Genomic DNA, 144179 nt, shown 5'->3' with positions numbered 1-144179 from the left:
GTAAGCAGTATGTTGAAACCATTGTTCCTGCCCATCAGCACATCTTGTGTCACTGGTCTCTTGGCATAGGAATCACAACATGGCAGGTCTAAGATTTTGTGACAGTAATTATCTCCACTGTACTGGCCTCTGGAAATGAGCACCAGGATCTAGGAATATGTTAAGTGCAGAGGTAAGGCGCCAACTGGCCTTGTAACAAGCATTTTGCAGAACTCCTTATTGAAACCAGTGTGTTCTACAAGCCATTTTCCTGGACACCAGTGTCTTGTGAACACTTTACCTCTGCCTTGTCCAGTTGTGAGTGGATCCAACTATTATGCCGCAGGAACAGGCCAAGAGGACCGGGACTCAAAAGAATTGCCTGCAAGAGAAACTGCTAAACATGCAACATACTTTAAATCATTTATTAGCAGCTTGTGAGCAATCCCTTTGGTTAAATTAAGGAAATCTAAAGTGATATTAAGGCAAAGTAATACAGGGAAACAGAAGGCTTTATAACAGCACTCATACAGCAAAATGCCAAAATAATTCACTGCTTCAAAAAAGGTGCGTAACCATGCCATAAAACGTGGAGCGCTTTATATGTATAAATATTTAGCTGATTTTTTTGCCACAGTTTTTAGATAAAAGGTTCCACCTTTTAAGACTTTCTGGCACCCAACCCCTACGTCTACAGCGGGAAAGTAATGTAGCCCATGGAACAGCTCAGGTAGATAAAGGCAGCCTTGACTGTGCGAGGAGGTGGGCTGAGGACAACGGGGTTATTGGGACATTGGTTATTGGTCAGATCCTGTATATAGTTCTTCTTACCTGAATTTTCCCACCCTCCCTTTATTTGATAATGTTGGTAAAGGGGTTTTTCTTATCAGTGTCACAATGGTGGGGCTGCTGAGAGTAAGGTCGGGTGGAATAATGGTTAATTAATAGGGCATTTAGTGTTTTTGGTTTATGTTGGTGGTTTTGAGCTGGTGTGTGTCACAGAACCTTGTGTGGGAAAGGTGCGTTTGTGTATGCTATTGCCTGATGTGGTTATGTTGTTTGGGTGATTGTGGCGTTATATGTATGGGGAGGGGGTTTCATTGTCAGTGGATTATTGGAAATAAAAGGGGGAAATATGTAATCTATTGTATTTGGTAGTAATCTTGACAATGACTGCATTGTGTTAACAATTTTATTGCTGGATCTGTTTTCCCATACGTTCATGGGAATCCGGGCCAGCAAATTGGTAATGCCACAGTCAAGGGTAATAGACTACTATTCCGTTATACTACAGAATTGTATGTAAAATAGAAGAATTCTAGAATTAAGTACCAATAGTGGTTGATAAAAAGCAATGAATATTCAGTTGGGTTCAATGCCGACGGCAGTACATGTAGAATATTGTTAGTTGTGATTGTCACACTTTCCCATTGAGGAAAAAGTGGTGAACTAAAATGGTGATTGATGCTGCGTGGAACAGAGATCATCTTTTGAAGAATAAAGTACCGTTATTGACCCAGAGGTGGTCCGTGTTACATAACTTTTACCAACGGTTCCAACAAGTGTAGTTTTGTGATTGAGCCACAGACTTTTTTCATGTGTCTCAGACAGACCGAATCTGAAGGCTATTCAGTCAATCAATTTTTTTCTAAAATATAAATAAATAGCTATTTTAGTTTCAGTTTATACATATTTAGTACCTCTTCCAATATAAAAGTATTCATTCATCCATCCCAAAGTAGGCCAATGAAGGACAGAACCATTTACAATAAATGTCTTTAATTTTATAAATGCAACTAGTTCTTAGGCTGTCATACCCCGTACATCACTCCCCGGGGTATCCATCAATAGCTTAGTTTGATTATGCCTAAAACCTCCAATGTAGCCAAGCACTTGCACAGTGTCCAAAATTCCTGTAAACTGACATATTACACCAACTCGTTTGAAAACCGACTCCCATGCCGTTAGCTGGAAAAGTTCAGCAGAATGAAGCCTGAGAATTCCAGACCATGCATTCTTCTTTGGAGGCTAAGCAGCCTGTGTATTTTCCAAAAGGCAAATTGCTTCTGTTGGACCTGTGCCTGCAGACCAGAGATTACTGTCAAATGCAGGTCACAAACTGCTACATTACTTAACAGGCGCCTGGAATGCAGCAACCAACATTTAGATTGAACACATGGTCCAACATTGTCCTCATGGTTATTTTATAGGCGTCATTCTTCACACATGCATCTCTCCATGACGCAGAAACGACATTTACATAAAAAGTAGCGTCTTTGATTATACTTCAAATGGCGTTAGATAAATGCAAATAAAGCTTACAGAATAACATTCGAGACTGATGTTTACCATTCAATTCTTAGATTCAATCTAAAAAAACCTTTGAAATATGAGCAGTGTTACGAAATCAATAGGGTAGTAAGCGGTGGACATCAAGTCATTAAAGCCAACCTTGGGTAGAATTTTAGTGACTACTGAGTGAACCAGCTTTAATGGAATATAATAATAAAAACAACTAAAACAGTTAGGCCTTCTGCACCTTCCACCTCTCTTTAAATATGTCATTATGTGTGTATACCCATCTATTGCACTGCAAAATGTGTTGATGATCTATAAATAAAATATAATAATCAGGCCCAGACTGACCATTAGGCAAACTGGCCAAAAGGCTGGTGGGCAGTACCCGTTGCCTTCCACATACCTTTATTGCCACCTATGCAACAGACCCTTCCTTTAGTGTTTAGAATGTAGCATGTAGTCATGTGTACCTTGCAGAAGGCAGCATATGCATAATTTTTTATAGCCAGCCTTACAGGGCTGGGGGGGGGGCTTTATTTCCCACTTCGACCCAAAAAATAATAATAATGGGTTGGAAAGGATAATGACCATGGAATTGAATTATGTTTATTAGTAACAATGTCATATAGAATGCCAGATTAAGCTACAGAAGGGGGGTATGTATAAAGGTGTTGCAAGCATGTGATAGGCACAAAGCTAATGTTTATGTCTGCGTAATTATTCTATAATAAACAGAGAAACAGATCATTGTGTTGGTTACTTTGTGTGTAAAAATCAGCGGAATATTTACACATGTGGTGCTCCACATTTTATGGTTACGCGCCTTATTGTAAACAGGTCAACTTTTGGGCATTACTGGTGCATTCTGAAATATACTGGGGGCCTGTACTGCAATAAGTAATCCATGTCACATGAAAGAGATGAAGATTACCCTTTTTATCCATTCCTATTCACCAAACTCCCAAGCAATAATTTCTAAATAGTATTTGACACCCAAAGAGAATCCAGCAGGAGGAGGATAGCAAAGATCCCCAGAGGCAATCACTCATTTTGATATATGAAACATTTACACATAGTGTTGGCTCTTCTCAGTGCAGTCTTGTCTAATTTTCATGTGGAGGGCCACATACCTTTCAGAAGCATTGGCCCTGGACTTGACATCATTAAGTTGTGTAAAAGGGTAAACTGAGGACTGTAAGAAGTCTGGTGGTTCCCATCTAGAGCCCCACAAGATTTATACCATGCATCCTCAAAAGATTTAGTGTTTTACATCATTACCCTAATCCTCTTCAGCCCTAAGAACTCAACTACCTTAAAGTGTATGGAAAAAGAACCTTTGAGGTCTCTTTTGCTGAGGCACGTATAGAGAACAGAAAACATTCCTGATAATGCTTCCTTGTCTTGAGGAAGACTGCTGTTGATGAGGGCTGCCCTAAGCAAGGAGACCCTTAGGAAGGGGCAACTGGGACTCCCACTCTCCTACATGCTTATAGTCTTTTGGGGTTTGAGAGAAGGGGAGCATTGGGATATGGCACAGCTTGGCTCTCCTAGATTTTGGGCCAATGTGCCCTGCTTACCCCAGCCTAAGGGCAGCCCTTTTGTTGGCATACAATCAGAATGCCTCCACCCAACCTATGGTGCCCCATGCAACTTAAAGGGCAACATTCACTAAAAACTAAAACCTAAATGAATATGCAGCCAGCATGACATTAAACAAATCTTTCTAGAACATTAAGAGGACACTCAATTCATCAGATGCACTTTAATGCATATGATAGCTGAGTGGTCCCTTAAGAGCACATGCAGCAATTTATGATTTATTGACATATACTGTATATATATATATAGCGCCATCATATATTTTGTTACTGATATATACTGATATTATATATACTCGTATACACACTCTGTGTAATATACGTTGCTAAAGATGAGTTTTTTAATACTTGAAAACACTGCTTTCGTTGTCGATAAATAAAATATACATCCTGAAGGCTGAGTATTAAGGCAGTAATCCTGAGCATCCGATTGTGGGGCTGCTAAACGGAAAAAGTAATTTCAGAGGGAGGAACAATGTAGAAAATTGTGTAATTGAGAAGCCTTTGACTCGGAAAATGAAGGAGAAAGAAAACAGTGGTTTGGGTATTATTATTCTGACCACAGAATAACTTTGCCGTTTAACCTGTGAAACTGAAGTCTTGTTGCGATTTGTCTCTTTCAGCATACCATTAAGGGATGTCAGCAAGTCCGACATTAAATCATTTCCCAGCAGTGAAGAATGTTGTACCACTGACTAAGCCGTAGGAAGTAGAAAAGGTGAACATATCAAGTAAAAATATGTGAATAATTTAACCTTTTATAAATTATAACGTTAGATTACAGGATGAAGAGGAAAATGAGCAACATTGCGGCTGGTTAACACTAAAAGTGCCAGAGGGGAGATTACCAAGCCTTACTTTATATACTGATATCCTAACATCAATATTATCCTTGAGAACACGTGGACTCCAGAGCACATAGAATGTAATATTTCATATGTGGTTTGGAACACACGAGATGTAGGACATATATTGTGTTACTAATCCAAGTCTCTAGATACTGAGAAGTTATTAACTTCATGTAATTGACTGCATGGTTCTCCACTACTGAACCCCGCTTAATTTGCTGTTTGACAGCAAGATAATTATATGTTTCTCTTGGGAGAAATTTTAGCAGGCCCAAAGAGACCTTTTCCTCCATTGATACACCAGATGGTATGATGTTTGGATTGAGAAGTCCTTCCTAGATGTCTCCAAGGCTCTCCTGGGCTGCTGGGAGGGTTTCTTCAATATCAGCCATTGGGTATTCGACTTGTATTTAATAGAAAACATAATCTTTGTGCATTTCCATTGCTTTTTAACACATGCTATATAGTGGGTGCTCTTGAAAAAAATAAATGGGCAATAAACTTGGCATCAGCCATAATCACACTGAGCATGTCAGTTCTTTGCCTATGCAGGAAAGCATTTGTTGCATTACTGAATAATGTTATCTATGCTTTTGTACATCTCATTAAGCTGAAGACCAAGGAGCAGAAGATTAATGCAGCCTCAAGTCTATCTATAGACAGGTAGGCGAAAATGTTTGCCTGCACCCCAAAAATATTACTTTCTGTCCTGTGAGTCTGAATTATTTTATAATGTACAGTACTATATCCTTTTTATGTAAATTAATTAACAATAATACTTACAAAGCTTTGAGGACTAATTGGTGTAATGGTAACTTATGCTTCCTTCACACCTGGGTACACTTTCATGCGCTGTGCTTCAGTCATATCCTCAACCCCTGCTGTCTGCACTACTGCCATGTAATCTGGGGTCCGGCAGCTGTCATGGTCATAGTCGCAGTGAATCATGCGACCTCCAGCAATGACAAAGCTTGAGTGTACATAAGGAAGAGCAGCGAATTCACATGAAGTGGTTTAAGGATGCCACACCAATTGAAGAAGAGGGGATTATAATTAGCCCCATAAACTTTGATTTAAATCATGTCACTCTCAAGCTTATTTATCCACGTGTTTTTATTTTAATCTATGAGAGGGATAGTAACAGACCTAGACTGGCCATCACACAAACCCAATTAATGCTTGATGGGTCAGTGGGTAATGGCACTTGCCTTGCCCAAGTGTCAGGGCCAACTTCAATTGGTCAATAATATTCTGTGCCTAAAGGTGCACGGGATGCAAATCCATCCATGGGCAGATCTTTATGTGCTCTATCGAAGCCAATTGCAAAACAACTTGGAACTGTCTTTGTCTCCAGTAAAGAGACAAAGTGAACTCCAATGTGCATTTTACCTGCAGTACACCTTTAATGGCAGTCCGTGTATATTTAGGATAACCCTTTGTTTAGTTTCTAATTAGCGTTTAAAATGTTGCTTTGATGTTTTATGTCCCACATATACATACTTATTTATCACAATATGTAAGAATATTAAATTTTCACTGTATTTACTCTCTAAATAAATTTAGGGCAGACTGTTGCTGGATACATATTCAACATCCCACCTTGTTTTTATTGAGATTTTACCGTTTGGTACTTTGGTCATCAGGAGTTGGCAAGTCCCATTATGACGGTGCCACGAAAGTTGGTGACCATAGGTAATCCTACGGAAGATCTTAATGGAATGATTCATTTACTTTTTTGTGGAAATAAAGCATCATTTAAATAAAGAATCTCTTTTACTCTGTGCCACACTGTGCCACAAGGAAAACACAAAGTACATTAGAAAGACGTTTCTTCTTCCTTGCAAATACAGAGAAGAGTTTTATACTTAAACTGGGCTTTGTGGCACCATTTGGCAAAGATTAACTTCTTCAAACATTACGCACACATTAAACAGTAAACCAGGATTATTTAAGTAGACATAAAACTGTTCTTAGTGTTGGTGTTGATTTCCAAGTCCTTTTCAGCATCGGAAAACAACTTTCTGTAACCTTGCTGCAATTGCCAATTTCTGCATGTGAAAATGACATTTTAAGTTATTAGATGTCTCGAAGCTGCCCATTCTCGCAGTGGAATGTTTGTAGTGTCCAGTGAGAAGCTTGTATGAAATTCAGTGGCACATCAGAAAGGGACAGATGTCATTTATTAGAATTTCCAATTAATTTTCCAGCAGCTTATGTTTGTGCCAGTTTGGATGCTCAAATTATACTGTCTTGGAGCAAGTTCTAAACACTAAGGGGTAATTTCAACCATTCACCGCATAATGGATTAAGCAGTTTTAGACCCACGCAGTCACCCAACTCCATTCATTCTTCCTTCCATTTACAGTAAAAATCTAAACCTTAAAGGTAAATTAAAGTTGCAGGAACTCAAAACACCCCATCCGCAGTTAGTGCTCTAATGAACCCCACCTAGATACACACTGCAGTTACATAAGCCAGGGGGCTGCTTTGATTTGAAAATGTTGCTTTGCTATCAGAAGCTGGGACGGTCCTAGGGTTTGTAGCCCCCCCTGGGCAAGCTATGTCTCTGGTACCCCCCTTCCTGCATGCTTGCTAACATAGGAATAAAAAACTCATGCCGCTCAATGTCCTAGACAGCTACCAAGTCCGCCGATATGGTAGAGCGGGCATAAAGAGAAGGGGGTTTTTTTTAATGTCAATTCCACATATAGCCATAGATGACTAGGCAAATGTATGATTCTGTTTACAAAAAACAAAAACTGTCTGCGCTTCTTACCCTAATAAAGTTGGCAACAAATATATAAACATAATATAAATGAGAGATGATAAATGTATGATTCTGTTATTGTCTATGGGGTTTATTCACTAAAGTTAGTTACATTTGAAGGAGAGTTGTGGTTCAGTGCCTTTACTTCACTAAGTGTTATAAAGGGCCAACGAGTTTCTGCTGCAGGAAGGGCATGGGTGAACCTGTACAATCTATATTATAATTCATATTGAATTATGCATTATAAAGGGTCAGCTCAGCCCTTCACAATGGAAAACCTACCAGTGATGGTCCTGAATTTGGGAAAAAGTCACAGATCTGCTACATTGATAACACACAAGGGCATTTAAAGTAACTGATATAGCCAGTGGCCGCTTGTGAAAACATGGTGGAGTTGCTCTGCCTTTATTATCATTAATGACACATCTATTTATCTATATATATCTATAATTACCGCCATTTCTTTTTTACTATCTCATTAACCTGAGGTCCTTGGTAAGCTTTACTGAACAAATCAATTAGTAAGTGGTAAAATCTTATTGATATTTGTACTGCCAAATGGACTCTATCTTGGCAGTGGCTGTTACAATGATTTACAATACACCAATCTGGCCATGATGTATGCATAACACCCTGCTGTGTTCCCAAATCAGTTTCTTCAAGTCCAAAGGGTTAAACCTCTGTACACAGGATGGGTATAGACTGGAAAGAAAGGGGTAAAAGGGGCACATAAACCATCCGGTCAGGGGGCCAACTTTTGGTTAAATAACTTTGTGGCTAAATGTGGAATTGCAAATAGATACGCAGAAAAGCATGATAGTTCCCCCAAATCTTCAAATCAGAGCATGCACGGGTCTCTCTCCTCTTCAAATCATCGAGTGGTAGACACATCTTATCGTTAGATGTACAGTATATGGCCCAGAGTATGTGGACACCGGACCATCACACCTATATGTGTTTGTTGGACACTCAATTTCCAAACAATGGCCATTAATATGTAGCCTCTAGTACTGTAGATCTACAGCTTCATGGCTGAGCTGTTGTTACTCCTAGACACTTCCACTTCATGATAAAAGCACAGCGGACCGGGGCAGATTTAGCTGGGCAGGAATTTCACAAACTGGTTTGTGACAAAGGTGGCATCCTATGACCCTGCCATGTTTAAAGTCCCTGAGCTCTTCAGCATGACCCATTCTGCTGATGTTTGGCTAGCAGTTGGTGTGGCTGAAAGTGGAGATACTAGGCAAAGTTTGCTTTTAAGTTTTAAGAGTACACAGTGTTCTCAGTCTGTCCTTTAAACGGTATTTATTATGTACTGTTTTTTATTTTAAAGATTATAACTTTGAAGGATTTTCATCCTACAGCTGGACAATCAACAAATTTCAGATGTGGGACCGCAGTAATGACTGAGCTGAGAAAGAAATAGTTTTTAAAGTAGCAAAACTGTATTCCTCTCTCCATCTTTATCTTTATTTCACACAGAATAGGGATAAAGAGCCATATAGGGTGGTCCACAATTAATATTCTAGATATACTTCATTAGTTTGCACATACTGGGGTATAAAACACCGGGTTCCAATGGCTTTTTATGATCAGCTCATAGAACCTTACTTTAATTTAGTTTTTGATTGGGGGGGGTGATCAAATCTCATATTCTTTCTATCTAGAATAACTTGTTATTTGAGTCATATACTGTACATCTTGAATAGATAGTAAAATGACTATTATCTTTTATTTCTATAACAGCATCAATTTATACATTGCTTTGTATAATAGATATGTTTTAACCCCTTAATGACAAAGCCAAAATGCATTGTTTTCAATGGGGTTTGGGACCGCCCATTGCCCTTAAGGGGTTAAGGGAGACTCACAAACCTAAAAGTGACTGACTAAGACAAACCAATTCTATAGGTAAAGACGCCGCTGCTCGCAAGCTTAAAATTCCTGAACATGAGTGGTTTGGTTCAAGTTATGAGTTACAAAGCAATATTCTCTTCATCAGAATACTGGAAACCATTGTCTGATCTTTTTAATATTTTTTATATTGTCTTTTTCCCTTTCAGTAATTAATTTGAAGCTGATTACATATTATTTCATGGCAGACATTACACAAAGAACCTCTCAAATTGTTCCCCATCAACAAATTGCATATGTTTTTTGACAGAAACATTTGTTCTGTCTTTCGTTGTTTTTTTTTTCTTCCCAAAAGACAGTTGTACATCTATTCCCAATAAGAGAGGTTATTACAATTTGTTATGGTTTATGAAATATAAAGTCATTTTTATTAAAAATGTCTGGCACACGCTGAGAGCCAAATTAGCCTGTAACTGAAACTGTGGCATGCAAGTGTGTGTTTTACTGGTGAGAGCTGATGTATTCCTGGGCAGTGAGGACACATTAGTGGACAGCTAGTTAGGACATTAGTCAGGGAATTCTGATGGCATTAAAGTTCCTGGCTGTTAAAATGATTTCAAATATACCAATCCGGCACACTAGAAGCAATGTTTAACATTAAGTTAAATTTGGTTAACATAGACACTACCTTTGTCTACCTAAGTAAACAGTATCCAACACGATGTAGCTTCTTACAGTAGACGCTGGGGAAGCATTTGCTTGGGCCCCCTGCGCTCCCTGGCATGCAATCACACCCTCCACCCCAACACCAAATAAGCAACACTCAGAAACAAAATGTAATAGTCACACTGACTCTGCAGATTAGGAGGAGATTCTCAGCTCCTTCTGACCCTAACGTGGCTCCGCATGAGAGATCCTCGTCCCATACGCGCAGGGCAGCAGAGGAGCGCAATACTACGCCGATCACATAGGGAAAGAACGGTGCGGGACCAGCAAGTGACATGAAACAGAGTCCGAGTCGTGATCAGGGCCAGCTTTAGGTGTTCAGGCGCACTGTGAGGGCCACCCCCGCAGTGCCCCCTCCCCCATCATCACCCCCCGCAGTCCCTTTACCCCTCCTTCACTCTGCCGCACCTGTCTTTTCCACCCTCATGAAGTTCAGGTATAGATCAAATAACTGTAACTTCATATACTCTATAATAAATAGATAAATATAGTGGATAAATATATAAACATAATATACAAATATATTTATCTACTGTATTTATTTATTATAGAATATTTATCCATGAATTTTTCACATTAAATTATAGTAATCTATTGAGGTTAATTATTTATACATATTTATGGGTATTTATTGACAGATGTATTTTCTATCTATTATCACATATTTTCTATCTATTTATTGATATATATAATTTTTATTTAATTAACTATTTATTTAGCCCCGTGAATAACACACAAACCCGGCCTTGCAGGTATAGATCAACATCACTTCTGACCGCGATCCCTAACTCAAGGTAATCGAACTGACAAAATCATCAGTGAAAATAGAGCCATTCGGATAATTGGTGAAAAGATGGCTGCACTCGGCAAGCGCTTCATCGTCCAGATTCATCAGGGGCCAGAAACGCAGGCCCGGCACAGTTATCTTTTTTCAGCAATTATCCTTTTCCAGCAGTGTCTGATTTAACCATGGATTAAATAAAAGTTACGTTTCACTTTAGGTGAGCTATGAAAATTGTCCCGGCCCCCCATGAGTGAGAAAGTGTTCCAACCCCTGCCATTGAAACGGGTAATGGAGTAACACAACACCCCCCCCCCTAAGCTATGTTAAGGGGCTCCTTCTTCATGTATGCATTCCTGCCATCAAAAACGAAATGTCTCTGCACATGCCATACCACGTGTGAAATCAGTGCACACGCGGTTGTACATTACAAGGTGGCATTTCACACAAAAGGAGCTGGTGATAAAAGAATCACATTATACATTACTGATAATAAATAATTACAGAAGCCTTTAAGAGCAGATATTATTCGTTCCAGTTCCAAAGGGCCCACTGGTGCGCAGAGACGCCTCTTATATTACACCCGTGGTTCCTCTAAAAGCCTCTGCTTTTGAAATACTCACAATTTGTTAATTAATCTGCTAATTATCGTGCACAAGAGTAAATCTATTTCTACTTTTGCCCCAGTCCTAAGCACTCCCCATTGCATTCACGCACATGGTTAGCAGCCATGTTTGTAAACTTTAGTCACATAACCAGCATTCTACATTAAATCCAAATGTGAAGCAATGGCAAAGCTAAGGAAAAAACCCCCCAAACTATTACTAAATAAAGCCATCATTTTACTAATAAACAATGAGAGATCATTATTTTGCTTTATTAAAAAATTCACGCAGTTGTGATATATTTTCTGTCTCGTCAAGTTAGCCGAATTGTGCGTGACAAATGCCATGCCTGTCACAAGAGTATGAGCGGGTGAATGCGAATAGAAAACAGAATAAACATGACACAATTTGCTCCCCAGATGCAGGCTTAGAAGAGAAGCTCGGCTTACTTTGTTCTAAACATTGTGCAACATAACTGTAATCTAAGTGTTTGGAACGTGTGTTAGTCTCTCTGTGCTTTTAAAAGGGGACATTCCCCTTGGGCATAAAACATGGTGTAGGATACAGTAATGCAGGTCGGCATTGATATCTTATTGTCTTACAATAAACTCCCTCTGCAGACCCGGAGGCCGCCATTGTTGTCAGTCATGTGATATTTCGGGTGACTTTCCCGGCTCAAACACCACACTGAGCTGATTCTTTATGGCGAAGCTAATGAAGTCCATTCCTCCACAGAGCTTCATTAACCAAAGCGTCCGACCGGGTCATTATGTCTGAACCCCTCTATTGTTTACGCATGGCTTGAGTTAAAACACTTACATCCTCAAGCAAAAAATACTCATATCAAGAAGTATAACCACCAGCAGTATTATGGTGTCATAATATGTCTGCGAAAAATCCTCATTTTGGGAGTTTTGGTGATCTTCCTGGATATATATATATATATACACACACACACAAAAGGGACACAATGAGAAGCAATTTGTTTAAAATAAATACTAAATATATACTATGAAATATGATGGTGCCACATGAAATTATAAATAATAATATAAGTGTTGCCACATCAGGCATATAAATGAATATGTCTATCCGGTACATGTAAAATGCTACTCTGTGCTATATGGGGAGTATAAATTCACAGGAGGGTACTGATTAATGAATGAACTCCCATCTGGTTTTGCTGTTTATACATCTCACATACTGCAGGGCAGCACTTTACATGTGACATAAACGGCCGATATGTGGTATCCGTACAATACACGGTACCGTACTCATGGGTATTCGTGTCATTATCATTACAACTGGTAAATAACAATGGTTCACAAGATGCCTTCAACTATATAATTGTCTTCAACTATTTTATCACATACATACATGACATAAAAAATGCTACAAAATAGCTGTTTACCAAGCAGGGAGCACGGACTGTCACAATGAAGGGACATGAATCACACAGAACCGGAATACTCCGGCAGAAATATTTCCTAATTATACGAGTCCCGAGAAAAAGTAATATCAACATACTGGGAAGCCAAAAAAGACATCGCCACCAAAATATGACACTTTACTAAAATTCTACAGTCCTATACTGATATTAATATAATCTTTGCCGCGTGTTATTAAATGATCTTGCTGTATTAAGGAAGCGTGGGCTTATGTTAATATTATACATTTATTTATAAATTATTATATATTATATTTTTCTTTTTTTCCAGGAGTAGTGAATATTTGTTATAATGAATTATATATTAAAACACAGAGAAATAGAAAGAAAATGTTGTTAAACTGACTTTTCCACTCCGTCACTCTCCCATGGTCGAGGATTTACAGTTTTCCTGCTCCAGTTTTTTAATGCAGTTAATAAGGGAGCATTTGCTGCTCTGACAGTACAGTAAATGTTATGTTTAGAAGCATTTATGGATCCCGCAGCTGACACACAGAAATCCAGAATAATTGGTCACCGGCGCACCAAGACACCTTCTATTCATACTTTTCATAGGGTAGATCAGCACCTTCATAAGCATTTCCTGGCACGTTGATTCTTTACACAAGAGGCGTTCACGTAATAAAAATATGTCACCGAACAGACATGACAGAATATTACCAGAAAAAAGCTTCATCTATACATACAGGATAAGGCTCTCCTACAAGCTCTCACTGGAAGCTTTGCCTACACGTGCCATATCATTAATCACGTAAAGGAAGTTATCCACTATCCATCATGTAAAAAATGGAATAGCCTTTTCACTGAATGAATTAAATAATTAGGTTTGATGGCTTTTTAAGCACTGTTTATTTGCTGGGTTAATTGGTCTATCTCATTTAAAATTGATTTGGGTGATTTATGGGAGATTCTATATGTAAGAAAATTATTTGGCAAAGAGTACTCTTTTTTTTAAAAAAAAAAAGTCTTCCTTTTTATGAACTATTTATGAGCAGCATATATCACGTGAATGAAAGTGTTAACTAAAATACGAATTTCTTTGTAATTTTACATGAATAAAGCATTAATGTTCAGTACTAAGTATTTAAAAGTCATCTTAACCCAAATATATTTTATGACATATTTTCCAGCGTGAGTGATTTGAAGAAATAATTACGAGGCTTAACAAAGAACATATTTCTTAGTTCCATCATTTTTTAAACGACCATGTCCTTTTATGAATATATGCCTTTCAACAAAGGCTAAACCATTAAAATAACAATCTATTCATTTATTTACAGAGCGCCAACAAGCTTTTCAAAGTGGTAATTAAAATAATTTCTGAAAAACTAAAATTGTTCAAATTAAAAAAAATATATATATTTTTAGCTGCATATTTGTGTTTTAACACTTTATCATTTTTTGTTCATATGTGAGAGTGAAAAGCTAACATAAAAATGTATTCAAATGGCACCTAATTAACCCAGTATATCCAGGTGTTCAAATCTAAAACTTCTTCCTTTGCAAATCCACGTCATTTAAAATAAATTACTGACATTTTATCAAGATGGTGGAATAGAATTGACGCTAATAATATTAATAATAATAATAATAATATATTTTTAATAATATAATATAATATTAATAATATCAGCTTTAACTTCCACAGGGAAGGCACTGCAAAATATGAAATATTTTTGTGAATACATTAAATCCACAAATTGCACATAAATGAATATTATTTATTGTTTTATATAGCGCCATCATATTACATAGCACTGTACAATGGGTATGATAAATAAATCTTATTTTACTGATAATAAAGCTTTTTTTGTTATGTGATAACTAGCTTTAACCATTTTTTTTACTAGTTGTCAGTATTTACTATTATTAGCAATGATGGCCCACATACAGAAGGTGCCAAACAGTCATCTCATCTGGTGAAGACTCTGACTAAAGCAACACAAGGATTCCTACGTGATGTTAAATATTTGTAGTTGTGATGTCATAAGTCTCTATTTACAAAGTGGATATTGTTATACTGAAAGAACAACAAGATTAGCTTCCCCTAACAGCCCTGGTAGGGGCATCGAGTTATAGGATGTTTTGGTACTGGATGAAGTAATTCATTAAAAAAGCAGTGTAAATTGGTGTCCTACTTTTAATTATAGAGGGTAGTTTATAGTAAAATGACCAGTGCTGGATTTTCCATTTAAAGCACAATACTTATTGCAACTTATATGAATAATAAAGGGAGAGATACAGTTGCAGAATTTGCAGCTCATGATTTATTTTTATGGTTCATCCTCACAATAATGTAAATCCAGCCCTTAAATGAAAAAACATTATATTTTAATTAATAAATTAACTAATACATTTGTTCCAAAACACCTGAATTTATTAGCTTCTTGGTCTTGCTCAATATTCAGGATAGTTGTATGTCTATCTGCAATGTTTGACTAGGGTTTATATACCTATTGTTATTGACTTTATGTCTGACACCCGATGCCTACCGAAATACAGAGCTCAGTAAAAAGGCATTGTTGTATAAAAGTGTGCCTGGTGAATTTGGCAGTGAAGAGGGACTGTTCTTCCCCAAAAAACAGGAGACTTATGAGGAGCTTCTGAACGTAGCGTGACGTGGAACTGCATGAAGCATAGATTCCCTGCGACCGACGGTATATTCAATGATTTGAAGTCCTTAATGCAGAATACGTTATCAAGTCACCGAATTTCATGACTGCTTGCCGCAAATCTATTAGGCTCGTTGTGGACAGAAAACACACAAATACAACCCACCCTACTCCTTATAGAAAAGCAAAACGTACGCTTGTGTGGTTACGTAAGTGTGTGTAGTGGGTGTAACGCAAAATCTAATGCTGTCAATGTTTCCGATCCAGAGTAAAGATTCCACGAGACGATTTAATATTTCTGTGTCATAATACACAAAATGATTGACTGATCTTGGTTGTTATGTACATGTGTAACCTAACGCTAGAGTGATTAAAGAAGAAGAGTGCTTGTGTTATTCAACTCGGAACATGAATTAAATAATAATATTTTTATGAAATGGTTATAAGATGGGAATTTTCCCTTTTATTTATGGACCATTAACATCACTCCAGCATGTTTCAAACATACATTAAAATATTTGCATGAAAATTATTTTAATATTTAACACCGTGACATAAAGGACTGGGCTGTAATAACTTAAGACTATCAGGGCAGCGCAACAGGGCAGGGCGGGCACCTCTCATTTGGGCATTCTGGTCCGCTATCAGAACCCTTTCATTGTGTATATTTTTGTAGTCCAACAGAAGTGTGTCTACACTAACAAGGATTTTATGCAGCATTTATAACATTTCTAGATCATTTATGAGCTCCTATTATTTGACCACCTCTATTTTATGCAGCTTCCGTTCGGTTACTTTACGTTGTATCCCATCCGATACCGGAGAGACAGTCAATGCGAGAACATATGGATATTGGAACATAAGATCATGGTAACACAGGAACCACGAACGCATGAACATGGATGGCAAGATCCGCACCTACAGGAGCCTGGTGATCGCCTGTAGGAAGAGGACAGCCTTATAATGAAAGATGATGTCAAGTGTGAGGTCAAAGAGGACTCTGAGAGCTAATAATCCAAAGGCAGCAGAAAGCATGGTACAATGTTACAGCGCTTTTGTTAATTTATTTTTGTTAGCTTAAATATTAATTACATTATGGAGAAGCTGCAGCTTTAAAGCTCCAGCTCCCCCAACTCCTCTTTGGTCTGACAATTCTTGAAGCGGCCAATAAGTAAAAATATATACCGGATTGAACTATTATCTTGTTTACTTTGTATTGCCACTTTTCAGCTAATGGTTTTTGACATGAATGTCCACAAGCATGCAGTGACACTAACACACATCAAGGTGACGCAACAAATATCCTCAAATCAGTTGCATTCGGCAAGATGGCATACAACTGCCTTGTGAGCTGTGGATTGCCTTCTTCAGGAGTCATTGTACAGCCCCATACATTTATTCCCTGTGGGGGCTCATTGACATACTGTTCCCTGATGTTAATATATACCCCCCAGTGTGACGTTGCATAAACACAGTCTTTTTTCTTTAAGAAATAGCTGATTTAGCCTTAAGTAAAAATTGTGTTATTTAACAGACTAGCCAAAGGTCAGTGGGACACCATTGTGCAACTATACATAAAATGCAGATAAGGAAGTACAAACAAATGGAAATTCTGGGGTACTGCTGGAATTGCTGTACATCCATTAAATACGTACTCCAAATATCAATATAATATCTCTCAGATGCAAATATATAGCCATGGCTATACGTTGCTTAGCACATAACTACACCAAAGCATCCTATTATTGCCTACCGTGGTAAACAGTTTTCTGGAGTTTTGGATTTGGATATATGGAGAAATAATTGATGGGGTTACGTTTTCCTGCTGTGGGATTGTATTTATAACACTATCTGTGATAACTAATGTCTGTATTTATTATTATTTATTGTTTTAAATAGCTTCATCAAATTCTATAGCGCTGTACAAATGGTAGACAGAACAAAACAAGTAGTATGTAACATAACATTTTGACTTACAGAGACAACAGGTGAGGAGGGCCCTGCTCAAACGAGCTTGTGATGGGATGCAAGGTGTCCCCCGAAAACACTCAAAGGGTTAATGATTAGGATAGCACCGGACACTATTTTGGTCTTATATTCTAAAATTGACACACATTGAAACTGCAGATAATAAGTACTTAAAAGTGATGTGATGCTGCATCCCCATAGCTGAAAGGGTTAATGGGAAGTTTTATGTAAAATACATGACGCTCTAATTCAATTAGTCTGGAGGCTGAAGAAGTGATTAGCAGGCCTGGTGTTTGCTGATAGCACAGGAAATACCCAATAATTGAAGGCATTTGAGATGCACATCACAGCCAGACGCAGCAATCCAGCAGTAACAGCTCAGATCAAAGATCTCAGATTGGGCATTTATCTCTTTAATGTTACATGTTACACGTCTTCCTAGAGCACCCGGGGCTTCCGAGATTTCGGCATCAGGGGAAACATACCTGGGAACTTTGTAAATAAGATGACTCTGAGACATTCTTAATATTACCCCTTTAATAGGCTGTCTATTTCAAGTAATCTATGTCAAAACCATTACTTGTCAGGAGGTAAAGACATTCTGTATTAGGTTACCTGTGTTATAGCAGGGATTGAGGCTGTGATAGACCAGCGAGAAAAACCCCAAACAGGGTGCTCAGATTAAATCATTAGAATATGAAGGAGTCAGATCCAGACTGTATGACCCTGAGAGTATAATGTGATGTTGGTGGAAGCCATCAGGAGAGGGGAAATTACTCTGTAAATTAAATGACTCAAAATCTATTTAGTTTGCACATCACCCCACCGTCCAAACACCTGAAACAATCCATGTACAAAAATACCTAGGAGGAGCACATCAAACATGCTTCTGTTCTGTGTGTTTGTTCTGTGTGTTTGTGCCTGCAGACACCCTTGTGGCCACATGTGGAATTGCACCTAAAGAAGAAAATCCAGGGGCTAACATCCCATATTCAAAATGAACTACCAATTTTGAGTGGACTGGGGCACTAAACATTAAAGGCAGGAGTGCTGTAAATATAGAGAAATATGCCACCTACCAAGTGAAAGGTAGCATGACTGCTATTAAAATGGACACGCAAGTGGTCCTTGTAGTCTGCAAGGCAAAATTGTGTTAAACAGCTTAAAAGGATACTGACTGACACTTGAAAATCATGGTTGCCTAGTCCATGGTTGAGTTAGTAATCTACCTAATGCCATTTGTTTCTGCTGACTGCCATAGGAATCCTTTAAAAGCTTCTGTAACGTTACTACATTAACCTCTTAATGGCCTGGAGAAGTTTAAAAATTCAAGATCAAAATGATATTCACATTTTTGCTACATGTTTATTTAATCCGCGTTTCACTTTTGTAATATGAAAAACTCAAGAAATTACCAGTGTTTTTGTTGTATACCTTAATTTTATGTGGATACTGTTGTAAACATTCAGAACAAAATTACAATTCAACACTGTATTGCCAGCTGTTCTATAAAATATCCTAAAACATACTCGGTCACACATATACAGAGCTGTCCTTTGAAGGTGGAAAGGCAGTATTAGAAGGTGTGATTTATATATTAATTCACATTATGATATCACTTACTGCGGTTCTGCATTGGAGTTTGTTGGACTTAGTAATTCCATTTGCACAAACAATGTTTTCTGATAGTTCTCCAGTTTAGAGAAGTAGCATATGTATAGCATAAAGCGGGGCTGGGAATGACGAGGCAGTCGCCAAATGACGTAAGTGTGGCCGACAGCTGGATATGACACGCTGCACATTATGGAGTGGCAGATCTGTGTATGGAGTGCTCTTGGCTGGTGGCCCACTGGGCATTTGCCTGGTGTGGCGGATGGCCAGTCGAGGCCTGGCTTAAAAGATATAAATTAGGAAGCTCTCAATGAGCAGGCATATCAAAACACATATGTTTCACATGTTGCTGACTGGCACATGTAAAGTGCTGCCTTGCAGTGTGTGGGATGCTTACTGAGTAATTGATTGCCTTCTTGGACTTCTACATCCCACATACTGCAGGAGTAGGACTTACATGTGCTGGTCAGCAGCATATGAAATGTATGTATAATGGAAAGAATAATAATAACCCAGTGGTATCCTGTTATGGTAGCCATTCTTCCTTCGTTTGTGGCCCCTTAACAATGATTCTTAGTAGCAACAATTCATTTATGCTTTGCAGTGTTTTGCATGGAGTACTTATTTGCCCAGACACAATATAGACGTTTATACATATCGGCATTTGCCAATCTCAGGACTCTGAAAAGTTCAAAGGATATCGGCCCCTCTTTAAAATGGGAAATGCCACCAATTACTACTATTATATCAAAATACATTTGAAAACATATTATTTCTTTTTTTATACATAATTATTTAAGGCAGATGCATATTAGCACCCTGACACTGCATGTGGTAATTTATAGAATATCTCAGTCTTAATCACCTAGTTAGACACTCTGACTGATGAAAGGACTTTATTAGAACTACCATAAAGCATCAGCTCAGTATAGCAAAACCAGCTCCGTGTTATCTAGCAACATGTTAATCTATGAACGTGATCCTTGACCCAGACAGTATTTCAAGCACGTGGGACACACTAACTTCTCTTTAATTTCATTTTACAGTTCAGGCGATGGGATATTGATTGTCCAAGAGGTTTGGGGTACATTTTGCCAAGTTTCATAGAATAATATGTACTTATTACAAAGAAGTATTATGCATAAAAGAATACTGTCTACATTATTGGGAAAAGAGATGAAACATGAAGTATCTAGGGACTTGAGGACTGGTTTATACCAGGTTTGGCTCCGTATTTGCACTAGTAAAAAGCTGGGTATCAATAAAAAACAGAGAAAGGTATTCTGATAGGAGATATAAGAAATCAATAATTGTAAATGAAAGCGAGAACGGGACATGTAGAATGTATGGATTTAAAGCAAAAGGCAGCATAAAGGAGCAAAGGTAAAGAAGTAAGGAGTAGGAAGATACAGAATATATTATGGAAGAATAAAACTCCAAGTGAGGTGCATGAGCTTATTCAAAAATGAACAAGACCCTAGGATTTAAAAAAGGGTTTGTATTGGTTTTATTTATTGAATAAATTACTGTCGGATGAGTGGTATTACTGAGGGACTTGCTACTAAAGGGTAGTGCCCAAGCTGCTAGCACGTGATTCATCAGCTGCTGTCCTTAAAGTGCCAGCTCCAGTACTGTATGGGATTATTCGGTGACATAAATTTAGGATTTGGGGAAAGTGGCAGATCCCCTTTAAATGTGAAATAGCGAGGGTCACAAATTTCATGGAGAAAGGCGTAATAAATAAAGCATACCGGGACATGTCCCATTAGCCACTGTGAGCATGAGCTAAAGGGATCTTAGGGAGTAGCCATCCAGGGGTTTCATATTTTTTCTGTTTTCTCCCAAGCTTTATGATCTGCTTGGGTTGTGCGTTCCTGCAATACCAAAGGCCTCTCACCAGCAAGACACTGCGTCAATGCAATATTTTAGATATATATAGATATATATATATATATAATCATTTCATTAATAACTTATACTCTGCATAGTAAAACGTGTATTAAAAATTGATCAACCCAAGGTAGTAGACATGTGTCTCCTCCAATGTAGTAAAGGGTTATGGGTTCTTATAACATTATATACAATGTGTAGAGAGGTTCACAATACCATGTAGAAGGCCCACAATACATAGTAGAGAAACATATTTACTTTAGATTTATTCTGCACTTGTTCCTCAGCTCCACATTTTCTTGGTGGCTAAATCTTGGAATTGTCTGCGGAATTCCGGCCTATTGCTCTCAGAGAAATTGACATGACTTCTTAACCAGAAACCTTATCTCCTTACACTCCTTCTGTTCAATGCCACACAGTCATTAAGCTTTTGCAGGATTACTGGAATTAATGTGCCTTAAAGATCAAAGTATTTTAATGGTATATTTACGACGACTGCCCAGATTGCATATCTGATGGAATTCTACTTCAGACTATTTGTTTGATAACCCTGATATATCACCTACATAAGATATACTCAGAGGTAGCCAACAGGTAGCTTCTCAGATTAACGCCACTGTTCCGAAGGTCAGCCAGCCGGGATCCTGGTAAAAGGCTACCTGAGAATCATGGGCTTTGTAGTTGAACAGTATGGAATTTGGGGCTACCTAATAAGGTTTCATTAGGAAAGGGGACTGTGTATTTTTGTTTTTCCTTTGAAACCATTAAAATGCATAGCAAATTCTTAAATACAATGTTTTCATTATCACATTTACGTTCTGCTAAATAAAATATATTTGTAATGTTGAGGAAACTGTGATATGTGATGGAAACAAACTCTCTGAAAAAGGGATCTCTGAGGTCTTGCAAGCTTATCGGATTCTATATTTTTTCTGTGTTGGCCCAATAAAAGCTTAAAATCACCTACGACTAAAGACTCCATCTTCTCTTGGGACATCAAGGTAATAAAGCTCTGCCTCTAACACAGCTTAGCATATTGTAGCCACCGCAAACCCAATTCTGGCAGAAGGAGGGTCAGGCTCCTTGGCTGACATGATGCACTCCAGCTGTTGTGGAACTACTACTCCCAGAATCCCGTGCTAGACAGGCAGGCTCTTTTTTTACAGAAATGCTGACTAGGTCTCAAGGGAATTATCTACACCAACTGGAGCATTATTTGCTGTCTACAAGCTGTACTTTATTCCATTCGAGTCTTCATAAGAGCTATTGTGTTTTTCCCTGCAATTTCAAGCACTCATAAACAATGGCTCTCATCTTCTGTATTAGTATGTCACTATGTGATATGTATCCTTATAATTAGGTACCCCTGGTATCCAGTACTTTGGAAATTACCAATAGATTGTTGTTATTATTTTTTTTTATGTATGTGTGTGCATAAAAATGATATCCAGCGCCGATAAGTAGTGTCATGAATAAAATAAATTAAATAATATGCATATAATAGTAGAAGAAACCGTGCCCATAGGTAATGCTGGACAATTACATACATTGACCTCTGCCCTGAGAGGGTGTTCAAACACTGACAGCTTTGATGCTGCCAAACATCATGCAACATGGTATGGCTGCCATCTAGGAAGGAACACAATGAATCTGCTCTGGTTTCATTAAACTGGAGAACATGGGCCATAAACCCAAATAATTAGAGAATATTTCTAAGCAACACACATCCGAACCCTCTCTATGTAACAAAGTAACCATAATGGTCACATACTGATTGTATATCACAGTGTGACAGCCCGTTAAAATACTCAAAAGCTCACATAGCACACTCTAGCATCATCTCCATCTCCAATATTTCTAGAACACAAAGATGCTTCCCACCTAGCCAACAGGAACCCACAACCCACACTGTCCTTTTAAAACATTCGGAATCTAAACCCTTAGACAGGCACATAAAGGGTTAAACAGATGTATTCTCACCTGAAATGGATATAATTCAGTGTGTGATTCAGCCATTGTCAGCTCAGTTTAGTTGCCTCCGCTGCCTTCTCTGCCTCCATGTTTACAGAATAATCTCAGTCCAAAACAGAACATCTCCACATTTACAGACAATATAACTAATTGATTATTGTAAACGTGTTAAGTTTTTTAAAAAAAAGACACATCGTCTTAAAATTCATATATATTAAATAATAATAATAATAATAATAATAATAATAATTGAAATGACAGCATTATGTTTTCTTGCACACGTTCTAGTTCTTCTCACCTCAATGATAGAACACGTTACTAGGCATGTTTCGTTGATATGTAATTTTAACAAATAAATTAAATCATGTTTTTTCTATTTGTAATATGTAAAAATAATTTCCAGGATACTCCTCGAAAAATATAGAAAACGGAAAAAAATATTAAATATTATAAAATAAGCGTGTGCGCTTCTCGAGGTTTTTTCGTGAAATATCGCTCTTGTTAAATAAATACTCTTAATAAATATATATAAGCCACAGATTATGTCCAAAGCAATATGATCCTTATTCCCCCACTTACTTTAAAACCCGTTAAATAATTAAGACAAAGCAGTTATCCCGGGATCTGCTCGTGGGCAGTGAAGAGAAGACCACCGGGAGTGAAAAACAGGGCGAGACCGTTAATCGCTCTTTCCCACGCAGCCACGATTCTCCCCCACGCAAAACTATATTAAATTTACAATCTGACTTTATTATTAGCTGTTCAGATAATTCCGTAATATGAAGGTTTTTTTCTATTATTTTGCGCTGTATCGTGCACCCTTATTTAAACAGAATTAAATAGAATCTCATTATATACAAAAAATGTGTTATTTAAATGACTTGCAAATTAATTCAATTAGAACATATTTAATGAAATTGGTGTTTTCTTGCTTGAATAAACAAAATCACAATAACTCTATAACGATTTCTTTTAAAATTCGGAACTTGGGTTGATAATATATATATATATATAAAAATATAGCTTTTCGTTTTCAAGGTTTGTGTTAAAAGTTGCTAAATAATAAATACACCCTCCTCTCAAACATCTTGTTAACCTAATCTTTATATTAAAAAAAAAATCATCGATATAAATTAACGTCTTCTTTAAGTTTTTGCCAATGTATATTTCACCTTGTACATTGTTACATATTAACTATTTTAAGTATTCTTTTAATAAAAAAAAAATCTTGCTAACGAAATTTAGTGGAAATTCTTTTCTATTTCACTCAAATAATTGTGAGCCACTGTCTAGATCTATGCGTGATCCAGAACTATGTGTGATCCAGAACTATGGGTGATCCAGGTAGGTTTTATGGAGCCAGTGGCAGGAAATATCTAAATTAAAGTATAGAGAAGCAACTAAATGTTCAGGTGCAATGTAAGGAGCACATTGTAAAGCAGGTAAAATGTTTGATCCCATGTAAAACCCACCATGCACACTATCGAATCTTTTCAGGATACCTCAGCTGCAGGTTTATGTTACAAGTGCTTTCATCTCTTGATTTCTTTTTCACTTTTTTGAATTGTATTTCTAATATCTTTTTAATTGCACCAGTTTACCCTTCCAATATTTGTAGATGCATAATGTTCAGATGTAATCTTGGTTGTATTTGTTACTGTGTTTCCAAATTTTCATGGACTAGACATTGAATACCCAGGGGACAAAATAAAACATACACCTCACAAGTAAACTGAAATCTAAATCCTTTGTCATGTTAAAGTAATCGGAGCTGTGAGGGTCTGCAGCACCGACACAGAGTAACTGCTGAGGGATCCAGATCCCACCATACATGTGCAATGGCAGACACTTCTACAATCAGTGACATTTTCACAAGAGGTTCACTCCTACCTCCATTTTATACCCCTTAATAATTACCAAGCCCTCCCCTAATTATTTTTTCGATGCTTACGTCATTGTACATGTATACTTAGTACTAAGTTTTCACAGTAGCAGCTACAATTATTTATACCAATCTGAAATATTAAAGAGAATGCTCAAGAAAATGTGTAGGAAAGTAGAAGAGTTTAAATGTTGGAAGTTGTTAAAAAGGTATCACTAAATGCAATTAACTTTATCTTGTCCTGTAAATATGGATCTTGTTTTATAAAATGTATCAATATCATCTGACAGCTGTTTTATATCTTTTAAGCTGCTGTCTATAATAAGTTATTAATGTTGAAGGTCTACACTGATTTAAGGGATGGCTAAAATAACAACTGACTGGCTACAAGTTACCACTGGCCTCTTTAAACCTTGTTAATTAAACATAGACTGCAAGAATGGATGCAAGAAGGGAGCAAATGGTTAACAAAAGTCATATGGATTCTGCAACAAACCAAAATCCTAAAGGCACATATATTCATATAGGATAATGATACTGTCCCTACACAACTAACCCTTTCAAAACCAAATGAGAACTAAAGTTGATACTTTAAAGGGTTAATATATAATTACTACTTTTCTGGTGGTATATTAAATTTTCAAGAAAAATGCAATTATTAAACAAAATCGCAGAGACCAGAAATACATTAAGTGAATAAATATATTTTGAAAAAAATGATTTTATTTTCTGAAATACATTTTTCAAAGTATCTTCTTTTAAAAGTCTGTACCATTTGTGCATCAAAACTGGACAAAAAATAATAATAAAAAATAATACCGTTATTTACACAAGCTCTAAAATGAGCCTTTTTACGAAAAACAAAACATCTGTACAGGAGGCAAGTGCAGCCTTCAGTCAGTCTGGAGTTATCTGTGAAGAAGTCCAGTCCATAAGGGCCATAAGTCTTTGGATGTTAGCAGGAAGCCCCTGGGCCAGGATCATTGTGGTCTGGCTCTAGAAGTCTTGTCTGGGGCTATGAGTCAGACTGTGCCTCCGGAGATCGCAGTTTCTCCTGAATACTTTCCCGCACCGCTCACAATTGAAGGGCTTGATGTCTGTATGGGTAAGAAGGTGAGTTTTCAGATTACTTCTCTGATTAAATGTTCTTCCACATGTGGGGCATTTGTGGGGCGATTCCTGTGCAGATTTGAATGAAGCAAAGGATTAATCCTTCACACCTCTTTCCTTTTTCTGTATATATATATTTTTTGTTTTGGTCTATAGCAGATATAATGAGACACAGGGAAACATTCAAATAACATTAGTTTTGTTAATATTATTGTTATTATTAATATTATTTGGGTTTTGTTTGTTATTATTTTTGCACAGGGTAATACATTAGACCAGATCTGCACTGGGCCAGTTGCCTGCTCCTTTTATAACCTCCATAAACTTTACCTCCAAACAATAAGAGAACATTATCCGTCCTATAATTAAGACACATCGCTCAATGTGTATTTCGGGAAGAATCCCCCCGTGTGCTGCTCTTAGAATAATATACACCATGATTGTACATAGTATTTTTCTAGGCGCTGTATCCAGTGAATGTGCATTGAGGGGCCTTTAAAGACTATGAACACAGGAGCAACGGGAAAGGATGATGATTTTCATTTTAAAATTCAGGCTGAACCAGGATTAAACCAAAATAATGACTAGTTTGGAAAACATATTATATATATGGTGTCTCGCCCTCACCTGCATGTGTAGGGTTTTGTGCACTGCCAGGGTCCTGGATTGGCAGAATCCCTTCCCACACTCCTGACATTTGAAAGGCTTTTCTTTGGAATGGATGTATCTGCAAATCGATAAGAAGGTTTGGTTTTTAAACAGCAATGAATAAACATTACTCACATCAATCGCCTACTATTTTTTAATCTCTTGAGATAACCTAAAACAATTTAACCCCCAGCTTTAACTATCTGCGTCCCGGGGGGGGGCACGTTACGTGTGTGCAAGGACTGTCCTTCTTGAAAAGGAATATTGGTGCAATTCTGTGTATGGTTAACCAGAAAGGGTCACTTGAAAACAGATCAGTGATCCTCATCAAAGCCCGATTGCCCTCTCTAGCAGTAGATTAGAGTACACCGGTGTGTCAAGTAAACATTATATATAGCCCTGGTTTTATCTGTCACTTTAACTGCACAGAAACACCGACCTTCACACAAAGTCTAATCTCATCAGCTCCTGTAAATAAATCGTCAGGGTTTAAGTTGCTGTAATAATTTTCCCTTCATGTCAGGGATAGGTTGCCCTCTGGCACTCCCAATGGAGGAAACTATTACTCCCATCCTACTCAGCCAGTATTTGCACTAATTATATATTACAGCAACCAGAATCTAAAAAGGAACATACATATGCTGGGTATGATGAGAGTTGCAGTACTGGGCTGCTGGCAAAACTATACACCCCTGGGTACAACTGTACAAAGTAAAAGCGAACAGGACTTTTTACAAGATGTGTAAATAACTCAGTGGTGGTAAAATAGTATCTATGTTACATAGATCACAATGCTGACAATAACATCATGATCTATCCTTGTGATATCGGAGATATAAGTCCACGGGGGGGGGTAAGGAGGAAAATTTAATGCAGACCTCCAAAATGTGCACTTATTTCCCAGATACAGCCAGGGCTCTTTTTAGTTTCCTGGGGGTCTCTTTCTAGTTTGCTTATAGCGCTGTATGATCACAGCAACGGAAGGGGTTAATATTCATAAATAGAGGGCTCAACATTACTGTCGAAATACATTTTGGGTTAATATTAGCTATGTTAGGTAAAGCTCACAGAACTGAAAATAATGTATGGTTGCTTCCAGAGGCTCTAGATGGAGAGTTTCTGTAAAATATTTAAAAATAAGTAAAGGTGGGATGTGCCAAATTGAATAGACTTGTCAAGGTTCTCAGGTTTCTCAGTCCAGTTCCTGATCTTCTAATTACTGAATTATAGGAACATGGTGACCTTTAGTACACAGACTCCATAAAATTGCTACACCTAGGGGGGCTGTTATTTTAAGCTTCACACATACTTGCTAATTAGTTTGTTAGCACCACAAAAGCTAATAATGAGAGTAGCCATCATATTCAGATGCCTGTATGATACAAACATGCTGGCAGAGGGAGGAATCAAGGAGATTAATGTTAGATCAGTTTCAATGGAACAACCAAAGGTGTATAATATTTGTGAGTGAGTTTTCTTTTGCCCCTTTCAAACACAGAAATAATATCTTCTACATAGCAGGTCTGTAACACCCTTTGGGAACCAGTGCTGGTAAATTTGTGATAGAGGTATGGAGGTTACCTGTGGTCCCTGAGGTGGTCCTGTCGTCTGAAAGCTTTGTGGCATATGTCACATGTGTAGGGCCGCTCATCTGTGTGGGTCCTTTCATGGATGAGCAGGTTGTAGGACTTGGTAAAATGCCTCCCACAAAATTTGCAGATAAATTCTTTTTTAGTCTTGGAGGGTAACCTCCCTCTGGAAGGTTTTCGGTCTGGAGATAACTTGCTGATCTCTGAGATAGGGCTTCCAATTCCTGGACTCAGTTTTGAAAGGTCACTTATTTTAGGTGGGTCTTCTTGGGTTGCAGCAATGGCCAAATTGGCAAAGTCAAACCTTGGTCTGTCTTTGTGCAGAGCTGGGATTACATGGGCAATGGTTCCTTGTTTGGGGTGGAAGAGATGTGTGGCAAAGGGAAGGGCTGGGAAGGAGAAACGGGCATCCATGAGGCCTTGGGCTGCAGCCATCTCAGTGATGGTGGACCTGGTGATGCCATGCATGTTTGGGTAGCCTAAAGTCCAGTGGTTCATGTGCATGGTCTGTACAGCACTTAGTCCATAAAGCCCTTGCAGATGATCTACAGCCGCAGGGAAGGTATTGACGGCCTGCAGGAAGGAGTAGTTAGTTAACTGCAGGGAAGGATGCAGGGGGATTGGAGCTGGGAGAGCTTTACTTCCCATCTTCCCAGATGGATCCAATCTCAGCACCCAACACCTTTTCCTTCTGGAACTGATCCACTCCGAAAGAAGTCAACACAAAACAAGGGAAATCTAGAAGAGGAAAAAAAGAAGAAGAAAAAAAGTGCATTTACTCACAATGTGTATTTCATTTCCTCGTGTATTTTAAGAGTCAAAGTAAAGTGATTCAAGACGTGGGAAGAATTCAGTTGGCTCCAGTAATTGTGAGTTCTGTTCTTTAGAACAATGTTTTCCAAAGGACTTCACCTTCACATATAATTAGAACCAAAAAGTCTTAAGCTTCCCTGAGCAGGAATGGAGAGATGATCGCCTTGTACTCTGTGCCAAACACCAGCCAACTTAATTTATAAAGCTTACAACTGCAGTCCTTTTTTCTGGTAAAGGGCCACTATAGGTAGGACTAGGGGAGCAAAGCGTGATGGAGGACAGCCAGATCACTGACTGCAGCTCAGCTGAAGTGTAAAGTCTGTTACATGGCATGTGATGGGGACTTGGTTGCTGTTGAACACATACACCTTCATGTATTCATACCTTGGACCCAAGACAGGGAGCAGAGGAGGGTTCTGGATGTGGACACAGGGCTGTTTCACACATAAATCTCTGCCCTGTAGCTCAATGTGGGCTCCTTTTGTGCTGGGGGGGGGTTATTTCTGCACTCTGTTGCTGCTCTGTATTAACTGATGTCATGGGATTAATGGATCTCCTTCCCCAAAGAAGGGGTTAACCCAGGGGCACCTATTCTTCAAGGTAACCAGGAGAGAAAAGTAACACTTTACTAAACAGACCCACTTTACAGCAGGATCCTCTCCAGGTGGTCACCGAGGGGGCAGCCACCGACATCTGCCCACGTGTCCCCCCCACTGACGCCGGACACACGCAGGCTGGCGGACCCCATGGGAAGGGGCTTCACCTTTGGATCCCCTTTCTGGGTTAATCTGGAGATGTTCTGGGACAGAATGCCTCTTTATGCAGACATTCCATTCCCTGCCACATTCTGCCCCAGCGCCGCCCCGCAGGTCTGATAATGTGCGATCTGTTACAGACCTGGGATTATATTCTAAGAGTTTGTTTCTAATCTCGGAAATGTTTGGTTGCTGTCTGTAGTGGAATCTGTATTTAGTTACCCCTGATGTGATCATCTGGGGTAATAGAATCCGGCCCCTGGGAACAGATTAGGACAGGTTCATAGAAACCCAATACATTGAATCACTTTACGGAATAATCCACGCTTTCGGGCAATCGCTGTATAAACCCCGACGAACGGCGCGCTCCACGGGCTCTCTATATTCATGATAAGGGAAACGGTCATCATATTATTAATGCATTTAAATGGCGCCATCATAGTGCGCGGCGCGGTACAATGAGATGAACATTTTAGGGACAGCTCCTCTGCTACAAACATGTCCCAAATTACCGAACCAAGTCATTTATTAATACAGGCCTGACCCGCTATACACTACAGAAGCGGGAGATGACCCCCGGGAGCTGGATGTCATCACCTACAGAGCAACGTGTCCGGTGGAGCCGCCCCATACACAGCAACGTAGCCAACGAGATAAACGGCGATGGAGTTCTATGAATATTGCTGGAGCCTCTGTGTATTACAAGCAGTAACGGGGAAACCCCATACATCGGTTTAATACACACATTTAACTAAATAATCGGTGTTACTGTGCCGCACACACTGTAGGTGACAGCTTTCTCCCGGTTATAACGTTCAAACCGGGGATGGAGAGGACTCTTATACCGCACACAGGGGGGACGGGGGCGGCGGGATGTAAAACTTCAGCCCTGTGCTATCTCTGGTTTTGTGTGGTACTTTGTGGTGTTGTGTGATATTTTGTGGTACTTGGTGGTTTTGTGTGATATTTTGTGGTATTGTGTGGTACTTTGTGTGGTATTATGTAGTGTCATGTTGCATTATGTAGTGTTGTGTGATACTTTGTGGTGTTGTGTGGTATTTTGAGGTGCTTTGTGGTATTTTGTGCGTTGTGATCATTGCACATCTGTGACTTGCAGTAATGTGGTAATTATGGCGCTGATTTGGAGTCTATAATATGCACTATTACCCCCTCCGGGGTGATAATTTGTTTTATTTAGCGGGGGTCTGTGTAAAATGCCCCTTTCGCCAGAATTAAGGCCCTGCAGGCCCTGCTGTCACTTCCAGTAACATTGAAATGCATCACACGTATTTTTAACTAAATTACATGCAGATTTGGGACAAACGGTAGCATCCAAGCCTGTGTGTCGGGGGGCAATTAACACACATCCATGACACCGCGACAACACGGGGCATGTACCTGGCGGCATACACCGTGCGTGCATGTTACAGGTACAACGACAATGCTCCAATTCACACAGCTGTGTGTTTATTACAGCATATACGGGCATGGCCTGTATATACACATACTGTGAGCGTGTCCTGCATGCCCCTAATAAATACAATCTAATAAATAATAAATATACCTATTAAATAGAAAATAATAAACTATAAATATACCTATTAATAAGAGACTGGTAAGTGATAAATGTGACTATTAAAAAAAATAATGAGCAATACATATATTTATTAAATAGAAACTAAGTAATAAATACAACTATTCAAGAAATAATAAGTATTAAATAGATATATAGAAATATATTTCAGCGTCTCATATATTCCTCCTGAATTATAAGAAACGCATACGAGGTTGTAATGCAGGACATAATTATTATGATATAAATAAATAAATAAATAAACTATATATACACACACACACACACACATATATATATATAGTTCTCTAGGGGCTAATATATATATATTATATACATATATAATATATATATATTAGCCCCTAGAGAACTAGACAGATAGATATAGATAGATACATGTATTTATAGTATGCAGAAAATATGTTTTCGTTAAATAGAATAGATATATGGGTTTGGGTAAATGCTCATTGATTAGCTCACTTGAGTGTGATGCAGTAATCATGTGTTTTGCTTTTAGTAAAATGCTTTCAATTGTGAGAAGCACCCTGGTTACTACCGCTGCCCCTGCTGCCCACCGCTGCCCCGCTGCCCCTACAAAGCTGTTGTAGATCAGGGCCCCAGTGGTAGCAGGCTCTGCGGTATAGGACCTATTACTAAGGCCAATGAGTTAGCAGGGTCTGGGGGACAGAGCACTCGCCCACAGGACGTTACTGACCCCCTAAGAACTAATAACCCAAGACCCTCAATGTATAATTACATATTTGTGACTACACCTGTGCCTAATGTCTCGATTTACATGCAATGTATGGAATTCTCCAGCCACCTGCTTCAGCCTTAAACACATAGGCAGAAAATTATGCTGGAATTGGGTTCTATAAGTAATTGAGATGCCCCCCACCCCACATATACTAAGAGATCCCTATCTTTACACGCCTAACAAACAATTAGATGCACTAACTCACACACACACACACCAAAGAACATCCATCAGGGTCACTGCAGACTGATTGATCAACGTAATGCTCAATTTTCTCACAAAATGTTAGTAAAGCAGTGATTTTAATATTTATTTTATTCAAGTAATTTTTACTTCTTATTTCAATCCAGTGATTTTTGAATATTTTATTCAAACCCTGGAATTATCTCAGATGAGTAGTCACATTTTCTAAAGAATTATCGTTAGCTATGCAACTGGAAATTCTAGTATTATCAGAGTGCGCAGTTAAAGTTAAAATGTAATATTAATACAAATATTTTCGTAATTTAGATTTCCCATTCGATTTCGTATTTTTTTTCCAGATTAGTCATGATTGAAAAAACAATAATTTTAAGCATAATGTCAGTAAAAAAAAAAACTTTAAATAAAAAAGTCAGTAATTCCTCAATTACATTTGTAGGATTTATGTTAAACAAACTCGTGTTACATTTTAATATTTCATAAATTATTTTTTTATTTTTATAAAGAAATAAGTTTATTTCTTATCAGCACTGGATATAATTAATTTTAATACGCATTTATATATATATATATATATATATATATATATATATATATATATATATATTATATATACCAGCCTATCTAGAACATAGAATACTGTCAGGATAATTAATTTCTAAGGCAGTGTATATTACATCAGAAGCAATTGTAAAGATATAAATATAACCAAGCTATATTTGTATAACAAGTGCCACTTATTTTAAGAACTAGGAAGATGAAGGCTCATATATTACCCCAATAAGCCAGGATGGGGTCTATACGTGGATATAAATATTTTATAACTTGAAACTAATTTATCGTATTTGTTCCTTTAGACACTACATGTATACGTGTAAAGAAAATACATTCAGGTTAGCTGATAGTAGTATATAATTTGGATATATTTTAACCCTAAATGCTCCAGAACTCAATCCCCATTCCTGTTTGTCAATCTGCCACAAAAAGCACAGTCCAGCTGTCATTCACACACCTTTACCCTCTCTGCTTGATTTAAGTATGTGGGACCGTATACATTTACCATCCACCTCTATAGCATTTAATCTGTACTTGGTAAATGCACCACATTAGCGGATTAACGCTTTGTTACTGATTTAGGCTCTATGTCCCCTTTAACAGACAGAAGAAAGTCTACTAAATAAATGTTTCTGCAGTCATCCAACACGTTAAAGTTATATTTAAACTCGTGTTTATATTTATGCATCTTTTAGGTCGGTTATCTCACTGCTTGTATTGGGGGTAGCAGTTAATGTAGTCTTAATATGGGCTCTGATCGCAGGCCGGGTTTCCTTTCCTTCACACAGCCTTGTAATACATTACTATTCTGATTACTATTTTTATTTATTAAACGCCAACATATTCCGAAGCGCTGTACAATCTAATTCTAGAGGACTATATACATCACATACCAGATACAGTCAAACACACAGATACATCAGGAGTTCAGGATCGTCTCAACACGGAAAGTTCCCCACTTAGAGGTACTTAGTACTTACCTATAAACAACAGATCCCAGGGGCCTCTTCAATCCCAAATCTCCGCCAGAGACCCTAAGGCTTTCTGTCCTTTCATTAGATCCACACAGTTGGTCCAAAATATAATCTCAGCAGAGCTGGCCCATGCCCTCCCCGGCAGCAGGAATCATAGTGAGGGGCTGCAGGATCTGTGGGGCAGTCAGTGCTAGAAAAGTCTTGTAGTTGCAGTACTTTATATTGGAGAGTCCCGGGTCTGTGCTCTCTGCTTCCACTCTCTCTCCCTCTCTCTCTGTCTCTCTCTCTCTCTCCTGCTTTTACTCTTGGAAAGTTTGGTGCAAGTCTGAGAACAGCCTTTCAGATCCATCAAATTTCAGTTCTCAGTGGTTTGGAGTCTTAACCCCGCCCTCCAGCTGCAGACATGTCTCTGGCCACGCCCACTCATGGAACGTTGGCAGTAGTAATATTCTATCTCCGCCCAGCATAAAACGAACTAACAACGCCCCTTTTACAGTGCAGCATCTCCAATGGCTCGTTCTGTTTACTTCTGTTTGGATGGCAACTGGATCTTAAAGGGACAGTTCATTTTTTTTACACAACACAACCTAAAGTGGCCTTTGCATTGGGAAATAAAACACAAATCCCCCTTCTCTATAACCCTGATCACTTGTTAGCTAGCGAGAGGTGGCTATTATTAACCAATTCCGTGCCAGCTAGAATAACACAGAGGTTGTACGTTAAGAAGAATGTTTTATGAAGTGCTGTACTTGGAATTACTTTAAATTCCCTGGAGTTCCATCATTACCCCAGAGGTCTGTAATATTTCTCTTCTCTATGATGTATAGTCACGCAGTATTGATTGCAGAAATGTGCCCTTAACTAATAAGTATGATACAAAAGCCACTTTAAACCTTAACCCCTGAGTGACTGTGACTTTAGGAGATCACGCAACTACTTGTTCAGCACTTTTGCAATAAATACAGTATGAAGAATAAAACCAATTATCTGTCTCAGTCCGTCTAATGATTAATGGGTAATAAGGAATCTGTTAATTAAAAGACAATGTATTTCTATTTAAAGTGCACGTAAAACCGAATTATATGTATTCAAATATTACAAAAGTCAAAGGGGAATGCCCATTAATATATCTCGCTCATATTTTATTGCTTCCATTCTGTATTAATTCAGATCAGACAACAGGTTTTCTTAAGCAATCCAATGTTATTTCCCAGTACCTGGGGGCACACTGGCACCCAGCTCATGCAGTAACATAATATATATAATATAATGTCACGAAGATTAAACATAACCCCAATCCTTATGTTTATTAAAAGGAAATGTAATGTTCTTGTACTCTTACACTTGTTAATTCCGATAGTACACATCATTAGGGCTAATTATGAGCTCACAAGAAACAAAAAACTAACAAGGCTCAACATATTTTGGTAATAATAATCGCATAAAGACTATATATTATTTATTTAAATGATGATTCAGCAAGAAAATCGTTTTCCCCAAAATATACATTACACCTATCAAGACTAGATCATTAATTAGAGCGATATATATATATATATATATATATATATGCTTATCTGTTTATAAATGCATAATAAATATTGCCTTTAATTATAAATTGATATTACTCATATTATTGTGAAAAAGTTGGATTTTAGAAGTCTGGTAATACGGAATTAAACAATAATAATTGAGATTATTTATTTAAAGGTGTCATCGGCTTAAAGCCATGCGCAAAATTATAAAGATCGCAAAAGGAGAGACATCTTTTTGCGATCTTTATAATTTTAACAAAAAGTCAAGTAGAAAAAATCTCGTTGATAACCCATGTAGCAATAGTTATTTATTTTCGCGCAATTAGAAAAATTAACGAGTCTAATTTCGTTTATAATGACGAAATAAACGAATTCTAAGCAGAAGAGGGACCTTCTTACGTGGTTAACAATTTCTGTAATTGTTCATAACATAAAATATTTTTTAATCTTTTGTATTTTTTATTACAAGAAAGTTATATAGATAGATATTATACCTAATTATTAAACATATATTACTGAGTCTGTCCCTATGTGTCCTTTTTTGTATAGGTTAGGCTTCCTATCTAATTTACTTAAATAATGTTTTTGTATCAAATGGCCAGTTTATACTTTGTATGATCAGAAAGACACAATATTTTTGGTTAATCAGTCTGAATGCACTTTAACATAAAACAAGCTAAATAATCGCCGTTGCATGCACAATTAACATTAATTTATATTAATAGCAATTATTAAGGGCTATTCTTCATAAATACATTTCCGCATCATAAGAACCTCAGTTGGTTTATCGTATATCACGTTTCCTGTTGAAATATCTAAACCTCTGTTTCTATTTACTCGGATTTCTGCAACTTTCCACATTCTGAGTTCATTATAACATCTGATCAGTCAGAACTCGATTTTATTTTCCAGAAAAGTAATTTTACGAAATATATTAAGCCTATGGCTGCAAAAGACTGTGTATTTGTTTCTATCACTTAATGGGTTAAATCTGGCAGACCTATATATGACTTCTATGTGCAGAAAGACCTGCTCGATTTAGATTAGGAAACAGGGGGAAAGGGTTGGGGTTCAGATGCTAAATTTGGGATTTTTTTTCAAATACAAAAGAAACTTTTGAAAACCATGTTCTGCAAAAAATAAAAAATAAACTTTTTTTTTTCTTTTTCATAGAGAGGGCAAATGTTACATGCCTGCAGATTCTCTCCTGTGTGTGTGGGGGATGATACATGAAAGCTGGGATTTGTGGTGTATATGATCTCTGATTTTTTGCTCAGCATAAAATATTGAGAGAGATCAAAGGCTCGGTGGATGTGGAGTTAAGAAGGAAGGGTCTTCATGTTTAGATCCTGGTACAGACACAGCTCCTTGCTTCTTGGATTACCCACACCTTGATCCCTTTAGATCACAATCCCTTGCTTCCATTGAATTATATTCTACAAAAAATATTTTATTTTCTTCATTTGATTTCTGTATCTGAAATAATACTATTTACAAGATTGTTCAAGATAAATGTAACACACAAATCATTCTATATATTTTTCCATTTATATAAAAGGACAGTGAACAAAGGGGCAGGAGGAGTAAATAAACTTCCCCTAAGGTGGGCAGCGTGTACCAGTATTTACTGTGTATAAATCTAATATTCCTCATCCACAGCTGCTTCCTGCTGATATAGACCACACACAAGGTATTTTGATTTTCTGTGAATACCCCAGTCCCCTATGATCATTCTCACACGTGTTCCCCATCTATAACCTAACAACTCACCAAGACCATAACTCATACATTATATCTTCCTGTGCAGCTAATAATCCGAATGCTTTAAACTGAACACTCACTTTTATTTACTGCTAGGAGATATAAGGGTCCCACACAGCAGGAGCCATTGATGTGTACACTGTATTTAAAATGTTACTTTTCATTGGATTTATGTGTACCGTTCCCCAAGATCACTGTCATTAAACACAGGCACGAATGTGAAGGATAGCCAGACACCATTTAGCACTCAAGATGACCTGGAATTCAGTTCAGTTAAAGTTCGAATAATAATAATAATAATAATAATAATAATACATAATCTACTATGAGCAGATATCCTGTGTCTATATATCTCCATGACTAATATAAGGGGGAGTTGGAAGAGCTTCATTATCCCCAGGGGCTAATCACACGTTTAGTGGCATTTTACATCACAAAGGCACCTATACATGAAAATAAAAGTCTTAGCCATATATAAAGCACATCATAAAGGGCATGGGGTGATATGGACCATCTTTTTATAAACATGTCTGTCTTTTCAGAATCTCAGAGAAAACCTTAGGGATATTTCAAACCACAGAATGCTGATGTTTTAATATATACCAATTCAAATTTGTATGCGGTTACCTTAACTGGAAACAGAGCAGATGATCTGCTAACATCCAGACAAAATGTGTACAATTCCTCCTGGATAAAGGAGCAATAGAATGGGAATAAAGCAGCTCAAACTCCTTCCCATCATCAGGGTGACAGAAATAATTGCACCAAGTAGGTAGCTTTTTCTCTGTGATCGAAGTGTTTGCCCCACGCCAAGCAGGGCAGATCCAAGCTCTGCTAGGGGGTGGTGGACTCCCAAAAACAAACGGCTAATACCCTTAACTGTGCAAATATAGATTTACCAGAGAAAGAACTTACAAAATGAAATGCTCCATGAAGACCCCTTTTCCTATAACTCTACATTTCACATTTTACTAAATCTACTCTCTTAACCCAACACTAGTTTGTATCCTAACATTAAAGAGTCTTCATTTAGTTGTCCTTTGCTATAGAGTATGTATGTATATATATATATATATATATATATATATATATATATATACGATGTCAAAAAACAGAATATTGCAGTATGCAGTAATACATTTTTTTATAGGACTAACATAATATTTAAAAGACAAGCTTTGAACAGTTATATATATACAACACACAGTTTGGATTTATTTGTAATTATTGTGTTACAGGTTTTGGTGAAATATGCTCTTCTTCTTTATATATATATATATATATAATGTGTATGTTACTCGCAGGGTGTGTAAGCTGTTTGGAGGCAGCTGAAGGCCAGTTGGAGATGTTGGATTTATTGCAGTGATATATGGGCAGAGATGTTTAGCAACTGTTTGCTTATACAAGGCTGTAGTAAGTGTCCCAGCGGTGTGTATATAATGCATACTGCGGGGAAGGTAAATTTGCAAACAGTAGATAAGTCTCTTTAAAGAGAAAATGTGAGGTTTTTCTTATCTCAAAGCAATTATCTCCTTCAGATGTTCTCTTTTATGTCCTATTTACTACAACATTTATACGCAAACAGGGCCCAACATGCGATCCCTGCTCGGGAAGAGAAAGTATTGCTATAAAACCTATAGAGAAGGGACAGTGTTTGGAGCTTGGCTTCTGTGGACTGGATTTTTAAGTTAACAGGTCACATCAGCCACTCCATCATCAGTTAAGTACAACTACTCCCATCACACATCCGGGTGCCGTTCGCTACAGTCACCCTTGGCTGAGAATGATGGGCGGTCTGCAGCAGGTGGTGGCAGTGGTAACCCCATTCGACTCCATGAACAAATCAGTTAGATTGTTAAAAGGGACCCAAAGTGTATAAGTCATCACTCACATCTAAGATCTTAATGGGATAATGGACATCATCAGGGTCTGACTCAATTTATGGTGACTTGGGTTATTTTCACTGGAATAATTTACACTATACAGTCTGGTGAGATGCTATCAAAAGAGTTAAGCATTTCTGAGTTAGTGCTGCTGATCATTTACTGCCATAGGTATTCTAGGCATTTATTGGGCACAAGGGTAATTCCCAGTGTTCATGGCCGTTCAGACTAATGCAAAGGGCACAGCTATTTAGAGGGGGTACTAATGATCAATGAAGCTGCCAGCTCTGCAGGAGGCTGACAACGAGAGCACACTGCTTGGAAACTGGACACATGTATGGAACAAGCGGGGGAGGGGAGCGCTATTACTGTACCGTCCGAAGTACTGCAGCTCCACCTACTGGTCACTATATGCACTGCACTTTTAATACACGAACACGCTTTCACTGGGTCCTGGTAATTGCTTTGTAAGTGAATGTTTTACATTTCAATAAAAATAGGCTTGTTTCACAAGGTGAAGACTATTATAAAAACATAATTACAGGTCTAATACATTCTCCGCAAAAGGATAGCAAAACCTGGGGGTTTGATCATTAATAGGTTACTAAGGAAGCCAGAAAGTGCCTCTCCTGCTGTTTGTGGAACATGATATATTTACCTGGCTGCAGGCACGTTCTTTTATTTAGATGTTGGCAGAGCATAATGGCCAATGCAGCTAATTCTGATAGCAGATGTACTAGTGACTCATTCAGAAAGTTCATTTGGAAGCAGGCCTGTATTATAAGCATTGTTGCAGCATGAAATATATCTTCAGGTTTTAGTGCATACAAGAGCCCACCTTACTATGCTCTCTGATCACTACATTAAAAGTTAAGGACAGACATTGCATTTCAATGACTGTAAGGAGCCAGGCAATATTTAGAAGGCTGATGTAGACATAGATCTCTTGTGCACTTGCCCCGCACATTGTAGAGTATATTGCACCTCTGTCAGGTCTCAGACTGACTTCTGTTTATTGGGGGTATATGTGATGACTGTCAGTCCTCACCTGGTCCAAGCACTCCAGGCTGCTGGTCGACTCCCCTTGCACTAAGACCAGCTCTGGAGGGCTAGGCGACCCCACAATTACATTCAAGGGAACTATGGGAAAAAAGCAGACACCACAAAACCAAGTTGAAAGGAAGGCATGGGTATGTGTTAATGCAAGTGTTATACATCTGTGCCAGGGGGATCCCTAAGATGGTGGAAATCCCAAGCGTAACACCACCAAAGATGTTTACTAAACCAAAAGGCAGCAGAGGGGTCAGATTCTACTTTAGTGCAAACTGAAATATGTTAACACGATGGATTATGAGTAGAGAGAAAAGCCAATATGATGATTACCTTGGCAGACATATGAATTGTTGGCAGGCATATGAATAATGGTGTGTCGCAGTTAACATGTCCCTGCTATCTCTGCCTAGAGACTCTCCTGTGCATTTACAACTCTTTCTGTAGAACATATTATAAGTTGAGACCTCTTTGATTCCGCCAGCCTCTCTCAACTGTTTCCTTCTCAATGTTTTGCTGTCTTGACGCTAAGGATCACACTTTATTTTACCAATGACAAGGTTGTGCTGCTAAACAAATTAAACCATGGTACATTTTGCGAAATAAGCTGGGTTGCTCACAGGATTCCATCTCGCAATTTATTTGTCTACATAAGATAATCAGCAACCTCTTGTGCCAGCAGCATGGCTAAAGATAAAAGGTTCATTAAATCTCATTAGCTGTTGATTGTAGAAAGTTATCACCAAATAATGACCAATATTTTAAAGATAAAATAGTTTAATTTATTAGTGGTAAAGTTGTGGTGATAACGCATCCCACATGGAAAAAACTTCTGGATCTGAGGATCTTTTCTAATTTTTTCATAAACCACTTTCTAAACTATTCTGAAAGGAGCACATATGCTAATGTGAAGAGCAGTTTGCCAGTCATTCCGAAAGGTGCAAATGTGGTAATGTATGCCAGAGAAGGCTAGCAAGAAGAGCAGGCACTCGCCTCCAGAGTTGCAGAAAATAATGTCCTTTTACAGCTGAAGAGTTTTTAGATTTGGTTCACTTTGTTACTTGTAGTACCACATAAGGCCACAAGAGGCATTTCAATTAAGACGGGACAATATTTCGCCAACCTTTTGTATTTTTCGACATGGGTGTTAGATCCACATAACTGCTAGTCTGTCTTCCAAACGTTCTTCTTATAATCATCCCGGAGTGTATGACAACCCGGGATTATCTATAAACAGAATTCTTCTGCAAAAAAGGAAAAAAATGGTAGCCATAGTTAGGCATTTCAACAGCAATTCTGGTCCTTTAATGTATGGTGCTGCTGGATAGATATAAAAACGTATTGTTCAGCTGCGCTTATCCAGCCAGTGGCTGCATGTAGTTAATTTGGCAACCGCTTTAAGGGCCAGAGCAGCTCAGTCACCCCAGTCTCTTTTTAGTTGTCAGTCATGTGATATTTTGGGTGACTTTTCCTGTTCAAACACCACACCGATCTGATTCTTTATGGCAAAGCTAATGAAGTCTGTTCCTCCAAAGACCTTTATCAGATTGTCCAGCTGGGTGATTCAGACAGAGTCACAGGCTGTATGAGTATTTTTTATTAGATTTGGGTAAGATAACAGGAGAATAACACATTTAAATGGCAAATATGCCAGAACATAATATTTTTCAAAATCTATAACTTTTCCTTAAAAAAGAATGCGTACTGCATTCTTTTTTAAGGAAAAGTTATAGATTTTGAAACATTAACAGATTTTTAATACCCCAGTTGTCAACCATAGCCAAATACTGACCTTTCAACACTTAATCAAATGTTGACCTTTTAAACATTGGAGTTAGAACCCTAATATATGGGAAAAAATGCAATAACCAAATGTGTTATGTTTATGTGAATAGCATTTTAACAGTTCAGCTATTTTTGCAGGTTTGTGAGTCCGCAAATCTCCAATCAACAGGTTTGGCTAAATTTGAGTCACTGCTTAGAATAAATGATTGATGTAAAAAAGGAATTTACTGCCTTCATTCCATCTGCAAAGTATTTTCATTTCTCTGGATATGAGAAGTGAAATCAAAGTTCAGTGGCAAGTTTGTGGTGGATGAATCAAAAATATGTCAAACATTATTGTCTACACATGAGTCTATAACGTATTTAGAATTTGACAATCAAGGGCAATCAGAATACACACATTACTCAGTGAAGCATTTATGCTAAATGACTGTTAGTTAATTAACATAATGATACAGTATACAGAATAAATATTTTACAACAGAACTTCAGTTTCATGATATTTTATGGTCAACACAATAGGAAGCCTTCAACAAGCTTCCTGTATATGTTTGTAATTAACATCCTATAAAATGTAGAGTAGATATCAACATTAATAAAATAACAGAATAATAGTTTGGGGTTTACAATGATTTTTCTACGTTGATTAACTGATTTTTTTTAAAATAAACTAATGTTTACAGTAATAATAAAAGCAATGAAGAGATGTGATCATAAAATGTCAGTACTTTTTACATTATATATACATTATAGGCACATTAATGCATATGATAGCCGAAGTACTCACAAAGTACTTTAATATGCATTGTTATTCAGTGGGGCTGTCAATGACAGTAAACTGACCCTTCAATGGACAATGATTTACTTCTGAGAGTTTGTCACACAGTGTCAGGACCCTGCCTTTGGCTGCTCGATCATATTTGTCCTCTAGGTGGGATCACGGGGTTCTCTACCTTAGACTCCTCCATAGGTATGTCTTGATGTCGAGCCTTCATATATGTGCGCCTTCATACATCATTCTGAGTATGTTGCAATGTCTAGCATCATGGTCGAGTTTAATGTTTCATGCTTAGGGAGCCTGTGCATCAGGGACCATCTAGTATAACTTCCAATGATCTTTTGGGTGAGACACCTTACTGGTATTCTTGACCTTGGCTTTCTCTTTGACATTGCTTGAACTTGGCTTGGCTTCATATCTTAACTTTGCTATAACTCTGCCTGCCCTGATCTTTTGTCTTGCTACTTGCATTGTGCTTGTATTTGGCCTGTCTGTCGATTTGGCTTGTAGTACAGTTTTGCTTAGCACTTCTAGCTTCTTAGGGTCAAAGGTCCACCTACAGACTTTGAGTGTATTATACACAGTTCACCTAACAGCTGAATGAATGTGATATTAAACACGATATATACATGAGATACACACACATTATATATATATATATATATATATATATATATATATATTCTGTACCAAAACCCAGTTGCCACTTTTCTAATCTCTTAATAGAGTTGGAAGCTTTTTACAAGAACAATTTAAGACTATTTCTTGAATTTCACATAACACAAAAAAAACTTTTTTTAATTTAGTCATGATTAAATCCATGAATAAGAACAGATCTATCACTTTCATGTTTTTCAGTTTATTAGTCTTAATATTGTTACAGGTCTTAGTAGAAGTTAAGGATTAAACTACGCAGTACTAGTAGTTTCTGTTACATAAGATTTTTTTTATGTTTTAAGATTAGAATGTTTTTGCTATTCTGTAAAAATGATCAACAGCTTGGCCTTGGTGATTTTTCTCTCCTGATTCTCTCCTGAGTTTTTTATGACCGTTAGTACTCTTTTTGAGTTGGGATACGCAGGTCTAGTTACAAAACCTTATATATATGCAGACCTTTGTTTATACTCTGGGGCAGACCGAGAGACTGAAGCTAGACTTCATATCGAGACTGACTGGTATGTTTATTTTTATTTTTTATGCATATAAGCTTTAACAGGCATTCTATGTTATACTCTGTTTTAATTTTGGATTTCTGTAATTGTTATTATTTTTAAATAAATAATTACTATTTTGAATTCTCAGTCCTTTCTTATAATTGTGCTCACGATTTCATCTATTGAATGTGAGACCTATCCACATGTATAAAATTGAAATTTGGCAACTTATTACTTAGGGTGAAGAATAACCTCTTTTTTAAGACATTACATGGGAGGAAAGGTGTGAACCTATCACAATATCAGTGTGATGAATTAATTATCACAGTATTTGTATTGTATTACTCATCATCTTGGAGGGGGGATCATCACTTTTGACAGCCTGAGAAGGAGCAGTGAGAAGGAAAGAGGTGTTGACGTGTAGATGTTCAGAAAAAATCTGAATGACAGAGTGGGACAGCTTACTCATAGTATCTTATTATTTATTGTTTTATATAGCATATTCGGCAGTGCTGTACATTGTAATAATTTGACTAACGGAAACAAGAGGTAAGGATATGACTGGCTGGAAAGTAAAACGGAACATAAAAAGGTGGCAAGTGATTTATTTAGTATGAACAGCCCTACAACCCAGGGCATCTGGGGGTGGGGGTGGGGGTGCTGAGTTAGGGGATATAGACCCAGGGATACACGCGACCCTGTGGTAGTAGACACCAGTGCCACTCTCTTGTAACCACAACGCCAGCTTGGTTGCCAAATAGTTAATTGGCCCTAGTAAGTATATGTGATTATGTTTTCAAAAGGCAGTCTTTCAACTGTGATTGAGATTGGTAATTAAAGACAGTTAAAGTTTGATAACTGAAGAAGGGAACCCATTGTAGCTAAATATAAATGGTGGGCCCCATTCTTAGGGCCCATAGGCGGTCGATCAGGCTTTAAAAGCCATCAGCTATAACTGTATGTTTTCATCGCTTGCTTTCTTGGAAGTACACAATATTTAACATGATACAATCTCTTAAGGTGTGGTGAATTGCACATAATTCCCAAAGGTGAACGGTATAGAAGTTTAACAAATCGCCCATCGTAGGAATCCAAGAGCAAAGAACTCCCCTGATGTATTGGGATAATGAAAACAAAAAATGCATGTATTCATTCATAATGCTGCTGGAGAAACAAAAGTACCGGGAGGACTGGCTATAAATACATCTCAGTTTTTGGCAAAGCTCATCATGATTTTGCTAAACATTCTGAAGGTATTTTGAATAGTTGTCTATTTGACCTTGTGCAGCAGAGTGTAAAATTTGTAATAAAACCAAGTGTTTTTGCAAAAAAAAAGAAGAAAATGATAAGATCTTCATGGATAAAGAAATAAGATGGATGGTTTTAATATAAAACTGCAACATGTGCACAATTTATTTTAAGTATTGAAAAGCCCACTCTTATTCTATTACATCCATTATGAGAATGCGGTTTATAGCTATGCGAGGTATGACACATATCTAAGAATAGATCTAAACACTTTTTATTGTAATTATAATAAACCCATGTCTTTGTAATCTGATCCTGCACCGCAATGGATCTCGGGATTTAGACCATGGCACTGCCAACATTTTCTTTTTTTCAGCCTGATGGGCTATGCAGAAATGTCACTACATCTAAAACAGAATTGGCTAGCCTATAACTGGTAAACTACAACTCCCATGATCCTCTGCCAATGTTAATTAGAAATATAAGCTCGTAGTTCAGCTGGAGACCTACAGGACGTACCAGTATAACAGACAGTTTAAGTGACATTAAACTTTATTTTTCACCTTTAAGAGAACAATTAAAGGGACATTTTATGTTCCATTGTAATTATTTTCAGGTAAGAAGCCTGTTTTAATACAACTTAAACATCTTCTTTTAAGTTAATGTGTAAATATTTACACTTCTCCTCTACCATTTCACTTCACATTCACATAATCAATTATTTGTTAATTTCATTCATTTTTTAGATATTTTTATTATATTTTTATAAGTATAATAAGAATAACATGAAAAGTATATCTATCTATCTATCTATCTATCTATCTACAGTATATATATATATATATATATATATATATATATATATATATATATATATATATATGATAATGCATATATATATATATTTAATAGAAACAATATAAGGACCAAAGCAGTATCTCTCGGTTGTCAAACATTAAATGGAAATTTCCGTATGGCTTTTCTGCAAAACCCCTCATGGTGAATACAAGATTCCAGCAAAAGAAAGAAACGTTTCCTTTCCAAAATATAAAGTAAAAACTGATAACCCCTTGTGGCCAAAATTTTGTGAATGTGAGCCAAGCCATCTCCCAAGCACACACAAAACAGAGGTATGTGCATTAATATCCAATGTGAACTGTGCATGGTACTTGAAAAGGATATGAAAAATCTGTAAAATCTCGAGAAACCATTTTAAACCATCTTCAGATGAAACCCAGAAGGGCAGTCATGGAGGAACCCTCTCTTTATTCTGATATAGACATTCTGAGATCACCTCCTTCATTCTTGCTAAAAACATTAGATCTCTATTGTTTTCTGCTAACAGTGTCTTCTGTGGACTCCATGACTCCATTTGGGCTGTCCATGTTGCCTGAGTGCTTTCTGAATTTTGTTCCCTCTCTTCAGGAAAGTCTTTAAATTTCTATGATCTCTTTAAATTTCTACATGTCTATGAATACACACAATCATCTTCTCTTGCTGTGAGAAGCCCAGTAAATAAACCTGATGCTTGACCCAAACCTCTCTGTAAAAACAATAATAATGATAATAATCTCATCTATAATAATAATAATAAAACATCTCTCGCATCCACCCATTCCTTACCCAAGAATCCACAAAAACTCTGATTCATTCGCTTATCGTTTCCCATCTTGAGTACTGCAACACTCTTCTGGTTGGCATTCCACTGTCTCGACTCTCTCCTCTGCATTCTGTCCTAAATGCTGCTGCTAGGCTTGTCTTCCTTGTACGCCGCTTCTCTTCTGCGCCCCCACTCTGTGAAACCCTCTACTGGCTCCCAATTACCTTTAGAATTAAATAAAAAATCCTGGTACTAACATATAAGGCCCTCCATAACACTGCTCCTGCATACATTTCTGCCCTCATAAACAAATACTCTCCTTCTCGATCCTTACGTTCTTCCCGTGGGCTAAGGCTCTCCTCCTCACTTATCACCTCTTCTTTTTCCCGACTACAAGATTTCACTCAGGCTGCCCCATATCTCTGGAATCTACTTCCACCGAACCTTCAGCATTCACCCTCCCTCCCAACATTCAAGAAAAATCTCAAAACTCACTGATGGGCCATCATCCGTGTTGTCCTTGGTCCCACATAACACAGGGAAGTTCTAGCAGCTAAGATGGTGCGGCTTCTCCGAAGAAGTGGGTTTTGAGATGTTTCTTGAATGTTGGGAGGGAGGGTGAATGCTGAAGGTTCGGTGGAAGTAGATTCCAGAGATATGGGGCAGCCTGAGTGAAATCTTGTAGTTGGGAAAAAGAAGAGGTGATAAGTGAGGAGTAGAGCCTTATAATTATAAGCGGGTGCCACTATGCAGAGACGGTTGCGCAGCACAGCACAAAGGGTATAGGCAGAGAGAACGTAATCAGGATATTCCACGGTCGGGGCAGGCAGCACAGGAGCAAAGTCGGTACACAAGCCAAGGTCGGGGCAGGCAGCACAGAATCGAAGTCAGGAAACAAAGCCAAGGTCAGGTACACGTAGATCAATCAGGAACGAACAAAAGAGCTATAACCCAGAGATACACGCAAGTGACTCTTTGAACGGGCACTGCAGTAATGGGACAGGAGGTTTAAATAAGCACAAGGGCGGGAAAAAAGCACAATGAACCAATCATAAACATGAGTGATGTCATCGCGACCGGCGCACACGAATGGTGTTGGCGCGATAAACAAAAAACGGCATCTGAATGTGCTACACCAGCGAGCGCTGCGGGTGTGCCACACTGGCAGATGCTGGGGTAGTCGAGCCCCGCGAATAAGTCGTGGCAGCTCATAACACTGCGAGTGCCGCCGACTCGTCGCGGCGGCTCGCTCGTAGTTGCCTTCGCGTCGTGGGCGTGCCACGGCGGCTCGCATGTCGTCATGAGTCCGCCGTGAGTGTGCCGCGCGAGCGCCCCGCACCAGTAGCAGACCAGCGAGGGACCGCGGCGGACACGGTAGGTATCACACCCTGTCACTGATACAACCACCACACTACCTCTCACCCTTTCTCTGTTCCTTACGTTTGTCCTCGCCCCATTCCCTCAAGATTGTAAGCCTGCGAGCCGAGCCTCTCCGCCTAATGTATCAGTTTGTCTTAGTCTGTCAATTCTAGTCTTGTCACACCCCTTGAATATATGTATTGTAATTAATAATAATATTATTATTATTATTATCTATATTGCTTTACTTCAATGAATAAAATCACCCAAAGATCCTAACAAAAAAATAATTAAAAAAAGAGTCCACAGGGGAGTGAAAGTATACTGTGACATTTGGACTACCTGAAAACTTAGGCAATGGGCAAATGCTATGAGTAGACGTTTCCCCTTTAGAATTAAAATGTCATCGAGTCCTTTCCAAGCAGGATTTTAGTGTGAATGAAAGTGTGAGTTCATAACCCGAATCGCACACAGCTCTATCATCCACGCAAAAGCCAAAATGATTAATAACTATAGCAGTTAATAAATGACCAAATGCTGTTATATACTACATGCAGTCCAATTCTCAGAGATCATTACTCACAGAAAGTGAACACACATGTGATAAAGTCTGAACGGGATCTCGGAGACTTCCAGATCAATTACAATGAAAACACGTTCTTATGAGAAAATTCTGCTGCATGTAACAATATAGATCAATACATAAATACATATCATTCCATAGAGGACACAAATATCTTGTTTTTTTCTACAAATACTCATTAGTTAAACAAAAACATTTGGAAATATGTTCTTTGCCAAAAACATTCTGTAAACGGCAAATTCTCATTTACACAACATTATGACACAGGCATGGAGCAATAAATGCCGTAATCCTCCAGGCTTGTGGTTTATCTACAGTTGGAGGACAGAAGGCTGCTCAATCTTGTACTTACAAGCAATAAGTCAAGGACGGTATACTAACATGGCAGATAGTGATGGGAGTTGTATCCCAACAATTTCTAAAAGACACCAGATTAGGTAACTTTAGCATCAGGAGACATCGTTTTATAGACACAAGTAATCAAACTGACCTGTACTTAAAATAAATAAAGCAATTATATTAGTAAGCAATGCGTGGGATCATCATGGGGTTTAGGGGGCCCTACTGAAGATATATAGGTGGGCTAGTATAAACATAAGGTATGGATTTACTGTATACAAGGTCAAAATCCATAGGTTCTAATGTTTTTTTTAAGATAGCAGTATAACTCAATGTCATACTTAAACAGGTCTCTGTGTGGCTTCCATCCTGTACTGGATTTAAAGCCCTAAGCGGCTAGTTAATTCCCTTACATAGAGGTATATACTCTATATACGTAGAAAACAACAAATAGATTAGTGCCCAAAATGCCCACAGTATTATGGGTTTTACAAGAACTGGTATACATTGTGCTAAAAGCCATTAACTGAACGTTTTTATTTTCTATTGGGAAATTGTATTCTGTGATAGATTTAAAAAAATAAATAAAAATATTTTGCATTGAAGTTCTCTAGTCACAACATTCATTGGTTGGGTTAAAGTATAGAATCCTCTATAACCCACCTAGTGAGAACCTTATGAAGAATAATAGGTCATTTATTATAGGAAATTGCCTATACCATGATGACCCATCTAATTACACATACATTACGTGTTTCTTTTGGCCAAACACCAGTTATCTTTGACTACGTATTGCCTCTGGTAACAATGTATGTTTCATATTATTGTATATTATACGGAAATCTCAATAACAATATTTGCTTAAAAATAATAAAGAAACAGTTATTTTAGTAATCATTGCCGTGCCAGATGGACGCAGAACATTATAAACAATGTTTTTTATTGGGGGACCATAGTGTTTTCAGAGCATTTTGAAACATTTGCTGTGTCTAGGAAATATGATGAGGTTAAAGTGATTTTTTTAACATGATTATTACTGTTAAATGCATATTGAGATGTCACCCCCCCCCCCCAGTGTCCTGCAGAGAGTTTCTGTGCAGGGCTTTTCCCTTTCCGTGATATGGCACGCGGTGAGGCTAGCGCGTCAATGGCATGGATGGAGCCCGCTGGATTGAAACCGACTTGGGTAGAATCCACTGGGACATTTAACAACTAATCTCTGAAAAAACAATATATTATGATTAAGCACACAGATATAACACAATTAGATCTGTCCTCCTTGGCCCCGTTGAGTGAAGCTGATTCTGGGAGCCTTTCTAAGGTGGGTTTGAGAGGCACGATAAGATCAGGACAGGGAATATGTTTGTTCTGGCACCTTTGCCACAGATCGCAGCTTCCACGGGGTAAAATAATATCTTTAAAACAGCAACACTTGCTGAAAATGCATCAAAATAGACCTGTCATCCTCCAATGTGTGGTAAGTGAGGCAGTTTACACATACATTGCAAGGGTTTGGATAATCAGAATAGGGTGTAGGGTCAAGACCACATTATTATTATTTATTTTCTCATATAGCACCATCAGATTCCACAGCGCTGTACAGAGGGTAGAGGGGACATAAGAATTAGTATATAACATAACAAGATGACATACAGAAACGGGTGAGGTTACAATCTAGAGCAAATAAACCGACCAAAATATAGTAGGAACAAATTGACACAATAGATAGGAGTTTTAATGATGCCAATCCTTCTTTAAGTTTTAGTTTGGAGTAGTCTGAATAACAACATAAAATAACATCTGGAAATCAAAATGTTTTCTTTTAATATACCCTACAATTATTTTACAGTAAGCACATTATAAAATGGTTCGTTGGAATAGTCTTCTAGGGGCCAACAGCAATTATCATGTGGAAAAAAAGAACATCTCATTCAAGTAATTAAGGGCGAGAAACTGATTTTCTGCTGAGCCCAATTATAAGCCAGGTTTTAATCAAGAGATCAGAGATGGAGAATTACTACTGATATAAAATGAACCGGTATTTTTAATGTACTCATAAAAAAACCACTCGGCTTCACAGTGACAAAAGTTTGTGTTCAAAACCGAAGCATTCCATGTAGCAACAAACGTATGGATTAAATAATGTCATTGTGTCATTTTTCAGTTTCTTTTCCAACGTATCTGTGCTGATTTTACATAATTATCTCCGAGAAATAGTCTGGGCATCCAAAAGATAGCAGCTTCTAACAATGCATTCAATTACAAAAGTGTTCTATTCAGCAGAGCAGGTGGGACAGCACCTTTAAAAGAGCCCACGTTGGGGACAGGTTGGATGATGTTTACTGGAATTATTAATGTGTCGAGGACTTTTTTTTTACAAATATATATTGATCAGGTAATCATTTAACCATTTCTATACTATAGTTGGTTTAACATGGCATTGCTTTCTTTTTCAGATGGAGATTCACAAGAAGTTATACCATCAATAAAAACTGGGAAGACAACCATACTTGTTCATTCATATGCACCCAGTAGTAAGACCCGAAGGGTCAGATAGTAGATGGGTCCAGAACCCCAATGTTGTCTCAGACTGGTAAAATATCACCCGTTTCCTGCTCTCCTACTTTGATATGGTAATCACAGGTGGGGGAAATATTCCTGGCCATGGCTAGATCAGCGAGATTCCTTCGTACATTGAATTATGCAATACACAGGGCCAAATCAGCCATTCATACTGCAAAAACTTTGCAATGCTGGCCCTTTATATTGAACAGTGAAAAGTAGAGGCGTGAAACCTTAACTCTCCATTTAGTGAATAAACTCCATTAACAGTTAATCAAATACAAACTGATGGAAAGGACCTAATGAGATCTGCCTGCGTTTTTTTTAATTTATAAGGCGGATCAGTAGAACAAGAGATAAATCAATTTATAAATAAATAAAGAATTTACATGGAGTTGAAAAGTGGATTTACGTAGAGCAGGGGGAATTATGTATAAAAGGTGAATATGGTGCAATGTTTGAAACACAGAATAACACAAAGTCATAGAATTTTGCGGCTTATACTAACCATTCCGCCCATCTAGTCATCATCACAAGCCATGGAGCGGTCCGGTCAGCAAGACCCTCGGACTGAGAATTCACTGGAAGTGGAGGAAAGCTGGAAGTGGAGGAAACCGGGAACGTAACCAACGGGTATTTCTAAACATTGCTCATTTACCTAAAGAAGATCATCAACGGAGTTACCAATATTCCTTTCACTGACTTCCGGGGAAAAAAAAGGCATGATAGCCCCTTTAGCAGCATTTTTAGGATGACATTTTTGCCGTTGATTTCTTAATGTGATCCTTTTATTTTGTAATTGGGATTAACAATTAACAATAACACTTAAAAATGAAAATAGAATGTATATTTCCGATTCCCATTGAAACACATTCCCATTGTCCCCATTTCCTCCCCGTCATCTCTCTTTTCTTGGAGCACAGAATGTTTGCTGGGTTTGGATATCAATGTTCTACGGTCCTAAAAATCAAAATAATGTGTATATAAATGGCAGAATATACACTTGCAAATTAGGTTGTGTGAAATACATTTTTCTTCTACATGTCCTATGATGACACACGTGCTCTCCCAAATACACTGGAAAACAAGAACAATCTCAATAGTCTTCCTAGCAAAATGTATTCTAAATAAGAATAAACAGTTACCAACAGGCTATAAATCTGATATATGAAAACACACAAAAGGCGACAAGTCTAATACTCAACCATCAACAACAACAATTAACCGCTGTTCTTCAGACGTACAATGAGGGGCGGTTTACTATCCGACAGCCCTGCTAAAGAAGAATGGGTAATAAAGGACTCCGAGAGAGCTCTAATATGTATGTTTCAAGCAAAAAACATACTGTGGGCCAAAGATTCTTGCCACTGATTGGCTGCTTGGTCGAGCAAGAAAGAGCTCCCACAGCAATCAAAAGGAGCACTTTACGTGCATGCACATACAGGTCATAATAGACACCAGAATGCCAGTGTTTGCAGAGCCAGCGCTGGAGCTGACTGGCAGTAAGTATATTACATGCAGGGAGATTTTCCAAACACATCACCCACAACAAAAATAGCTTGGGGTACAAATGCATATGGGGGGGGCAGAATCCCACCATGCGTTTGTAAGGGGGACGTCACCGACATTTAACAGGAACCTCTCAGCTATCATATTCATTAAAATGCGTTAGATGGAGCGTACCTTTAATAATAAGTAACTGCTACAATTACAAAGCCTGCGTGATAATGTTAACGTTTTAGTTACTTCCAGATACATTTGGCTCTTTAAAGCTTGCCAGGGACTGGTTTCTAGAATGAATTAATATATGTGAGAAAGATGCAACCTGTAAAACGCTCTGATCCTCAGTCATATTATTCTAAGCACACATTCTTCGCGAACGAGCTCAGTGATTATACGTCCGCAGCACCCTGTACGGCATATGAAATAAGACCTAATACATACAAATAACTCTCGTGGCCCGAAGTTCAGCTGAATAACTACTTTCCAGACCTAATTACTTATTTCCCCAATAGGAGCAGTGACGTCGTAACATAAACATTGTGTTTGCCTTATTATTCTGGGATTTGCGGGAAATCTCCAGCCAGAATATAACGGCCTCAGAAATGTAAATTGGAACGGTAGAGTTAAAAAGAAAAATATATATTGGAAAAGGAATAGTCAAGATTCGGACGTATTTAGCTGAAGGCATGAAATTATTCGTGGCTTGACTAAAAAAAAATGCGTTTGGAGGCTAATAGATCAAACGCACACATCTTCGCTTACTCCGCTTTCCAGAAAACGCATGAAAACACATGATAACTGCGGAGGTTTAACTAGAAGAGGTGAAAAACCGTCGACCTCTTGTATTTCAAACAGAGTTTGTAGTTTATTGAGTGCGACCTTCTATGATTATTGGAAGCTGAATGGGGGCACGGGGTATTGGGATCATTAAAATCTCAATTCGGCTTTACAGCGTAACTTATAAAGCACGTTCTTTTACTACCAGGGGGAAAATATTATATTTAGAGTTTTGGCATCTAGACAAAGCTATAGGGGAAAAAAAAGCTAATCTCCTATGTGTAGGATTGTGGGGAAAAACTGCAGTTAGCATATACTGAATGTAGTGTACGTTTACTTTATGTTTTTCTAATAAATCTCTTTTTTATATCAGCAAAATGTGTAAAAAAAGCTGACTTTTGGAAATGTTGCTAGAATGACCTAGAACCAACCGTTACAGAAATCTCATGAAGAATGATCAAGGCAAAGGTAATTATTTATTACTCGATTATTCACTTTTCTCTGCGACACGGGAAGCTCCATCCCTTAGAACCGGAACACAACCTGGTTTCAGCCGGATGTTCTAACGTTTGGGGAGGAAGACCGACTGGAGGGACTGAAACGGACCCGGTTTGCCAGTCCCTTTTCTCTTCAGGAAGGGGCTAGTGGGGGTCCTGCTCCCCTCACTCTTGTGGTCTCGGTGCCGTGTGGCCCCTAAGTGATTGGGTTTGGCAAATCACCAGTTTCAATTCTCACCTATTGCATAATTTGCTTATTTTTCTTGAAGCGAGGAAGTCTGGTTGGGTTTTTCAGGGATCGGCGCAGCAAACGATCTCTGCGGGAAACGCAAGTAATGTGGTTGTTCTCGTAACGCACCGAGGGGCAGGGAGCAGACGCCGTGTGCCACGAGTTGATCCAGCTTCCTTAAACTTTGTTTTTCTTCCCCTTGTACAAATCTGCCCCAGAAGACTAAGTACATCCCCACCAATGAAGAAGATATACTTAAGTGCAATGCAAAGTCTTCAGCCTGTATGGAGAAGGGGGGATAAAATCTCCATTGCTCCAATGGGAGCGCTTTCTGCACATGCGCACAAGGGTCTCCTGCAGCGCAGGAAGGTATGAGTATACCACGCATGCGCAGGGGCAATCAGCATGTCTGCTCCCTTCTAGCAGGTTGGTTGATGAGCTTCATGTTTGGACTCACGTCTTATAAGTTTATTTCACAAACTTTCTCTTCTCCAAACCCAATCTACACCCCCAGGGCCAGCCCTGCTATGGAGCAGAGTGGGGCAATTTGAAGCAGAGCTCGGCCTCGGTGCTGGCTTTTAACGCTGAGCGCCGGAACATGACGCCATTTCCGGCACTCAGCAGTAAAGCAGCGCGCACCACGGCAGAGCTGGGAGACCCGCCACAGGACTGCTGAAAGGTAAGTGAAGTACAAAGTGGGGGGGGGAATAGGGTAGATAATAGGGAGGGGGGAGATAATGAGAAGGTAGGGAGAGGAAGAAAACTTCGCCCCAGGCAGCTCTATGTCTTGGGCTGGCCCTGTAACCCTCCCTACTCAACGCTATCTCCGCATCACAGCAAAGAAAGACGCAAACCCAACACACAGGAGGAAATCATCTTGGAGGTTCCTAAGGAGGAGCGATGTTAAAGCCTTGGCTTAAATGAAAAGAAGTTTGACTTGGGTGGGTGGTAGATAAGCAGAACTGCCTCAGAGCATACCTAGCAGAAGCTAATACACTACGCCAATTTAAACACGCATTGGCAGACATAGCGATGTCTTAAATCTAAGACATTAAGTCTTTTCATCAGGTAAACATGGACAGTTTAGACAGGCCGAATAGCTCTTATATGCCATCAAATGTTATGTTTCCATGTTACGTAAAGGCCCTAAAGAGTGAGTGGGGTGAGTGAACGGCTCAGGCATCTCTTGAGTGGCGTTACGTGACAGTGTCTGCGGCTCACTCCTAATACCTCCCACTAGGACTGCCCCCCCTACGTCTAACTATTACTCCCAGTGCGGCTGCGCCTCTAGCCTAGCGCCTAGCACCAGTATGGACATACAGTGGGACTGCAGCCACAGAGCCCGCTTCTCTACACACAGACTCCCTCCCGCGCTGGGTAGGCGTGTCCCCGCTCCCATCATGCTCTGCTGTCACGTTTCTCTTCCTGGTTCCTTGTGCGTACGCTGCGGTGAAGAGGCGGGCTAAAGCGCTTTACACCGTGACTCCATCCGGCGTGACAGGCGAACCGACCAATCCGTGTGTGAGATAACTTTCTAGCCAGCCAATGGACTGTCTGCCGCTGCGGAGTGGGCGGGAGCACGCCTGGCAGCTGCTTGGTTTGGTGTGTGAGGAAGGAGGAGGGGGATGTGTGTTTAGAGGAAGATGGAAGTTGTACGGAGTTAGTGGCGGCTCCTGAACGTGTCGTTTCCTCCTTTTTTCGGCGTGTGGTGGCTGAGCAGAGACGTCCGCTATGGAGCACCCAGCGCCCAAGAGGTGAGCGTGCTGGGGATGTGGCCCTCTAACCCCCAGAGGAGAGGGCAGGAGGCACCTCAGCCAGGTCCACAACAAGGCCCCGAGCCTACAGACCCATTGGGACCTTCCACTTATGGTGCATGACATTAATGCCTTCCCTCACAGCTCCCAATGTAACGGCCTTATTGCCCCAAAGTCATTCCGTATGAGGAGGTCGTTGTCTCGGTGGGGTATAGCATCCTGTGCTCTATACATTGTGCCATTGCATTGACATGAATAATAAAAGGTCACTTCCTTCCTTGCCCTACTACACATGCAGCTATATTAACATACATTATTTACTGATAATAGCCATTGTACAGTGAGTATGGTGGCAATATATAAATCAATACATAATAAGCTGCATCCATTATAACAAAGTTAACTGGCTTAGGTGTCCATGTGTGAGTGTATGTTTGTGTGAGTGAATGTGTGTATATAAGTATGTATGTATGTGTGTGTATATATGTATGTATGTATGTGTCTCATTGGGGTTTTCATTGTAGCGAGTTGCTTTCTTATTGTGTACTTTAAACAATGTATACGGTTATAATACTGGGTTCTGATGTTAAGAACACACCTGTGCATAAGATGCTAGTTTAGTGTATTTGACAGATGTATATGTTGTGTATTGTGTTTAACGTTCCATTGGCACACCTGTCAATTATAGGTCCAAAAAACTGTGAATCCTGGGAATTGTAGTTCAACAACTGCCTTGCAGCCCGCTCTGCCATGTGACATTTCTGCGTATTGTATTTGCTGTGATAACACTTCCTGGGGTCTCTGGTCCTGCCTTTAATATCATCCCACCGTTGTATTAGGATTTGTCTCATTCCAGGGTCAACATCCCTTATGCTGGATTTTTCTCTTGATGTAGTGCTGCTCTGAAACACCTATGACGGGGAAACCTCTTAGTGCCCGATTTTTATGACACGTAATGAAGGCCGGCACCATCCAGTCCAAGGAGAAATCCAACCAAGTGTCCATTAACACAGCAGATACATCTCTGGAACCCAACTTAGTCACCGGGGCCTGAATAGAGTAGGGGCTCCTATGATAGGAACACAGAAATGATCCACACATGATGTAAATGCTGCACAAAGTCCTTGTTAATCTAGTGTTCAAGAGCAATTAAATGTTTCTGATAGTCGCCCAAAATGTAAAAAAAACCACCAGTCTACATGTGGTGCCATTTATTGGTAATACGCGCTATTCTTTAGGCCGCCTCTTTGTATTTTTAGGAAGCACCTCATCGTTGCCCCTAGTGCCTTTATCGCTATGTATGAGGCTTGTTAGAGTGACTTAACTTGTACAGGTGGCTTTTGAACTAGTTGTGTTCCTTTTCTAAGATTCTATGTATTACTGTGTAATGTCACTCACAGATATTAAAAAAGCAATATATACATATTAAGTTGTCTTAATTCTGGGGATCTGCATTATTATTGCTGCCATATTGCCGATATGCTCATTGTGTGATGAGTGAGGAAAAGGGTGATATTCCCACTAAGACAAGAAAACCGATTAGATCATTCTGGGCTGTGCCGGTGATCTCCACTTCCATGAGCTGGGCTTTTAAGTATTTCTACACCGGTTATACTGATTGACAGGCCATGAGCATGATGCCCTACTTTCAAGCTTTGATGGAGACAGTTCCTCTTTGATGTCTGTAAAGAGACACAATGATGTCATTTTGGATTTTTGCAGCAGTCCTTCAACTGGCTTCCTATAAAGAAAGCTAATCAGGATCATGAAAATTTATTTTTCCCCATAATTAATGTGCTGCACGGGAGGGGACAATTCAGTGCGGATCCTCAAGCAGAATGGATTTTCAATGATGACTGGTGGTGTTATACCTTCTCTGCTGACCTTAAACGGACTTTCTAAAGAAGAGTAAATAGTAAAGTACTTTAATATGCATTTTTTTTAGAGGAAAAATCCTAGATGTTGCAGCCCTCCTCCTCCATGGTATGACATTTGTAACAACTGATTGGCTGCTTGAAGAAGCCAATCAGTGTCAGGAAGGCGCTCACTTTAAAGTCAATAGGAATGCATGCCGCTCATGCGCATAGGGATCTGAACAGGCCCCTGCCGTGGTGTTTGCCGGGGCAGTGTTGGCGCTCTTTGGAAGTAAGTCTGTCACCTGTCGAGGAGATGTGTTCATCTACTGCACTTCAGATAACTCGGGGGGGGGGGGGATAAACACATATGGGGGTTCCACAGAATCGTTTGCAAAATGGGCACCCCAAACTTTTAAAGTTCCTATGCTGGCTAAAGTGTCCCTTTAGGACTGGTAGAACTATCACTAGTTAAAACTGTACCATTTAAGTATTATTATTTAGTACTGCTAAAGTCTTGGCTGGTGTTGTCTTCCTGTGGAAAGGGGGCTTTTAGGTGCAAATGTAGCAAATTCCTCCAAGATACACACCAATCAGCCACTGAAGTGAATAAACTGATAATCTTATCATGGCATCTGTTGTGGGGGGGGATATATTGGACAGGAAGTGCCCATTTTGACATCAAAGTTGATGTGTCAGAAGCAGGAAAAAGCCCGTAAGGATCAGCCCTTGTGGGGTGTTCCTGGTCTGCAGTGGTCAGTACCTGTCAAAAGTGGTCCAAGGAAGGAAAAGCAGTGAGCCAACTACAGGTTCATGGGCGGCCAAGGGTCATTGATCTACGTGCGGGTGAAGGCTGGTCTATGTGGTCGAATCCAACAGACGAGCTACTGCAGCTCAAATTGGTGAAAAAGTTAATGCTGATAGAAAGCTTTCAGAACACACAGTGCGTCGCAGTTTGTTGCGTATGGGGCTACAGACCATTCAGGGTGTCCATGCAGACCGCTGCCCGCTGCTGAAAGTGCCAACAATGGGCACATGAGCATAAGAGCTGGACCACGGAGCAGTGGAAGAAGGTGGCCTAGTGGAGTCCTGCCTTAATGGGTCAGGGCTATTTTGGTGGCAGAAGGGGGGCTATTAGGCAGGTGGTTATAATGTTATGGCTGATTGGTGTGTGGAAGGGAGCCAGAAAGGTGAGATATTAAGGAAACATTTGCATACACAAAATGGTTTAACAAAGAACAGGAGAAAAGTATATTTCAAAGGAGGAGAAACGTTCGAACAAAAGATCATGATCTAAAACTAGGGTCGACGTTTAGATGTAATGTAAGTTTTACTTTACCAAGAGGGTGGAAGGTAAATGGAACAGCCTCCCATCAGACGTGGTAGAGGCTAATGCAGTGAAGGAATTTAAACATGCAAGGGTTAGACATAAAGCCACCTTGATTAGATAGACGGACCAAATTATTTCATCTGCCATCAAACTCGGTTTCTGTGTTTAAATGCTTTATTATACCAGCAGAATAATCATTTTGTGTGTTTCTTGTGTTTGAACGCATTGAGTAAAATAACTCTGACTGATTCTGGGTTCCTTGTTATGTTTCCTTTAGTTGACAAAGTTCACGTAAACTGTGCTCCGGTGTTGTTAATGTTTTCTCTCACCTCAAGTTATGGGCCAAAACACAAGATGCATAATAGTTCTAGTAATAATATACAATGTAATGTTAAATTAGGATATATCCTATTGGCTAGATCTTCAGAAAGATCATGTTATCTGACGTATAGATTTCTAACGTCCCAGAGGGTTCTTATCTAGGGTCTCGTAAGTGTCTTGGGGCAGCTGATAGGTATGAAGCTCTCCCGCTAGCCTTGTAGCAGTGATGTGTGTTGTTAGATAAGAGGGGTAACATATACTATGACACAAAACTGTGCCATGCTTTTGGTGCATATGCGTAATAAATGCTTTGTAAAGCATTTTGGGGTGATGTAATAAAATTAGAAAAATTACACAGCTGTTTGGATCTTTTTGCTATGCTGTCATATATAGGCAATAAGCATTCAGTTTCCCAGTTGTATTTTGTTTGGGTAAAGCTGTGCTTTTTCTTATAACCTTTTTAGTATATTTTCAGTATATGCCTATTAAAGGGGAAATGCCAACACAATAAATATAATTCCACCAGCTGCTTATTCTGCTAATATTCCATTTTGTGTATTTTATTTTCTGGTGTTTATGTGGCTAACAGTGGCTCTTTAGCTGATACTGGACCACAACTGAGATGTTGCTTGTCTTGCTACCAGAACCCATTGGGGTTTATTCACTAAACAAAGAGGTCTCAGAAGAGCTGAAGGTTTAACTGATAAATAGTCCATCCTCAATAAGCTTGTGCTGGAAGAAAAGCTTGGTTGACCCAATTGAATTAAATGGGGCCAACTCGGTCCTCCTTGCTGCTAAAACCTGCCAGTGTTCCCATTGATCGTGAAGAGAGGGAGCGGAAACCTGACAGCTCTTTTAGTGAATAACCATGATTATTATTAGCTAGGCTCAGCAATGTGGTTTTGCACTTATACATTTACACAGGGTTTGCTCAAAACTGAGACAAATGTGTGTAAGAATATTAGTTTAGGTTGGTTGAAAGGGGGCGTGCCATGGCAAAAAACTTATCCTTGAGCCTAAAATCCAGTAATGTAGGCATTGACAAAAAACTCTTTATCCACCAATTTGGGGGCTGCAAATAATTGTCAGTTGTAATATGATGGGTGATCTTCTCTGCTCAAACACACACTGATCCCTTTCCTCCATACACTGTCATCAGCCAAAGTGTCAGACTGGGTGATTAAAACTGAGACATTCTATTACTCATCACAGGCTGTAAGATAAGGAGTCTAGTAGATTGGGCACACTTAAAGGAGCTGTGATATGGTGCAAATTGTTAATATTTTTGAAAACGTATTTTTAATCTGATTTTAGTAATAAAAAAAAAAATAGGGGTTTAACCGTTGTGTAATTGTCCTTTAGCCTCCGGCTAGTCCCTTGAAACACTGTAACTGCAGCTCGTATGCGCTGTCCTGGTCAAAAACCACAAAGGATTAAATCCCGAGACACATTATATCTGCTCTATTTCTTCTCACGGATACACATTGATTTTATTAGGAGTCACGGAATAATGTTTCCCTCTTGGTGTTAGTAATTAAGATAACTAACATCAGCAAAACGGGAAGCTTAGCAAGTTACACAGCGGGATTTTAAAATCTATGATCAAATACTTTCCAGTATTACATGACTGCCTACAACGATGACCTTTATTGGAATAAAATGCACTTTTCTCTAACATTCTAAACTACATGTCTGCGTACAGCGCTGTGTGTAATGCTGAAAGGAAGATATGTTAACTGATTTAGTTTCTCACACATGAAAGGACATAGTTTTAAAATACATATGATGGAAATGCCTACGTTCAGCAGGGGATTTGTACAAAGTGATGGGTGCATCGCGACCGATAGAATGATTTAAGTGTTTACAAGGCTGGAATAATTCTTTATGCTCAAACTCCAATGTGTTGCTTGTGAAGTTGTCTACTCTGCAAAAAGGTAAGCAGTAGGCTAATTCTTGGCCCAAACAATCAGAGGCTTCTTCTCACTAACAATGGCCCGTGGCGGAAAGGACTTCATTAGGTATGCAGGAGTTTATCCATACGGTCATAATCTGTGAAGAATAGCAATGAATATAAGTATTTTTCATTAGTAGTTTGCAGTTAATATGGCTATAATTTCCAATTTTTTTTGCTGTATGGTTCCACATATAATAGCCTGTGGATTACCTGAACAAATAGGTCTATTAGTTGGCAGGTTAGAAAGGCTTGTGATCTACTGATACCGAGGGACCCCAGGTCATGGCTGGTTATAGCAGCGACCGTATAGGCACTGGTATCTGAATTTATCGCTGCCGGTGGCTACTGAGAGGAGTAATACTGCTATTATTTGGAAAGGGATTTCTTAATCAATACCCTTCATATTTCTGTAGTCTGTTTTCAGCAGCCATGTAATTCAGAGTACAATAACTTACACAATAATTGAATGCTGCCAGTAGTTATGAATAGGCACTGAGATAAAGGCTGTTCACAGTAGCAAAAAGTCACCAATTGTAAAGTGATCAGTCTCTTCTTATCTGCAAGATGCAGGGTATCCTATGAAACTGTGCTTGCAAATGTGCAATCATACTATTATTCTTTATCAGCGCCCTAGACATTCCTCATTTGGGAACTGACATCAGCTGTTTTGTCTCCCACTCATCACGAGTTTAACTTTTGCATCAAACGGACTAGTTGCCTTTGAAATGGCAGATAAATGGTCCAATGGCAGACAGAAAATCATTTTAACACATTGGTGGCGTCGTGGAACATAGAGCCCACATACATGAGCTTTACCCGCAGTAATCTAAGCTGGAAACGGTTACTAAAAAGTATTGGAATTACATTTTTTCTTTAGGTTGATGGTATGCTGCATTATCACTCCTTTTTAATATTTGTAACCATACATTATACCCCCCCAAAAAAGAAAATGATGAGGACATGGGATCATGAATTATATTTCTTCTGTTAAATGCAATTGTATACTCATCCTGGCGTTTAATGCAAAATACACTTATCATGTGGCTAATGTGGGGGGCCGCAGCACCCATTTTTTTCTCATCTTAATAATCATCCAGCTACTGATAACACATAGCGTGCTCAGGAAAGTGACTGTATGTAAGGAAGACCACCAGAAGAAGAAAAAAATGTCTTTTCCCCAAAATATAAATGTGATAAAGCTTTGATTCACAGAGTCTAGTGTCCCATACAGTCTTGGCAATAAAGAATCTCTATTAAAGTACTTTAGAAAGAAATGAAAGCATCTAAGACGCGACTGACGACTGAACCAGGAAAAGGGGCTGGAATTTTTTAATTACTATTAATTACTATTTATTGTCGAATAACTGCTACAGATATTTTTTCAATTATTATGATCATCAGAATACTACTTTAAATAACATTCTAGCTGCTCTGACACACCATCAACCAAAATAACTTTGCCTCTATGTCACACACTGCATCTGTTTCCATGACATGAACCATTGTATATTGTCTTGCAAAATCTTAAGATGGAATGAATTATTAATAGTGAAGACACATAGGATGCATGCATCGCTGCCCTTACAACTTTGAGCCTTCACGTCCGGTGCTAGCCATCTGTCTTTTCCTTTGAATTGTTACACTGGACTGAGTAACTTCCTTCATTCTTATGTATCTTTCTATAGTAATAGGACTCCTTCCCAGTTCGTTTGTATCGAATGATAGGCAACACACATTGCAACCTGCATGTGTCTAAACGGCATACATTTTATATATAAATATATACCGTATATAATGGGTATATGTATGTAATAGATTGTAGTGCTAGGAAGTGTGTGTGTGTGTGTGTGTGTGTGTGTGTGTATATATATATATATATTGGGGATACACCAGGGGGTTTACTTAACCGAGAGGGGGAGAGCTTTGTACCAGGGGCACTGCTCACCCCCCCCCCCGGCCTAGGCTGGGGTACGCCAGTATATATGTGTATTTATACGTATGTCTCGTTTACCCGTTGAACTATGTCACACAATATGATGGCTCAATGTAAATATATGTACCTACTGTGAACGTCTGCAGAGTGGGCTTTATGTGAAGTCGGCGCTATCGGTTTTGATGGGTGCTATATAAAACAATAATAAATAATAATTAATAATAAAAGAATTCTAAAGCATTACATTTGCCATTTGCACATTCCATATATACTTTAATTCTCAGGGGGCAGTAGGTTAGAGCGCAGGCGTGATGTTTTTCCTTGGTAAAGCTTTTTGCGTTTGTGGCTCTGGGTATGTTTATTTCACATTTCAGATATATTGACCTTCTGTCCCTGTGTTTCTCTCATTTTATTAGCAAGCTGAAAAAACTGAGTGAAGACAGTTTGACTAAACAGCCAGAAGAGGTCTTTGATGTTTTGGAAAAGCTTGGTGAAGGGTAAGTGTGAAATGTAATATTCTTTTTATCACTTGTGCATGGATTTGAAGATAAAACAACATCTCTCTTACCCTTCTAGATAGTGGCTGCAAAGTATTTTTATTAGATTTCTGTAAAGCAAGTGTGTAGTACTGAAACGCTCTGGGTAATGTCACTAGTATATCTGGGGAGGAATGTTCAATTTAGTGTATATTAAAAAGAATCACTGCCAGAATCTTTCTAATAAAAACAATGGGCCATGTCATTAAACCTCACATCCAATATTCCTAGAGTTTCAGGCAGCTTGTTTTTTGGCAGTTCACATGTTCATTTCCATTATGCAGAATAAACTGTTTTCAAAATAGTTCCATCATTATTCTTTGACATTTTTAAATGGCTTTTCGCACACTGTGTGTTTTGTTTACTTGAATTTAAATTTGAAGTGTTAAATGACTCTTAGTTATGACTTCATTGTTGTGCTTAATATCTTTAGTGTGAGTATATGTGACTATAGACATATTCACATCTAACACATGACTGGACAACAGCGTTTATTCATTTTACAACCCAAGGCATGCTAATCCAGCCAAAAAAGCAGCAGTGATAATGAGTCTTGTCTGCTCAGCTCAGCTGGGACCTCTACAGTGTGCATGGCACTGTACTTGTGATAAATTTGGGATCTATAATATTCACCTAATATAACATCATATGTCAAATTTAATATATAAACCAGTTTACAGACCATTCTCTGTAGTGTAAGCTTGCGGGCTTGGTTCTTTACGCAATATCAGTTTCTAGTTTTGTCAGACCCTTTAAATGTATGTATTGTAAAACTAGCTGCATAAATTGTTGGCGCTATATAAATAAAAAAAAAAAAATGGTAAAAAAAAACCATAATAGGCTCCTAAAATATAAATATGATATTTAGCTGAAGGATTTTGCGAGGTCCTAGGTATTCAAACTAAAAATTTGAGGGCACATATAACCATTTAGCCCATCTGGTCTGCCGTTTTTTTTTCTGATTAACCTTAATCATCCCTTGGTCTTATCTTAGATTTAGGATATTCCATATACGTTTACATTCCGTCACTGTATGAGCCTCCAGCACTTCTGATGGGAGGCTGTTCCACTTTTTTACTTTTTTACTACCCTCTCAGTAAAGTAAAACTTCCTTACATTACATCTAAGCCTTTTACCTTCTAGTTTTAAACTATGGTATTGTTTGTGTGAGTGGGCTGCACTTGTTTATTTGTTGAGAGAAAATAAACATCATGACTCCTATCATTATATAGCAATCCAGACGCACATTGGTACAGCATGACTCCTATTTTATATAGTAAGCCAGTCACAGATGGTGGTACTGCATAACTCCCATATCTATGTACTGAGCCAGGTGACTCCCATTTACAGTCATCATCGTTTTGATTTGCATTTCCATGTCTTGCACTCACTCTTACGAACTCTCTGTCTTACTTACTCTTTTACACTTACTCTTCCTCACACTCACAAGCTGTCTGTGTCTTCCTACTCTCTCCGTTCCACGTCCCTGTCTCCTTTCCCGCAGCTCTGCTTCCTCTCTTGCCTCTTCTCGTTCCTCTGTCTTCTTTTTTTCTCCACTTCTCTGTGAACCAGGCCCTCCTGGGGTATTTCCGCAAAAGGGGTGAAACTTCCAGGCGCACACCCACTTTCCCAACTGGAAGCAATGGGGGAGAGACTGTCCCCATGGCTCCGTTTTGCGAAAGTACTCCAATGGGGCCAGAATAAAGCAGACATTAGCGAAGAAAGAGAAGTGCGGAAACACTTTTCTTTCATTGCAAATCAGTTTTTATAGAAGAAATGTGGAAGAGCCGTTTTAATAAACACTCAATTACTTGGTGCATGCCTACTGTCTGTGCAGGCACCGATGCGAGGACTTTGATGGTATACTGGTGCTTATTGTGTTGTGCTGGCACAATCTCATGAGAAACATAAGAACTATCTCATGATTGAGTACCATCCATTCCCATTATGTACAGATTTACTGCAGTGTGTAATATGAAAACCTTTCCTGAAACCGGTACTAATAGGAAAATTACGTGTTTCATATTGAAAGTCTCACTTCATATGAAATAATGTAGAAAAAAGTATTTTTTAAGGTTAGAGTGTTTGTTTTTTGCCAGTGGAATTTAGCTTTATTATAGGAGATTGGGGCGAGAGTCGATTCCCAGCTCGCCGTTCTCGAATGTCATGTGTTTCAGTCAAACTAGTAGAAAAGCCAGAGTTGGTCTAACTGGAAAATAAAGTGGAATCTAAGCAAAAGTTTAAACTCCTTTTGCCCATCATTTTAAACTCTAGTGGATGGGAAACTGGTCACGGTATAAGATATGTATAGACGAAGGCACAATTTTAACAAGACTTTTCATCTGTGGACCTGAAATGCACCTTAACCTTACGTCCAAATATATTTTTTAGTAATACATATGCTAGTGATCTGGCTGGTAGACCACATGACATATATGAAGATACACTCTAAGAAAACGATTAAGCAAACCCCTCTTATTATCTTATTGTTAATGTTGAGTGAGGCTCCAAATGCACGGGACGGACGCTGTTGGCTCCTCTGACTGGGTCGACAGCAAAAAGTATGAAGGTGCAATTGGGCATCGGCACCGTTTCTGCAAACCTTACTCCTAATGTAAAGTTAGCGTAGTCATTTTCTTAAGAGTGAAATAAAAAAAGTAAGTTTAATGGCAATTTAGAAGTCTATTAGTTTAATTTGGGTACCCCTTGGGGAGAGTCATTAAGGTATAAGTATCGTACACAGCATGATGGCCTTTATAATTTGACTTGTATAACGCCATCATATTCCACAACACTGTACAAAAGCTAAGCACTGACATTATCTTATATAGTGTTTGTAGCAAGGAGCTAACCTTTAGATTTCTGTGTGGAATGTGTTCATTGCTCAGAACAGAAATGTGTAATGTAGTTGGACACAAGAATTTCTTCTCACCTCAAGTCAACCCTTTCATGATCCTCTGGGGTATCATCTGTAAGAGAGAAGATTACAGCATTTGAAGACTTCTTGACACTTAGGCCAAAGTGAGATAATGTACCTCGCTTGATATATTGTGACCTAGTAATTCTTCGTGACAGACCAATTCGCTCCTTAGTCTGTGTAGGTTTTCTTGCTTTGCGTGTTGAAAAGCTGCAATTAATAGTGACATACAGAGGCAGTGCAGTAGCAGATGTTCCCATAGATGAGAGCTCCATCACAATGGAGCAGAAAATAGAAAGTTAATAACATCATCAGAACTTGATACCAAACCCAGATGTTTCTTGTACCAAACAAAACTCTTTGATAAAGAGCCACAGAGGCAGATGTATGAAAAAACCCCACAGATGTGTGTATATTCGACAATATTTGCACGTGTTTTTGAATGGGTATAAATATTGTGACTTCAAACGCTTCTTGTAACCAATTCTTGATTTTTAATGAATACATTTTTATTTTTTTTTATTCTCCCAAGCTTCCCTTAACTATGTGATCATTGTCAAGAAATGTTTATATGAAATTTATTGCGATGATTAAAGGAATATGCTGTCTCCATTTACATTAATCCTCCTGTGCGTTGCAGAGTGTTTCTGTGGTTGATGATCTGTTGGTGTGTATATCAGGCCAGCTTGCCTTTTGGGCTGTATGGATGTCTCCAGGAAAGGATGGGACGTGGGCAGTAAACCTGTCGGTGCAACGCCATTAGCCTCACTCATACCGTGGGGGAAAAAATGGTTCTAATTCAGGGGTCTATTCACTAAAGAGTGAGTTAATAGGAGGGTTGTGTTTGACTTCACTATACATTATGGAGGTCGAGTCCCAATAAGCTCTTCCTGAAAGAAGATGCTGACAGCCCCTATATAATGCAGAGTTAAATCAGTACGATTTCTCAGTGTCTCCTAACATGTTAATTAATGCATTATACAGGGCTAGCTCAGCGCCTCACTTTGGAGAATGCTGCTGCTGTTGCCCTTTCAGAATGAAAGTGAAGTTACAACCACAACTCTCCAACTTACTGTTATTTTGATGAATATACCCATCTGTACAAACGGCTTGGAGGAGACAAATCTAGGACTACTCGCTGCACACATGTAGGAGGTTTCCCCTTAGCTGACAGTAAGAGACTTCATTTGGGGAAGTTTCCGAGATACCCAGGGGCCTTGTGAAGATTTTCATTCCTGGTGTTTTTGTTCTGAATTGGGATGGACACCCGCGTTGATAACTCTGCTGTAAAATGTAAGGATTAACACGTCTCTGGCCACCTGGATGTTTAGTGGAAATGGACGACTCTTTAACCAATTATCCATGTGTCTTGTAGTATAACCCTCACTCTTCACATTCTGTTTACACTGTGTGATTTCATGACCCCTCAATAAAATTAAGACTTTTATCATAGCTGTATACTTTCTGTTCCATTGTTGATCAGTTCCCACATAGATCAACTGCATTGAGCCTCTTGGGTCTCACCGGTGGGATACCTGCAAAATACAACCGCTGTGTATTGCCAGCTGACACTGTAATGTCGTCAAATCTGGAGCTTGGTATCATTTTGAGTACAGTTTTGGCAGCTTTCCCCTAAGCCTTGATGCGTTCTCTTACAGCACATTGGCAGCTCCGATCTATTCCTGGCCAGGTTCCTTAGAAACACAAACAAATGTAAAACATGTTTCTGCGACTGTACTTGCATCAATAAATAATCCACATCAGTATTGGTAAATACTTAAGACAAAGACCAGTGTTTTAAATACAACTTAGCTTTTATTACTGGATAATGAATACCATAAAGCGTTAAATAGGTGCCCCTTTCCCTTTCCGGGAAATAGATTCCAAAATTGAGGAAGGGATAAATTGGCCAAGTCCAATAATTAAGTATGAAAGTGGAATATAAATTGATCAAGTAAGACGTATTATATGGATATCTGTTAACCTATGAAGGATATCCTATACATATTATTAAAGAGATTGATTATTGTACATTTTCTTCTGTTCGGTACTTACTGCTTCACACTGCTTAACACTGTATAACTATATAGTGTTAATAACTCTTTGGGTTTGCAAAAATGTTGTGTTAACGTATTATTTCGTTAAAAAAAAAATAATTCATAAAAGCTCTAAAAATCTTTATTGTGTAAAATCGTAAAAAATGTCCTTTCCTTTCCTCTAAATGATTTTTAAACTCTAGGTTGTGATTTTGTTTCTAGAGGAATTATCAGCATAACATTTGTGCCGTTTTAGGGTTATGGCCGAGTTGTATACCCTAGTGCTAGTGAGTTAAAGGAACCCTCCAGCATCATATGATAGCCGAGCGTTCCCTTTAACTCAACATTTACCCCGTGCCAAAAGGTGAAAGGGTTCATTAAAATCCCCCTATGCATTTTTCATTCCCCACTTCCCCAGCTCCTTTAGTTTGTGAACACACAATCTATTTTCACCGGCCAGCTCCAGTACTGCCTTGTGTGAAACTTTCGAGGTCCAAGCAGACCTCTCTCTGCACACCGCTCTGATGGCGTCCCCATTGATTCTAGTAAGCGTGCTTTCCTGCTTTTTTTAATTCTACTAAATAAATGCACCTTGAACTACCGTAATATGGATGCTTTGTTGTTTGGGGCTGCACGGTCCCCTGGAGTGTCTCTTTAAGGCACATTATAAGAATTTATATGCCATAGCATATAGAACATTTCTAAACCATGTTTCATCTTTCCTTGCAGATCCTATGGCAGTGTCTTTAAAGCCATCCATAAAGAATCGGGGCAAGTTGTTGCAATTAAACAAGTCCCTGTTGAATCTGACCTTCAAGAAATTATTAAAGAGATATCCATAATGCAGCAGTGTGACAGGTAAGCGATGTAAACTTATTTGCCCAGACCTTGCACCATGACCTGACTCCGGTAAAGAAGTGTGGGTTTGGTGGCAGCTTGTGGCCATTTATATTCTACGCTTGCCTAACAACCCTAAACTAAAACACATGTAGCTTACCTGATGCAGATGAACTTGACAAAGGGGGCCATAGAACAAGGTAAGATTAATAGGAAAATGGCAGAAATTATACCAGAGAACTGACTGAAACAGTTAATGTCCCAATGTCGGTGTATCAGAGAAGGGCTCAAGCGTTAGAAGGGCACCAAGAAGAAAACACGGAACCTTGAAAGTGTGCAGTGAATAGTGACTTTCTGTGATTTCAGTGTCCGACTGGTGGAGTTATAGTGGCCCCAGCTAGCAACTTCTAAACTTGGTGATTTGTGAACTTAACCCCCCCTAAACTTTAAGCACTGTTTCAGCACAGTCTTCAATTTTATCTACTAATAATGCATTCCAACTTCTTAAAAGTAACATATCTGGAAGTGGTCAATTGTCTGCTTCTATATGTTGTTCTTTCTGTTGGGGATTAAAACAAGAAGCTTAATAAGGGAGGTAGAAGCAGGTTCCTAGCGCAGGTGAGAGGTTACCAGATGTTCTTGTGTAGTCCACATTTTATTATCCTCATCTTAATGATTTATTTGTGTCATATACAAATTTACTTAAGTGATAAATAAAAAAAAAATGGGCCCTTCTACATATGCTGTCAAAAATTTGGCGGTTGTCTCTGGCGCGTTGGCTACCAACTGGATACAAATGTGCTAGGTTGTTATTGTGTAAATATTAATCTCAAACATATTTCAAAGCCCTGATAACTCACAGGAGTTTGATGGCGTAAATGACATTGTTTGAGTTAAATGTTTAATATGCTTTGTACGTATACTTTAGTGGAAATGTTTGTTTTGTGCAGATGTAATTAATTGTGATTTTTATATTCCATTTGCTGTGTCTTGTATCTAGTCATTATGTGGTCAAGTATTACGGAAGCTACTTTAAGAACACTGACTTGTGGATTGTTATGGAGTACTGCGGAGCTGGCTCTGTTTCCGATATCATCCGACTAAGGAATAAAACGGTAATATTTAAATATTGTGTTTTCACTGTACTTGTTTACAATATTTTCACCAGAACCAAATACATTAAAAGGACAGTTTAATGTCATTGGGAGCTATTCCAAAGAATAGTGCATATTAAACTACTCTCTGCATTATTAAAATGGTACTTGCCATAGTGAGAAGCTGCAGCTCTACTCCTCTTATGTGGCAGGAAATCTATAGGAGCTTTTTCATGTGGTCTTCTTAGACCCCCCCATGTCCAAAATCTACACGTCTCCTGCGGGGAAAAGCTAGAGGGCAGGAAAAGGATTCTGCAGGTTCTCTCAATGCTTTTGCTTTTTGGACAGCATGTAAATTTAAATGGACCTCGAAGCTGTCACATGCATCAAAGTGCAAAGGATGACTGGAGTGTTTGGCAAAAAAAATGAGATGTTAGCGCTTTTTAATCAAATCGTTAAACATAATAGAACAGTATAAAAAAAGACAACCGGAGTTATAAGTAATTTAGAAAAACAGTCAGTTGATTACCTTTACTTTTTTCCAGGCAAGTTCAATGATGCTTTTTGTTGTATTTAGTGTTGGAATGCCATTTTATACGAGTAGTTTCTAAGTATGAGTACTTGGTCAGCTTGGGGAGGCTCAAGCTCGTAGCATCATTGTCCGTGGCTGCTGATGTTTCCCAAAAAAAGGCTTTACAAGCTGTTCCTTACACTGTAATTCAGAAAAATATTAATACATGGCAATATTACAGTGTGTTACAATATGTATTACATATATAGTTCAGATTTACATTAATATAAAGTTTTGGTTTTGGCTGATATTGACAAAATATACCTTATTTTATTTGACTTGTATTCTGATTCAACGGATTTTTTGCTGTGCTATATACACACCAGCCAGGTAATGAGCAACATTAATTACATTTTACTGAATGCTCCTTAATTGGAAAAGTCCTGGAAAAAATTGCCACGGAAGCCTTATCTGATAAAGCCCTCAATTATTTAAGACGGGACCTGCACAGAAATAGAAACTACTGGAAAATAACAAATTATATGTGGCAGCCGTGGTGGAAAGTTCATGCAATCTGGGGAGAATATAATTGGTTCGGGGTAAATGTTTTTATACAAGTCCTTCAATATGATGAACACTGGATGAAAACCACCTCCGCTAAATCGATCCGAAATCTACAGTATACATTGACTTGGCCGTGTAGCCCGCAGCAAGACTCATGAAGTTCATGTTAACGGTTTTATTGTTTGCCCCCGTGCTTCTGTCTCCTTTAATCTTTGGGTGAAACGGCCTGTTTTATAATGGCCGGATTTGCAATCATGTTAACTTCAGAAACTCTGCTGTTTGCTGATCGTACCAGATAAGGCGTATTGTACAAGTTCCAGCTGCTCAGGAGAAACATCTGTAGTAGCCGCAGAGCTTGTGATTGCATTTTTGAGTCTGTGACCTTACAGTGGACTTTGAAGTGGCAACTGTAAATGGACTAGACACTTGGACATTATTTAACCTTTTGGTTTTTATGATACACGCTTGAGTTTCATGGCCGCCCCTGGAGTAAAGTGCTGGTATTGCTAGCTGGCCAGATATGTGTAGTAAAACAGTTTTCATTGGGTAAAGGTTATTTAAATTAGATTAGAGATTTGCTGTTTTTTAGTAGAAGGTTACAAGAAATTGAGGATCTATTTAATGTGCACCTTCTATAACTCTTATAGTAAATGTCCATATCTTATCTAGCTATAATATTTATATGACTTGGGCTCCAGCCAAGTCTTCATGGAAGAAAAAAAACGTTCATATTCCACGATTATTCACCCACTCCCGTGTTTGTTTCGAGTGAATATTCATGTGTGTTCTTTGTGTTCGATTTTTCTCTTTTCTGCTGGCTTTCTAGCAGGGGTTAATACTGCAGTAACAGCAGCGGGTTTGGTGCCAGGATTTTAAAGGTCCTTAAGTGCGACTCTATTGGTCACCGGCAGGGGGGCTCCTCTGGCATCAATCAATGAAGGGCAGCTGCTTTTCATTGGTTGATGCCAGATGAGCCCTCTGCTGGTGACCAATAGTCGCTGTTACGGACCTTTTAACTCCTGACGCAGAAGCCACTGGTCTCCTCAGGCCAAGTTGCTCCTAGGTGTACCTTGCCCTGCCCTTTGTGAGATAGGTTTAAATACCTCTTACTCCCAGGCAGTTGCCTGAGGCTACTCTCATTGGTTGATGCAATAGGAGGCCCCTTCCAGCGACCTTTAACTCCTGGCCGAATCCTCTGGATTCCTGTTAACCCCTGCTATGCTACAAAGACTTTAGGTAGGCAAGAGGCAGTGACTTGTATGGGGAGAGGGAGGGACCAGAGAGATTAGCTAGGAGATATTTATGAAGACGAGCACGAAGAAGTTGTGTGTCTTCATTTACCAGCCACCGTCTTAGTTTATTTAGGATTCTATTTGAACAATGAAAACGCAACATTCATGTTGGTTTTCATGTTCTCCCGAATACAAATGCACAAGTCTAATATATATGTGTGTGTGTGTGTGTGAGGATTCTGAAACCTCTGCGTTTTTTTTATACTAGCGCTTGTCGTACTCGATATACATTATCAAACTCCTCATACGTTTGTGGAATTATATGAATATTCCTTTATCTCACTCAGACCCTTTACTAGGCGTTAAGGGTCAATCATATGTGAGCTTCTCCTGCAAGGTAAGCCAAACTTATCATACCCTGTGAAGCTTTCTGAATTCACTATATTAATACCAGAGGAAGGTGTCTGCCTGCTGGTGATGGGGGCTTTATTTACTAAAGCAGGAGTCTGAAGAGGGCTGATTGTTCCAACCCGCTGATTTCAGCAAGCACCGTTGCCTTCACAACTTCTGTCTTGGGTATTTTACAGTAGAAATGTATTCAGGTATGGGGGAAAAAAGCTACGTTCTTATCTTTGAAACTTTCTAATCTTTTAGTTAACAGAAGATGAAATTGCGACGATTCTGAAATCCACATTAAAGGGCCTGGAGTACTTACATTTTATGAGAAAAATCCACAGAGATATAAAAGCTGGGAATATTCTTCTGAACACTGAAGGCCATGCAAAGCTGGCAGATTTTGGTGTGGCCGGACAGCTGACGGTGAGTAGCCTTTCAAGCCATACGTTAACATGTAACAGTGGTGATGTATAGCCTCTCATAGACTTTTATATGTTGTGTGATCTTTCTTAGGACACTATGGCAAAACGAAATACAGTAATAGGGACTCCTTTCTGGATGGCGCCTGAAGTGATACAAGAAATTGGCTACAATTGTGTGGCAGATATCTGGTCTCTTGGCATAACCTCAATAGAAATGGCAGAAGGGAAGCCTCCATATGCAGACATTCATCCCATGAGGGTAAGATGTAATTATTACTAAATTCCATAAATGTTTCAGAATTATAGCTAATTTTGTGGTGTGTGTGTGTGTGCATTTACACATCTATACATACATAGGTCCTCTCATGAATAATCCATTACAGCCAATACAGCCGGTATTCTTTTAATAAGGGTCTCTGTGACGTAGTCTTTGCCATATTCCTGCGTCAACCCTTCTCAATTGTCTTTCGGTTTTTTTATTGTGAAAATTGTATGATACAGTATTTACAACTGCATTTTAAATAGGTTACTATACTAGTAATCACATCTTAGTAAAAGAAGCGAACAACCACAGAAACACAGTTCTTTGTCACAGCATTTGCTCATATCCTGTATTTTCTGTGTTTTGTAAGGCCTTGATGTACCTAGGAAAAAATAAATAGCCTTATTTGTCAAGGATGCCCATTTTGTATACTTCTCCCAGGTCTTATTTAGCACTTGTTCATCTGTTTTATTTTGTTTCATAAAAAGCAAAGTAGTTTATCTGTTTTGATTACCTTGGTGTAGTAACCTCTATTTTTGATGAGTTACGTTTCTAAATCGACAATCTTTTTTTTCTGTTAGAAAGCCAAGAATTAGTCTTTGTTGGTGCCAATAAGTAAATTCTGTGTTTATGTATGTATTTTCCAATGTTGACTGGTAAATACACTAAGATTTTTTCATTATTCCTCATTAAATCATTAAACCACGTTTGCGTGGCAGGCGGGATACTTAGTGTAGTTACTAGACATGGATATTTGTATTGGTTTCATTCTATCATTGTCTGCTTGGTATCTTCACATAATTATACGTGACATCCAGTGCTTGCATGTACTTCCCTGTGATGGATATTTTTCCAGGAATATATTTTTATTTATGGGGTAACACTGGGTTTGCGTATACCAAGCCTACATTGCTGGTTTCTGGACATTGTTGCAGTAAGAGATTTCCAGTGGAAATAAGGTTTTATTGCATTACGAGCGCTATCCCATCGCCTCCGCAGGGATTCCAGGGCTCTGTGGGGTTGTTTAAGCATCATCTGTGAATGTTCTCAGGGGTAGAATTAACGTCTGTGTGCAAAAATACATGCCTGTCCGTCTATTAAATATTGTGTTTATGTGGCTGTAACCACGGCTCCGTAACATGATGGGAGTTACTTTCTCTCTTTCAACTGAAATCTAAAGAATCATAATGTAAAGTACTCGAATAACAAAACCAGTTGTTATATATATACCGTATTTGCCCGAATATAGGCCGCACTTTAAGTGGGGGTGCGGCGTATATATTCGGGGTCTAGCGCCCGACGCCCGGGACATGGAGTCCCGGGCGCCAGGCAGGCAGCGGGGTTAGGATACAGATCTCCCGCAGGGGGGAGTACCGGCAAGGGATATTGTTGAAGCACATCGTGCTGGCAGCGGAGGTTGTTTATGCTCGCATTGCCGCAGCCGGTGAACGTCTGCGCGATGTACGTTAATCTTCCTTGCCGGTACTTCCCACGGCGGAAGTGCCGACACCGCAAGTTTGAATACGCGTTATACGTAGATGTCCCCCGCCGGCCCTGCAAGAGTCTGCACCGGTAAGTCTGGCAGGGGGGACATCTTGGGGACAGAGTGACAGCATATCTCGGGGGGGGGGGATAGAGTGGCAGCGTATCTCGGGGGTGGCACATCTTGGGGGCAGAGTGGCAGCATATCTCGGGGGGGGGGGCAGAAGTTTTTTTTCTTTAAAAAAGCACCTCTACTTTTAGGGTGCGGCCTATATCCGAGCCAATACGGTACAAACATTTGTAAAAAGCTCTGAGTGCGGTGGACTTCAGCTGTCTTCCACGTTCTCCTTCCACATCACATGACTGGACTTGATATATATATCTAAGAGCCTATATATAACTATAGATCTATAGTTTCAAAGGTAATAAAGTGCAATGAAACCCATTGGAAAAATATTTCTACGTGTGGATTTTCTGTAAAACTGATAAAACTTATAACGGGACAGGTCATGGGGGTGTAGATCATATTCTTCTTAATATTATGAAGAACACTATACAGGTTTTTATATAATATATAATTATTATTTTTGTTTGCCTTGTGGAATGGACCATTTGTGTCAGAACTAAATTCCCAGAGTACGGTGGAGGTGTGAGAATTGTCCCGCAATATCCTTTAAGTAACATGGCATTCAGAGAGTTACTCCTTTGTACTTTGTGGAGCCGAGTAGGGGTATACTAACGACAAAAGAAAGCAAGTAAACCTCCCCCATAATCAGTGGGTTGGTATGAAACGGAAAATCTGTTCATTGAGCAGGTCGTCGTATTGATTGCAGATTAATTATTTGATTGCTCTAGCTTGATTTTCAGTGGTAATATTTTTAAGTTTTATGTAATCATCAAGTGAACAGCTGGATTCACTCAAAGCACTTAATTGCACTTAGATACACCCACCGGTTACAAAAAGTTAAAGGGTAATTTTCCAACATGGATTTTTGGAGATAATAACCATATAAAAAAAGAAAGGTCATTGGCTGTTTGGAAGGATTAGCGTTCTTTTAATATTGGTAATCAGTTAAGCCGTGCATTACGGACAAGTAAGTTAATCAGTCATGAAAATAGTGTCTGTTAACTTTGCGTCAGACTCGTGTGGTTCGCTATTACAGAATATACAAGTAGCCAGTTTTAGTTTTTACATAAATTTCAATATTTTGGATTACCCGTGGACATCTCTCTCTCCTCAGTTCTCAACACGCCTAACCCTGAAAGCAAGACGCTGACTTGAGCCAGAAATGTCACAGTCATCATTTACGGAGGTTATTTTTAGACAATTTAAAGTGGAACGGAAACAAAAATGCAAACCTTTGTTAATCAATGACATGTGCCTAGCTGTCTTGTGCTGAAAAAGGTGTTGACGCATGTCATATTATGGATCTCTTTGGTGGGGTGTCAGTGCAGATTAACATCCAGGCTATAAAACATGACATTGTACTTGTAGAGTGGACTGATCTGTGACAGAACTAGCAAACTAGCATGTCTAATAAGTTCCTTGTCTTAAAATTATGTTCGTTACCCTCAACCACCTTGCAACAACAATCTACATGAATGTTCTGAAACACGTTAAAGATTAGATCCCACTATTTCTTTCTCTTACAGGTGTCCAAAATTACCTTTTTTTTGTTGTTGTTGAATAATTTAATGTTTTCAAGCAGCTTCGTATTGGCTCAGTTCTAGTCACCCAGCCAGGAGGGACTTTGTTAGCACTGCCATAAAGAATAATCTAAGTATGATGTTTGAACAGAGAAAGTCTCCCAATATATCACGAGTGACGACAACAGCCTGCTGAAAAACAACAAGATAAAACCATATTTCTCTCAATGCTAATCTACATGACTGTATATTAAGAATATTTTCTTCCCTTTTATGATAGTTGCATCCATAGATATACACAATGAGGAAATTAATACATATATATTGCATATTTTAATTTTCCATTGTATGCAACATCGTCGCCGCAGTGTTCTGAGGCCCAGGAGGCTTCCAGGCCATGAGGGAAGACGCTGAAGAGCACCAGATGATCTTTTCGGTTGGGTTCTTCTTTAAGTAGTGCTCTCTCGCTAAAGTATAGATGTCTTTCAAAAGATATTCCGTATTGATCTCCTTGACACATGCCCCTTCTTAAAAAAAAAAACAAAAACAAAAAAAAAACTCAGAGCTTTAGACCATTGCAAACCCATCTATCTCTTATCTCAGGAGTGTTGCATGTTTTCCCTCTGCTCTTTTTTTCTTCTTCTTCTTATTCTATCTGTATATCCCATTGCTTATTTCGTGCTTATCTGATTTGACCTTACAAGCTTCCTGGACATGTGTTGAGTTATTTAGATTTAGTTTGAGTTATAACATTGCGCTGATAATGGTGAGCATGAAAGCCAATGCAAATTTCCTTTGCTTTTCCTGGCCAGGTGCCACGCTCTGCACTATTTATGTAAAATATAGTTTTTGTTTCTCGGGAGTGCATGTTGAAATGGTCCTGCACACACGGTTTAGCCGGAGGCTGGTTGGCACTGCCACAAAGCTAATCTATTGCCAGCAGGCCATTTCCTACTTGGCCAAGCTGAGGCTTTAAATAGAAATCTTACACGACTTTTTAAACAAGTGTTTTTGGCAGAGAGGAAATGGTGGATTCCTTGCAAACAAGCATTGCTTCCTTTTGATAACCGCACTTCAGCTACTCATAGAAATGTACCTAAATTATATGTTGACGTTAAAGACGCAGGAATTACAGGCTGACCACATGCTTGGTCAAAGAGAGAGTAGCTTAAAGGGGCAGTCATACCCAGTGTTTTTGTGTTTTTTTTCTTCAAAAATGAAAATAAAGTCTGCCCTGCTGCTGCAACTGACCTCCTTCTCTGTGTCCTGAATATGCTAGCCACTGATCGAAGCAGCCAATCGTTGTGTCAGGACAGCAATCTCATTGAAATCATGTGCACGGGGTGTGAAGAGGCTAGTGCTGGAGCTGACCGGAGGAGAGTGGCCCTTTTTGTGTTTAGTGTAACCACACAATTTATATATTTTCTCAGGCAGAAGTATAGCTTTTTATACCATTTTAAAATGCATAATCCACCATTTATTTTGAAACTGGAACGCAAGGTTGTGCACCGCGTTGGTGACAGGCTGAGCCTTCAGAAGGTGAGTGAGTATCATGAGAAATAACAAAGAGCCCCATCTCAGACCAAGAACGCTGAAATAGCCTGCACTGTAAGAAGGCGCCTACTTAGGAGGGAATCACTGCTGTTTTGCTTACTTGCACCATTACAGAGGAGGCCTCTCCATTAGTATATCAGACTGGTCCACCCATCAGGGCAGTCCAGTCCCGAAACGCATGGGTAGTCTCACTGCACCTAGAGGGATACCAGCCGGGCCATGAGAGGCCAAAATGTACGTCTGTGGTTGCCGTGAGTTTCGGGACAGGACGGCCCTGATGGGTGGGCTTAGTCTCATATGGTAGTGGTGAGGCCTCCTCAGTAATGGTCCAAGTGAGAATATTTCAGCGCTGTCCGTTCTTGGTTTGAGATGGGGCTCCTGTTTTTTTTCCCACTCGTCGTATTTTGCTTCATATTTTCATGGGCTGGTTCATCCATGGAGGAGTTTATCTACCAGTTTATACTATATATTACAGTCTATCGAGATAAACTCAGTAAGGAAACTAGGTTTTCCCTTATCACATTTAGAATATGTACACGCAGAAGACATGGCATGTGGTAAGAAGAACCAAGATTGACAAAGGCTGATACATACGTAAGGCAAAGATGGCCGGCCCTGGTTGCACTTATTTTTTTATTTTTTTTAATAAAAGTTCAGACCTTTCAAGGATCTCACGGATTAGGCCTCAAAGTGTTGATATCTTTGGCAGCTGTTTCAACCATTGTGTGAAACCCGAACGTCTATTTAGTACAATATGTCGTATGAAGTTGATACAAATGAAACTGTTCTAGGAAATGCAGTTTGAGTGTGGACTTGATTATTTGTTCATAGTGTAAGGCTCTAGGAGTAATGAAAGCTTATGGTGAATTAAAACCACGATTCATATATATACATTTATACACCCCTTGTCAGGTCACATTATTTTGGAAAATGTAAATATTTGGTTTTAAAGCAACATTTATGGGGTGTGAAAGCTCTCACGTAGTCTTATCATGCTGCACAATCAATTTACATATTTGTGTAACATTGTTTTACTAGGAACCAAGTTGTATAATTTAAATAAGGATAATTAGCTTTAGCTAGGAGATGTGGCATGCATATGAACAGATTATAAATTCATCCTTCAAGCTGTGCAAATCACTGGGAAAAAGAAAACATTCCAGATGTTTTCCTTATTTAGGATTGCTTTCACCTGCCAAAATACACAGGAATCCGTTATGTACCTTAGAGGTCGTTCATTTCTAGTACGCTTTAAGCGCAGTCTGTATGTGTATGATATATATTATATATAAAGTCATTATTGTTTTTATACATTTGAAATGCATGGTAACTGTTTCTTTAGTTGGATAGACAGTAACAGTTATATTATTTTAAGGTATTTTATTGAATCCAAATAAAGGCACCCTGAAGAAAGTTCCTCGAAGCGATCAGTTGGCTTTGTTCTGTTGTTTTGTTAAATCCAGAGCCAGGTTCTCAAAGTAATATCACTTACTGCTTGAATCAGATGTGTTCCCCATACCCCATGCATGCCACCCGCTAACACGAAAAGCCTGGAAAACCTACAATATATTCATCTCCAGAAAAGGCCCGATGGGAGGTATCACCTTGCTGCTTCAGCTTCCCACAGTGGCCTCATGGGAGGAATCTTGCTCTATCAAACTCCATCAATCTTGCTCCTAGCAGTGCGAGACGTTGAAAGGATGTAAGGGTGACGTCCGCCTCCGCTATAGCAGCAGAGACTGAAGCCTTTGGTTTTACTGTATTTTCTATGAGTGATTGCATTGTAGAAGCCACCTATGTATACACTGAGCAAAGTGATTTGCATTAGATGGCAATCTTTCAATTATTTAGTTCTCTCCCTCAGGTCTATTACTCCACTTTCTAGATAGTACCCAAAGTAATTGCTTTAAAAAGGCAGGGGGCAGTTAGAGGGAGGCGGATGAGTTATTTTACAAAGACCTTTGTCCTGCTGTGAAATCTCTGGGGTAATCTTGTATTGTGGGAAGATGGCATGCTGGTAAGCGCCGTGTTATGAGATGCCATATTTGATAGGAAATGCAGTGAATGGAAGGTGGAGGGCTTTTACAGAGTTTCTCCTGGGCCATCTTGGCCCCTTCAGAGGCTTTGTACATCGGTCTGTTTTTATCATACTGGTTAAGCATATGGTCCGTAGTGTGCTGCCCATTTTGTTTGCTTAAACTGTCCGTAGGCTGTGCATTGGGCATCCTTGCCTGAAGAAAGGAATTATGCTGTTGAGTTCACTGGAATATGACGAGCATGTAGCGTGTCACGGCACTCTCGGTGAACATTAGGAAGCAGGGCTATCTTTGAATTTTGCTGTGGTTTGGTCAGAATTGGTTTTTTGTTTGTGATGGCGTGTGGTCCATTGTAGGATCTCTCCAAAGAACAATAAGGGGTATGGAGCTCTCTATTAACTGGTATCCTTGACACAGTCGCTATTTTGAGTTGCTTGTCCTCCGGCTGCATCTTGAATTGGGAGCAGAGGTTTATAAATTGGTCGGTATCGGTTGTGTGGGCTTCAATGGACGGATTAAGCTAGGAATGTGTAATCAAGTAGCAGAAACCGAGAGCAAAGCAAACGTCAGACAGCAATTGGAAGCTAATTGGTATTAAATGGGATGCATGTACTTGTGTTTGGAAATGCTGTTTTGATTAAAAGGAATAAACTCATCTCTTTCGCTCTCTCTCCTTCTTATACATGTATATAAACCCATACTCGTATAAAAAGAGGAAATTTGAAACATGCCCCATTTGATGGTTGGTTTTGCCTTGACTTTGATTAATCACTTTCAAAGTAAGCAGTGAATCAGTGCTATAATTCAAAAATTACACACATACACGGCTTAACATGAAACTTTACCTACGGTAAGCGAAGGCTAACTGGATGTTGGTTACTTTATAGGAGGCACTGTATATTTAGGAGGAATAGCTCACATTCTTACAAGTGCTAATCTTTTCCAAAACTGCACCATGTTCCCATTGATATATTTACATAAAGGGCTTAATACACAAATGTTTAAAGTTGGGGTATTACTTTCAAAGTAATGCGTAAATTGCAAAGTGCTGCTGAATGCTGGTTGGTAGTTGTTTGATAGGGATTCTTAATACGAATTCCAGGCTAATGAGCACGTGTTCTTCATCATGGAAAATCATCTAGTTTAGGTTTGGGTGGTTAAAGTTACTTGCATATTTATGTCAGCATCCCTTTCATATTTAACAATCTATATTTCTTTATACACATTTGCATATGTATGGGAATATTATACTTATACCTATGTGTATACATTGCATATAAGTACATAGTGTTTGGAATATATAAATACATAACGTGCAGTGAATCGCAGACTGTTGTAGCCCCCGACTGCACCCTTTCACTTGCCTGTTCTGTGTCATTTTCCTTGAGAGATTGTATTGACCCCAAACCCCCCAAAAAAACATAAAACTGTAGGCGAGTTCTTCACCTGAAATGTGTTTTTGCTGTAGTTGCATTTTCTAGACCATTCAACTGATGTGCCGATGGCATAAACTTTATTTCATTGCTATCACAATATATATGACATTTTAGCCTCTTTAATATAAAATCTGGTCTTTGGTATGATGACAGGGATTTGTAAACACAGGTTATTTTTAATTAATACATTTTTGTGCTGTGAAATGAATGCTTTTTCTTTAAAAAAAAAAAAAGAAAAGAAAATAATAATAAAAAAATATATATATATTAAAATATGTACCCCATAAAACAAATAGTATCTTGCACCTTAGCTCCTTCTTTAAGTTCTGTGGCAGGTTGGATTCCTTTAAAACACTTAATAGAAATGTTTAAATGCAAAGCAAAATATTCAAAGAGAAAGTTCCACAATCAATCTGAATTTCTCCAGTTAAAATGTGATGGTCCACAGGCAATTTATAATCCCTTTCCTGTTAAAACATTTCTTCTATTTTTGTGCAGTAGTTGCGATGGACGGGTTCATGGAAACATGACTTCAGGTAGTTTTGAAGCTCAGCAAAATCTTTTAATTTACAATTTGATCGCACCTGTTTCCATTTAGTGTCCTTGGCAACAACAGCGCTATCAAAATGGGTTTGTAGACCACCCTGAAATATGAAAGGAACTGGCAGAGGGGAAGTCACTGTGGCCGAAAGAACCATTTGGTTCCTTGACAGATGTTGCCTGCTGTTCGGCTTGTTAACCCCTTTTAGTTGAAAGAATTATACGGCAGAGCCTTGGCCTTTTTTCGGTCTAAAGCTGCCTCACCGTTATTTCATAAATGACTTCATTCTCTGTGCAATGTTTACATTGTGAATAAATTACACAATATACAAAAATATAAGAAACGAGCTTTCTTGCATGAATACAAAATATTGACATTGCGAGAACATGTGGTGAAAATAGCAGTATAGGGTAAAATTTTGACAGAAGGCGGTAATTGTTTATTATCCGGATGCCGCCTATACTTGTGTATATCCAATAATACACTAGATGCGGCACCCAGATAACACACGAGTATTCCAAATGCAAAGTGAGTGAACAAATATCTAAATCAATATTTGGTGACCACCCTCTGCCTTCAAAACAGCATCCACTCTTCTAGTTACACTCAAGTTTTTAAGGAACTCGGCCGGTAGGTTGTCCCAAACGTCTTGGAGAACTAACCATAGCTCTTCTGTGGATTTAGGCGCCTCAGTTGCTTCTCTCCATGTAATCCCAGACAGGCTCGATGATGTTGATCAGGGCTTTGTGGGGGCCACACCATCACTTCCAGGACTCCTTGTTCTGCTTTACACTGAAGATAGTTCTTCATGACTGTGTATGTGGGGGGAGTTGTAAAGCACAGTGCCTTCAAGTGGTTTGACAAAACTAGAATTGACAGACTGATACATTAGGTAAAGAGTCCCCAGCTCCCTACATATACATATTAAATGTTTTGTTTAAAGAAACTCCATATGTTGCCGCATGCTAATGTATTTTGTTAATACCTTTGCATAGACTGAGCTATGAAGTGTAACATTTGGAAAAGTAATATTTACCAGATAGTTCTGTCCAACATGGTCCTATGTGGTATGACTTGGTTTTGCTGTTTGTTTTATTTTGTTACTGGTTCAAACTATTTGAAGGTTATTGTCACTGGCAATGAAAACCATTTTACTGAAATTTTAATCTGGAATTAGGACTTTAGGATGGGGGTATGAAGAACCTGCTGGCGAGCCTGTGAGTTAAGTTAATGGTGAATTTGTAATTTTTTGTTAGAGACGTGTTTCACGTTTTGTCTTCTGATGGTTATATTCGTGACCAGTTGAGTATTGTACATAGGTTATTCTGCAAGGATACAGCTCAGTTACACTGCATATAACTGAACCAAAGAGAATAAAACTCTACGTGGGCATCCCGTGTATAGTAGTAGAAACGCAATTACTCTATCAGCTGAGGTTTCCTGAAAACTACTAACTAATGTTATGAACATGGAGAAACTCCCTGGGGAGATTTCCTATTTAGGCTTGCTTGCAAACAAACACTAATTATTCCCATATTCAGAATCCTATATAGTAAGTTCCATTTTACAGTTCATGGAGTTCTGATGGAAGTCTGCCTGAAATTAGTGACAAATATCATTACACAATGTTTGATATGGAACTCTACCACATCATGGGATGATAGCCTTATGTTCTACATTATTTACTCAACAGTCAGGGATCTGGGGTCTTACTGAATTTGACAGTAAAGCTTTTGTGCGAGCTGACTGCATTGCCTCGTCACTGGAAGCCAAGACAATTTATTCCTTAACTTCTACCATAGATGAGCCTTTTGGTAGCTTCAATATGTTTACGTGACATTCTATGTCTAGCATATGAAGTAATGTATTAAGATAAAAATCTCTTGCTTTTTATACTTCTGCCTTTACAGCATTTTATGAGATCTTAAATTAGGACTAAGGCTAGGTTTCCACTTGGGTTTTTTTTGCTAAAAACGCCTATAAAAACGCCAATAGCGCCACCTGGCGTTTTTTTGTGAAAAACGCATGCAGCCAGATGTTAGCTGTAATTCAATGGGAAATCGCAAAATGCCATTTCCACTTGGCGTTTTTCTGTTTGGCGTTTTTTCAGTCCTCTTTGGCGTTTTTCTGCTTTTTTGGGCTCTGTGGCAGTTTTTCAAAACTGCAGCATGTTGACACTCTGGCGTTTTTTGCAAGAAATCTTGGCTTTTTTTCTCCAATAGAAGTCTATGGGAGAGAAAAAACGCCATGAAAAAGCCATGTGGGTTTATTGCCTTGGCGTTTTTTATGGCGTTTTTTCCACAGTTACAATGCAGAGGATGGACCCAGTATCTGTGTGTCCTACGAGAAATAGGCTGAAAACAAACAGTTTCACACAAAACAAAGTCCTGGACTGGTTCATATTGAATTTTACACCATTTGGAACAAACATGCCATTACAAACAAACATACGCGACCGGATCCTGCGTGCCAAAAGCAACAGCAAACAATTTGCATCATCATTTGGGGCCAATCTTCCCAGAGGAGCAGACATTCGAAATAAAGCATGCCTTACAAACCACAGAAAAGAGACACAAGGGTCTACCAAGTAAATGACAGCAGGAGAGGGCAGATACTTGCCATTTATCCTAATCCCTTTTAGCTGGGTGAAACTTCTAACTTGTAAAGGCTGGAAAAACTGCCTAAGGTCAAAAAAAGCAATTTCCACAGAAAGGCTAAAACGCCAGAAAAAACTGCAGAAAAAACGCCAAAACGCAGGTAAATGCAGCGGCAGTTTTCTTGGCAGTTTTCCTGGCGTTTTTCATCAAGAAAAAAACGCCGGACAAAAACCCAAGTGGAAACCTAGCCTAAAATTGTAGTTGGAGTGTGGGGGGATTTTTTTTTTTTATTTTTATTTATTTTTTTTATTTACCATTCCTTTCTAGCTCAGTTTATACTTTTGTTTAATTTTAACGTACAATTTAGAAGTCAGAGGAACATTTTCCAGCTAAAGTATTTCTCTGAGTAATATGCGTTCATAAAGTTTACTTATATACAAGTCTTATGGCTTGTAAATTAGCCGTAAGTAACATGTTAGTGACATGCAACCATATCACACGTTTCTTTAGCTGATTTTGATCCAAACCTCCATTTATATGGCTTTAAATGCAGGGATATTCCTCATTTTTACTCAAATTGTCTAAAATGTATCTATTTCATAGCACTTGATTTATTTCGCACTGCAAATAAAGCACCATGGGAAATCGCTGAATTCATTTTTACATTTTCTCATTTTATTCCTGATTGACTTTGTTCTCACGTGCATGGTAATGTTTCAGTTTGTGAACATAACCTTCAGTCATGTTTGCATAGCCTTTGGTCCTTCTTGAAGCTAAAGGGGTTAAAGGGCTTGGTATATGAGCTATTCCCAAAGTATTCCCCTTGGTTGTGACTTGCCGGTCTTTGCAGATGGTAGAGTTGGAAACATCAGGTTTTTTTTCCTCCTAATAGCAAGTAACCTGTTCCATCTGGACTGGGCGAAGACTCCTCGGTTTAGGTTATTATAATTGATGGACAATTTAACCAAAGTGCTTTATTAACAATAGTACCGCTCTTGCATTTTTTTAACAATAATTATAAAAAGTTACATATTTTGCCTTCATTATAGTATTGTGTAAAAATATAGCTCATACAGCTCAGGTTATGTCTTATTTTTTTTTTCATTTTCTTATACCCTTATATTGACAGTCTCTCAGGAAATAGCCTTCTGCAAGTTGGGTTTTAATTTTATGTATTTTACTTTGGCAGATTGTGGATGAATTTCAGTCCTAAACTATTCTGATTATTATTTTTTTAATATGGCAGGAACAAAAACAGAGGGGGGTGGGGGGGAGTCCCCCACCCCCCTCTGTTTTTGTTTCTGCTTTTAGTTACAACCCTCTTGTTATATATATTCTCTTTCCTCATTTATTTATTTGGACTCAAAGCATGCCACCTAGTGGCAATCATTCCAATTCAAGGCATCATTAAAAAAATACTTTAGTGAAAGTGTTGCCATTGTTGGCAGTCATGTTATATCTTGTTTACGTTGCGACCAAACTAAGCTGATGGTGCACAGCAATGCAAAGGAAGTCCTCCACGTTCTGCTGAAGTCCCTTTCCCCACAGATCTTAACTCCTTCGTGACAGACTGTTTTTTTTCCAATTTTGTACTCTTTGTGACGATGGCTGTTTTAACATTTCTGCATTTTTTTTTTTTTGTTTAGCTGGGATCTTTTTTTTTTCTAATTTACTTTATTCACACAAATCATATATTTTTTTTATGGGATAGATACCATTATTGATCATATCATAAAAAAATATATGGTGAAAAATATTTAGTATACACTAATTAATTTAAAAGGTTTTAAAATGCCTCCGAACATTATATACATGTTTTTCATCTTTTTGTACTTTGGCCAAAAGTCTTTTATGTATTTCTAGAGGGAAGGGCACTATTTTTTTCATGTATTTACATTTTTGGGGCATTTTCTTTAAACTGGATGGTTCTCCTTATGATGTCATGGTGACATCACTGGAGTCGTTAATACCTCTTATTAATCACTCTGGAAAGCACAAAAAAAGCTCAAGCTGTAGCTAGTTTTATGAACAAATATGTAACGATGTAAGCTATCCATGTTTAAATTAGTTATTAGCTAGGGGAAGAATGAGGCTCTGTATGTTCAAAGGGCCCCCCGAATCTCATGTGGCAAGATGAGTAAATATAAGTGACTAGTGAATGTGTACATGTTACTACCTTTATCTTAGGAGAATGTGTCCAGCGCATATCTCATTCAAACTATAACTTGCAGCACAATTTTTCTTTTTTTTTATGCCCTCTATAAACAACCAGTTGCAGACAGTAAAAATTCCAGGTTAATTATCTCCACCTTTCAACTGGGGACAAGTGTGACTTTTTTTTATTTATTTATAGGACTTGGAATATGGTTTTACGATAGTACAACCCACTATAAAACATAAACAAAGGTTTCATTGTTAAGTACTCTGCGATATAAGTATATGATATGTTGGTGATCGATATATGTTTACTCAGAACTGAGATTACCGGGGACTGGACTTCAGTGCTTTCACTGCTTTATATTTTACAACCAATTCAGCACATACCCAGCAAATACCATTCAAAAAAAACTATCTGAGGCATAAATATTGGGGATTCTGTCACATTATATGGCTATATATTGTTAAGCCTGACGCTACGTAAAAGCACCCCCAGTTTGCCGAGTCCCATGTAATTTCTCACGGCTATATTGCTTACCAAGGAGCTGAATCACTGGGAGTGCTCTGCATTTTAACCCAAAAGAGACCCTCTTGCAAATTAAAGCCTTCCCTGGACGCCATTAATGGGGTACCTGCGTGGCAGGAGGGGTTGCTCAACCCTAAGGTTAATACACCTTTATACACAAATGTGTCAACGCAGTCCTTGCCCCTTGATCTAGAAAATTTGAACATATACAATAAAATACATGCCGGATAACAGTTGCTATCTGTTTATCTCTCATTGCTAGAGTGTTTATTTTTAGCATGATGAAAGAGATATATTACATAAATGCTGATTCTTCTAAAATACAGACCTGATTATTAACAACAATATTCTCCTCCCTTTACATATATATGGAGGGATATATCAGAATCCCCTCTATGCATTTCAGCTCAGTTGAACGCATACCCTGCTCACCCATGCGGATGGAGTTATACTGCGCCAGCTCACATGAGACGTCCAGGGAGTCTAACGAGAGCTCCGTTCGCGCATGAGCAGCCAAAATGGATGCGGATAGTGAAGAAGCAGGTTGTGGTCCCCGTGCAGCCCCGCCGCACAACAAATAACATTCTGTAATGTCACAGCATGCTCCACGCAGAGACTACATGATTGACCTCTATCCACTCTGTCGGGTACCTATTGTGTATGTCCGCGGCCCTTTAAGGGTTCAATGGTATCCGTCAAATTTCCTACTATACAGTAAACCAATGTGATGGTGTTTACAGATTAAAATGAGCAATATATTGGAAACCAACCTTTCTATAAATCAATGGAAGCCGTCCCAAACATCCTGTTCTCACGATATATTCTTGATTATTCCTCCCCATCTGAAGAGTGTGTTGGGAGGGGAGATACCTTCACTACGTGAAATTTCTTACGCATGCCAGTTTTGCCACAAATGTTAGCTTCGCGAGGAACAGTAAACCTAAGTATACCAAAAGCAAAAGTTACAAGCAAGTTTTAATGGGTGATGCAGATAGCTGTGACAGTAATATATAATAGTTTATACGTATGATAGATATATAATGTGTTTTATTATACCGTTGAAAGGTATGCGATTTAACCGTTTTCGGGTTTAATAGCTTTTTCTTAATTTATGGGCCACTGATTTTAATGATCCCACAGCAAGTGGTTTTATCCTAAAATATGACTTTCTGTAATATTTGCGTTTAGTTTGATCTTATTAATTTTGTAGTAAGCCGAATGTGTTATAATTAAGACCTAATAAGTTTGGCGTGCCAGAGGGCGCGTTTGTGCTGAGTGCGAGTGACAGCTGTGACGGTTTAGGTTTCGCCGGTGCATGCCTTGCCTTCAGGCCTGCAATCTTATAACTTTTTCAGGTGCTTTCAGAAATCATTGGCTAATTTGTGATGAAAGTGAAAGAAAAGTTGTTCAATAATTCTAAGGAAAATGTGCCACAGACATCTGTTAGCAATGAGCAGGCGTTCCTTTCAAAGCCATACCGAGTTACTAGCGTGATTGCTGCTGTTAAGGAACTGTTTTGGGGCAAAAAAAAAATATAGATGGTCTTTACTTCCGCCGTGGGTCATTTCTGCACAGAGTAGGTGTTATTAATTCCAAATGGTGTGCAGCTCAACCACCACAGGGCATGAAACTTCTGCTGATCCTTCCCCTGACGGTAATCCGGATGGATTAATTAAAGAAAGGCATTTACTTTTTTTTGTATTTGTTTTATTTGTCTTGCCTCGTCTGTGAACACATTACGGTAGATTTACTTGCCGTCAATCCCACGGACTATCCTTAGTCTTTTTCCATTATGTTTATACACTGTACATTCACACGTAACATCTGCTTAGCATGCCGTTGAATGGATTCAGTTTCATTAAAAAAACCAAAAACCTGTTTCTTGTATTAAAACTTAAAATATTTCTGAGTAGTTGGGATGTTAACGTAAAAATTATTGTATTTGGGGGGGAGAAAACATTGTGTTGATTGGAAAAAATCTTCCTCGTCCCCATATAATCTGAATAATTTTATCCTTCATATGACAAAAAAAGTCAGATTATATATATCAGATTAATTGATGATATGTATGTTCGTGTTTAACAGACAGTGGTATGCATAAATGTTCAACAAAATAAATACTTCTTGGTACTCTTCATTAACATTTCCAAGAAAATTTTAGCTTTTGTGGAAATATGTAAGCTTTTTTCAACAAATGAAGCAAAATGTAGAATATGTGGCCATAAAGCATTGGAAATATAATCTCCCCTCCCGGTTTATAAATATTTATGAAATGAGCATGTTTTTGACAGTTTCTCGAGAAGTTGGTGTTAAAGCAAATCGATACATAGTTTTGTCGTAACAGATGTGCATATTTTTAGACATAATTGTCTATAAAAAAAAAAAAAACAACAAAAAAAAATTAAGTCTGCTGTTAACAGGGGCAATTCATTTTTTTGTACGAGGTTCGCTGTGAGTAAAGTGGACGGCTCACAATATCCGCACTCCTCTGGAATGGCTGTCGATGCTCGGTGAACCATGGGCCAGATCCAGGCCCTCCATACAACTCTATGCAAACTGCATGGCTGGCTCTAAAATGGCCCTATTAATTTCCGAATCATGGAGACTGGTTATTAAATCTGCCCGTAGCCTGTTATTTATCTCTTACTACAGAGTGAGTTGCTGGTAGAGGTCTTTGAGATCTTCTGTTTCCGTATGGAATGAAATCGCTGCTCGTAAGATGAGGTGCCGGTCATATAGCAGGTATTCCTTCTTGTAATAAGAGGTTATTAGGTTTGGAGGGTCGGAGAAATATCTGTATCCAATTCTTGTTACATAACTAATCTTTCATTGATTTTCAGACCGCTAATTGTCTCAAGGGCTAGTCAGGCAAAACCAGTCACATAGTTCAGATAAAGCATGACATGAAAGGTCTGATAATGTACCTGCGTTGGTTGAAATATTGATTAAAACGGTTAAAGATTTTCACTATCTGCTGTTTTCCATTCAAATCCATTCTCTGCCTGTTTCATGTAATCCACGATATTGCTACAGAAAATCATTAGTCCTTGTAGATGGAGTTTCAGCTTTTATTTTTGAAAAGACCAAGTGTTATTGAAACATTAGATTTCCACTTTATTTTCCATTATTTATGACTCTCCGAAATATTTTTCATCTAGATGCCACACACTAACCTCGTTTTAATCTTTATTACATATATGTGCATCTTTTAATAAAAAATAGAAGCCATAACAATAGCCTTACATCTTGCAAACACACCGTACCTGTCTGTGGCCGGTCTATGATCTCTGGTGTTAGCCCAGCCGGACTGGCACACGTAGCTTTCACTCTAATTTTAGGTGTTTTATAGATAATTCCTTCACCGGGACAGGTGAAGGAACTTTGTATGTGCATGGAAAGGGTTAACACATTAATTTTGGAAACTAACTCCATGCTCATCTTAAGGCCCATTGACCTTTTGCGGTATGCATGTATAACCTTACATTTGAGAATATCCCCAAAATTAGTCCCGCAATTTCAGCTAATTAGCCCAAACATTAACAAATTCCATTTAATGTTAATAGTTTGCGTTCAATCAGCTGCTCTTTCATCTTAATCCTCGGGGGTCTTCCAGTTCCCTTGGTTACACATGAGTACTTTCTAGTCAAAAACTTTCAAATTCAATGATATCATAGAATTGCTTTGTTTATTAAAGTGTTGATTAATGTAGTTTCCTGATTAATTTTTTTGAATTAGTGCTCAAAATTTCCTGTTTTGTATCTGACTTCATGGTGTAGTAGTTTGTAAAATGCACACAGATTATTATTATTATATATATATATATATATATATATATATATATATATATATATATATATATATATATATATATATATATATATATATATATAATCACACACACCGCTGTGCAAATGTTTTAGGCTGGTGTGAAAAAATGCCATAAAGTAGGAATGTTTTCAAAAATAGTCATTTTTATCATTTAACAAAATGCAGAATGAAGTTGGAGAATATATAAATATAAAGACTTAAAGCCAACACGTGCTAATGATCATCACTGTAATATGTGGGTTGTATATAAATACATATAACTTTCCGTTGCCACTGTGCGACCTACCTAAAGGCATGCTGGCCTTCCCGTTTCCCCTTTTCTTATACACTTCTCTCGGACTAATTGGCCCGTATTTACTTTACTAAATGTCATATGGACACAGTAAAAACCAAATGACCTGCGTTCAATTAGTGTAATTGTTGTACAAACAAAACATGACATAGTTTTGGTCTCATACAGGAAAGGAGAAAGTTGGAAAGATTTTTCAGGTTGATAAATAGAAACTGCAGATATGCGTTTTGCGGCGTGCGTCACGGCCCCCATCTCCTTTTATGTGCAGATTTTATTCTGTAGAAATTGCTATTTATATGAGGATATTTCCACTTCACAAACTGTTTTTTCCCCCTACGTATAAATGGTAAGATCTTGTTATTGCATAGTAGTTTTTTTTTTATATAGATTACTGAACTAACAGGTCAGAGGCACTTTATTTACATTAATCATATCTTAAAATTGCTGTGAGATATATAATAATAATAATAATAATAATAATAATAATAATAATATCAATTTACCACTAGTAACATAACACGGTCACCGAGTTTCTGTACTCTTTGGTTGTTGCTACATCGGTGTCTTGGTGTTCTCTTCGGGCTGAAATTGGCCAAATGTCAATTTATGGGTCAGTCCCTCGTAACCGTGTTTTCTACAGCTTACGTTACTCGCGAGCGGTAATTCTGCTTGCTGGGCCATTGAGTCCCATGGGTGTGCATTTGGGAATTTAATGACCATTTTTGTGCAAAAGAGTCAAACTTAGGTGCTTGAGGTTTATGGACATATAACGCTTTCAGTTTCCTCATTGTACATCACTTATTAAATATGGCATACGTAAATGATGACCTTGCAGTAGACCAGAGTTAATGTACGATAGGATGATATGTTAAAATAAAAAACATTTTTGTTATTGTAATGATATTTATCTGACACTGGGTGACCTAAGCATGTCTTCGGAAGAATAATTATCCAATTCATGCCTTACTGGCCTCTTCATAGTCTGTCCCATTAAAGTTGTTTTTGTAGTAGTTGCTTGTGTTTCTTTGTTGTCTTGCACTTTGTCACAAATGCAAGCTTTACATGAACTACAGTTCCCATAATCCTCTGCCAGCTATAGGCTGCCTAACTACGCAGTACAGAGTAGGGGTAAAGCAAGAGACCTCTGCCTGGTTTTGTAAACAAACTCTCAATCGGGAGGCTTCGAGTTATTGAAAGAGCCATAAACTTCCACCTGTGCCCATCCTTAATAGCTGGTGTGTAAGTCTGTTCTCATGTATCACTGTTTAACTAGTCACTTATCTCTGCTGTTCCATGTGAGCATTGTTTCCATAACATACCCGTGTGTTGTCTTTATTATGTGTCTATGGCTTTATGACTTTATGGCCTTAATTGCGTCATTTGTCACATAAAAAAAAAAAATGAAACCTTTGTACCGGTTTAATAAAAGAGACACATTTACAGTATGTTAATGGCTGTTAAACTACTGGTTGCAATTGTAAAAGTTTGCTACTTGTGGGAAGGTTATACATGTAACCCACTACTGTCTGAGCCCAGAATGAGTATTTCCCCCAGTAATTTTTTTCATTTTGTTCAATAATTAGTCTGTTTTGCGGATACATCAAACAACTCCTGTGTAAAAAAGTGTTGAAAAACTAGAGATGAATGCTAATTTGAAGCCTGTAAACATTACATTGCTTCCACATTTCACCAGTATAATTTTCATTTAGGTTTTTTCTTGTAGCACGTATCTGTCATGTTGTGTTGCAGGATGTACAATGAATGGACAACTGAGGTTTCTGTCGATTGCAGAGACCGCAAACTAAACTCCCTTGCTCTACAAATGTATGTTTAAAGGGACACTCAAGCCATCATATGCTCTTTAGTGCAGGGCTCGACAAATCCCAGGCGCCAGGTCGCCAGAGAATTTTGTCCTGGCGCCTAGGTTTTGTCAGCCTCTTACATCCAGAAAAAATTGTGGATGTAAGAGGCTGAGTCACCACACGGGGGCGCTGCTCCTACTGTCTGCCCAGGAGTCTGGGCAGACAGTACAGCCACTCCGAGCCCGCCCCCGAGCCTGAGATCACTCCCACGGAGTGAGCCTGTAGGCTGAAAACGCGGTTGCTGCAAAACCAGCAATCGCGTTTTCAGCTGCCACAGGCAGCTTCAGGGAAGGGGTTTGTGTGTTGATTGGGCCCCCACACAAGTGTGGGGACCTGACACAACACCCCCCAGCTGCCTGATCGCTCTATGAGAGCGACAGTGCAGCGTTAATCCCTTCAATGCCGCGATCGCAGCATTTAGGGGTTAATTCCCGTTTTGTACGGGGCTCTGCTGCTAGTGGTCTGCACACAAGGTTAGGAGCCCACACCAAAAGGATGGCCAAGGCTACCTGTGATCTGTCCAGGCCTACCCATGCAAGGTAGAGACAGCATTCTATTTAAATTTGCTGTAAGAAATGTTTGCTTTTTTTTTTTAAAGGGTTGAAATGCATAAAACATTCAATTCCATACCAGCCTTCGGTTTATTTTATTTTACCTTGCACCGAACCCTTAATGTAATCATTATGATAATATATCCAGGTATTACCACCATCTGCTTGGGTCCAGTAGTAGCTTTCTAGAAATGATGCATGATTCAGAATGGAAGTTTTAATCTGTCTGATCTTTTGATGGTGGCTGCCAATGCTGTTCTCTGGTGCTCCGTTGGCTTATTTACTCTCAAAGGTCGTTAACTTTGCAATGTCTTCCGACATCTTGTCAGTTCATGTTCGGTCAAGCCTTGAATTCTACCCAGTGCTAATCATCAAATATGATTTCACCGAAGGAATAATTAATATCATATGTATCATTATGGACGGGAAAAATATTATACCCCTTTGGACTGGTAATATTTCTGTTTTGTTCAAACTACAAAATCCAAAGGTGGGAATTTTCATAGTACCATAAAGTGCCATCTTTCTGCCTGATAACATTTATAACTTCAAAGATTGATGGAAGTGATTACCAATTTTAGTAGGACGCTTGGAAGACGTTACGGTAATAAAGAAATTGTCCACTAGTAAACCCGAGATCGCTGATATCTTGATAAGAGTATATCTGAAGGAAAGAAATATCTCCAGTGCCAACAGATATCACTGTGACAAAGGTTTTCAGCTGGTTTCTTACATTTCAGTATTTGGATTTAAACAGTTCTTATTACAAAATGTTATATTTACAGGGAGACGGGGTACTTTCCCAAATCTGATTTTATGGGGGTCCGATCTGTCACAAACTGAGGACTCCTGTGATTAGCTTGAGGTTGCCCAGGAAAAAAATGCATGTTATCTGCTTGTGGCCTTTCTCATACTATCACAGCTCATAACCATTCTTGATAACCTTACATTTTCTGATTTTTGAGTTTTAAAGCACTTAAATTCCTAAATACTATTTCTCAACGTCTAGATTTTAACTTATTGTGATTTACTGAGATATAAAATAGTAGATATATACAGGCCAGTAGATTAGAGTGCAAAGCAAATCATATTCCAGAAAATACAGTAGACGTGTGTGTATAAATGTATGCGTGTGTATAAATATATGCGTGTGTGTATATGCATGAATGTGTGTTTACATCAGGTGGGTTTAAGTCAAACTGTAATATTCACATTAATTCATATTCATTTAAAATGCGAGCTGTTCTGCTTCTGCCTTCCTGATGTAACTCATTGAATATTGTTGTGAATATTACGTTATTTGGTATCTGTCTTTTTCCGAGATAAGATAATGTTTTCTGCTGTTGGTGGGGACTTTATCCTTGCCGTTTTCCCTTATGTGTAAGCTTCTGTTTCTTCTCTTTATCCAAACAAACTGCTGACTAGAGAAATATTTGCGGTAGTTATTTTTTATGAACAGAGATTAGATAAGGCGATAAACGCCTAACAAGCCTTTTGAGTTCACATGTAGAATATTCACTCTTGCGAAACAGGGGGTTATATTTGAAGTCTCTTTACGTACCAGATCAAGGGAGCATTGGGATTCGTTTACAATTGAAGTTGAAGATGGACCTGCCACTTAAAAATCCATAAATGTTAGCAGTGCTTCCAACTCATGGTTTTCTTGTCAGGGTTACAGAAAATCCTCCCAAGTATCCCCGCTCATCCTCGTTATGTTCGTTTTATCTGGAAGTTCTGTTGAATCATTCCCTCTTGCATTTATAAGGCCAGTGAAGACGCAACTCTCTCAAGATTAATAATTTAGCTGAACTGTAAACTTCCAAAAGAACACTTCCAGAAACTGTTGAGAGGACTTTAACTTGGGAATTTAAACATTCATGCTTCTTAAATTTAGTCAAATTATATGTTTCTGCGTAAAATTATTTTCATGCGATAATTTTTATAGCATTTTGTTTTTTGGGGGGTATATGTCATGCCTTTTATTGCTGCTGGATCCAGTTTCGCACCCACAAAATCTAATCATTGTATTTGCAGAGCTCCAAAGATTACCCTTGTTCTGTGACGATTACAGAGATGACTTGCGGTTATGGTTATTGTCGTCCGCAAAGTATCTGACAAATGCTAATTGTTTGTTTAGGTATTGACTGGGAAAATAATAGTTTGTGATAAGATTCAGTGCTGCTGTTTATTGATTTCATGAAAAAACTTCGACAACCACCAATTCCGTGTCAAGCCAGTGTTTTATTTTATTACCCATCATAACGCTTAAAGTATGTGATCTATTTGGGAGTTGTTACTTAGAGATAAGAAGTACGCAGCTGTTAAAGAAGGTTAAAGTTTTGGGTTTTGATAGCTACTGAATAGGGGTTGAATTGAAATTGATTACCAAGTGATGACTATAAACTTTAAAAGTAACAAAGTTCAGACCTAATTGTTGCCTTCAAGGACCGCAGTGGAGGAGTCTATAAAAGATTGCATCTTGTATAACACAACAGAGTAACACAGAAAGGTTGTAAAATAACTAATTTACAACACAGATCTGTCACAATTATGAAAAAGTAGAAATAAAATGCTTGTTAAAAGAGCAATAGGCTCCCCGGTAATTAGATTACCGGGGAAGGCACCTGACATTCATGTCTAGGTGCTTCTCATCCTGAGCAACATAATGAACACGCAAACTATCCTGGTTTATATGTTGGAGATTTTGTTTGGTTTTTGGTGGTATGTATTCTCCACTGTTCATATTTTTCTCCAGACGAGCCCCTCTTTATGTCACTATTTTTCGGTTATAAGAGTGTGAGAATCCATGTACTACAGCTATGAAAGTTACAATAATTTCTACAAAATCAGTAAATGTAATTTTTTTTTTTAATCTACAGCCGGATAATCCTCTGGATGCCATGTTTAATTCTATCGATAGCTATCAAGTCTCAGTAAAGCCCTGTATACTGGCCACTCCTTTAGTCAAACGCTCCTAAACTATGGTGTCGCTCTTTTACCTTTTGAAATGTTGAAGGTGATGCAGAGACACTTTTAGTATGGTTGATCCTCACCAAAACCGCATTCATTGTTATCTCATAATAAATTCACTCTTGCACACTCTGTCGCACAGGCTTGCACTCTCACGCATCCGTGTCTCCTTTGCTACATCTCTGCTTCTTTTCTGGCCTCTATTTGGTCTTCTGTCCCCTGTTTTCTTTCTTCATCCGCTTCTCTGTGAATCTGGCCTCCTGTGCACTTCCACAAAAAGGCACATTGTGTTGCGGAGAAAGAACCATTTTGGCGCCACTCTTTCATCACAAATCATATCGTATATATCAGGAGTGGACGTCCCAGCAAATTCACTCCAAGGTCAGACCGTGCAATGCTCAGAGAAATTGTAAGAAAACCCAAGATTTATATCTGAATTTTCCCCAGTTAGCCTGTTAAATGTTAAAGTTCATGACAGAACAATTGGAGAAATACTGGATAAGTATGGTTTGTTTGGAAGGGTTGCCAGGAGAAAAAGCTTCTTCTCTCTAGACAGAACATGGTGGTAGTACGACATAGGTTTGCAAAGTTGCATCTGAACAAACCACAAGACTTCTGGACTTCTAGACCGAAGCGGAGATGTTTGGGCATAATGCACAACGTCACGTTTGGCGAAAAAAAACAAACACAGCATATCAGCACAAACATATGAACTGTCAAGCACAGTGGTGGAGCAGTGATGCTGAACTCCTCTATATACCAAAGTATTCTAGAGACAAATGTGAGGCCATCTACCCAACAACTAAAGCTTGGCTGAAATAGAATCACAATGTGTACTTAGTTTTTACACACAGCTTCTCCATTTTGACTTGTTGAATAAATCATGACACAGTGTAATATATCATGTGTTGTTCTTCATCTGAGGTTGTATTTGCCTATAATTTAGACCAGCAAAGGAACAGATGATTGTCATGTCCTATGTAAAACCACAAAATTCAAAGAGTGTGTTCTGTCTTTTTCACACAACTGTACTTGAAAGAAAGCTTCTAGAGATGTATTGATTCAAAAATATATTTCTATGGATTTAGTATAATTTTTGTATGCATGTGCATCTAGTGCCACTGTACACCTTACACAACCATGGTCTGCCTCGCTTAATTTGCACAGTTCTATTTACATACTTTTTATTTCTAATCTATATTTGTTTTCCTTTAGGCAATTTTTATGATTCCCACAAATCCTCCACCTACTTTCAGGAAGCCAGAGCTCTGGTCAGATGAATTCACAGACTTTGTGAAGAAATGTCTAGTGAAGAATCCAGAGCAGAGGGCAACTGCCACCCAGCTTCTGCAGGTACGTTTTTGTGACAGTTCAAGCACTCATTACTTGTGTATGATTTACAATAAAATCCTGATTACCAGATCAGGCTTCTATTGCTGCTTTAAATTTTGTTTACCAGAGTTCACAAACGCACATAAAATGTTGAAATAAAATCCTACCCCTAGCCAAACCTCTAATTGCACCCCCCCTTGAAATAAACAAGCCTTGTCAATTGTGTTCAGCCACAATGAAAATAACTGCACCCCATCAGCTACCATTTCACCCAGAGAGCCCACTCCATCGAGGGTCTCAAAATAAAAGTACTGAAGGGGGACTTGAAAAACACACAAGCCGGAAACACATTTGAAATACATTTGATTAACCATCAAGGACACCAGGTTAAGCATGGATGTAGGATTCGTGTCACGTTACCAGAACATAACGTGACATTTCTGTGATTTTACGCTGATTTATGCAGGGTTCACTTTATATAATGATATATGGACAAGTTATTTTTTTTTATTTTTTTTTTATTTTTTACAATACCATTATTACCCTCACTCCCTCTACCCCTCCAAGTTCTTCTCACACTGGCTAGACTAATTTATGAGCACCTTAAACGGCTGTGACCTATACCGTATCAGTCTCCTTAACCTCTAGACTGCTGGCCATGGTCTCTCCAATATTTTTTGGTTAGTGTTGCTTTTAACTTGACAAATGGAGGTTGGTACTCTGGAAAGCTGGTCCTTAAAATGGAATGTTAGTCCAATAAATAGGTGTTGTAAAGATGTGACAGACAGCAGGTATGAAGAGGTAACTCCGATACAAAGGAAGGTAGTCAAGCTGCTAAAAGCAAGATGGTGTGCAGCTCAGGGCAGTAGCGCTTCACAGTCCCCATAGTGTTGTCGTGTGGGGAATTGTGATGCCAGTTTTTGCGTCTCCACTTCGGAAGTATTTAGCTTTCGTTCTTTACAAAAAAAAAAAAACAGTTTAATGTCTTCAACTTTTAATTGTTTTTTAAAATACCCCTATATTTTGGGAACTTCCTTTATTTTGTTTCTGATACAAAAACGTCCTGGAAACGCGACTGGAGAAGATAGAGGTATCATGTAATGCAAAGGTGTTCTTTCTGGACCTACTGTTACTATAACTTGGAGTGTTTATTAAATGTATCTTTAGTTTGTATGTATAAGCAGGAAAGATTAGACAACTTTTGGAATCTACCGGCTGCTTTGTCAGCATATTTTACCTTTAGGGAAAAAGGAAAGTAAGACATAGAAAGAAAAACATGTGTAAGGGGTGCATGGTGTGCAGGCACACTAAATTTAAGCAGCGAAGGGCTTCCTCATCTCCTCATCCTCATCTATACCCATACCCTCTCTACTACACTAGTGTTTTAAATTCCTCTGTCTGTGAATTCCAGCTCAGTCCATGTAGCCGTGTATGAGGTCCTTGGTCAGACGCAGATAAGACTAGCTCCTTCATCTCCCTAATCTCCTTAACTCAAGACCCATTCCCTGATGGAAGGAACCACCATAGACTTCCAATAAACCAGTAACAAGCAGTTTGCGGCGTTCAGCAAGTGCCTAGTCAGAGAGCATCAGTCTTTGTATGCACAGAGCGCTGTATAATGTATTTAATCTTTATATCCGTTTAGAACAGCATGTTGAAATATACTGTAGTATGATATGGTCCCTTTTAAAAGCTGCACTGATATTACAATAGCAATGCAGTGTTTTATGTGCCCTTTCTATATGTTTAGAACAATGTGTGATGTCATGTATGTACAGAGCATTGTTGGTGTAAATGCTTATTAAACTATTCTTTTAATGAAACCACATAAAATTGTGTGTCAGTCTCTGAAATCATACAGGGGCAGGTTGTTTTAACTTCAGAAAATCAAATCCCCCTACAAAGTTTGGATGAGGTTTCATTTGTTAGAACACAGCACCTCTTGGTGGCCCAAGTTTTATATTTGTAACAGAAAATACATCAACCTTAACCTTTTAATTAGGTTTATTGATAAAACTGGTATCTTAAATGAGTGGAAAATACCTCCAATGGGTTTAACAATGGCCTGCAGATCCAAAGTGGATAATTTTTTAATTGTTATTTCTATTTCTCAGTCATCATCATTAAAGAAAATGTGAATTGGATGGTTATTAGCATTGTGGCTCATTAAGAATTGGAGAGCTACTTTTTCACAAACCAGCAAAAAACAATGGGTGTAGCAGCCAGACGCTCATTAAAAGGGGTTGAATGAATCCATTTGCTATCGGACTAGTCCAGTCTGTGCTCTCTGTTTATGTTGAAGCACTAAAGTCGCTCTATCATGACACTGTAAGTTACTGCATATCACAATCCATATCTCTCTGGCCATAACACTTCTTATTTTTGTATTGAATAACTTTTATGAGCTGGTTACTCAGATATCAGATGGATGCATTCCAAATGAAATAAATATCAGCTCTCTAAGTGCTGTATTCACTGATTGCCCAAATGATTAACAGATCTTGGAGCTTGGCCCTATCGGTGACTTATTCTAGGTCAGTGACATGGAGTTCATGGAATGTAGTACAGAACAGGGGAAGGGCAAGAGCTAAGATCGTTAATATGTGTTTTGTTTCCTCTGTGAAAGAGGGCAGTGTCTGGGTTGTTAATCCTCACTCTGTCTGTTATTACTCTGTCCCTGCATGGGGCTGACATTACATTTTTATTTAACCCAGTAGGATGAACAATATTTGTTAAAGTATTCACGTGCAAAGAGCCATATAGAACTTGTAAACCTATGTTTGCTCTTCCTTATACAAAAATTGTGGTCCTACAGCCGGCTTCTTTGGGCCGGGATCCAATAAAATCGGGTGTCTTTTCTTTTTCTTTTTTTCCCGATTCTATTTTTGGATGATCGCTTCTAAATTATTAAATTTCGAATATCTAAATTCTTGTAGGGGTTTTAAGACTTGGGGTTTTTACTTGATGGGGAAAATCATTTTTATTAGAGGTTTTAGTAGGGCGATTATGGTGTAGTTAGTGCAAACATTAAGTAGCACTTTCATACTACCCTCCCAAAGTAAATACAGTCCTAGAGTTGTCAGACTATAAGGTCTACATAACTGTAGAGTCACAGATTGTCACTTTTGCAAAAAGGTCACCGTGAAACAGTGTGTCTTGGGATCATTTCTTGGGGTCCATGCTTCGTTTAGCCTAATGAATGCGTTACCGGAGGAGGTAATGGTTAATCATGCACATTATCCACAATTCTAAACACATATTTAATACATTGTGTAATAATGATGGGATGAATTACTAAATTATACTGGGAAACATCATACACCAACTATACAGATGTTTGAGATCCCACAAAGTTCATTGGCTATTTGGCAAGTTCCTCGGGCCTTTTGAAGTTCTCCAGAATTCTTATTATTCAGCTGCAGATTTACTGTTAATGAAGGTATTACGTTACACACGTGCAAGTCTGTATGGCATATAAAACCAACTAATTGTATTCTAATTAAGCTTAAATATGTTTTGAGAATGGCTCAAATTAAGCTATTTCCTTGTTTATGTTAGATATTATCTTTTTCCCCTTTTCCATGCATTCTGTGCTGTGTTTCTCAATCATAAAGCTTACAGTCACAGAACACAGATTTTGTAAAACACACAGTAGACATGGCTACTTGTTCACCGTCACTAATTTGCACTGTCAGTTTGCTAAATGTCATGTTTTTTTTTTTTGGGGTGGAGGTTTTGAAATAAAGAACAGAGGATGTTTGTTTTAAGATGTCATCCAGTCACCATTCTGCATGCCTACTACCTACTGCACAGTCCCTTTATACAATTACTGTATCCATTCAGTTAACCTTTTTCCTGCTTCCTTCACTTATGGTTTATACTTGAGGTTTATTATGCTAGACTGTTAGGAACAAACAAGAAAACACCTTTCAAGCACTTCTGCTAATCTTGTATATTTTATATTGAAATAAATGGGGTGCAGCAATGTACCTTGATTATGCCAAATGACTCTACTGGTAAATGCTTGATTGTATCTCTCTCAAATTAGACTGAGCCTTCTGCTAATTTTTTTTTTTTTAAATATATGTTGCCTCCAGTTACAGCTACCAAGAATATTAGTTGGTATGGTCAACCCTATAAAAAGCCTAAAGTTAGATCTTATCAATACCTTGGGTCTCCATTTGAGGACAGCTGTTGGTGTGGGAGAGGCAATAGTATTATATACAGGATGTTCAAGAGCCATTTTTTTTTTAGCAAATGTTTAGGCCTGGCCGCTAGAATACCCTAATGATTAACTACATAGTAATAAAGTGGGCATATGTGGTCAATTATTTTTTTAAAGATCTCAAAGAGCCAGTATGAGGAGGTCAGCATGAATGTGTGAGTATGTTATCAGTTGCAGACATGCCTCTAAAATGTTGCCAAACTGGCACTTGGGCAACATTTACTGGGTAGAAATATACCCTCATAAGGAAGAGTAATAACCACATACTATCCATACCCTGCAGCTTTCCAGGCCAATGTGCCATAAACCTAAAAGGAGCCATCAGCCAAGCAGAGTGTTCTCATAAAAAAGTTTTCACGGAGGATGGAGAGACTCACCGTAAATGAGCAGACTTTAAAAAAATTACATGTTTTATCGATGCTTTAAGTAGGGCCACACCCTGCATAATACATCATTCATTCACCTACACGTCGCTGTTTCGCGTAGGTGGATAGTCCAATAAAGGTTTCCTTCCTTAAAACTGGCCTATATTTTTAAAACAATCCTGTTCCCAGAAAGAACACTAATGTAAAGAGTGCTCTAAAAACGCCCTATTCTCTGTGTGAGTATTAGTGTGATTAAATGTATCACTAATGTGTTTGGAGTATCTGCTTTGAGGCCATTACATTAATAAACATTTTATAAGCTCCCTCTCACCACAATAGTTTGCTCTGGTATGGTTTAGCCCCATCCCTCGTTGTGTTGTATTTGTGACAATATTTACTCTTTTTTTATGTAGTACATGCTTTGTATTTCTACTGCAGTTTTGCTCTTTTTTTATTCTATTCTGGTAGTAGGTCATTTATTTTACCATTCAGCATAAGCAGCAATACGCCATCACTTTATGACCCCAGAGCTCTTTTTTTTTTTTTGGATATGCAACGGTTCCACTGTACCAGAGATAAGGTTTCACCGTGATTGCCACAGTTTACGGGACACAGTAAATGTAAATTTAGCCCCTTCTCTGTGTGATTGATACGTCATGTATTGTTTGTTTCAGTTTTAAGGTAGTTGGCCTAGTACACATCTATACTCCAGTGATGACATCTTCTGCAAATTACAGCATTACTGTAATGAAAAAAAAACGTACCCAGTTTAGCGCTGGGCCGATGCTTAAAGGCATTTGTATTGAAACAGTAACTTTGCAAACGCAAGACGTTCTGGATTCTGTTCCAAAGAGTTCTGCAGCCCAAGTTGGTCGCAAAAACACGGCTCTTGGGGATGGGCCTGGGTGTTGGTTGTTCTGCTCGGATGTAGAATGTTAACATGTATTAATTTTCTGACCTGCACAGCTAAATGTTGCCGTTGATGGGGACATTGATAATAAAAATTGGCCAAAGTCATTAACACAAGATTCTGCCATCTTATCTCTGCCGTAACCTTTTAATTTTTTTCTCTTTCCAGCACACCTTTATAAAAAATGCTAAAGCCGTGTCAATATTGAGAGATCTAATCACAGAAGCAATGGAAATTAAGGCAAAAAGACATGAAGAGCAGCAAAGAGAACTGGAAGAGGAAGACGAAAATTCGGTATCTGCTTTTAATTATTTTTTTTTAAATATCTATGGATATTTAATTCTGCTATGCATTATTTGAATTATGTCCATTGTAGAAACCGAGATTTTAATGACGCTTCTGGTTGGCTTTTGTCCTGTATTAAGTTCAGTTTAGTCTGAAGCCTAGAGGTTCCCTTGCTTTATTAATTAGACCTATTCCATCCATGTTTAAATTTCCTCAAGCCTTACCACTTCTGCTGGGAGGTCATTTTCCCCCTTAGACTTGATGGCTTTAACTATAGAAATAACATGTACTTTAAAATGAATCATTTCAGAGAAGGCTGTAAGATTCTAAGGATAGCTGAGTTCTGTTTAGTCGTTTTATGAAGTTTAATTGCAGTGAAATGAAGCACGAGTGTTTATTATTACGTAATTCATTTATTCCATAGCGCTGTTTCAGTCAGGGTAAAAACCAAAATTCAGACTTTCAGGTACAGAAACAGAAGAGGGTTCTTGCAGTCTATGGAACGTTTCTTTAGAGTTGCCGTTCTGCATAAAACATATTGCTGTCTGAGCCTCAAATACTAAATGACACACAGGTTTACTGCAGCCCCCCATTCCCCAAAACAATGACTCTATGTGCATGTGATGTTTTATACCTTTAAATATTTCACAGCATTCAAGCCTTGCCACAGACACTGGCGCCCTCAGTACAGATGCCATGGTTTCCGTACACTGCTTTCTCTAGGGTGGGCAGCTTCAACTTGTCAGGAGTCACTGTGATCGATAGAATGATCTTAACTAGCGAGTTTTGTGTGATAAGATGTGTCTCGAAGAGAAGATTGCTCTCTGTCCTTTTACAATTGACTGATCTGATTGTGTCGGTAATCAATATAAAGGAAACGCACAATATAAAGGAAACGCATCGACGTTGCTTTGAATCCGCAAATACTGAATTGATGGTCATGGAACAGAGCTCTGCATCTGTATAAAATACGTTAAGAGGGTTATTAGCACATGCTGACTCCGTACGCCATTGGCAGCCGGATCCTTTATTATTGTCTGTATGTTTTATTGTTTTACTGTTTCCTGTTTGTATGTTTCCTGGGAAAGATGATGTTTCTGCACACGTAATACAGGTAAAGGAGACCATAACACGCTGTCACTGTACCCTAAACACCACGTAAGGATTATAGTATGTAGCGAGCCAAGCTCTGTCCCCAGATGACTGATGTGTCGATAAGGTTTTCATGCAGTTTGAGGACCGAGAAATCTAAATGCACGAGAAATATACTGAGACTTTAGCTTTACACACAAGTGCAGCCCAGTATTGGAATAATACAGACTCTTTAATGTCGTCTAGGAAGCTTGATCTGTCTAGGATCGCTCTATCTATGGGACGGGATGCAGAGTTACTCACGCTGATTTCCACAGACCTAGCCAGAGATAGAAAACGTTTACCTGATCACTATAACAACGCGATGATTAATCTCTCCGCATCATTGTAATAGTGCCCGTTTTTCCATATTATTTCCCGCAGAATGGGACAGGGAACTGTTCTAATTAGGCTTTGTTGCATCTGTATGCTTGGTTAATCAATAAGTCTCAAAAGAAAAGTAGAGTGTGGCAACGCCTGGAAATACAGCTATATTCTAGAAGAAAGGAATAGTCTAGGGCTGCAACTAACGATTATTTTAATAATCGATTAGTTGGCCGATTATTTTTTCGATTAATCGGATAAAAAAAAATCAATTTTTTTAAATTTAAGATAATGTAATAAAAAACGTACAATTTACACTCTTTATCGCAATGGCCTCTCTCTATTCACCTTCTTATTTTACTGACATAATAATAAAAGCTACAAGAACCCAAACAGTGTTTCTCAAACTAGGTTTTAATACAAAAATATTAGTAAATATTAATTCATATGATAACTATTTTTCATATTTAATAAAAACTAATGCCTTGTTTATATTTTCTTTTATTTACCAAACTGCCCCCAGTTATGCACATCTTACCCCCAGCTTGCCACTCTGCCCCATATATGCCTTATACCTCTTATATGCCAGATTCCACTGTGACCCCTGATATGCCTTATACTCCTTATATGCCAGTGATATGCAACTGAGCCCCCTGATATACCTTTTACCCCAGATATGTTTTATGCCCCCCTGATATGCCTAATATCGATATGCCTTATACCCCCTATATGCCCTGAAATTCATAATACCCACCCATACACCACTCTGGCTCCTCCCCCTCCCATACACCACTCTGCCTCCTCCCCCTCCCATACTCCACTCTGCCTCCTCCCCCCCTCCCATACTCCACTCTGCCTCCCCCCCCCCCTCCCATACTCCACTCTGCCTCCTGTCAGCAACGGAGGTTCACAAGACACCAGGGAGCCGGGTAGAGAGGCAGAGTGGCGTATGGGAGGGGGAGGAGCCAGAGTGGTGTATGGGAGGGTGGCTCCCATACACCCCTCTGACTCCTCCCCCCTCCCATACACAGCTCTGCCTCTTCATAGAAGCCTCAGCGTAAGTGAAGGGCAGTAATGGAGGCTGTATGTGCACATCGCGCAGACCCCCACCAGCTGACAGAGAGGATGATCCTCTGCAGGAGACCTCGATTCTTTGTCAGCCGGTGGGGGTCTGCATCGCACAGACAGCCTCCGTTACTGCCCTTCACTTACGCTGAAGCTGCAGTGAAAATGCCTGTCAGCAACGGAGGTTCACAAAACACCAGGGAGTCTGGAGAGAGGCAGAGCGGTGTATGGGAGGGGGGAGGAGTCAGAGGGGTGTATGGGAGGGGGGAGAGAGACAGAAGTGAGAGACCGGCCGACAGTGAGGAGAATCCAGGTCTCCTTCAGCGTTGCGGGGGATCTGGATTCTAGTGTTATAATCCGATCTCTGTTTGAGGTCGGATTATATAAGGAGAGAAGTTTTTCAGAGCATTTGCTCTGGAAAAAAACCTCTTTTTATAATCGATAAAAATAGATTCGACTAATCGATTTTATCGATTAGTTGTTTCAGCCCTAGAATAGTCCCTTCGAGGAATTTGCAGGGGGTGCATGTTGGCTGTGTTCAATTTGGGGCTCACTTTAAATTTTAACCCCTTAAGGACAATGGGCGATCCCTAAACCTATTGAAAACAATGCATTTTGAGCCCGTACATGTACGGGCTTTGTCATTAAGGGGTTAAAAAAACATGGTATCCAAAGTTGGTTCACTCCTAGTTTACATGCATGTCGGAGATATAAAGTTCCAGCGTTATAGAATATAGGGTTACATTTTACTTTGTAAGTGAGAACATTATGTAGGAGTTGGTAAGCCACAGAAACGGGGAGACCAGAGTTGGTGTCCAGCCGGCCTGCAGCATGTAGGACAGGGACTGTGTACTTGATGGGGAAGGTCACGCTTTCCTCCGGCTCATGCATCTCCCAGAACGTTTAGCCAGGAATCTAGCCTACATCACCGATTCCCCCGGTGCTTGGTGCTATTATTAATTTAAAACTAGGGGATTGCTTATGCATCTGTTTTTCAGCTCTTATGTCACATCTGCCTCACCCCAATCCACATGTAGGGTGTTACATGCAAAGGCTCCTTCATGATCCCTCAACAGCACTTCCGTCGGAGTCCTATTAGTCGCGTTAGGAAGTTGTGACGTTACATTACATTTTATTTATAAACCTCCAGCAGATTCCTCAGTGTTGTGCAATAAGGAATACTGAAAAGGTGAAAGTACGAATTGGCAATACCATTAACACATGCTAAGCAATACTGGTATATGTGAACAGGACCCTATTCTTGTGAGATTACAATCTGTATTGATGCCGGTTTTTTCGCCGTATACGTGAAAAACAGGCATCAACCTGTTTACCTTTTTTTTTCTATATAATTAAAAATATTTTAAATACAAAAAAGGTATATGGAGAAAATGGTGTCTTTTAGCATACGGTTTGTGGTTATTAGGAAGATTGTATGCTTCTCTGAACAGGTGGATTTTCAGAGGAGAGTCTGACCTGGGCCTTTGGATAGATTTTGGAATTCGCAACAGTAAACAACATGGAGGAGCAGGAATTTAAAACTTTCTTGTTGTACCCAACAGTTTTTTTTGTATTGATCATCATGTGAAAAAAACCCAAACATGCAGCCTGTAAGACTAGGACTTAAGATCGGGAGTAACCTGGACAGTTGCTCTTTAATGGGAGATAAAGCTGGGTTTGATTTAAGAGGGTTACTGGTCAGCTGCAAAGATATGACCAAAAAAAACACTGCAGAGTCTTAACCCTTCATTTTCTGAATTATGACAGCCTCTCACAGCCTAGATAAAAACTAGGAGATGAGGAGACGAGGAGGTACTGGTTGGCCATGTATGCGGATGAGAGCAGAGATAGATGAGCATTCCAGGTAAATAAGGATAAACGACTCAAATGTCACAAAACAAAGTGCTTCGTCCAAAAATAAGTAACCCAAAAATAACATACTCGGTGACTGTATAACGATCTGGAAAGGAGCCAATGTGTTTGTGTCTTTCTCAGATAGAATATATATAGGAATAACCGCAAAATGTTTAAAACATATCTGCTCCACGTTATACGTTTTTCTGTGAGATCACCTTAGACTTCACTGTATTAGTGTAAATTATTTTATTGCCAGGGGTGCAGGCAACAGTCGCTTTAGGAGTTAAAAGCCCAAACCAAATGACCCTGTTCTTTAAGGTAATAAATATTTGGACATGTTCCCTGTGTACTTGAACCAAGTTTTGATTGTGGTACATTCCACTGCACAGCTGCTTGACCTGAATCAAAATCTTATCCAACAAAATTAAAATTCTCCGTGAAGAGACTGGTCATAGTTAGTATGCTTAAACTAACATTTAAACTTTCAGATCTGGATTACCTCCTCTGTAGAATACTTTGCTTGCCGTTTTCAGCTAATTAAAAAAATCTGTTTGCTTACCTCAGCAGCTATCAAAACATGTCATGCTGTCAGAAGAAGTTTCCATCATACAGATCAGACCAATAATATGTTTAATCCCTCTACAGGAAAGAGTCCACGTCGCTGATAGCCTGCGTCCTTCAACACGAGAGTCTTAGATTATTACAAAGCGCAGATTATCGCACTGAGTGTTTTTAGTGGTCCATTTTAATATGACTTATTTTATCCAGTTTTCTCCCGCTATGTTGGGACAAGAACACGAGTCTGCCTTTAGAGAAAGGAATCCATTGGCAGATGTGGGTCCGTTCCTCTGGCTGCATGCCGAGTGCTTGGGAAACTTTTCATTTACTTAGAGGGTGGTAGATAGTGGCCAAAAAAGTAAAGGAACCCTTTGGTATCACCCAGTTTTCCGCATTGTTCATAAAGATGTGATCTGAGCTACATTTAAATCACAAGTATAGACAGACAGAATGCTCTAATCCCATACAAACAATGATGATCTTTCATGTCTTTGAGACACACTCGTAATATGTTTTGGTGGAGACAAAGATAATTAGAAAAAAAAAACAAAAAAACAAACCTCTGTTTAAAGCTAAGTAATAAGCAAGCATGCCAAACACTAACTTACATCAACCAGGCAAGATTAAAGACTTATTATGCACCACTGTCCCAGGCTTTCCTTTAAAGCTGTCTAGCGCAGAAAACATGAACGCTAAGGGTTAATGCTATATCCATGTATAAAGTGGATTTAGAGGCAAGAAGAGGTGTTTGCATATAACATACCCAGAATGCCTTGCACTATAGGATTTCTGTGAGAAAAACAAGTCTTACGACTTGGCTGGTGGAAAAAGTAAGTGAACTCTTGGATATAATAACTGGTTGAACTGTAGCTGTGGATCAGACCTGTACAATGTTCGGGAGGAATTTTAGATCATTCTTCCTTACAGAACCGCTTAAGCTCAGCCATATTACTAGGATGTCTGGTGTGAACGGCTCTCTTTAGGTCATTCCTCAGCATCTCTTATGGTGTAAGGTCTGGGTTCTGACTAGGCCACTCCAAAAGGCGGATTTACTTTGATGCTTAGGGTCCTTGTCCTGCTGCATCACCCAACCTCTACTGAGCTTCAGCTGGCGGACAGCCATCCTGACATTACCTGTGTGATACCTTAATAAACATTGTCCCCTCTGATGACAAGCTGTCCAGGCCCTAAGGCAGCAAAGAAGCCCCAAATCACGATACCATGGGCTCCATTCCTGCTTGATATTTTGAGTACAGTAGACTCATGAGCAGAGCTGTTAACCAGTTCCAGTGATTCCTTCTAGCCTTTAGCTGTTACTCTAGGTTTGTTTTCTTCATTGAGTATTCTGCGTTGTGTCCTTGGAGTCATTTTTGCTGGGTGCTCACTTCTAGGGAGAGTAGCCACTGCACTAAATAGTCTCCATTCATAAACAGTTTGTCTAACTGTGGACTGATGAATATATAAACTCTTTATGATTACTTTCCAGCTTAATGCAAATCAACAATTCTTGTCTGTTGGTCTTCTGAGATTTTGTTTGTGAGGCATGGTTCACATTAACTGATGCTTCTTGAGAATAGCAAATTTAAAATGTTTGAATATTTTTATTCAATTCAAACTCTGTAAAACACCTCCCCAAACCCGTTTCTTTGATTGGACTCCAGGTTTACTAACGCCTGACTCCAATTAGCTTTTGTTGAAGTGATTAGTCTGTTTTCATATACTTTCCATCCCGTATTGTGAACGTTTACGGGATTATTTGAAATGGACAAGACCATTATGATTTGTGTTATTAGTTAAAATAGATTGTTTGATCATTATTGTAACTTAGATTTTATACATAAATACCGATAATTCCAAAAGGTTCACTTACTTTTTCTTGCCGCTGTTGATGAAACAGCCTCTCAGCACAACTGATAGAGGTTAATAGAAGGGGGGATTTAAACATGCATTGGATAGGCATCTATGGCTATTCTGAATCTGAGACGAATGACTAGTTACAGTTTGAGTTGTTACATCAACAAACATAGGAAGAAAAAAGGAATCATGCTTTTCCTTTTCCATAGCATAAAGTTTAAAATGTTTTCCTTAATATACCTGCACTTTGACGTTTAATGATTAAAAACAAGTGTATTCTAAAAAAACAGCATATCTGTATGCCAGCAAAGGACATTTTTGCTACGTAATACAGTAATTAGCTGATTATTCCAACCAATTTAGATTGTTTACATTAATTCCTAGTGGTGCACACTAGATGCACGTCATAACATTAAAGATATAATATAACCATTTTTAACAATATTTTATTCGTATTCATATAGCCAACATGTTTTCATAATGATGCGGCACATGTAGCTCAGGCCTGTAAATGTTCATTTATGACATGATGAGGCTGTAGGAGGATGTTGGGTCCTGAGGGTTGAGTTGGGCAGTACTGGCGAGTAGATGAGCAGCTGAGAGCAAAAAGTTTAGACACTCATTTAGTATTCTCAGCCACGTCGTGTATTTATTATGCATTATGCATCCCTTCCCAGTGCTGTCCGACTTTCACCAACTCTACCCTCCTTCAAACTCTCCCTAAAAACTTTTCTCTTTAGGGAAGCCTACCACTGACAAACTCCCCCTACATTAACATCATTCACTACCACGCAGTCCTCACCTCCTGTTTCTCACTCCTTATCCACCTAGAATGTAAGTTCCTGCGGGAACAGGGCCCTCCATTCCTCTTGTATCTGTATGTCAATTGCTTGTTATTTTGTACTTGTCGTTATCTGTAAATTTTTTACTTTGTACAGCGCTGCAGAATCTGTCTGCGCTTTATAAATAAAGTATAATAATAATATTAATAATGCATAAGGCTAAATTCTAAGCACAGTCTTAACTTTGAAGCTCCCTTGAGATTTTCTGGCTCTTCTAGCTGTAGCTGTAGGAACTCTATTCACTAAGCTTTATCAACTGTATATACCTATTTTGGGGAGCATATTAATGCATCTGCTGTCAGTTAGGGTCTCCTTAAAATGTTATCTTTAATAGTTTTATCAGTCTCTGATCTGACAGCTGAATTAGAAGCTGCGCTGTAAAGGCTCCTCTGTCATTTCTCATCTAGTTGCTCCCAGATATGTTGTCAGCAGTGACAGTCTCATAGCAATGGCCATTATTAGTGCTTATGTTGTCATTAGCTACTGGCTGATGATCTCCCACCATACCTGCGCACCTTTAGCATTTTCTAATGTTAAGAACATAGCTTATCTTGTTGTCTGTGCTACCCTCTAGTGTTTGTTGGAAGTATTGCACACATTTAACAATGCAGTTAACCAGAATGTTAATATTAAAGTCTACTTTCCACTAATTGATATAAACGTGTTACACTCTAGGTGTGTTATACAATGTACCACTTATTAACACATTTAATACTATGGCCCTTTCACTAATTTTTATTCTTTTCCTGATTGTATTATATACTTTATTCACCCGCAGAGCTGTATAGATCCCAGGAGCCAGGTGGCCAAGGATCTTATAATATTAAAGCTGTTGCCTGTGTTTTTGACCTATTTTACGTTAATATCCATAGAACTTCTGCTTTTAGGCTCCTAAATTCTATGTACAAAAAAAACAACCTGCATGAATAATATTTGGTGGATTAGTTTACACAGTGGTCTGTGTTTGTTCTACAAAATGCCCTCCAGTATCTGCGATAATATTTATATAAGGAAAACAATGCGTCGATCTTGATTCTTTAACAGCAAATCTTACTTGAACGGCATAGTTGGATGGTCTAGTTGTGATTCGCTACTCATACTGAGCCAGCTCGTTCTTTTTAGGGAACTTCGGCCCCTCATACTTTGTAATTAAGCCATTGCTTATGTGCCTATGTTTATTAAATATAGCGTTGTATGTAGTGGTGCTCTTTAAAAAAAAATAAAAATAATAATAATAAAAAAAAATTATATATATATATATATATATATATATATATATATATATATATATATATATATAAAATATACAAGAAATATACAAGATCTGGATATCTGACTTTTTATTGTCGCTATAAAATGAATATTTCTTCAAACAAAGCCCGTTACACATGATTACACATATACATTTAAACTGTAGAAGGAGATGTAGAGATTTTTAGTACTCATTATATTTTGCGCTAGATATGGCAGATCATCTAAAAGCACATTCTCTATAGAAATATACTGGAATTTTTTCAAGATGTATTTATTTTTAATCACTTGTGCTCGCTTGTTCCATGCACAATTTAACATCTTAATATCATTAACTATTCTGCATGCCTTTGGAGAAGACCATTATCCGGTGCATGTTTTGAGCAGATCTATAGCAGAAGACAGCTGCCGTTCGGCACACGTGGTATAGTTGCCAATTAGCAGGTATTTAGCTGGCATCTGCACAAATAGGACTTACATCTTATAATAATGCAAGAGTGATATGATTTCAGTATGGTAGCAATTATTTTCCCCTGGCAGACCTGAACAGGAAGTGGTATGTGCAAAGGGAAATTACTTCCCCTAGGCCAGTGCAATCAATTTAATAGAAAATGCCCCTCTGTGATGGAGGGCCCTGTATTGTAGCTATAGATTTACTTTAACCCTTCCTGCAAGGCAGTGCGCTTCTCATTACATATTGAAAAGTTTGGCTGCACTTGCTTTGGATGCGATAAGAATGAGAAAGCGGTGTTAAATTAAAAAAACCCAAACAAAAACAAAACAGTGGATGATAGTGATGCACGGATATGCATATGTTGTAAATCACACCTGGCTCCGTTCATGTAATAATTGAATCCACAGAATAAAAATTGAGCTACAGCCATGTTTTCATGTAACTATTAGTTTGACTACGCTCCTTAAAGAGTAATTCACTTTCCCAACTTATACAGTATACAGAATGTTTGCGGATTCATATAAGCAGAAGTAATGTCTCCGTTGTGTATGCTGCAGTTGCAGCCTCTATAAGCCCTGTTTTTAAGATATATTTATTCCTCCCCCGTTGTTATTGCTCCCTTATTTGTATCTCAATTCACCTTTTTTTAGACACTTGAATGCACAGATTTAGATTTGTACCATTGCTCAGCCAAGAGTTTTATGTTCCTCGTTTGCCGTGATTATGAGCTAATTGTGTTGCTTGCACATACCCCGTATTAAAATGAAAACGCAATGGTTTTTTCCTTTGTATTGAAATAGTTGCGCTCCATATGGGGCTTATGAATCATACACTGGATTATCATCAGTTCAGCTTAACATTCCAGGAACATTACTGCCACTGATTGGAAATGCTGTTTTATCCAACACTGGAATCTGTTCTTTTCAACAATTCTCCAGCATCTGCTGAACAGATCTTTTTTCGTTACTAAAAATGGCTCTTCCCTATTCCTTAAACCCCCATCGCTCGGCCAAATGAGTAGTAAAATAAAGCACCATCTATAAATTGACATCACGTTTTATGTTTTCGGAAAGAAGTACCCCCTGTCGTTTCTTCCAAGCCTGCCATTGCAGCATTGCTTTAATACTAAATTACGATTTAGGAAACTACTTAAACCAATAAAAATGTGTGGTTAGAGGCCATTGTTTTCCTGTGCGAGACCTTTGTATTTATGTTATGGTTTGAGGACTCTATGATGTGGTTGTGGGAAATCATTTATATAAACTTATTTGTATACTTAGAGATGGGTTTCAGAATGTTTCCATGAAGGCTAATCTGTGGGGTGTTCTGTTAGTAACCCTTTGCGTCCTCTTCTCTGAGCAGGAAGAAGATGAGCTTGACTCGCACACCATGGTCAAGACAAGTTCGGAGAGTGCGGGGACCATGAGAGCCGCTAGCACCATGAGTGAAGGGGCACAGACCATGATTGAGCACAACAGCACAATGCTGGAGTCTGACTTGGGGACCATGGTGATCAATAGCGATGAAGATGAAGAAGAGGAAGAAGAAGATGGAACCATGAAAAGTAAGTCATGTGGTCCACAAAATGTACCAAACCATTGAATATATGTGTGAACATATACAAAAAAAAAATAATGAAAAACAATTGGGTAGTATTCATGCTAGCCCTGTACCTGATGCTATCTTGCAGTAGGCTTCTCTGATAATAAAACGTACAAAACATACTCAAAATTAAATTTTTTTTTATTAAATGTCATTCCCTAGAACCATACACAGTATGCAGTCACTATTTAATCTTGTCTCCAACAATGATACTTGTACCTTTTTGTGCTGAAGCCGGTTCAGGGACAGATTGAGGTGTTTGGGCACTTCATGTGACCAGATACAAAGATCCCTTCCCGACAGCATCAGTAGGCAGTGTCGGGATGCTGCAGTGATACATGCCGAGAGTCACGAGGATTGAGGCTTAGACATCTGTCCCCCCTGCGCATAAATGCAGCGCGCTGGGAGATTGGAGTGTGAGGAACTACTATGCCATGCCCTGGATGTGACGAGAGTCTCGAAGAGACCATGTCAGCTTCTTTAAACTCTGCCTCATAAACATCTTCTGATTTGTTGCATTTAGGAGTATTTAGGTTGCTATACATTAATAGCACAGTGCATCACTTATCACTCTAATCACTAAAACTACATCGCTCACAAAAGAACAGCAGATGATTTGCGTTAACAGGAGCAGCGCTGTTACAGTTTGCGTAACTTGGTGCAGAATGATGGGTAACGGAGCGTTATTGGGTGATGCGTTCATTTACATTCCCAGCAACAAAGTCCTTCCCGAGACCTTAATAAAAAGAGCATTAAGACAGGGCTTGACAAATTTGTTGTGAATCTAGGCGCCAGGTAAAAAAGTTAGGAGCCAGGATTTTTTTAAACTAACAGTTGGTCAAGAGTGATCTGATCATCATCAGCCCACTTACTAAACTCACAGCATTTGACCTGTAAGCACCCTGGACTTTCAGGTCAGTGCTGTTTTTTTTTGTTTTTGTTTTTTAATTTTTTAACTCTTTTGATGCTGATGTTCCATTGGAGCACAGCATTGACTGATATTTAGTCCCCAAATGTTAACCCCTGCAATGCCACGAATGTGTCATACACAATTGTGGCACTGAAGGGGTTAACACTGCACTGTCGCTCTCATGGAGCGATCAGTCAGCAGGGGGTGTTGGGGCTGGTCTCCACACTCATGGGGAGACCAAAGAACCCTCCCCCCTGTCCCTGAAGCTGCCTCTGGCAGCTGGGACACAATTGCTGGTCTATAGACCAGCCATTGCAGGAGGGAGTCTCTGATGACTGCTGTAGGCTTCCATGCCTACAGGAATCATCAAAGGGCTTTTGGGGGCTCGTTTTTGCTGTTGCTGGTTTGCCTGGGCTTCCAGGCAGACCACCAGCAGCAGAGCCCCCTGAAAAACATGAATTAACGCTGCCCTGTCGCTCTCATGGAGCGATCAGGCAGCAGGGGGATGTTGTGTTAGGTCCCCACACTTGTGTGGGGACCCAATCAACACTGATCCCCCTTTCCTGAAGCTGCCTGTGGCAGCTGAAAACACGATTGCTGGTTTTCCAACAACCACGTTTTCAGCCTACAGGATCACTCCGTGGGCGTGATCTCAGGCTCGGGGGTGGGCTCAGAGTGGCTGTGCTGTCTGCCCATACTCCTGGGCAGACAGAAGCAGCAGCGCCCCCGTGTGGTGACTCAGCCTCTTACATCCACAATTTTTTCTGGATGTAAGAGGCTGACAAAACCTAGGCGCCAGGACAAAATTCTCTGTCGCCATGGCGACCTGGCGCCTGGGATTTGTCGAGCCCTGCATTAAGAGTCTGCAAAGCGCTAACATGAGGACTAGGGCGTGGTTTCTGATTGGGCCGATAGGATGGCCCTGTACGTTCTTATTGGCTCTTGCAATCTGTCTCTTTACCCCCATTTTAACCCCTTGGCTGCTAAGCCATTTCACACCCTGGTGCTAAGCTAGTTTTCGGCATTTTGGTGCATCTCACGTTTAAACGTGTTTCAAGTAAATTTCTTGGGAATAAACTATACAAACCATATATTGTTTTTTTTTCAGCACACCCAGCAGATTCCAAATATACCATTTTTATATGTGTATGTCTCATTAGGTTTGCAAAATACAACCAAAAATGGGGAAAAAGTGTAATTTTTCACTTCCAACTCAATAAAAAGTTTGTAATGTTATTTTTCTAAACTCTAATATCAAAACCTGTGTTGCTAAATATTTGTAGTAGGTAACCGGTCTAAAATAAACAGAAATTGAGAACAGTAGACTGTGTTTTTCTGATATTTTATTGCTAAAAGTTAAATTTAGTAGACTATCACAAAATTCATCTTTAAATTTAATGCATGGCTGCGTCAATTAATCAGCTCTAGCTGCCCGGGATGTTAAAATATGCCAACAAAACTATATATTTTTAGAAACTACACCCCCAGCCGCAGCAAATGAGGTCTTACTTGTATTTGTATCACAAATCTGACTTGCACAACAAATAAGTGAATATCACACAAAAATAAAAAATAAATAAAATTAAAAGCGACAAGTTCTTCCGCACTCCAGATTTGGAGTCTTCCGCACTCCAGATTTGTCCTAGAAACACATGCAGCCCCTCATTTGATGCACCAAGGGGTGTAGTTTCTGAAAATATATACTTTATGTACCATAATTTAACTTCCCAGCTGTCTAAAGCTGTCTAAATGCAGCCATCACCCCTAAATGTTTTAAGACAATTTTTTAACAAGATTCTCCAATCTGCCATATCTGAAGTTAAGGTGGTCTAGACATCTGGGAAGTTAAATTAGGGTACATAAAGTACACATTTCAAGAAACTACACCCCTTGGAGCTTCAAATGAGGGGTTACATGTATTTCTAGGACAAAAGTTAAGTTCACAGATAATGATGGAATATGTCGCTTTGGCTAGAAAATATGTTTTTTCTAACCATAGCGACATGTTCATTTGTGTCTTGCGCACTCTAGGTTTGTCCTAGAAACACACGCAGCCCCTCATTTGATGCGCCGAGGGGTGTAGTTTTTGAAAATATGTACTTTTTGTGCCATAATTTAACTTCTTACGTGAGCAGTAATGCCACGTCAAGGCTTCAACCCTAATTACTGACCATTCACACGCTTTTCATATCTCCATTCACTCGCAGAAGCACACACCATATTTTCCATACATTCACTCGCAGAAGCACACACCATTCTTTCCCCTTACAATCCCAAAAAGATGATCGTAAAGGGAGAAAAAAATCACTTTTACAGCAAAAATAAGTTTTGCAGTAAAAATGCAAGGGGCTCCAGGGATGACATGGTTAACTTACGTACTACAGGCTATACGGCTGATTTTTGCAGTTCATCTGGATTTCAAAAATTGCCTTCCTCTACCATTGGCTAAATTTAACCACATGATCAAAGGGATCATGGGGTTAAAATTTAGTATCGGCCATTTTTAAAAAGGGAATGTGACTTTTTATAGCTGTATGATCACTGTGGTAACATTGGCTACCACAGTGATCATTTAGCTAGAATACTTAAACTTTTTTTTTTTTTAAAGTTAAACCAGTTTATGTTTAGATGATTTAATTTGGGGGTCTCTAGGCAATTTTGATCTTTATTTATCTGCCTTTAGAGACCCCCAAATCATTTTTTTTACTTTTTTTGTACATTTTTATTTTTTTAACATAATATTTTATTTTACAAGGTGAGGCGATTACCTTTCCAACGGTATATGTTGGGGGTCTGTAGCTGCTCAGATGCCTGAGATACAGGCATCTAGGCAGCATGCCCCCATACCGTGAAAACTGACAATTGTCAGTTTTCAATAAAGTTGCGCGGTGACGTCATCGCGTCATTACCGGCCGGATCGGGTGGTCCCAGTGATGCCCTTCAAAATGAGGGGCAGATCGCCGGGGTAGGTGGTGATGGGGGGTCCACAGACCCCCATCAAGGTAGGAGAGTGCTAGCGACGGCATGGTGCATGGTGTATGAGAGACTTGATACATTTAAACTCCTTTGTGTCACATCAGTAGAAAGAAAAGAAAAAAAGGCAGAACAAGATATGTATACAAATCAGCCCGGTGTTCAGTAGGGCAGATTTCTTTAACCCGCAGGTGTGATCATAATTAAAAAATCTGTATCTGTAAGTCAGCCATTCACTAAGGGGGGGGGGGGTTAAGCTGACTTTGGCACGGCTATAGCATACTTGTATTTCCATATTGTTTGGAATAGTAACATTTGAACACTCACATGGTGCCAAGACAGATGAGTGATTGCAGAGTTTCCGGGTGGTTGTATTGGCACCGGAACCCAACGCTCAGACAGCGTTTACACCGGCATAACTTTACCAGCTGCCAGCGAGCGGATACATCAAGATCTCCGCTGACAGCACACCAGATGAAGCTACCCACTAAATGAATGTGTTTTTAGCTCGTCAGGTGTGAGCCACAGCATGCCGTAACATCAGACGCTTCCTTGCTGGTTGGTTCCTGGAATCGTATAATTGCAAGCACAGCTCCACACTCTTTGGGCAGCATGTTCTGTGAATCTCTTCCAAACTGATTCTTTGCTGGACAATTTGCTTTGAAATTAAGCTTGTCTGTGAAAATCAAAGGGAACAAAAATCTATTTTTAAGGGTAATGTTGAAGTTTGATGTGAATAGAAGTACAAATAAATGCCAAGAAAAGACACTGAATGGGAGAAGCGACGCACCAGAAGGAAAATGTCCCGTTTTACCCACTAGATGGACATCAAGAGCAGTCTTGAGATTACTTAGCTGCCTAAAAATGTGACGGTGTTTACACAGGGAATGGAATTAATTCATTTACACTGGTAAAGAAAAATAAACCTGCCATTTAGGCTTTTATTAGGGATTCAGTAATTCATTAATATCATGCGTCACTTCCTAACATTAACACACAGTCCTTTCAGTTACTGTAACACCGAGTGAATGTATTAACCAGGGAGTTATGGGGACCTTTATGTGCTGATAAAGGAATGCATACATTGCTGGGAAGTTTTATTAATATGTTGTCAAAAGAAAAAAAATGACATATATATCCTGTATATGTTATAATTAATCAATGATTCCGTTCAGTACATAGAAAATATTGGGCACAGTATACTTATCAAAGACTTCTTATATAACATTTATAAAATATGAAAATGTACCATTGTAAAGCAAATAATTATTCTTCACATTATAATAGAAGAGAAGCACTGAATATAAGTCTTTACCTCAGGAAAAAAAAAGGTTAATGTCATTGGGTTTTTAAATCAGTGTTATTTGGCTTTTGGCAAATTATCTACAGGTTGGCGTTTTTTTTTCTTAACTTAAAACTCTTAGCAGTAAAACGTAGAGTTTAAGTAATGTCCGCGTTAAGTGCATTTTCTAGATTGGAGTTGTTGGGGATGTCACTGGAGTTCTTTTTGGTGTTTCTATACCCTTTTCCAGCACAAACTGGGTTTTCCTGGACACTTTCTGTCACAGATAGAGCCTGGACATGGATTCTTTTTAATCTTCTGTTTCTTAGCCCCTCACCCTTTTGCCATACCCCAATGTCCGGCAGCCTCCTCTGATTTCCATTAGACATAGAGCTGCATGGATGGGTGGTCAGCCATCAGCTTTTTTTTTTTTTAAAGATTTAAAGATTTTTTTTTTTTAAGATTTTCTTTTTTAATCTTGTCTTTTTCCTGTTAGCGCCACTCCCTGCCCTTTTTTTTTTTACATGGACCCTTTTCTTTAGTAACATCCTAACAATCCAGGAACGTGAAATGATCTGGTAAGTTTTCATAAATCACCTCGTTTATTCACTTTATTTGTCTGCACTTATAGAAAAAACGAAAAAAACCTTAACTCATCAGCACTCGTTTGACATTTAATTACAAGATGTTAAGTGATTGCCGTACTTGTTAAGCAAACACCGAATCGTTCTCCTCCAGATCGTCGTGTCAGCGCGCAGTGCAGTTCCCATTAAACGACTCTCTTTCTGTTTAATGTATTTGTTTTTCTGAAGCACGGAGTAACGTCTGTCTCGGGCATCATTTACTTTAATAACGTCTACCTGTAATTACCCCAATTATCCTTTGGTCTCTGAGTTCCTCAGGCTGCACATGCGATGGGAATGTTTTGTTTTATTCTTTGTCCTAAATGTACTTTCCCATCACAGTCTAGAAATCTGCTTTTTGGTACTTTCATTCCCAGTGGTTTTGTTTGCTACACTTTACCGACTCGTTTCGAGGAGGTATGGTTTGCAGTGTTCTTCTGTAGAGTAAAGTAGTTTTGGAGACTCGCGGATTCTATAGCATAGCGTTTTTTCTACCAATACTTTGCACGTGGCCCCGCTTCCTAAACTCGCCAGAAGACATTACGCTGGAGTGATCTTAACCAGCATAAAATGGTCCAGAGGTGTTTGGCGTCTTTTGTAAGACAAACTATATCACAAAGTAAAAGGTTTTATGATTACGTAATTATATTTATAATTTAAGACATTGTTTTGAGGAAATATGTGACTGTATCGTTTGGCCTCTCCTTTGTTGCCGGCCTGTCTGCGGTAAGCACACATCCTTTATGATGGAGCCCTGCAGCTATTGCCAAGAGGGTACTAGGAGTTTGCTTGCTCTGTCCACCGACATACAGTGAATCCTATTACAACGCCTCCGCCAGCAAATCCATGACAATTGTGCCGACAGTGACAGATGATACGTAATGGAGTGTTTCCACCGTGCACATATACCGCACCTGCTTGGAGTTCTATGCATCAGCTGCTATTAAAGCCTTTCTGCTTGACAGGTTATGTTATCTGTTTCTGTATATGCGGTCCTCGCGTTTACATCAGGCTTGCTTCTCGGTATAGTTGATGTGAGATAAGATTTTGTACGTTGAGCCTGATATTTACACACAACCAAATGCTGTTAAAAAAAGGTTATTTAATGCATGGGGTGAACTATTGGACTAATACAAGGATTATGTGTTAACACTGCCCGGTGCAGTTATTTGAAGGCCATTTAAGACATGAATTGTTCATCTTACAGCACATCCTTTATGCATCATGGTAATTTTTTTTTAAATAGAAGGGAATATGGAGAAGCATTACTCTAGTTCAGTGGCTGGTCCCCAGGTATTTTGTATCTCCATTGTAGAATAGAATGTAGTAATTACTAAGTCCTGCCCTGTTGATGGGCTTTTTAGGTTGAGTTGAGCACCACCGCTATGGTGATGAAAAACCATAATAACGAGAAGACCTGTGATGTAAGTCTGAGTCTGCCATCATGTTGGGTCAAAGCGGATAGACAATAAAGGTGTCGGTCTAAACTACGGACTGCAAATATGCAAAGTTCTATTAAAATCATAAACGATGAAGCTTTCCCTTAGCTTCGAGCACGATTTGTATAGTTCATCTGTTAATACGTTATTCATTCTTCTTCTGACATATTTTGGTAATAACAGTGCTTTTTTCCCCCAGTTTTGGCTCCTAATGTTGCGAGTGTCACACAGTTGCAGAAGACAAGACCTTGAAGTGTGAAGAGCACCTTACATGTGTTTATTTTAAAGGGGGGGTGTTTTGCCTGCTAGTGGGGCATACCGAGCATTCCTCTCATAAAAATATTCTGCCCCGAAATCCTAGAAAGTGAGCACTAATAGAATTTTGGATCGAGTAACTCAGTGAGTTCCAGTAACGGATTGCGGAGAATTACTTGGTTATGGAAAACCTCTGTAAACCGTTTTCTCACGTGGGAGACCTCGGAAAATGGGATTATCACTTGTACAAAACAGAACACTAAATCATTTAGAAAAATTGGCATTATTTCCACAGATATATCTGACGATGACATATTGGAGAGGTTTCAGAATGTTGATACATACCGGTATTTTACGGTTTTCCTTTTAGTGTACTAAATGGAACTTTTATTTTTCCTCCCCTGGCCTCCGGTGTACTTATTGCACACCGGTGTACTTATTGCACACCGGTGTACTTATTGCACACCGGTGTACTTATTGCACAATGTGCAAGCAAATATAGGTTTTTGGGACCTTCCTTTAGATGTGAGCCCAAATTACTATTATTTGTGTTTTTTGAAGGAATATGAAGGCATTGTCTCAGCTTACGCTGGAAGATCTACCTTTTACATTTATTCTTTGTTTATGATGAAAAGTAACTTCCAGGTCGCTGACTGCTTCTAGACGGTCGACAATGAGGCCGGGTGGCACTGGCAGGTGTTTTGTTTTCTCTCTGTAGAAGCTCGAGTTAAAACAGGCTGGTTGCTTTAGCATCTGTACTTTTATATTGAAGCATATTCATCATGCGACGCTTTCAGTGCAAACATGCTTGGGATATCCCTATGGGCTTTAATTTTCATAACAATGACTTAATTGAGCTGTTAATTACTAACATTGAGAGTATTTTTCTGTAAACTGTCCACCTCCGGGAAAAGCTAGGTCTTCTAAATATCCAGAAAGCCCATAGTGGATGGAGGCGATTTGCACATGTCTAATATGTCTGCATCTGGGGGGTCAGAGAGTCACAGGGTTTTTTGTACACCCACAACAGGAACTGTGTACATTTTGGACGGCAAAAAGCATGGAAATAACATTCTTTAACGTTACATCATTATATTATAGCTGGTTTGCTCACCAATCCATACAGGTGGTTTAGCTGTTTATTCAGCGGGGCAGAGAACGTGTGAATGTAAGTGGTCCACATAGTGTGTAGCAAGGCAGCTCCATGAATCTTCTAGCAAATTAAAGTATATGGTCAACGGTAGTTCATCTGTAAAGGTATCCTAAGAGTTGATTGTGAGATAAGAACTGTCTATTAAAAATGTGCATTCCGCTTTGGGTTGAACCATTTTGATTTTAAGAAAAATATTTGATCGTGTTCTCTTTACATGTGAACCATAAGAGGTTTAGCTAGTTCTTCCTGCAGGTTGGAGGCTGGTGCTTCTGTCTGTCTTTGCCAGTTTGTTGATGCATCTGTAATAATGTTCGATTTATTTTATACACTTAGGAAATGCAACGTCTCCACAAGCGCCACGGCCGTCATTTATGGATTACTTCGACAAGCAAGACTCCAAAAATAAACCTCTTGAGAACTGCAATCAAAATGTGCACGAACAATTCCATATATCTAAAAATGTTTTCCCCGACAACTGGAAGGTTCCTCCGGATGGGGATTTTGACTTTGTGAGTACTTTGTTTATATATATCTATATCTAACTATATGCGTATGTATGTGTATGTATAATATATATAATATGTATATCTCTCATGCGTTTGTGAAAACAAAATAGGTGTCGGAGAACCTGGGATTTTCTTTCGCTTTGTGGTTCTGATTTGTAGCGGTGCATCATGATTTATCATCTACATCATGATGGGTTCTCCCTTTTAATGGGAGCTTTCACCAAAAATAACCTTTGCATTACCCGGAGTCTCATTTTCCTCTTATGTTCACCCCTTTATGTTCGCCTTGCCCATTCCCTTGAGACAGATTCCTCTCCTACTTTCAAAAGTTTAGAATGTGTTTGAAAATTGTAGATTATATGACCGTTCAGTTTTCCATCCATATGCAGTACATAAGCAGTTTCCATGTCAGCCTTACGATTGTCAGACATGTCCCCTGGGGTTTTCCTTGCTCTGCACTGAGGGAATATTAAATGAGATACTTTCTGAAAATCATATACAATAGATAGAGCAGGAGAGTCGGCAATAACCATCCCTTAATTCCATATTCTTGGTGGTTGCTGTTGTAAGCAGCTTCTATTGTGTTATAAGCCTTACAAGCCAATCAGTCATTGCAGATCTTCTTATACATTTTCAGTCAACGTTATTTTGTTATAAGTTTGGGCTTTCATGCTTAAAACAGAGCGTCCATCCTGCAACAGGTCTGGACGGCTCCTGTCGGATGCCTGCTGTGTCCTTACAGGGAGCCGAGCGGAATTATTCATAACCCCTGCTGAGTGTTCAGCCTCACGCCGTGCATTGTCTACACAAGGACTGGAATACCGGTATCTCCTTGGGTAATCTTCAGTGTGATAGAGCAACAAACATATGTTTGTAGTGTCCCAGTTACTAATGTCTTTTGCAGCCATTAAGGTGTCTGATATCTATCCCTTTGTATTACTTTAAAATACTAGTTATGGGCTCTCCTTGGTGAAATCCACAGTTGATCCATCTGCTGTGAGTGGAGATCTAACGTGAATAAGAGACGAGTGATAAGTGGTGCGTTCATGGTAAACCAGTCACCTTATCGCAGCGCCATGTTAGTGGATAGTGTTCACATTTTTGCTGAGGTTGAACAATTTTTAAAATATTGTAAGATATTTTAGGATGTTTTTTATTCTCCTCTCCATACTGTGGTTTCTTTACTGTCCCTGTAGCTTCTAATCTAACATTCTCCCCCATTGTCTGGGTTCAAAATGGAAATGGACCCAATGTACATTCTGAATTCTAGCAGAACGCGGGAGGGCTCGCACACCGTACATTAATCAGTTCACAACAATATTCATATTAAGAGTTAACAATAGAATGTTAGGGTTATTTCCTTATTATACCTTTTTATTGCCTCTGCGCTTTTTTCAGTAGGTTATATATGAAAGAAATGAGATTCAGGGATGAAACTGCAATAAGTTTTGATTAAAAATTGTAATGGTCCCATAAAAGAACAGCGAGGCTCTCTGAAAGGCAGAGCGATTTACGCTTTGAGGTGCTAGAGGGAAGCTTTCAATGCCTACGGTTATCCCGTGGGAAGGGTAATCTGTCACTGCAGTTGTTAATTGCCGTAGTCCTCAGGTAGGTTTACCTCCGGAATTGCAGGGGTGGCGGGGGCATTATACACAGTTACCCACTGATGTGGTGTAAGTAAACATGGAAGTGTTTTGGGAGTATGCCTACCTGAGGATTATGGCAATTAAACAACAAGAGGAAGGTCGTAGGAGGACGTGGATTAACCTTCCCCGTTTAAGCTACGCATGCAGAGAGGGAATATCTCCTGTAACAGCAGATCTGGCGGGGAGTAAAGATTTGCATATTATATGTTCAACTTTTTTGGAGGTGATAAATATTTTAAGCTGATGTCATGCTGGCAGTGAAATGTTGATAAGTGTTTACACAGCGGTTATGTCTCTTATGTGCAAAAAAAAAAAATATACAAATTGAATTAAATACTCATCATGTATTTTTCCTTTAGTCCCTCAGTTTCTCTGTGCTCTGCAATTCTGCTTCCAAGCTGCCCTTTAAGGTTGCCGACATTGATGAGTTGGTGGGTAGCTGCTGCCTGTCAATTGAATGAGCAGTGTAATAATTAGATAATTGCTATATCTCAAATATACATTCAACAAAAGCGTACTTTAACATGCCAAAACAGAAGAGAATGTTAAAAAAAAAAGTGATTCTGTTATTAAAAATGCAAATTTAGTAAAGTCTCAGATATTAAAGATAATATGATATGTTCTAATTATAATCTTTCATTTACATGAGGCATTACTTGATACTCTTGTAATATACTCCTAAATCTGCATAATTTTCTATTTGCTGGCATTAACATCACCGTACGATGATCTACAAAGTAACAGTGGTTTTATAGGTTTTAGAGATTACCGCGAATGATCGAATGAATGAGCTTTAGCTCTGCGTTGCATGAACTCTGCATTATATCAGCGATCTCAGCTCAAGTACGGCACCATGTGGAAGGAAAATCTGTTTATTACAGCAATACCAGGGTAATGATTTCTGTCACTTTGATGGAACCAGTTCCAAGAAGACATGGTTTCCAGATTGTTTGGCATGAGGCACAAATGTGCACATCTTTCAGGTCCCCCTCCTCTCTTTTTCAGTAAGCTTCCTGTTTAAGTTTGCTCATTCGCAGTCCTCTAAAGATGCTAGAATAGTAACAGAACTTGAAAGAGCCATCTGTTAACCACAACATAAAATTTTCGCTGGTATAATGAGCAGAAGAAATAAATTAGAAACATGAATGGCTGGGAAACACGGTAGTTGTGACCCCGGCTTAAGGTTGCCGCACAGGGTTGTGATTTCTGAGCAGAACTGAAAGCCGAGGGAATGTGTGTCCGGAATCCTGTGGGTATTTTCTTGCTTTTTTTGGACAGAGGTTTAGATAAATTAATGAACCGCTCACTTTTATTCCAAACACAGATCTTTATTTATTGTGTATGCGGAAAAAACTCTTAATTAAATACATATATATATATATATCACAATTCTATTTCTGTGCTTGTTCAATCCAGGTAGACATATTGAGGGCATAGTTAGTATTCTACATCTTAAGTTTACATAAAAACTAGACTCTGGGTGTCTCCAGGGACAGTGTTATGTTTTATAGGGATTTTCTTCTAGCTAAGAGATGTATGCTCTGCATACTGCAAACCCCAACGGCTCATTTAGTTATTCTGTACAACACGCTATACGGCTAAGACTACCTTTGACTTTGATTTTAGGGCACCAAGTGAAGGTTAATATTTGACATCATTCAGAGAATTACCTGTGTTCCGTCGCTCAGTACTCGACAAATCCCGGTAGCAATATAGGAGAATATATATAGATGCTAAAATTCAAATGTTTAAGAGCCAAAAGTGATTTGTTAAGGAGGGTACATTCTGTATCTGGCGGGAGCAGTGCCGCTCCTTAGGGGTCTCGGGGTGCGTGTTAGCCTCTGGACTAATGCATTGACATTGCGTGCATTTAGCAGAAAGTCTATGCAACTCCCCCCAAGAGTGTTCACTTCACTTACAAAATAATCCACAATAGAAAATGAAGTCAGTTGAATTCTCACTGCATTCTTTAGTGGGTTTTGTATTCCATCTCTATGACGTGCTCGGCAGAAGCATTTGTTGTGCGCGTCTCCAGCATATGTTTGAAATATTCAGCGGCGTTTTGGGTGAATCTGTTGTACGCCTGCCAAGCAGTACACATCCTGCCGACAAATATACAAATATGCCCAAAACAAATTGTCCTTATAAAAACCATCAGCCCCTAATCACATTATTTTCCTTCTCTCTATTACAATAAAAAATAACTTGAATCTTAGTGTTGCAGAAAATGTTTGCAGTATTTTTCGGTATTTAATGCGCTGGTTGACATGGTGGAACATTAAGATATTTGGCTCCGATACTCTTTGAAAGGCCTGTCTAATTGGCCCGGGAGATGTGTGCCTGAGCTGTACGGCGTTGGGCCTGTCCAATTGATCTGGCAGATTTGGGCCAGTGCTGTAAAATTTTGGATCTCCTTGAGACGTTAATTCTATAACTTTTTAAATTACATTATTTGATCAGATTTCTTCTTCATGCTCGATACGTCTCTTGTATTTTACACTTAGGTGGAGGAAGCAACATGGTAGATGGGTTTTATATATCTGCACTCAATGTGGTGGAGCGTTTCTTTTCTTCAAAACGGCAGATTGGGGGTTTGGAAGAGAGCCTTTTGTAGTGCATCATTTATACCTGTAAATAGCATACAATTGGACAAACCCCAACTTAAGGTAATGTTGGGTATGCTCAGAAACTAAAGAGTGAGATTTTAACATGTTCAGTGCAGTTGAGTGAAAATTCTCGACTTTTTTCCAGATCTGTACCTCAGCTCTCGACTTTTTTCCAGATCTGTACCTCAGATAACCTGCAATGAATGGAAAAATAATTGCAAAGTGAGAATAATCTCATCAGAGCCGTTACACAGAATATTAAGTGCGATGTGAACATGAGGCCTCGGGGCACGTGTTTAATGCTAACAGATGCATTATGTGCACCCCGATTGCTCTCATGTGCTGCCAAGTTATTAAGAAGCGTTCAATTCAACATCCAGGAAAAGACATTTCAGATTTGCTTGGGAAAACCTGTTAGGGGAATCGGTTTTCTCACCTTTCTTAAAGCAGGGCGTTACAGGAGCGTGGGCTCTTACTCTGCATTATAAAAACCGCCCAAACGCCCTGCGTGATGGAGGTTGATGTCAGGGAGGGAGCTTTGAAATCCCCGTATCTGAGGATATTTGCATGTAATACAGATGCTGCGGGTGTAATAGAGGCCGGCGGTAAATAAATGCTTTTGTAATGGGACAATTCATTGACGTTGGGTTAAACCGTCATCTGTCTTAGGTCAACGTATATGCAGTAGGTGTTAATGTTATATGAATCCCGTATACATCTTGCTGGTAAGACATCACTTTTGTTTTAAATATATTTTCTTTTACCGGGTTGTCTCTTTAAAGGAACAAAAATGATTTCAATAGCACATAATGTTTATATAACCGTTACCACATAAAGACATAACCACAGTGGGCATTCTCTGCATTATTTATGGGAGTGCACTTCTTTTTAATAGCAAGACGTTCTTCTCTGTGCATTTTCCATTAGACAGAAGCATCTGGTTTTCTTTATTGGTTAAGCGGATTCAGAGACCTCTGGGTGAAAGCACTTGGTCCACGCTTGAATGCATTTGATTCCGCACCACCATTCTGCTAGACCATTCTGCTAGACCATTCTGCTAGACCATTCTGCTACACCATTCTGCTACACCATTCTGCTACACCATTCTGCACCACCATTCTGCTACACCGTTCTGCATCACCTTGGCCATTACCTTGAAACAGTGTCTGCCCGAACTGCATCTCGGTCATATCCTCGCTTTAAGAGCCAGTTACTGTATTTATATGTCATTATTGGTTAGAGGCCCGAGTTGTTTATTTACAGTAAGATAAATCTTCAAGACTTCAATTTCTTGGAGAGTTAATGGCAGCAATCTCTTAAAGGGACAGTAACACCATTTTCTAGCAGCTTCATTCTGCGCTTCTATGACACATGCTAACCTAAGTGTCAGATTTCCGGTATACGATGGCCTCTGACTCCTGCAATATTACTGTCTGAATTTGATATGGTTGTGTCCTGGATTGGTGTGCGATAAGCCCGTCGTTGTGAAAAAAAAACCCTTCTTTTTCTACATTTGGAATATGGAGTTATGTTGCACAGATGAGTGGCAACACCCCCCCCCCCATGGAAGCCTGGATGATCTTCACTACATTCAGTACAATAAATGCGGAATATTATTTTAATATAATTTTTTTAGTATTTTATTACTGTAGCCATCCATGAGACATTGTGCCTGATTCATGAAACTTTGCCATATTAAGCCAAATGTTGTAGAATTTGTTTTTGTGTTACCTCCCCAAACACCTTTCGAATCACTTATTATGCATTCATTGATGTCTCAGAAAGGGGCATCTTGTTTGGGTTTCTGGGCGGTGTAAACTCGGCAGTCCACGAGAATCTGAGTTTCTTGGTTTTGTTGAGTGTGAAGCTCATCGGTTTATCAGTGGCGCGTTGCAGCACCCGGCGTTACGATTTCCCACGGTTGGACAATTGACGTTGAATAAATGTTTCAAGTGGCAGTGTTTATGTGCCCCTGGCTTCTATTCATTTTACCTATTTTCTTGTCTTTGATATAACCCCTTTGTCCTTGTTGTAGAAAATTGATATAGTCCATTAGTATTCAACGCCATGCTTCTAATCATACTCCTCAAACTCCCGTTCTGAGGCTTTCCTGTTATGTTTTAATGTTTGTTGTCCCAGTTGCTTGCAGGTAATTTAAAATAGTATCAGTACATTAAAATACAACGAGCCGAGATCCGCTCCTGAAAAAGCAGTCTGTCATCCCCCATCCCGGGGAGTGTTTTTCTGAAGTGTTTATGGACGGCCGGGGACGCAGCTGAATGTTAATGTTTTGGATTGCTTGTCCTTTTGTTAAGTGAGATGATTTCTGATACATAAAGCTCTTCCGTCTTCCAGCGTATTTCAGAGACTTTAGAGGCATTTTCGGGGTCAGGTGGAGGAAAAAAGTACCTTTAAAAGGATTGCTAAAACAATATAAACACAGGGCTTCAGGACACAGAGGTCTCTTCTTCAGGCTTCTTTAAGTTTTCACAATCCGAACCAAACTCATCTACCTCTACGGGGAAACTCACCTTCCGGATTCCAGAATAATGATCCTCATGCCTATAGATTACGTTTTAATTATATTATTTCACATATTAACATACACAATTTACATAACACTTCTTGTTTATTTTGCCCCGAGAACTTGCCCTGCGCCGTCTGGCTATTCTTAACTACATTTTCCATGGCTGACGGTCATGGGAGTCATACTCCCCACAGCTCCACTGCCTTTGTTTTATTCAGTATCCCCACTTGTGCAGCTATGAATGTTTCAAACCAAAAAAATGCAAATTCTGTATCCAAAGCCTTTTAAGGAAAAAGAAAAAATGGCATAAAAAGCCACAGCGGCTTTTTATTATTTGTGAATATTTATTTGTGTCTGAAATATCTGTAAATCTTACATGAAAAGAAACAATGCCATCAACAGGATTTCATTTTCCACACATAGGAAACCAGAATAAATGAAAAGGCGATGAGATGTAGAAACCCCAACAATACATTAGCCAGATTTCATCCTCGCGTTTGTAGGAATCAAGGCCTGGCTCCCTTACAGACGTTTCAGTTCCATGGCACAAGCAGTCGGTGATAATGATCGGTGTCTCGGTGATAGAGCACAGAAAACAAGCTCTGCTAAATATTAGAAACAGTCGCCCCGCTGATTCACGACTTCCCCGCATCAACAACCGCTTTTGGTTTCCGTACAATAACAGAATTTGTTGAAAATGTGTGTGAAAAAAATAGAAAACTGGAAAAATCGAAGTGACAGATGATACACCCCCTAGGAGTTTTTAAAATGTTAATTTAATACTTCACATTTTATACCATTATATACATATTTTGTTTTTGGAGAGTAATATTAACATGTTTAAAGTTTCCTTGTAACAAAGCACATGCTGTATCAGTGAACTCCATTGTTCTTGTGCTAGGTTTGTTCAGATCATCTTTTTGATGGCTTCTGGATTATAATAGATATAAATCGGAGGGTAGATGTAAAAGAGACATTTAAATTCAAAGTACAAAAGAAGAGAAATGTTATAGTGTCACAGTCAAAAACTAGAAGATCCCAGAAGGATGAATGTTTGTTTTTTGGGATGGGGTTCATTGGCTCTGATCTTCCATCAAGCTCTTTGTTTCTGTAGATGCTTTTTCACCAGGCGTTTGTGTCCAGCGGCGAGACGGCTTCAGCGATCACCAGAGCGCCTCATCCCCGAGCTCCGTTATCTGAGCTAGTACCGTTTATTAGCTATGTATACTTCCTTTTACAAAAAATGAACGTGTGAACGTTGTATGCCTTAATCTTAGATGGACTTCTTCTTACAGATAAAGCTCCATTGTGTGCTTCTATACATACACGCCGTAATGTTTTACACTTATCAGGCCAGTGTGTATGAAAAACATGCAAGAAAAATAATCACTTGTGGAACATTTCAGAGTTAAGTTCATGTATGTTTTAATGATTAAAAAGAGTCAAGAACTGCTTTTATATTTAAATCATGCAGGAACATGTTTAATCGGGACGTTGCAGGTAGGAATGCAGGAATGCAGGTTTACTTTGGGAAAATTCACTTTCGTTATTACTGACTTTTATCACTGGGCTTAGGAGCTCACTCGTAAGTTTGTAGTAAATGCTTAAGCCACCGCTTAATAGTTCTAGTGCACATTTTCATCTTATGAATCCAGATCTCCAAAGGTACAGGTAAGGGTTATGGACCTAATACACCTTGTAGATTGTAAGCTCCTTTGAGCCAGGACCCATCTTACCTTAAGAGAGTCTAGAACATTTTACATTGAATCTGGCAGCTCTACCATATAGGCAAATTGCACATCTGCCTAGGGAGCTGCCTTGGCAAGCGATACTTTATGGAGGTGGCTACTAGAAGCATAAGGATCCGCACAGCGGTAGCCGGTTTGTTGGCTGTGGTGTAATTAAAGCGAGTTCCTACGGTAGGAGTGTGTATGTGTCTCGTTCTCGGATGTGTCTGTGAATTATTGTTCCTCGGTATGAGCAGCCGACGAGTTATATCACAAGTGAGAATCTGTTCTGGGTGGAGGACAGCCTATTGTATGATTTACTGGAGAAACTGACTAGTGATACATTTTTATTGGCTATCTTTCCTGGTCATATCCTTATTCTGACATGTTTCCAGTGAGAGACGCAGAGCTTCTGACACACTTGTTCGCTTCTTAGGTTATGGATACACCTACGTCTTCATCACAACTCTCAGCATTCCTTCTGGAGAATACAGTTTGGTTTTGGTAAAACAAGCGCTCAGATCAGGGATGCCAGACGATGTCTGCACGGAGTTGTAGGAGATTATCGCCAGTCCCTCACAATATGGCTTGCGCATGGCTGTTGAGCAGTTTGTAATCCTTATCCAAGGCTGAATTTTTGACTGAAATACCGTCCAGCTTTTACATGCAATTTTATATGTCTTACTTTATGTAACAAGAAGTAAGGCTTTGGTGGCTAGCTGTAGGTAACCAATGCAAGATGGGTCAGATTAATTCATCCAACAATGCAGCTCCTGAAGGGTGTGTGAAATAGGTTGGTCCTGTATGATGTATAGTAAAGTCAAAGAGCTGAAACACAAGCATCACACAAACCCTCTTGTCAGCCTTTTAGTGAATAAACACCAGAGAATATCATAATTGTGTTTTTGTGTGATATTTGAAAACGCGGCTTAGAGGAAAGTACCTTTTAGATGCCTCTCTGATAAATAAAGACTTACGAACTGGCAATCGGAAAATGTCACGGAATTGAAGAATTGCTTTGTTTTTCTCACAATCGAGACTTCTTTCCACTCTTTTTAACTTTGTTTCGTCCTGAACATTTTGTAACAACCGCTTAACGTAAATTGCCCGCCGCGAACCACAACCAGAGCTGTTTTCCATAAAGAAAATTCTTTATAAATAAGACACGGTGGAGATACTGAAGGGCTTGGTCTAAAATGAAGATCTTCACAATAGTTTGCTGCTGAATGTGGAATAACGAGAAGCACTTAGCATACTTTTAGAAGTATGGAAAGATTTAGATAAAATATTACTGATGCCAGTATGTATTTTCTTAGTAATGTATCCCAGCTGTGCATTCATCGCCCTGTGTACCACTTTCACATGATCTTTCCTGAAACATGGATCTTTTAGAACTTTACTGTAAGTAAAGGGGCGCTTCAGACCATACACATGCTTAGAATGAACGACCCTCTATTTATAGGAGATTATACATTTGAGTTTCAACCCCTTCAAAAGGCATAAACAACAAACGACAATTTTCACTCTTTAGGAATTATACTGAGTTAGTGGTTTATGGCTATGGTAGATGGATGTATGTGGTACGTTTCAAGTTTTGTATACGATGAACAAAATCAAACACTATTTTAACTAAAACTGCCTTTTTTCCACTACCATGGTTATATTCTATGTAACCCTGTCCCTGTGCTGTGAGGAAAGTGCTAAATCAGATTAATTCCCCTTTAGCGGAATGCGTCTCTGACATCAGCAGAGCTGGAGGGTGAAATCACTGCGCTTACATCATTGCTTAGACAAGCAGGAAGCTCGTTGGGTCAGCCTCTTCCAGGCTGCATATGCAGAGCTGGATAAACACCCAAAAATCCCTTCATCCCTTGTAATCAAATTCACAATTTCTAAATGAATTCCACCGAGTTACACAAAGGTGAAACATGATTGGACAAGACTTAGTAAATCAATTTAATTTGTATCGGAGATGGTTGTAGAGAAGAAACACACAAATCTGAAAAATCTAATGATTTTATTATCAGTAAATTTAAATAAGTAAAGCCGAGCTTTTTCAGTAAGGCTCTAACGTAAACACGTAAAGTCATTCTTCACAATATGGGCGCTGCAGCTCTAGAATGACGTGTTTAGATTTTAAGACCTCTCATCTCTCTGCTGGTATAGATATACGTGAAAAATGTTAGGTTGCCCAGAATTTGTTCGTAATAACCGTTTCCAGGTGATTTTAAACAAATATCTGATCCAGTTTATACGCCGATTTCCAGTTGATGAAAGACTATACCATCTTTTTGTGTTTTATCATTTTGACATTGTGCAGATATAAGCATGAAGTGACAGACTTGTATTGGAGAAGCCTTGACTTGGTTAAAACCGTTTCATTTATGAATTTATGGCCACTTGGAGCCAGGTTTCAATGGTTTGCGGACCTTTCTGTAACAATCTTCTGGCCGCTGTGTCCGCATGAGGCCGTGCAGTTGTGTTGTGCCAGTACAATGCTTTGCTTCGTCATTGTTGGATAGTTTGAATAGTGTTCAGCTCGTTCTCTGCTTTCCTTTTAATGAGACTCGTCGGTTGCCGTAGTAACAATACATATCTTACTTTCTTAGTGTCTGGGTCTGATTGTTCATGTAACATTTTATATGTGGCAAGATGACAGGCAAGTCTGCATATGGACAGGACAGATGGTGTAGACATATATATATATATATATATATATATATATATATTAAAGACACAGGGCTAGATTGCAATAACTTCTTTATCTGCAGACCTGATCAGATCTGCATCATGTGATATTTTAGGTGACTTTCCCTCCTCGGGCACCGCACTGAGCTGATTCTTTATGGCAGTGAAAGCGTTCCTGTATAGAGTTATATGTAAGAATATATATATATATAAAACTGTTAGTAAAAAAAAAACTTGTTTCTTTCAGCACAACCATTCGTAGCTGTCAGCGGCTGCTAATTCTCAAAGCAAGCAAATTCAGCTGCAAAAATTGCCCTTTACATATATGCCAAGGTCACAATGTTAATTCCACGATGTGTGTCATTTACGGCAGAAAACTTGTGCCACGGGAGCCTTACTGTTCCTTTTAAACCACGTTAACAATTAACTACAGCGGCAGAAACGCTATCTGTCATTTTTTCACCTCATTGATGATAGTTTTATTATCTGAATTTGCAAAGACAGTACCAATCACCAGGCTTCCCAGGCAAATCTCCCATCTCACATTTCAATGCGCAGCCCCCCCCCCAAAAAAAATAAATATAATATATACATAGAGATAGTCTAAAGTGTGTGTGTATGTATATGTGTGTATAGTATTTATATATAGTATATATGCTACCTACGTGTGTATCTGAAATCCTTGGCTGTATTATACTTCCACTCTCCCCAGTACCCTTCAAGTCTTTGTATTTAAAGCCACAAACACAAATAGCTTTTGTATCTGGAGTTCTGGCAGCAGCAAACGCTATTTTACCAGGAGGAGAAGATTACTCCTGATTGAAAAAGTGACTTTTATTGGGTGTCAAGTAGCTGCGTGTAATTGTTACAGATTGACAGTAATGGGCTGTTTTCATTTTTATATCAGTTAGCTCTTTTGTAGTTCACTAAAATCTTTTATTCGTAGCTCTTAACCCCTTAAGGACAATGGGCAGTTCCTAAACCCATTGAAAACAATGCATTTTGAGCCCGTACATGTACGGGCTTTGTCATTAAGGGGTTAAAATAACACGGAGAATAGACATCTTGGATAAGGGTATTTACCTTAATCAAACGGGTGCATTTCAATTTGACACGTTTAAAGCTAGAAACAGTTTCTTTATAAACAACGTTCCCTGGCGTAAAGAAAGTTTGTTGTTGAAAAAGCAATAGTCAATGGTATTTCATATAACGCGTTTTGAGATTTAAAAAATAAAATAAATTAGCATTTGATTTCTATTAACAAAACAATTACTTGTCATTTGGATTTATGGAAACAAAAGGTAAGTCCGAGGCAATGAAAATGAAGCTTGGGCTTGACAGTGGTGTTAGAACCCTCCATTATTTGCGGAGCACATGCAGGGATATGTGTGTGTAAAATATATACTGTATATACTGGTGTCTGCGTCATTCCCAGTAACATGATTTTAGGATTGCTTTGAGAGGCCTAACTTGTAACTTAAGATATACGGTATATATATATATATATATATATAATATACATGTGTATATATATATTACACTTTTTAACAAATCAAGATCACTGCTTATCCCTCCTGTGCCTAAAATGTCTTTCAACGATTGGGAGCTTTACTAGAACTACTTGTGTCCGAAAACTAGCAGGAGCATACGTGTTGATTGCTCCAGCAGCCTCTGGTCTCGTGCTGATGATGTCACGTTTCATGCTGATGTCACATTTCATGCTGATGATGTGGGCGTTTGCAGCCGATTAGCTACACCAGATGAGGTGCTCCTCGTTATCTGAAAACCTGCTTAATGAATTACAACTACACTGATGTCTCATTGGGTCCCACCAAAGGGGAAGAACAATCTACCTACAAAGAGTGGTGTTTGGGATATTTAAGATGACTGCTCCAAATGGCAAATAGATGAGGCATATTTATGATACAATAGTTACCGTACATCCTGAAAACAGTCCCAGTTTAAAGCATTTTAGTGAACTATGAAAGGTAGGCATTTTGAAGGGACTGGTCCACACCAATGCGTTATCTTAAATCACAACCTTGGTAAGTCAGTTATTTAGGCCTCGGTCCCATTTTCTCACGGGGTTTATCAGCTCTCCATTCCTAATTCTGTTTAGCTGAAATGCCAGCCTGTATTTAATGTTAAGCCACACACTGTAAATCTTTCAAAACATAATGGCAAAATGCGAGTGATATTACTTTAGACAGGCATTCACATTATAAGCTACCCTGGGAGAACATTATTTCTTCCATCAAGTCTCGGCTCAACAACTTAGATAATGCAGATTTTCTACTTCGCTGGCTCCATCTACATTTAGGAACGAGAACGTTGAATGCAAACTGGGTTTTCTTTAGCTTTTAGCACATTTGAATAGACTGTTAACAGTAATAATCAGATAGTGTCTAATTAAAAGGTATTTTTGGTTTTTTTTACATTTGTTAATGTAATTAATTTTTTGTGGCTGGGCATTAAATCTGCCAATGTTATGTTTTAAGGGAACTTTTCAAGTTCTGTGTGGTTTTTTTTGTTTTTTTTTGTCCGAGAGCGGGGTGCCGTGAGGTGCCCAATGGGGTCATGTAATGCACACTATATAATCTCACTGGGTGCGTCACTCGCTTTACCTTGCACCCGCAGGAAGCCATAGTGTGCCGAATTCGCAACGGCAGAGACGTGGCATGCGAGAGGAGGATTAGTGTGTGTGTGTGTGTGTGTGTAAATGTATAGTGCTGTAAGCAGTGTGTGTATAAATGTATATTGCCAGAGTCAGTATGTCTACAGTATTGTAGCGCTAGATTCAGTGTGTGTCCTTAGTGTTAGTGTGTAATTTTATATATCTGTAGTGTTGGCGTGTGTGTGTGTGTGGTGTTACAGTAAGCATTAGCATGTCTGTATATCAACATACCGTATAGTGTATGTACGAGTGTATGGTGTTAGCATGTGTACATGAGCATAGACTGTTATTGTAGTGTTAGTATTTATGAGCGTATGATGTTAGTGTGTGTCTGTCACTGTAATGTGTTACTGTGTAAATGGATGTTAGTGTATGACAAGGCTGGACAAACCCTGGGTGCTAAGTTGGTTAATATGTGAATATAAAACATGGCTGAAAAAAATGCTGGCTTGTAGATCAAAAATTTGTTGACTCCTGGCTTGAAATACTTTATAATGCATAAACATGAATCTTGTTGTGTTCACATACGATGAAAGTTGCTTCCGGGGTTCTGTGTGAAGATGGGAATTGAAAATTTTGTTACTGCCGTGCGGATCAATAATTTCAGCTGCTACTTCAGAACGCATCTAGCGAGCGGATATCGCATTTAATGCAGCCCTGGATGCTTTCCGGCTCCACACACGTCTATTTCAGTAGCAGTTCTGTAGTTTAAACCCTTCGAATTAAATTGAGATGAAAGCATACTGACGGGTTTCCAAAATAAGCTGTTTGTATATTGAATTTTTCCACATTTGTTATTGTCTCGGCCAATTATCCTGGCTGTTTAAAATGCTGTTCAAATTACCTCTTGGGGGTAAAGACACATCCTAATAATGAGCATAAATGACATCGGATAAGAACAGAAAGCTAAATTGCGTTTGTGTTTTTCAAACTAGATTGTAAGTAGCTGTAGGAAATCAAACCAAATTTCAATGGATGAGCTGAGATAAAAGCAATTTACACTTAATTGGTGATCAAGACAGAGATTGCACCAGATTCCTGCTCTTAAGATGGAAAGGAACACCCAATGTATCTGAGTATCCCTGGTGCATTATTCCGTTTGAATGCTGGCTGTTAATGACAGACAAGTGCCCTTTTTGCATGCAGGACTGCTAGACAGCCAAGGTGGAGGAATAAATACTAGATCTCCATTATGTTTCGGGACTTCTGTGTGATACGTGCTTACATTCTTCATCTGGACTTTTCTCACAAGTGGAAAATATTTGTATGCTTGTGAAAAAAACAAACTCTTATCCTTCTTCTAGAAGTCCCATGGGTGGCACACACGGCGGAATTTGGAACAAACCTCATTAATATCGGAAACAAACCGCATGCATTTGCTCTAAACACACATAAGGAATTAAATGGAAGGCAATGATACCTGATCAGAATAATAACCACCTACAGCTTGAAATGCATCGACTAGTCAAAATGTGAAATTTGTAGAGAGAAGGAAGTGGATTTGGCCAATGTTCTACTCCTGGGGCAATAGCCCTACCCTGCCTTCAGTAGTTCCATCTGTATTGCTTATTACAGGGCTCGACAAATCCCAGGCGCCAGGTCGCCATGGCGACAGAGAATTTTGTCCTGGCGCCTAGGTTTTGTCAGCCTCTTACATCCAGAAAAGATTGTGGATGTAAGAGGCTGAGTCACCACACGGGGGCGCTGATGCTTCTGTCTGCCCAGGAGTCTGGGCAGACAGCACAGCCACTCAGAGCCCCCGCCCCCGAGCCTGAGATCACTCCCACGGAGTGAGCCTGTAGGCTGAAAACGCGGTTGCTGCAAAACCAGCAATCGTGTTTTCAGCTGCCACAGGCAGCTTCAGGAAGGGGGTTGTGTGTTGATTGGGTCCCCACACAAGTGTGGGGACCTGACCCAACACACCCCAGCTGCCTGATCGCTCCATGAGAGCGACAGTGCAGCATTAACCCCTTCAATGCCGCGATCGCGGCATTTAGGGGTTAATTCCCGTTTTGTACGGGGCTCTGCTGCTGGTGGTCTGCCTGGAAGCCCAGGCAGACCAGCAACAGCAAAAACGAGCCTCCATAAGCCCTTTGATGATTCCTGTAGGCATGGAAGCCTACAGCAGTCATCAAAGACTCCCCTCCCTGCAATGGCTGGTCTATAGACCAGCAATTGAGTCCCAGCTGCCAGAGGCAGCTTCAGGGACAGGGGAGATGCTTCTTCGGTCTCCACATGAGTGTGGAGACCTGACACAACACCCCCCTGCTGCCTGATCGCTCCCTGAGAGCGACAGTGCAGCGTTAACCCCTTCAATGCCACAATTGTGTATGACACATTCGTGGCATTGCAGGGGTTAACATTTGTCCCCACAAGCTTGTGGGGACTAAATATCAATGCTGTGCTCCAATGGAACATCAGCATCGAAAGAGTTAAAAAAAAAAATTAAAAAATTAATAAAAAAAAACAGCACTGACCTGAAAGTCCAGGGTGCTTCCAGGTCAAGCGCTGTGAGTTTAGTAAGTGGGCCGGTGATGATCAGATCACTCCTGACCAAGTGTTAGTTTAAAAAAATCCTGGCTCCTAACTTTTTTACCTGGCGCCTAGATTCCCAACAAATTTGTCAAGCCCTGGCTTATTATTTTCCTATCTCACTTTGCATGTAGTTGATTTATATGACACTAAATACCTATCAGCTGCACAGCCATTAAATACGTGTCACGATGCTGTTCTCCCACGACTTCAGCTTCACGGCACATCGTCATGAAAGCCGTTTCCCCAATTACCGTCCTGAAAAAGAATAGCATACTTGAGATTTTACAATAAATGGGAGCTGGTAGTTGATCACCGTAAAATAGTTTTGTGCTCTTTGTAGATGTAGGTTTTTAGGACACGCAACAGGATATACAGTAGAACTAGACACTTTATTTTTGACACACAAACCTGTCCAGGAGCTCTTCCAAATCCTTCCAGCTTTTTTTTTTTTTTTTTTTCTTTTCTTGCCGAGACAGTCGTTCTAAAAAGAATATGAAATGACCTATTTGCTTGCTTCCTGCATAATGTAAGCGATCGTGCGCGGAAAGCTCTGAACTGCACATCCGGGGTGTCGGGCATAGATCTTGAGCTTTCAAAGCTTTTTTAGCTTCTGTTTCTGGCATTTCTTCCGCACTTCTTTGTCATCCCGATTATAGATCTATTGCAGGGTCTTGCAGAGGTCATGTCATGTTTAAAGTTTAATATAGTTTCATTTGGCTTTGAGTCAGAAATGTTTACAGATTATAACCCATCTAAACCGTACGCTCTAGATCAGCTTTTCTATCAAACAACTAGATGGCATACTGGGTCTTTAATACACCCACATCCAAATATTCAATACTAGTATGGCCAGTAACCAAAACTGCACATTCTCATGGCCATAACTATGTTTTCGGGTATTTCGGCTTAAGATGATGTATGGGTAACATTGTTGGAGCCTCTACGTTTTTATACCCTTTTCTGTGTTTTCTAGAGTAAGTCTACACGTTAGAGAAGCCGCCATTACGCTGTTGGCCTCCAGCTAAACAATGTGTATATTATAATTCCAGTGGCTGCAAAAACTGGTTTATTTTGACATGTTTGACATTTTCTAGATCAATTATTCACGCACATGAAGCGCTCTGTGACGGGCCTGTGAAGCGCGGATGACATTATATCATAATCTATAAAACGGAAGCTCTGGAAAACACAGAATCGAGCGTTTCCAGAATTTTTAAAATGGGTTGCATTGTTTTTTTTTCTTTTGCCTTTAAAGTGAAGTCTTTATTAAATGAATAGCGGAAAATTCTATTATGAGGTAATTGCACAGAAGTCATTATTTTCAGGAACACAAAAAATAATTTGGGGGTCCCTTGATGCATGAAATATGAAGGGAAATATAACCAGACCTGGATTGTCTTCTCTGTTTAAGTTTATTGAATTTATAACGTTTTTCCTTTATGGCTTTTATTATTCGATCTAGAATAATATAGGAACATGGAGCATATGCAAAAAATGTAATGTTTGTACTCAGACATGCCTGAGGTGTTTTAGAATGTGGTTTATTTCCTTGTCTAAATCACATTTTAATAAGTATTTTGTTTTCATTCATAGTTGAAGAACCTGAGTTTTGAGGAACTGCAGATGAGGTTGAAGGCTCTGGACCCCATGATGGAAAGGGAGATCGAAGAACTTCGACAGAGGTACACTGCAAAGAGGCAACCCATTCTTGATGCGATGGATGCCAAGAAGCGACGGCAGCAGAACTTCTGATGAGGGAGTTCTATCTCTGGGAAAACTCTTAACCACTAGCGGACACTTACTTTTTAGGAATTCGATAAAAACCGTGGTCGCAAAGACATCACAGCTACATCAAAACATTGGTTGAGACCTTTCAGTGCTTCATTTACCACTCCGCGTAGAACCAGAGCTGCGTCTAAATTAGTTCTTTTTTTAACCTCAATTACACAGCGTTGCTGTAGTGTAGCTGGAACACACAAAGCATTATGTAACCCTGAAATTAACACGTCTGCTTTTACCCCTTCTTTGGAGTCATTGAACAATGTTGGACCTCTGTCACTGACCATCATCCAAAGCTGAGCCTCAGGTGCCCTTGTTGGCATTAGTTACAAGTAGTTGAATAAGCTTCATTATTTATGTGTTGTAGGTAAGGATTGTTACAGAGCTTAGGGTAGGTCCCCATTTTCCACACATAAAAAAATGATTTATTTCTTGAATCGTTGCTTTGCTGTCCAGTGTCATCAGGGTTGTTTTTGATCCTTGCTATAGATGTAAATTTGCCTTAAAGTTACTCGTATCTGTTTTTGTTTTGCACACGCGAGACCAAATATTATTTTGTGATTACTACACAGATGAATTTCCTGATTATTGTCATTGGTAAACCTCTACATTCTTCCGATTTTTGGTTGTTAGATTATTTTCTTCTGTGTTGAATCATTGGACTGTATTGCAAATTAATGTAAAGGCCCCCAGAATATCCATATAACGACCCATTCCATATCAAAAGCAGAAGAGCCATACTTACCGATCCCTAAAACAGTTTACAAGAACATGAACATGTTACGTGGACAGTGCTTCATTATTTACGCCCTGCCAGGTTAACACTTTTATATTGTCAAGTTTTGTGCAATTCGTATGTATATTTTGGACCTCAGTTTGTAAAAGTGAAGCCCATAAACCCCCTGATGTTAATAG

General features: G+C 38.9%; 2 protein-coding genes across 3 annotated transcripts; one reads left to right on the top strand and one right to left on the bottom strand.

Annotated features, from left to right (window-relative positions):
* Positions 1-25533: 25533 nt before the first annotated feature.
* OSR2 (odd-skipped related transciption factor 2) lies at positions 25534-34169 on the bottom strand. 2 transcript variants are annotated; one of them, XM_053466781.1, is made up of 4 exons: positions 33819-34169; positions 28177-28922; positions 26575-26674; positions 25534-26016 (listed from the first exon to the last, which is right to left on the bottom strand). In XM_053466781.1, exons 2-4 carry the CDS (start codon positions 28830-28832, stop codon positions 25834-25836), a joined length of 939 nt encoding a protein of 312 aa, XP_053322756.1. In that variant the 5' UTR covers positions 28833-28922; positions 33819-34169; the 3' UTR covers positions 25534-25833. The 2 variants fall into 2 exon arrangements, with proteins under 2 accessions (XP_053322756.1, XP_053322757.1); XM_053466782.1 differs by having other exon boundaries at positions 25534-25934; positions 33819-34164.
* Positions 34170-56055: 21886 nt separating this feature from the next.
* STK3 (serine/threonine kinase 3) lies at positions 56056-143308 on the top strand. Its single transcript, XM_053466776.1, has 11 exons — positions 56056-56209; positions 64017-64097; positions 69819-69947; positions 70927-71041; positions 73982-74146; positions 74237-74404; positions 99102-99239; positions 104887-105012; positions 115702-115903; positions 124910-125085; positions 143079-143308. Exons 1-11 carry the CDS (start codon positions 56187-56189, stop codon positions 143235-143237), a joined length of 1482 nt encoding a protein of 493 aa, XP_053322751.1. The 5' UTR covers positions 56056-56186; the 3' UTR covers positions 143238-143308.
* The last annotated feature ends 871 nt before the right edge of the window (positions 143309-144179 follow it).

Source organism: Spea bombifrons, chromosome 5 (genome assembly GCF_027358695.1).
Source record: "Spea bombifrons isolate aSpeBom1 chromosome 5, aSpeBom1.2.pri, whole genome shotgun sequence".
Classification (NCBI taxonomy): Eukaryota; Metazoa; Chordata; class Amphibia; order Anura; family Pelobatidae; genus Spea; species Spea bombifrons.
This window is presented reverse-complemented; position numbering and strand designations above follow the sequence as displayed.

What these genes read in the sequence shown, in the direction of transcription:
- OSR2 (XM_053466781.1), bottom strand. Translation starts at nt 28,832, where the DNA reads ATGGGAAGTAAAGCTCTCCCAGCTCCAATCCCCCTGCATCCTTCCCTG. An exon ending in GACCACCTCAGGGACCACAG is followed by an intron (nt 26,675 to 28,176) that starts GTAACCTCCATA and finishes ATCGATTTGCAG; the next exon opens with ATACATCCATTCCAAAGAAA. An exon ending in ACAAAACCCTACACATGCAG is followed by an intron (nt 26,017 to 26,574) that starts GTGAGGGCGAGA and finishes AAATCTGCACAG; the next exon opens with GAATCGCCCCACAAATGCCC.
- STK3 (XM_053466776.1), top strand. Translation starts at nt 56,187, where the DNA reads ATGGAGCACCCAGCGCCCAAGAG. An exon ending in CTGCCACCCAGCTTCTGCAG is followed by an intron (nt 99,240 to 104,886) that starts GTACGTTTTTGT and finishes TTCTCTTTCCAG; the next exon opens with CACACCTTTATAAAAAATGC. An exon ending in CGGATGGGGATTTTGACTTT is followed by an intron (nt 125,086 to 143,078) that starts GTGAGTACTTTG and finishes TTTCATTCATAG; the next exon opens with TTGAAGAACCTGAGTTTTGA.